At 40.4% G+C, this 117,533-nt stretch overlaps 1 protein-coding gene across 7 annotated transcripts; it reads left to right on the top strand.

Moving 5' to 3' along the window:
* The first annotated feature begins 17,090 nt into the window (after nt 1-17,090).
* Nucleotides 17,091-109,285, top strand: LOC125451944 (zinc fingers and homeoboxes protein 2-like). Of its 7 annotated transcripts, XM_048529720.2 has the most exons (7): nt 17,091-17,548; nt 23,650-23,754; nt 70,112-70,142; nt 79,680-79,791; nt 85,114-85,202; nt 100,178-103,000; nt 108,524-109,285. In XM_048529720.2, the coding sequence occupies exon 6, from the start codon at nt 100,357-100,359 to the stop codon at nt 102,997-102,999; it is 2,643 nt and encodes an 880-aa protein (XP_048385677.1). In that variant the 5' UTR covers nt 17,091-17,548; nt 23,650-23,754; nt 70,112-70,142; nt 79,680-79,791; nt 85,114-85,202; nt 100,178-100,356; the 3' UTR covers nt 103,000; nt 108,524-109,285. The 7 variants fall into 7 exon arrangements, with proteins under 7 accessions (XP_048385677.1, XP_048385676.1, XP_048385678.1 ...); XM_048529719.2 differs by lacking the exon at nt 23,650-23,754; XM_048529721.2 differs by lacking the exons at nt 23,650-23,754; nt 79,680-79,791.
* The last annotated feature ends 8,248 nt before the right edge of the window (nt 109,286-117,533 follow it).

The raw sequence follows: 117,533 nt of genomic DNA on the forward strand, positions 1-117,533 counted from the left end.
TTGAACTCCATCTGCCACCTCTCAGCCCATCTCTGCATCCTGTCAATGTCCCGCTGCAGCCTATAACAGCCCTCTACACTGTCAACGACACCTCCGACCTTTGTGTCGTCTGCAAACTTGCTGACCCATCCTTCAATCCCCTCATCCAAGTCATTAATAAAAATTACAAACAGTAGAGGCCCAAGGACAGAGCCCTGTGGAACACCACTCACCACTGACTTCCAGGCAGAATATTTTCCTTCTACTACCACTCGCTGTCTTCTGTTGGCCAGCCAACTCTGTATCCAGACAGCTAAGTTCCCCTGTATCCCATTCCTCCTGACCTTCTGAATGAGCCTACCATGGGGAACCTTATCAAATGCCTTGCTGAAGTCCATATACACCACATCCACAGCTCGACGCTCATCAACTTTTCTAGTCACATCCTCAAAGAACTCGATAAGGTTTGTGAGGCATGACCTGCCCCTCACAAAGCCGTGCTGACTACATTTAATCAAGCCATGCTCTTCCAGATGGTCATAAATCCTATCCCTCAGAATCCTTTCTAACACCTTGCAGACTGCAGACGTGAGACTTACTGGTCTGTAATTGCCGGGGATTTCCCTATTTCCTTTCTTGAAGAGAGGAATTATATTTGCCTCTCTCCAGTCCTCAGGTACGACTCCAGTGGAGAACGAGGATGCAAAGATCTTCGCAAGTGGCGAAGCAATTGCATTTCTCGTTTCCCAAAGCAGCCGAAGACAAATCTGGTCTGGGCCTGGCGACTTGTCAATCTTAATGTTTGACAAAATTTTCAGCACATCAGCTTCTTCTATCTCTATCCATTCCAGCATGCACACCTGCTCTTCAAAGGTTTCATTTACTACAAAGTTCGTTTCTTTCGTAAAGACAGAAGCAAAAAACTCATTTAGGGCTTCCCCTACCTCCTCAGACTCCACACACAAGTTGCCTATGCTATCCCTGATCGGCCCCACTCTTTCTTTGACCATTCTCTTATTCCTCACATAAGTGTAAAATGCCTTTGTGTTCTCCCTAATCCATTCGGCCAAGTCTTTCTCGTGCCCCCCCAGCTCTCCTCAGACCATTTTTGAGCTCCTTCCTCGCCTGCCTGTAATCCTCTAGAGCTGAGCTTGACCCTAGCTTCCTCCACCTTATGTAAGCTACCTTCTTCCTTTTGACGAGAAGCTTCACCGCTCTCGTCATCCAAGGTTCCTTTATCTTACCCCTTCTTGCCTGTCTCAGAGGGACATATTTATTCATCACTCGCAACAACTGTTCCTTAAACAGTCTCCACATGTCTATAGTGCCTTTACCATGGAACAATTGCTCCCAGTCCATGCTTCCTAACTCATGTCTAGTTAACAGAGAGATCACCACCAGTTGTGGGATTGGAAGAGAATGCAGGGATATGGAGGAGTTAGGCCACGGAAGGATTTGCAAACAAGAATGAACATTTTAAAATCAAGATGCTGCCTCAACGGCAGCAATTTAAGTCAACGAGCACAGGGGATGATAGATGAGCAGCATTTAGTGCGAGTTCTGTTGGTAGTAGTGTGCGCAACACAGAACAAGACTCATTCACCCCAAGGACCTGCAGGTGGTGCCTTTTAACATGGCTAGGCTGTTGCACTGCAGCTACTTCACATGGAGTTCTGACTAAGCAGGAAACTCTCACTTTGGTGTGAGGCTAATTAGGTAAATGTAATTTGTTGTTGTTGACAGGCTCTGATTGAGCTAGGAAGGCAGACACAACAAGGAGCAGTTTAAGCATGTGGAAGCATCGGGTTTGTTAGGCATTCCACTTATGTAGAAAAGGGGGGTGCTGAATCAGATTCTGGTGGAAAACAAAAGCAGGTAAGCTTCTCAGTTAGCAATAGGTTAGAAAAGAAGTACCCTTATTCTAGTCTTTGTTCTAGACTTCAAAGTATGAAATAAATGGACATAAAAGCTTAGGAGAGAGTTTGAATAGGAAGAGATCTTACCAAGTCTGCATTTTTTTTCATTCATTTAATATTATTGGTAAGGCCAGCATTTGTTGCCGATCCCCACCCACCCTTGAAAAGGTTGTGGTGAGCTGCTTTCTCGAATCATTGCAGTCCATCTAGTGTATGGACATAGTGCTGTTGGAAAGCAGCAATGAAGGAAAAGTGCTACTTTTTGGAAGGGAGGATATTGTGTGGCTCAGAGGGGAGCTTGCAGTTGATGATGTTCCCGTGTGCCTGCTATCCTTGTCCTTCTTAGTAATAGGTTGTAGTTTTAGGAGATTCTGTTGAGGGGAATTTAGTGAGTTGCTGCAGTGTGGTCTGTAGCTGGTACAAGTTTTAAAGGAGCAAAAAAGAAAGTTTATATACTTCCACATTGAAATATTATATATATTGAGGTTAATTCCATAAGGTTCCTTCTGATACTGTTAACGGGTGAAGAAAGTTTATTAATGGTAAATTTAGAAATATGAACAGAAAAGAAATCTATCATGGTAATAAATTTCAGAATAGCTTTGTTTGCTTGGAGCAAGGACAGAAATATATTTTGTAAGTTTTGAACCACCAAAAAAAATTGAAGGAATTATCCTGTAAGTAGTATAATAAGACACCAGTCAAATGAAAGCAAAATAGTGCAGACGCTGGAAATCTGAAACAAATACTGAAAATTCTGGATGAACTCAGCAGGTCTGATAGCATCTGTTGAGCAAGAAACAAAGTTAACGATACTAGTCCTATATGACTTTTCAGAACTGTGTTGAAAACATCAACATTGCTTCTCCCTCCATTGATGCTGCTAAACTTGCTAAGTTTCTCCAGCATTCTGTGTGTTTGGTTTATAAGGTAATAGATTTTGTTTTCTGTAGTTAGGGTGCCTTCTCACCTCTCATATAGGTTGGCAGACTATGAGGTGCTGAAATGTGATAAGTTCTAACTATTTGCTCAATGATCTGGAGGTGCTGGTGTTGGACTGGGATAAACATGGTCAGAAGTGCCACCAGGTTATAGTCAAGCAAACCTCTTGGAGTATAACCTAGTGTTGTGTGACTTCTGCCCCAATTTATTCAACAGAACTGAACATCTGGATTTGACGGAAAATGAGTTCAGCAAGCAAGTATCTTAGGCAGTAAATCATGAAGTTTGGAAAAGGAAGAGAGTAGCTCATGAGGAACAAGCACTGCAGAGACTGCACCCGGCATACAATAAAGAAAATTAGGTACTTAAAGAAGCCAGCCTCAGTGGATAATACAAGATAATTCATGAAGACACTGGAATATACATCGAATGTGAGCATGCAACAATATAGAGACTGCAATGTGTTTTGCAGGAGTCATTGACAGTGGGTTGACAGAGCAGTTAATAAAGCATATAGTGTACTAAGCTTTATTAAAAGGGGCGTAGAGCACACTAACAAAGTGTTAAGCTGAACTTATAAAAAAATGAAAGTAGTGGTGTACTGGTAATGTCACTGATCTAGCATTCCTGAAACCCGGGCTAAAGTTATGGTAACTGCAGATGCTGGAGAATCCAAGACAATAAAGTGTGAAGCTGGATGAACACAACGGGCCAAGCAGCATCTCAGGAGCACAAAAACTGACGTTTCGAAATGTCAGCTTTTGTGCTCCTGAGATGCTGCTTGGCCTGCTGTGTTCATCCAGCTTCACACTTTATTATCTAATGTTATGGGGATACGGCTTCAAATACCACTATGAACGCAATTACAAAAGTTATCATTAAAAAGCTGGCTACCTCTAGCAGATGTGCCTGGCTATTACAGTAGTGTTAGGAGTGACTCCTGAACAGTGATTATGAAGATGCAGCCCAGTCTTCACACTGAGGATACCCTCCATTTTGTTTTGTGATACTATCACAGTGCTAAACGCTTTGAACAGATCCAGCAACTCAAATCTGAACATCCAGGAAGTGCTGTGGGCCATCAACGGCAGAAATGCACTCTAATACAAATTATAACCTCATGGTCCAGAGATGCACTTTACCATTATCATCATACCTGGTTCAATGAAGAGTACAGGATGGCATGCTAGGAGCAGCATCCAAAAATGCAGGATCAACCTGGTGATGCAACAATGCAGGGCTACTTGTACAGCTGAACTAGGGGAGCAGATACACGTGAACACCACCATCAGCAGGCTCCCCATCCATGCCATCCTGACCTGAAATATTATTATAATTCTTTCATTGTTGTTGGATCAAAATTCTGGAATTGCCTTCCCATACCCTATGCCCCCAAGGGCTGTAGTGATTCTGGAACGCAACTCACTAATATCTTCTCCAGGGCAACTAAGAATCCTGTGAATGCATGACAAAAAGCTGGAGTACTGTTTCCAGTTCTGAATGTTGCACTACAGGAAAAATGTGAAGTAATTGGACAGAATGCAGAAAAGATTCACAAGAACAGTTCCAAAATTGAGGAAGCTTCAAATTCTTCTTGGAGAAAAGAAAGCTGAGAGGAGATTTGATAGGCGCATTCAAAAGCATACAAATTAGGCCTATTTTCTCTAAAATTTAGAAGTTTAAGGGGCAATCTGATCAAAATCTTTAAGATATTAACAGGAAAGGGCAGGGTAGATAAAGATAAAGTACTTCCACTGGTTGGAAATTCTAACACAAAGGGCCATAGTCTGAAAATTAGGGCCATCTCATTCAGGAGAAATGTTAGGAAGCACTTCTATACACAAAGGGTGGCAGAAGCTTGGAACACTCATCCAGAAATGACAATGGATGCTGGATCAGTTGTTAATTTTAAATCTTGCGGAGGGGAGATAATTATTTCTTTAAGCAAAGGTATTAAGGTAATGGGCAAAGGCAGGAACATGGGTTGAGGCCACCGATCAGCCATGATTTCATTGAATAGCAGAATAGGACTTTGCTAGGAATGGAAGGTTTGAGTTAAAATGACGGGCTGGATTAGTCTGGGACTCTCCACTGGAACGTAAGAGATCGAGGAGTGACTTATAGAGGTTTATAAAATCATGAGGGTCATAGATGAGGTGAATGGCAAGGATCTTTTCCTTAGGGTGGGTGAATTTAAAACCAAGGGTGTATCTTCAACAGACGCAAAAATAGAAATTGCTCGAAAAGCGGGTCTGGCAGGATCTGTGGAGAGAGATCGGAGTTAACGTTTCGGCTCAAGCGACCCTTCCTCAGAACTGGCATACTTTAAAGGTGAGAGAAGGAAAATTTAAAATGGGCACGAGAGGCAACATTTTTACACAGTGTGGTTCGTATGTCGAATGAACTTCCAGAGGAAGTGGTGGATGTTGGCACAGTTACAACATTTAAAAGACATTTGGATAAGCACATGAATAGGAAAGGTTTGGAGGGATATGGACCAAATGCAGGAAAGTGGGACTAGGTTCAGTTGGACTAGTTGGACCAAGGTTTCTGTTTCCATGCTATGTGACTCTATGATTATAATTCTATAACAGGCTTGAGAGGCTGAATGGCCTATTCCTGGTCCTATGTTCATGACATTTCTGGACAGAGTTGATTTGAGAAACTGTGCCCATTTATAAATTATCAAGAGTGAAAGGACACAGATGTAAAGTAATTAGCAAAAGAAGAAAAAGTGATAAGAAATCAAAAGTTTTAATGTAGTGTAGTTACGATGTGGATTGTACTTCCTGGATGTGTGGCTCAAGCAGGTTCAATCAAGACCTTCAAAATTAAATTGTTATTTGAAAAGGAACAAAATGATTGGTTGAGGGACAGGCAGGGAAATACTCATTTGGAGAGCTAGTGCAGTCATGATAGGCCAAATGGGAACTAAAACAATATTGTGATTCCGCGATAAAATTTTTCAAGCCAGATATCTAGTCCCTTGAGCAGCCATACTTTTAAATTAAAAATTCTAATGATAAAGCTTCTTAATTATACTGCAGTGTATACATTGTAAAAGTAGCTTTTAGTCTATCCAGTTTTTTTGCCAATATTAAAATGTTTGAAATTAAATTTCTGCATTCCTAAACTCTCATCAGAACGGCACTGGGATAGATCTGTATCCATCATAGCATGAACAGTCAGAACAAAAGCCTAGAGGTACACTTTAACACATAATGAGCTTATTTACATAGATTTGCTCTGTCCCAGCATCTAGACGATGATGAAAGGAACAAAATATTTGCATTTCACAACCTCAGGAATTCCCAAAGCACCTTAAAGTCAATGAGCTGCTTTTTGAAGTGTATTCACTGTTGTAATTTATGAAATACAGCAGTTAATTTGCACATAGTAGGTTTCCATACATGGCAATTGACCAGATTACCTGTTTATAGTGATAGTGGTCGAGGGAAAACTATTGCAAAATCTTATCCTGAGTATCATGCTCTTCTTTGACCAGTAATTTGGGATTTTTTTTCATATTCACTGGGTTTGTTATGTGTAGCCATACAATTGGACATTAATAGCTGTTGAAGAACTGGAAACCGACCTGGGCCACAATGACACCTTTGATAGACTGCTAACTAGAAGTAATAACATGAATAAATGTATTGAATTGGAGAGACATTATTCAGAGCGGAAAGGTTAAATTTTGTACAGCCATCCATTAAGGCATTTATTCAAGACAGGCAATGAAATAGTAGGGACAGAATTTAATAGGGATCTGAGCGATGGTGAGATGTGTGGCAGAATTGGGCAACAAGAGCAATGAGGCCCATCTTGAGATCATCTCACTGCATCAGTTATGATTTTCACAAGCAGAGTGGTGAAATTTGTGCTAGGCAACAGCAAGATATCAGTTGATACTCATTATTACTCGTTGTATGCCTTGTTAATGCCATAACTCTCCTCATTCATGGTCAGGCTACTATTTTACCAAGTACACCAAACAAGTTAAATGTAGGGAAAACTCAACAAGGAAACCAGGACATGTACATGGCAGATTTATCTCAACTTTGGCTTCAATTGATATCCATGTTGGAAACTAGGTGCCAACATCACAGGGCATGCTCCATGGGCGCCAGCCACATGCACCTTACATCTACAGATATTGGCATTCAACTGGTACCGTTCTCTAAGAACTGTCATGGCACATCTCCAATCCATGCACTGGTCGCTGCTGCATTTCAATGCTACATTGCAGGCTGTGCTGGCAGCTATCATTGTCAAGCTGCAGCACGTACACTTTGAGCTCAGGGACATATGGCCCAGCGAAAGTTCTAGGAAAAGCTGTATCTCTGAGCTCTTTACTTTCTGTCATAATGCCCATCCATTCTGAGCCTAGCTGGATTCTCACATCATCCTTGTATTGCCTGCCTATTTGTGCTTTCCTCCTCAGCCAGACATATCAGGCTCATAATACTGTTGCTTGCCTTGCCATTTATTGGAGACACAAAGATGGTCATGATTGTCAGCAGAGCTTAGTCAAGTCAAGGAAGAAAGCTGTTGCACAGTAAGTTGATCAGTTTCTGATATTAGTCAGAGCTCGCTCAGGGCAATCAGAATTAATATTTTCTTTTAATGAGGAGCCAAACAAATGGCAACCCACCATCCATCTTGATTCTTTCTGCCTTGTCATGTTTTGCTTTCCTCCTGACGAGAGAGGCAGGTGTTACACTGCATGAAAGTGGGTGGCACAACTAATATTTTTGGTGCAGGTGGGGAAGTGTCCTGAACATGGAGCAGGCAGCACAGAGGGCATGATGCATGAGTGGTGTCACAGGTTAGGGGTGGGCGAGGGTGAGTGGGGAAGACGCTGCTGTGAATTGCAGAGCAGAGACCTTGGTGGGATGTAGATATAGTGGCAGGAATATGAGTGAGTATGAGGTATCAGCGAAAAGATAGTGGCAATTACACAGATGAAGCAGAGAAGGACATTGGCTTGTAGTGCTATGCATTGTTCTGTGCAACTGCTTTAACACAGGTGGCAACCCTGGATCAGGCTGGCATGGCCTGGTGTTATGACCTATACTACTGGCCCTGGGGGAGGAAAAAGTCTTACCTGTTCTCCGTCCCAACCAGCAGGACTTTCAGGACTCTGCCTGGAAAGTGGGACACTCATTTCTCCTTGTCTGCTCTGACTGGGCAAAATGTCAGGAATCATGCTGGTCTGCTTATCTGGGTAAATAATGGGCTTTCAAAAATGGCATATGTGCAGGCACACTAATGAATTCTAGGATATCCACTGAATAGCAAGTTGTTGTGGGAATGACATTTGGCAAGATGTGGTAGAAATCAGATGGGAGTGACACCTTTGTGGTTTGTGGTTAATAAGGTGAGTTTGATAAGAAAAAGCCAAATAAGTTGCCAGGCTTCATTGTGGAAGTCCCTTCAAAAAAAACTGGCCAACTCAGACTTACCCAAAAAAAAAGCCCAGAAGATTCCATTCTTAATGGTTTATAGAATCTCCATCTGGACTGTGATAACCTTCATTTGTGTAACTAGAAAATAGGGCCTTAGTTGCACTTTTCCATAATTGGTGCTCATGATTAACAAATTCAATGCAAGATAAAGGAATAATATGTTGTTTGTAGCCAGCATTGTTGTGTGCTGTGTGTTTTGAGCGTCTCTCCCGTTCAAACTCCTCTTGATTCCTGCTGTCTATACAAACGTTAGCTATTGCATTTCCAAACTACGGTTAACAAGCTTTGAACTTTCTCCAACCCAATAAAAGCTTGAAAACCCTAAACGGTGCAATTGGTAAGGACAACTTCAGCCAGTTCTTCAGCGATAGTAAGAACTGCAGATGCTGGAGTCAGAGATAATCAGAGGACCCTTCCTGATCCAAAATGTCAAGTTTCCTGCTCCTCTGATGCTGCCTGGCCTGCTGTATTCCTCCAGCTCCACACTATGTTATTTCAGCCAGTCCTTCATTGGGATTTCAGAAGTACCATTGCAGTATGTGGTATGAGAAAGTGGCTTCCCCCTTTCTATCTACAGTTTGCCCACATTGCATTAGATTCAAATAGATGAGTCCTCCTCAGGCATTATTATGCACAGAGGAAAAGGCATTTAGGGGAAGAGCTCCAGAGCTTAAAGTACAGGTAACAGAAGGTATGGCTGCTAATAGTGGTGCAAACAAACAGCAAGATCATGATCAACTTCATATACTCTTTATATGTGATAATTTCATATTAGAAATGTTATGTTGTAATATAATTTAGATGTTGAAAGCAGAGTGTCCATAATTTTTGCTCCATTTGTAAAAGGGTTCTTCAACCAAAAAATGTCCTGTGAGTCATGGGTGTCGAAATGTCAAAAACAAAACAAGAGTGAGGGGAAAAAAAATTTTCTAAGCAGACTGCAGCAGGTTGCATTGTCAGATTTTGAGATGCCCTAATTGTAACCCAACTACTGTAACAGAAATCCAGACCAAAATCTCCTGATTTAGTTTGCTTTTCAATTCATTGGCAATGCTGGTGTATTGTGGCTGTAATACTTAGGTTTTTTTTTAAAATCAATATCTGTAAAAATTCATCATATCTTGTGGCTTGGTATGTCTACTCCGTGTCATAAGATGCTACGTTACTGTCATCAAAAGATCATAGAATATAGTAGGCTTATCAAAGGAGCCTCTTGTCTTGCAGAAGACTATTATACGGTACGAAAGTAATGAGCACTGCTTTTATCTCTGTACCATGACATGCAGTGAATTTTAATGGATATTTAATTATTTTGAATGTGTTTATATCTAGTCATGAAGCAGTCTATTATTGTGAGCTCTGTGACTCACTGCTGAAGAAGTCTCTAATCAATAATGAGATGACCGAGGAGCTTTGATATTTTAAATTCCCAGGTCATTGCAATAATAAATATGATCAGTGTAGCAGATTTTCAAGGTGATAGCCATTTAATTTCTGAAGAATGATGACAAAGAGACTTAATTTGGAGAATTAAGTTCACTGGAAGCAAAGTCTTTAGGAAGATAGGATCACAGGAAACATGAACAGGGGTAGGCCATTTGACTCTTCAAGCCTCCTCATTTATTACAATTATGGCTGATTTGATTGTGGCCTTAAGTCCACTTTCCTCACTACATCACTTCACCTGTTCACCACCAACTGACCACTTAGCCTTGATTTTCTTGTTGATCAAACAGTTGTGAAACTCAGCCTTGAAGATATAAAATGACACAGCCTTCAACAGCTGTCTGTGATAGAGGCTTCCAAAGATTAATAATCTTCTGAGAGAATTGTTTTTAATCTCCATCTTAGGTGTGAGACCCCTTGTTCTGAAATTGTACCGCCTTATGCTAGATTGCCCAACGAGGGCAACTTCCTCACAGCACCCACCCTGTCAAATGCTCTCAGAATTTAATGTTTCAATTAGACCACTTGTAAACTCCATTGGATTTAGGCACCAACCGGTCATTCTTTTCTTAGGAAACAATCCCATCATCCGACGAATCAATTAATGACTCTCAGAGCCGTGCTGATGAAGAAGATCACTGATTCAATCTGTTGTTTGTGTTGTGCAATGTGGCTTCAACTACAATGCTGACCTTGGCACCCATAATTTAATGGGGAAAGGTTTCAGCTATGGTGTACATTCCTCCCCAGTTAGGAACCTGTATTGGATTAGCATGAGTGAATGTCATACATACTTGGATCAGGCTTGATTGTGATGGCCCCTTTCACTTATCTGCCAACACTCACTGTCAAACCTATATTTGCTCAATGCTCCGTTTTGTTGAGATGCTGGATGATTACCATTACACACGGTGCCATCCCAATAGGAGTCAACACGCATAAGAGAGGAAAGGCTAACAATATTCAAGGAGTGGAAAGACGGGAGAATTAAAACAATTAGCAAGTTAATGATTAGAAAGTGGGAACAATACCATCGCCCATGTTTCCATCCAAGTGATACCTTGTGCCGACTTAGAACAAAATCAATGTTTATTGATTGTCTCTAGGATCAAGATTGTGGAACTCCCTTCATAACAGCCCCTCTGATGTACCTACACCACACAGACTGCAAAGGTTCAGGGAGATAGTGCACCACCATCTTCTCAATGGCAGTTAGGGAAGGGAAATATATGCTGGACCTGCTGGCAGTGTTGACATTTTATGAGTGAATAAAAAAAGTGATTAAAAAATAACTAATACCTCAATTTAAAATGGTGACATTCTGCCTTCATAAACTCCTTTAAAAAATCCTTCAACAGTTCCTTTATGTCCCACTTCTCAAACTCTGTTATTTTCCTTCTCAACCCTCATTTCTTCACATGAAATACTGTTTTGTGTGACTAATGCACTGTAATGTTAATCCCAGACTTTGCTAACTGGGTGAGTGTCTCGTGCAAAAATGTGGCCCAAAATCCCAAATCCCTCCCTAAAACACGTAACTTCCCATTTCTGCTGAGACAGGAATGGAGCTGGTTTCCCCACCTGGTTTTTAAACTCTGGAGTCCACTGAGCTGGATTGCCTCACTTCCGGGTTACCTCTGTAGTGGAATGTATATGGGGTCAGGTTCATTGTGTCTATTAATAGCCTGCTTCGTGGAGTGCCATGCTTCCAGGAATTCTCGTGCCTGTCTCTGCCTAGGCTGTCCCAGGATCTTGGTGCTGTCCCAGTTGACGTAGTGGTTCTCCTTGTCCATGTGGATTGAGATGAGTGAGTACTGATCGTGCCTTTTTGTAGCCAGTTGGTGTTCATGTACTCTTGTGGTTAATTTTCTTCCTGTTTGTCCGATATAGTGTTTCTCACAGTCTCTGCAGGGGATCTTGTAAATGACATTGGTTCTGTCCATGGAAGGGAGTGGGTCCTTGGTTTAGGTCAGCAGTTGTCATAGGGTTGACATGGGCTTGTGTGCCACTCTGATACCCAGCAGTCATTGGAGCCTTGCTGTAAGTTCTAACATGTTCCTGATGTAGGGTAGTGTGATGCGTGTGTCGGGGCGTGTGGTCTCTTTCTGATGCTGTTTGTGTAGGCATCTTCTGACCCAATTCTTTGGATATCTATTATCCTTGAAAACCTAGAAGAGGTATTCTTCTTCTTCTTGGTACAGTTTTGTGTTGCTGCAGTGTGTTGTTGTCTGTTTAAATAGTGTTTACAAGCACCTTCGTTTGTGTGTGTTGGGATGGTTACTGTTGAAGTTCAGTACCTGGTCTGTGTGTGTGGCTTTTCTGTGTACTTTCGTTTGGAGATCCCCATTTGTTTTGCGCTCTACCATAACATCCAGGAATGGGAGCTATTTGTTCTTCTCCTCCTCTCTGGTGAATTTTATTCCGGTGAGGGTGTTGTTTATAAGTTTGTGTGTCTCCTCTAATTTGGTCCGTTTAATGATGACAAAGGTGGCATCTACATAGCATATCCGTTTAGCGATGACAAAGATGTCATCTACATTGCATAAAGGGGTGTAGAGTGGAATAGCAGGTGAGCAGCACCATAGGTAAGTATAGGTGGCATGGATAGGCATTGATGGGAAAAAGCAAACTTGTGGAGGTAAGGGGAATTACAGGAGGTGCTGGGATGATGATTGGAGGAATATTATATATTTTATTATTTCATTTTCATTTCTGAACACTGGTGGGCTTTTGACTTAGTTATCTTAGAAACAAATAACATCTTAGTCTCTTCTGGCATTGCCTGGTCCAACTTGCAATTCCATCCAACCCTCCCAGAGGGGCTTATGAGCAGTCATTTTTAGAGGTTCAGGAGCTGCAATACTGTGCATCTAACCCAGAAATAAAAATTGAGGATTCAATCTTCTTTTGTCTGTGCAATGAAGTGTTTTGAGATGTTTTGCTATTTTAAAGGTGCTGCACAATTGCAAATGATTGATTACAGTAGGCTGTCTTTCCCAACATTTCTCCATGATAAAGAAGTAAATACTGTAAAGAATCGCAACTTGGATAAGATGTTCATGGATGACCAATCGCAATGGAACATATCCAACCAAGAGGTCATTGGAAAAATTACAGGAGGTGTGCAATTTCTGAAAAAGTGCATGTTAATTTTTTTTTACAAAAATCATTCGAAGATGCCTACTTGCCTTGTCACCCATTCAAAAAATTCTGTACTGATACAGTACATAAAAATAAGTTAGCAATGTAATATCTCTGTCAGCTTGATTTCAAATGGGAGTATGGTGATGAGCACTGACCTCTAGAAGCTGGTCCTGATGGGATTTGTAAATTTTATTCTCCCAGCTAGAAGTAATAAAGGCAGGTAAAAATGACCTCTCGCTGTATGTTGTGTCTGTCCTACAAGCCTATCATGAAAGATGGTACAGCCTATGGAAGGCCAAATCCTGACTATTTATTTTGGAGTAACTTAAGATAAACAGGGGCAGGTCTTATACAGTTAATGGTAGGGCCTTGGGCAGTGTTGTAGAACAGAGGGACCTAGGGGTGCTGGTAAATAATTCTTTGCAGTTTGGGTCTCATATAGTGAGAGTGGCTAAAAAGACATTTGGCACACTTGCCTTCTTGCTCACTCCTTTGAGGACAGCAGTTAGATTAGATTCCCTACAGTGTGGAAACAGGCCCTTTGGCCCAACAAGTCCAAACTGCCCCTTAAAGCATCCCATCCAGGCCCAACCCCTATAAGCCACACATCCCTGAGCACTATGGGCAATTTAGCATGGCCAATCCACCTAGCCTGCACATATTTGGACTGTGGAAGGAAACTGGAGCACCCGGAGGAAACCCACGCAGACACAGGGAGAATGTGCAAACTCCGCACAGAGAGTTACCCGGGGCTGGAATTGAACCCGGGTCCCTGGCGCTGTGAGGCTGCATTGCTAACCACTGAGCCACCGTGCCACCCTGGGCGTTATACTGAGGTTGTACAGGACAAGTTAAGGCCTTTTCTGGAGTACTGTGTCCAGTTCTGATCACCCCATTACAGGAAGGATATTATCCAGCTGGAGACAGTTCAGAAGAGATTCACCAAGATGTTGCTGCCAATGGAAGGTTTGGATAGGTTTGGACATTTTTCACTGAAGCATAGGAGGTTGAGAGGTGACCTTATAAAGTTTTATAAAATCAGGAGGGGTATAGAGTAGTTTAATGGTAGGTGTCTTTTCCCTAGGATGGGGGATTTCAAGACTGGGGGGAGCACATTTTTAAGGTGAAAGGAGAGAGATTTTAAAAAGACATGAGGGGCAAATGTGACATGGTTCATGCATGGAATGAAATTCCTGTGGAAGTGGTGGATGTGAGCACAATTTCAACATTTAAAAGACATTTAGATCAGTTCATGAATAGGAAAGGTTTGGAGGAATATGGGCCAGGATCAGACATGTGGGACTAGTTTAGTTTGGGATTATATTTGGCATGGACTGATTGGACTGAAGGGTCTGTTTCAGTGCTGTATGACCATGACTCTATGAAAGAGTATGAAATAAACATTAATCCTTTACAAAATGTTAATCCGATTTGTGATAACCAAGATACTTTCACATCACTCATAATAATGTTTTTCAAACAGTATATACTTTTGTCCTTGCTTTGGAAAATCTATTAAATATAATAAAACATTTCCAATCTGGCTTTGTCTGGTGCCAGTGGGTACAGTTCCAGTTACTGAGTCACACGAGTTCAAGTCCCACTTCAACTTGAAAATAGAGGCTGACAATGCCATTACTGATGCAGTGTTATGTTGTTGGTGATGGCCGTCTACCTGATACAATTTTAAAGTGAGGATTTGTCCGCTCTGCCGTGTGAACACAAAAGATCCCATAAGCACAATTCTGATTACGAGAAATTTATCCCAATGTCCTGACGGTATCTATCTCACAACCAACATTATACATAAAAAAGTGATGGAGTCATCATCACATTACAGTTTAGTGGAGCTTGCAATGTGCAAATTGGCTGTTGTGTTTCCTACATTATAAAAATGACTACCTTTCAAAAGTACTTTATTGACAATGAATGCTTTGGGGTGTCTGAGGGTCAAGAGAGTCACTTAGTAAAAACAAGTCATTCATAGTTTCAATTAACAACGTAAAAACCTACAAAGATAAATACTGCATCATTAACATACTGAAGACTGCTTAAGTCAAAGACATTTCTAATGGCATATTTCTAATACTTAAACAAAGAAAAGGGATCATGTCCCTTTAAATATTTCCATTACGCCACCTTCTTGACCAGATATAGAAGAGCAGGAGAGTGTCACTGTGAGGCTGGTTGGAACTGCACGCCTGCTGTATGGAGTTGCAGATATGTGTCATTTCCTCTCTGTCAGATGAAATCCCCTGTGTATGCATATGTGAGTGTTTCTTTAACTACAGGGCTTTCCCTAGCTGTAGATCTCACTCCAATCCTTCATCAGGAAAAGCCTTGATGTCAGATTCAATGAGCACATTGAGCAAGAGCTGTAGGAATAAAAGGCCACTTGGCTCTTGCAGTTCAGTGAACTGATAAGTTTACCCATCAGACAGAAATTAGTTGCTGCAATGCTGCACAAAATCTTGGGGCATCTTTAAGGTGTTCTTTGTTTCTTTTTCTGTTGTTGGATTAGATGAGATCTCAAATATCCACATTAGTATATCTCCCATCCTGCAGAAAATGTACCTGTTATAAATGTCAAATGCTTTCTTTTCCTCAATCTTAAACTGAAACGAAACACTTTATTTTCACATTACATATGCTAATTCCAAATCTAAGACGGAGGTCGAGAAATGAAAGGGGAATGAACTTCCCTAGTTTATCCAATACTTTGGGGCACTGTTTACTTTAATCATTCCTGTTACAAATTTAGTAGTATTAAAGCCATTATTGTAACAATACGGTGATTATCATAATACCTTAACCCTAATTTTTATTAACATTGTAAACTGATGTATAAATGTGCAATGGGTAAAATGATAGTTGAATTAAATACAAAGTTTATTATTATGTCATATTTCTTTATTCTATCCACTTGAGAATGCTGTAGCTGGAAACAATAAGACAGCTGTGGCTTAGATTGTAATATTCTTGTTTTGGAGACTGAGATGGTGGGTGCAAACCTCATTCAAGGATTTCAGCACAAATATAACTATGTGGATACTCCAATGTACTCAGAGAGGGACCATTTTTCAAAATGCAGGTGGCTTAAAACTGACTGACCTCTCGGTGGATATAAAAGATCCTGGAGTATTATTTTGAAGAGACATGCAGTTTTTTTTAAATCAGCCTGCTCAGACCGTCATCACACACCTCCAGAGCAGATAGGACTTGAACTCAGGGTTCAGACGTAGGGATGCTATCACTGCAACACAAGAGTCCCTAGTTAATGCTGAAATACTAGCCAATATTTATACCTCAATCAACACTGAATACATTAAAAATATTACTTGGTTTTATCACTTTGATAGAAGCTGTTTTGGGTAAATTGGCTTGTGGCAATTCATCCAGGACAAAAATGATCTTTCAAACAAAGAATCAAACAGCTGTGAAATGCTTCTGTAACAACATAGGACCTCGAAGCTGGACCAGGCCATTTAACATCTGACTCTGTTTTGCCATTCACTAATTCATGCCCAATGATTTTGACTCCACTTTCCTGTCTGTCCCATGACTTTTAATTTCTATTTAAAACCACCTAACTCAGCTTTGATTAAAGTTACTTTTTCAGCCTCAGCTGCTTTATAGGGCAATGGTTTTCACAGATGCACCACCCGTTGAGAGAAAACAAGGTCACTTCCATCTTAAAGTAAGACCTTTCATAATGTTGGGAAAGGAAAATATAAATGAATTTTTAATAAACAATATTGCGCAGGGCTTGGTATATCATTTGGGTTCAAAAATGATCATGGTGAATATTTGTTAAAACACTAGTCAAACCTTCGAGGTAACAATGGCGACAGGACCTGGGATGAGCACAAGAACACAAGAAATAGCACAGTGGACCACATGGTCAGTTGAGTCTGTTCTGCCATTCATTATGATCATGGGTGATCTTTGGCATCAACTTCACTTTGCTGTGCGTATCCGTTGACAACCCTCAAATCTGTCTAGCCTGGCCCTTAATGTGTCCCAACAACCATCTGGGGTCGAGAATTCCAAATTTCACAACCCTTTGAAAGAAATAACTTCTCATTTCATTCGTTGCTTGCCCCCTTAAATTCCCTGGGCGGCAGAAGCAATCTCTCAGCATTCAACCCGTCCAGCCACTCAGAACCTGGAGTACTTCATTCCACGAGATCGCCTCTCATTCTTGCAAATTCGACAGAATAAAGCAGAAAAAGAACATAAGGCCAACTTTGTTGGCTGCCTATCGCAGGGCAAAACCTATCGTCCCAGGATGGGAGCAGATCACTTTAGTTTTTCATCATTGGTTGTGCTACAGGAAGGATCCGGCACACGTGGTGGACAAGAGTTCAGTGGAGGAGAGAGCTGAGTGACTTGGACAGAACAAACTTGTGCACATAAAGAGAATAAAAGCGCTTTTGGTATCGTATGCAAATAGTGCTTGCTGACGTTTGCGATCATGTGCTTTGGCGGATCTGCCCCTCTCGAGGTTTCTCTCTGCCTCCAAGCTGGGCTTTGCTACATTTTGCTGCTGGATCCATTGTAGCTAAGAAAGAGTTACAGAGTAGCGGCGGCTCAGCTCTGAATATCCCCTCAACACAGCGGTAGCGGCGGTGGGAGCAGCAGCAGGAGGAGCAGGTAAAGAGATTTTTAACCCCCTCCCTCCCTCCCTTCTTCCACACAAGACTGCACCTCAACCCAGACAGTGAGGAATAAAATGCAACTTAAACATGTCTCCCATGTCGTAAGTAGAGCGAAACATGGCGGCTATGCCTTTTACCCCCCCCCCCCCACTCCTGTCAGCTGTTGTTTCATTAAAAACAAAAACAAATGTTTCTTCTTTTTCTAAGGGGGTGTAGGTTTTATTTTTCTTTCATCTTGTCTTGTATTTTCCGGGGAAATGTCCTTTTATTCTGTCAGCCAGCGTTTTCTCCTCCCACCCACCCCCCCCCATAAAAAAACAAAGTGGAAGATTAACAGTGAGGGTTTTGAGGGAACCTGTGACCGTGGTGTCGCCGATTTGGTTTGGCCGCAGAAGAGAAAATGCGCGATCTGACCAGGGCCAAGGGGGCGAGACTGGTGGAGATCTGGCGGGGGACTTGGTGGGGAAAGGGGAGTTGGCGTAATCGGCCGGCGGCTTGGGACTGGGGGGGGGTTGTGTGTGTGTGTGTGGTGGATTTGCTGTAGGTTTGGGAGGGGTGAGGAATGTGTGTCCCAGAGAGTGGTGAGAATTAGGCGGAGATTCGGCGGTTTGTTGTGGGGTAGGTGGGTGGCGGCGTAGCATTTGGCGGGCAGCTTGGTGGTGAGGTGAGGGTGTTGGGGCTAATAATAATGATGCTAGTTGATGGGGAGCCGTTTATTCCGATGCACTATTTTCATCCTCTCTCTCTCTCTCTCTCTCTTTTCTGTTTCTTGGCTTTTAAAATAAATAATCCTGATTGCAGATCACGGGCCTCGATTAGGCAAGAGATAGATGTTTTGGTGGTGAGTCCTTTAATTTTGGACCATGTACCACCTTGAATTTGAAACTTGTTAGGGAGATCAGGCTTTTGTTTGCTCTAGTGCGTGCCTGATTTAAATTTCCCAAACTTCAGTTTAAAGAGACAGCATCCCTTCATACTCTAACTGTACTGGGTGGCATATAAACAACTCTCTCCTCCCTTCAACAACATGAAAATCACCACTTGCTCACTTCTGTATCTGTGTGGTGAACGTCGTCAACTGCGTTCAATGATGGAAAATAAGTTGCATACTTAAAACTCTAAGTGTAGTCATAGCTATCTTTTCTGGCCCATACATGCAACTGTTAGTCACCTATGTTGTATGTTCCTCTGCAATGGTTTAAAACTGTTTTCTGTGGAATCTTGAAAATATGCTTATGCCTATGTGCATGTGTTAATGAGCATGAGAGCTGATGGCTTTAAAACTTGTTGAGCCTTTTGGCATGCTTGTGATCAGAGAAAAGAGCAGTGTTCATCAGCCAATATCAGTGCTTTGCAAGTCTGGTTTTAAAGATGACTGAAACAGTTTATTTTGCTAAAAGTGTGTGTACAGAAACAGTTTTAAAATTTACTGAGTCCTTCATAAAAACAACATAGTGGAAGTGGGGAGACTTGGTTAGTATAGTAATATGCAGACTGTTTTCTGAGAATTCTAAAAAATCAAACGAATGCCACAGCGATAGAGTACTTTTGTATTTACCTGCTTATATAGTTTAAAGTTTCAGCAGCTCAAGGTTGTTATACAACAAGAGTTGCACACAGCACCACTAACAAACAGTCGACGAGAGCAAAACTATTGTAAAATCATGAACATGCAGAACAAAAACTTGTATCATATCAGGGCAGCACAGTGGCTCAGTGGTTAGCACTGCTGCCTCACAGCGCCAGGGACCCGGGTTCATTTCCACCCTCGAACGACTGTCTGTGTGGAGTTTGCACACACTCCCCGTGTCTGTGTGGATTTCCTCCGCTTACCCCAGTTTCTTCCCACAGTCCAAAGATGTGCAGGTTAGGTGGATTGGCCATGCTAAATTGCCTGTCGTGTTCAGGGGTCTGTAGATTAGGTGGGTTATAGGGGGATGGGTTTGGGTGGGATTTTCCAAGCGCCAGTGTAGACTTGTTGGGTTGAAGGACCTGTTTCCACACTGTAGGGATTCTATGATCCAATGATTCAGTGTCCCATCTGCAGAATTTTTTTTATGGACCATCCCTTCTACCCTGTTATTTGGCAATGAATAATAACTCCCCCAGTGCAGGGAGCATTGTGTAAATATTAATGTTGAATTTACAGTGTTTTCTTGGCCTTTTTGAGGTGCAATCCTGCCAAAATTAATTTCTGCTTTAAGAAAAAGCCCTGCGTGTTTTTGCAGAATAAAATTAATTTAAAAAATATGTTGTGATCCTTGGTTACGTTTTGGAAGAGGCCTGAAAACCTTGGAACTGAACCAGCATGAAGAGCAACAGTCAGAAATTTCCCTGGCTTTATTCCCCCTGTTTTTACACAGAAATGGATGAAATGTACTGACACCCACGTTACATGAATGAGCACAAAGGTTGTCAGGGTGGCTATTTGCAATGTGTTGAATTAAGGTTTTGCTGTACGTTTTTAAATAAAAACATGTATTTGTTTTTGATTTTGAAGATGCAGGGTTTCTAATGAATGTTGAATATGACTATGTATTACATATGATTTAATTGGATGATTCCTCTTCCTAAGGGACTGAATTAAGAATGTTAAATGAAACTAAGAAGGGTTCAATTAAAAGGCAGATGTGGACAGGCCTAACATTGAGACCCATACAGAGAAATTTCAAATGCTGCTTTTTTTCACATTGGTCTTTTTTTTGTCGGGGGTTTAAAGAAAGGAGAAATGAATCAACCAATGAGTGATGAGGCGGTCCAGTGGAGTTCTAACCTCGTGGTCGGGGTCATGGATGCAGAAAATCAAATGAATGCCATTGCAATAAAGACCAATTGTATTTTCCTGCTTTATATAGTTTCAAGTTTTAGCAATTCAAGATTGTGAAACAACAATAGCTTCACACAACAGAACAGAATAGATACAAAATTCTTAAAATTGTTCTATTTCTGACCTTGTTGTGGTGCACAATAGCAAAATCTGACTTTCAGCAGTCAAAATAAAATTTTGTCATTCATTTGGTGAAGCATATTTTGCCGGTGCCTTCAATAATTCGTAGATAAAAATACATCTTGTGATTCAAGGAACTACAGTATTCTGAATACTAAATGCTAGGTGAAGATGTCTGCTGTTTTGCTGCTTTGAAAAAAAAATCAGTTTTTCCACTCAAATTAGTAGTTGTGACCAAATATGTGAATTTTACGTCAGTTGAGGATTTCTGGTATGTTAGATGTCATGACTGTTAATTTGCACATTACAAGTAACCATTCACTTCTGATTAGGGTAATCTGCACTTAAAGTACCCATCTTGTATTTACACTATTTGCAGTCCCTTATCAGTTTGTATGATGGGTAGTGTTAGATTACCAGTTAAACTTGTGCAGTGCTTTCCTTGATCTTTGTTTCGAAAATGGATTAAATTAACGCTCTGTATTGGTTTTATTGGCATTATGCTGTACTGTTTTTATTAATCACTGCCAGTGTTTACAGAGAGAATTTTATTATCGGTTGGCTGTGTGTTCACAGGATGAATGTGCCACTGTGTGATTTGGGTTTGGTTCAGGTTCTGGTCGAAATAAATGTGTAGATTTCTGGGACAGCAGCAAGGCACCTTGTTACTCTGTAATCTGTCACTTACATGTTTACTGTTGTTTGGGTATTATTAGCTTTATTATATTTTGTAGTGACAGTCAAAAATTCTGAACAGTGAAATTGGGGATTATTGTATGCATTCAGATCTGGTTGACTCATTGATGGAATGGCGAGTGGAATGAAACCAAAACAACATTTTAAGATTGTGAGGCTGCCTCTCTTCCTTCTTTACTCTGGTATAATTTTTAAAAAAGCCGTGATTATGTCATTTTGCAAAAGGAAAGTTGTTTCTTAGTGAATGTAGCACCTTTCAACTTCTGAAACATCAATGATTTTAAAAGAAGGCGGTAACATTTGTTCCTTTATTTCTGATGCTTGTGACTGACACTCCTTTTCTGAAGTGGGACAAATGTGCATGAATTTAGTGGAGTTCAAAAAGAGTTGGGGTGCTGATGCCATTGCTTTTGCAAAATCTGGAAATCCAAGCTCTGAAGAACAGATTTTGTGGCCATTCCAGCCACACTGTAAACATGATCACAACTGTTTATCTCTGAATGAAAGCTGAGAGCTAATATTTCACTACTTTTTCAGATAACTCTGCTATTTCTCATCAGTGCACTCGTTATTTCAGAGACCTGTTTTGTGGATTTTCATTTTAGTATTTTGTATCCAGTGAGACTAAAAACAATGCCATTCCCCTTGCCCTACAATCTCCACTTTATACAGATGCTTGTGGGTGGCCATCATCTCCTAAGGCTTTCTAAAATATATATTTGCAAAATATAAACATTCTAATGTTCCTAATAATTGAGAGGATAACTGACTAGTCATGGCAATCTGGATGTAGTTGTCTTTGATAAAAGCACATCCAAGACTGAATGCATCTCTCACTGTATTTAGTTATAGAATTTGAATTTGTTTTACTTTTGTTCTTTCACTGTGTAAGCATGGTGACTTTCTTCATATCTACCTTTTTTAATTTATAAAAGTCAGTATAAGAAACAGCCAGAAAGATCTTTGCAGAGGATTTGTGATCAAATATTTTGTGGTTTTAGTTTAAACACTGGAAAAGCTCTCCGCTTTTTGCTCTCTTTTTTGTTTAAAATGTGTTTACTAGTTTCTCTTTTCCTGTCTGCCCAGTATAAATATTTGTTTCACTGCATCCACTGCGTCTCAGCCATAACAGGCAGGTGTCTTTTTTTTTCTCCCACCTCATTGGCACTACCGTGGATGAATCCTCACCATCACTATCCTGCGAGTCACCATCGGCCAGAACATTGGCTCAAGAAGCTCAACACCATCACTCAGGACAAAGCAGACTGCTTGATTGGCCTCATGTTGCTACTTTAAAGTGTTTTTCCCTGCACCAGTGAAACACAGCAATAGATATGCAATGCACCAAGCCTCCTTCAATACCACTTTCCAAACATGCAAACTCAACCACCTGGATGCACGAGCAGTGGGTGAATGGGAACACCAAGGTACCCCCAATTTATACACTGTCCTTACTTGGAAGCATATTAGCTGTTCCTTCCACGTTGTTTCAAAATCCTGGCTGTTTCTAACTGTGTCCGCTCACTGCAGCAGTTCAAGGCATCACCTGTTTCTTCAGAGTCAGCAGAGCTGTGATGCATCCACCCTGTGAAAGAACGCTTTTTTAAAAAAAAAACACTGCTGACTTCTTCTGTTTCATTCTATCCGTTTATTGGTTTCACAGCTTTACATCTGTGTAAATTTAGAAAAATATTCTGCGCTACTTTTAAGTTTTTCTGCAGTCACCTATTTGATACAGAAAATGGTTGGGCCTTTGGATACTTCATTTGCACCTTAATTTGTATCAGTAAGAACTGTCAACTTCCATTAGTTCTCAAAGATGCACACTGGTGTGGAAACCTTTTTATTGCATAATTTACATAAAGAATATTGGAGATTTAACAGAAGCCAGAGCTACCCCTTCATAAAACATTTAATCAGATACCATCACCATCACCATCATCATATAAGTTCAGAATCTTTCACAGTTTTGCTGGAGAAGAAGTCCAAAAGAACATTCAGTTTTCCTGTGATGAGCATGGAGTTATTTTGAAGGCTGATGAGTGAGAAGTATATAACGTGCGATAGGTTGTGTGAGTTTGGATAGTTTCAAATTACCGTGCATTTATTGTTGCCTTGACAACAGTCACACTAAAGTTTTGCCACTAGTGCTTTTATTTTTCGAGTGACAAGCTGCACAATGTTTTAATATCAGATTGCCTAAATAATGCCTTTTGGACAATTTGCTAAGTGTTATTAGCTCTCAATGTTCTGTGCTCACAATATTGGTCAAGCATGGCCCCAGCTGAACCCGCTTGTTTCAATAATTTAATGCACTGTAAAGGGTTATTATATTTTGTTCTTTTGAAAGCTGGCATTGTGCTCACAAGCTTATCTCCTGGCTTGCCTTTTTATCACTTTTTGTATTTCAAATTTATTTTTGCTACCTCACATTTTAGACCTTTTACTCACAGGATTTGTGTGGAACGTCTGTAACAAAAATTCAAAATCTGATTGCTTTTGTGCTGAGAGAGAGAGACGGATGTAGAATAGATTTCTTCTTTCCCTGCAGAAGTGATGTAAGTACTCAACTATCAAGTCAATTAAACAGCTACTTCTGAGAAACATTTTTTGCAGCATTTAGAAAGCAATTTAATTCTGATCGGCCTGTGAATTGCTGTGTTTTTAAAGAGGCCTGTTCGAGACATGACTATTAACAGTAACGTTCAGAAAGAGGACTATTTACCATTGTTGGCTTTAAGTCACCAACATACTTAGGAATGGACCTCCTTCATGGTGTTGCTCATATAAGGACTAATTCATGAAACAGTACAATGTGTAACTTTTTTTCTCTCACTCCGGCTAAACATGAACGCTGTAACTTGGTCTGCCTTTTTTTTGGTTACAATCTTTCATGGCGTTCGGGTTTCACTGGCATATGCAACATTTGTTGTCCATTCTTTAATTGCCCTTGAGATGATAGTCATGAACTGTTGTAATCCATCTGATTTCAAGTCCACTAAGAAAGGTCTGCCGGGATCTTATTCCCACAATACTGAAGGATTTACAATATAGTTCAAAATCGAGATGTTGCGTGGCTTGGAGCAGAATTTGCAGGTGGTGTTATTCCTGCACATCTTTTCCTGCTTGACGATAGATGTTGAGAGTTTGGAAATGACTTGCTGCAGTCTATCATGTGAATAGCACACATTGTTAGAGTTGTGCATTGGTGAAAGATTTGAATAATGAACTTGGTGAGTGGGTGCTAATCAAGTGAACTGGTTCGTTCTGAATGGTGATGAGCTTCTTGATGGCACTACACCTATTCAGGCAAGTGCAGAGCACTTAATTTGTGCACTTAATTTGTGATGTGCCTTTTGGATAATGGACTGGCTTTCAGGAGTTAGGATGGGAGTTATTTGACAATGAATTCCCAGTCTGTCTGCTGCTGTATGTGACTAGTCCAGTTCAGTTCTTGGTCAGTAATAATCTCTGGATGTTAATGGCGCGGAATTTAGTAATGTCGTGCTATTGACTGTCAAGTGAAGATGGTTAGATTTTCTCTTAAAGAAGATGGTGTTTTTGATGTACAAATTTAACTTCATTCATTATCCAAGCTTGAATGCTATCCAGGTCCTCCTGCATAAAGACAAAGACTAAGCCAATATGTAATGAGTTGCAAATGGTGCTGAATGTTGTGGAATCATCAGCGAATATCCCTCCTTCAGACCTTATTTATGAGGGAAGAATCATTTGAAGGAGCAGAAAATGGTTGAGTTGCAAACGCTACCTTGGGGGTTTTGGATTAATTTGCAAAATGTCTTTGGCATAATTATCTTCAACAAAAATGAAGCTTACACTAACATGTTCGGATTATCAACTGAACCATGAATTAATGAAAAGCATGCCACAGCTTTTAGCAGGATCTGGGTGACAACCCAATTTGGCTGTATCCGATAATGGAACAGGTTCAATGGGCTGAACGGCCTAATTCTTCTCCTGTCTTCTATGGTCTGTGGTCTTGTGCTTCCAAGCAATAAAGTAATGACCATCTTTATAAAGAAAAAGCACAGTCATCTTCCCCAGTATTCAATAGACCAGTCATCATCAACATTAACCACTTTGGGTAAGGAGTGGGAGGAACACACCTCTGCTCAGTTTAATTAGACCAGTTGCATTCAGACAGTGGTTAAGGAACTCTGAGTGCTCACCTCATTGCCTCTCTACCATTTGAGTTCTTTATTCCTGACTTCTCACCAGTTAATTTGTTATTCCTTTTCCTATCAAGGCATTATCCAACACCAAGCAGTTCTGCCACCTGGCCCCAATGCCACTGAATATCAGTTCCTTCTACCACTAGTATGATGTGGCAGTGATATGTATAATCTATAATGTATGATACAACACGTACCAAAGTTACATATGTTTTCCTGTGATCTTTACTACTAAGAAGGAGAAAGAGTAACAATGCTCAGGTTTCCAGCCACATCTCACTCTCTGCCCTGATTTGGGCACTTGTAATTGCCATTCCTTTGGGTCATTAATGCACTTTCATTTTCTTCTGAACACCACTGTGAGTGTACTACCATTTAACTCAGTGCAGCAACTCGCCTTCTTGGGACAGCAGGGATGGGTGATAAACGGTGTTCTTTATAAAACTATGGCTAACTATAACTTGAAACAAATGATGATAAACCAACATTCCACAGCACAAAGTGATGTTAGAGGTCAGAAATTGACCTATTTTCATTGCATTTTGCCACTATCATCTCATTTGTCACTTGAGCATTAGGCATCTTGGTTAAAAGGCATTCATTTCAAAGACGATGAAATTAATGTAGTTTATTTTCGGTCAAATTCTGTAAACCAACATTTTGTTCAGAATTGAGATTTTCTATTTTGGTATTAATGCTTTTTAAGATAATGCAAGTTGCCAGATATTTATAATGTTGAGGAATTATGTTTTTCAGAACAGATATATTAAAGTTAAAAACGTGGTGTTCTGAAGAACAAAGAAATAAATATTCTTGCGTGGTGGTATAAGTTGTGCTATTTCAAAGATATTGCTCTTTCTGTATTTTCTTACCTTGCAATTCAAATTGCCCAACTGCACTGATTTTTATTTTTTCTTTTCATTGTCACTCAAGTTTAAATTTATAAAGTCTGCTTATACATAAGACTTTTTTTCATTTAATAGAATGTACCAGAGAGCCTTGCAGGGACATCGTAAAACACAATTTTATATCCATCCATAAACATGTTATTACAGGTAACCAAAAGCTGGTCAAAGAGGTAGGATAAAGATGCCCCCTAAAAGAGTAGAGAAAGCAAAGCGAGAGGGAATTACAGAGCGTTGCCTGCAGGCACTTGAAGGCATGGCCCCAGTGGTGAAATGATTAAACTCGGTGCTTGACAAAACCAGCGTTGGGTGAATGTGGACAACTTTTGAGTGTCATGAGGCTGGAGGGACAAGGGATAGCTGAGGCTTCAGGGACTTAAGAACTCCGAGGTGAGAATTTTAAAATAGATCAGTTGCTTAACCGGGAGTCAGCGTAGGTCAGTGAGCAGAAGGATGATTGGTGAATAAGAGTTTGGGGAATTTCAAAATGGTCTTTGATGACATGAAGTTTGCAGAGGATGGAGTGTGAGAGTCTAACCTGGAGTGCGTTGGAATGGTTTAAACCTAGAAGTAACCAACACATTGATATGGGTCCCAATGGCAGATACAGTGGGGAAGGGACAGGGGTCTGTGTCAACAGTGTCATGGAGATTGAAACTGGTGACCACTTTAACAGAACATTATCATTCACTGAAAACAGCAATTTATTTTACTCCTTTTTGTGACAGTGTGTTTTGACACATTATGGTGAATCTCAGGTGGAGTGTGCCTATGAGTCTTTATTTCCCTTAATATTGAGCTTCCATTTCAGAGATGTTAAACGTTTTAAGTTGAGCATATCAGGAAAAGAGGTGAATAATGAAGAAACACAGACCAATTCAATACACTTAATGGTAAAGTCCTGGGGAGTGTTGCTGAACAGACATCTTGGAGTGCAGGCTCATAATTCCTTGAAAGTGGAGTCGCAGGTAGATAGGGTAGTGAAGAAGGCATTTGGTGCGCTTTCCTTTATTGGCCAGTGCACTGAACGCAGGAGTTGGAAGGTCATGTGGCACCAACATGACATTAGTTAGGCCACTTTTGGAATACTGCTTGCAGTTCTAGTCTGTCTCCCTCCTATACGAACGATGTTGTTGAACTTGAAAGGGTTTGGAAAAGATTCACAAGGGTGTTGCCAGGGTTGGAAGGTTTGGCCTACAGGGAGAGGCTGGAACGGCTGGGATATTTTGCCTGGAGTGTAGAGATTTATAAAATAATGAGCCAAGGTCTTTTCCCCCGGTTGGGGGAGTGAAAAACTGGAAGGCATAGTTTAAAGTGAGGGGAAAGATTTAAAAGACACCTAAGGGTACAACCTGTTCACACAGAAGTGTTGCGTGTATAGAATAAAATGCCAGAGGAAGTGATGGAGGCAGAAACAGTTACAACATCTAAAAGGCCCCTGGGTGGGTATATGAATAGCAAGAGTTTAGAGGGATTGGGGCCAAATGTGGACAAATGAGAGTAGATTAATTTAGGATATCTGCTCAGTATGGATGAGTTGGACTGAAGGATGTGTTTCTGCGCTGTGCAGCACTATGACTCGATAAATTTACAATTTTAGTATTCCAACAATGGTCAGAGATTAGAAATATGCCTTAAATCTGGAGCATGGAATAATCTGTTCAGATGCTGGATAATCAGTATTTATTGATAGCAAAATCCATAGGAATAGGCTTCTAAAGAAAAGATTATCAATTTTTTAAAAAATTTAGCACGTGGAAATCTCTGAAGCCAAATTCTAGCCTTATTCATTGGGTTTAAGATGTTTTATTACTACTTAGTCTGTAGAAGAGACACTCTGTGGTAACGCAGCATTATACATTTCATCTGCCCACATGCTCACGAGGGGGCTGCACTGTAGCCACAATGGTAGACATTGACTGCACAGGGGACCAGCTTGTCCTGAACCTGTTTAATAAAGTTGCCCCTCACCATGGTAGTTCAGAGCCTGCTGTTTGGTATATTATGTTTGCCCCCAGAAACTTGATTCCTGTGAGATAGTAAGAACTGCCGATGCTGGAGTCAGAAACAACAGTGTGGAGTTAGAGGAACATTGCAGGCCAGACAGTATCAGAGGAGCAGGAAGTTGACATTTCGGCTCAGGATCCTTCTTCAGAAATACTGTGTTTCCCATTCCCATTCAGGAATACTACTCCATTTGAGGCACCGACATAGAAAGTGAATACTAAATGGATTTAGTAGTTCATCGTGGGTGAGCTGCGGATTGGAGATTTCAGGCAGTTTGTATGTTTTTATCTGTTGGCGGAAGTGTGGGGGAGTGGTGATGTTTTCAAACACAGGAAACCATGGGCAGTATGTTGAATGGGGGGGGTTCAAGTTATGATGTGCATTGTTGCATTCATTTTGAGTGTCATCAAAATGTATTTGATAACATGCATCAGAACAGATACTCTGCAATCTGCTGCGGAATGTGAATGAGGAAGCGTTGAGTTCAGGAATGTTGTGTCAGCTACATTCCCTGTAGATTGACTGAGTTTGGTTACTGTCTTGTTTCTGATTTTTGACATTTTTGCTTTCTTCCGATATTCCTGGTGGGGCAATACGGTCAGCCCCAAAAATGTTAGGTTGGGATCGTGCTTTAGTCTCTGACATCCATGTGGATTTGTGATTTTTTTTTTGGGATTGGCATTGCAGAGATGGAATTTGCAGTATATGAATTTAGCGGTATTCAGTGTGAAATATCGTGTGTAACAGTGGACTGGCAACTTTGTAATATCTTCACTAAGGATCAACAAAAGTGAAGGCATGTGGCATTAGGTGTAATCTTGTGACTCAACTTCATGAATAAGAGTGAGACAGTTAAGATAAAAGAAGCATATTCATTGAAGGAATACAAAGTATGATACTCCCTTGGGATCAGTACTGGAACCTCGGCATTTTTTGTGATATTTCTGCAACTCCTTGGGCTTGCAATGCTCCGTGGGCTTGTCTTAACTCCCATGTAGTTTCTGGACGATGCTCAGAATGGGAGATGGCACAAAGTAAGAAGACATAAGATGTGCAAACAGGAAAAAGAAGTCAGAAAGGACAACTACATTAAAGGATTGGGCGAAACAGTGGTAGATGAAGTTCACGGTGAGTTCTTTCACTTGGTCTCTATAAAAGGTTATCAGAATATCCTTGTGAGAAATGAGGAAGTGTGGAAATTGAGGGAGATTTTGTGTGTTCTTGTAAGAAGTCACTGAAAATTAGAGGATATTTTCAAAACGTTAATAGGACTTTTTTGCAAGGGGCTTTGAATAGAAAGGGTAGAAAATGATGTTTCAGCATCAACCTTCAACAGACCCCACAACAGCACTGCTTTCCTTTCTGTGTACTACAGCTCCGGAAGAGTATTTTGGCTTTGAAAGGGATATCGGTCTTGCCAGAAACATACTGGGGCTTGCAAGGTTAAATTGAGGACAGGTTGCTTCAACCTAGCTTGTGATTGATTCAGTTTAAAAGGTTTGAGGGAGGATATTATAAAGTTGGCTAAATGATTTGAGTTTGTGAATGACAATGGCACATCATCAATCATTTAAAATTAGAAACCGGTTGTTTGGCCATTTTTAACAAAAATCTCCCATCGTACTGTTCTTTCTCTTTGCTTTCTGCCCCCACCCAGTTGAAATCTTCATGTTAGGTTTTGGATATCAAATGAAATGCATGAATGGAAGGTAAATATAGTGATGATATGGTTAATTCCCCTTGGCCTGCCTTAAAATGCTCAATGGCCTACTGCCTTTCTTATCCCTGACATGTCCTCCTCATTCTCTTGCCCAAAGACTAAAAGACAGAAGAGGAACCAACCGTTAAAAGTACTAGGGTGGAAAAAAAAACATGCAGCATAAGAGTTCTAATTTATAATCACTCTTCTTTCAACTGTGACAGTTTGAGGGATGGTGCGCCGTGTAAACAAAAAGAATACTTAGCCGTGCGTGACCTTTTGCACAGTAACAGAATGTTCTGTCTTGAGCGGTCCTGTCTTTTTTACAATAATTTACAGATATATGCTTACTTCCAATAAGAAGGACTTCTATTTCTGATGCTGATTGTCAGGAATTAATCAACAATTAAGTGTATAACAGAGATTCAAAACAGATAAATACAAAACAACAGTGAAGATTTTCTGGCCAGAATGGTTATGGCAGAAAATCTAATTTTAGATGTCAAAGCTATAAAATTTTAATATGATCTATTTCTACATTCATAACAGTGCTCATCTTTACTCTCTTGCCCAGTTGCTCAGCTGTTGAAACCCTCATCCATGCCTTTATTTTCTCGACTTGACTATTTTAATGCATTCCTAGTTGTGAACTTGAAATTATCCAACAAGTTGATGCTCTAACATATCAAATGCTGTTCGTCCATCGGTCCTTTCCTCACTTGCCTATCATGGATCGCAGTGTATAATTTGATAATTTGAAAAGTACTCCCAACTATAGGGTTGACGTGCAGGTTATAAACTGTGAATCTGTGGTGTTGGTACGGGGGATCCATTCCAAATCATTGGGCATAAAATGTGAGGCTGGATGAACACAGGCCCAGCAGCATCTCAGGAGTACAAAAGCTGACGTTTCGGGCCTAGACCCTTCATCAGAGAGGGGGATGGGGTGAGGGTTCTGGAATAAATAGGGAGAGAGGGGGAGGCGGACCGAAGATGCAGAGAAAAGAAGATAGGTGGAGAGGAGAGTATAGGTAGGGAGGGGATAGGTCAGTCCAGGGAAGACGGACAGGTCAAGGAGGTGGGATGAGGTTAGTAGGTAGGAGATGGAGAACAGGTTAGGGAGGCAGAGTCCCCCTAACCTGTTCTTCCTCTCACCTATCCCTTCCTCCCACCCCAAGCCGCACCTCCATTTCCTACCTACTAACCTCATCCCACCTCCTTGACCTGTCCGTCTTCCCTGGACTGACCTATCCCCTCCCTACCTCCCCACCTATACTCTCCTCTCCACCTATCTTCTTTTCTCTCCATCTTCGGTCCGCCTCCCCCTCTCTCCCTATTTATTCCAGAACCCTCACCCCATCCCCCTCTCTGAAGGGTCTAGGCCTGAAACGTCAGCTTTTGCGCTCCTGAGATGCTGCTGGGCCTGCTGTGTTCATCCAGCCTCACATTTTATTATCTTGGATTCTTCAGCATCTGCAGTTCCCATTATCACCAATTCATTGGTCACCAGGTGTAGTCTATTCTGTGGGCTTGTCTTAACTCCCATGTAGTTTCTGGACAATGCCACCCATTTTGCCTCCTTGATCCTGTGTGCCAACTTATAACCATATATGTGTATCTCTGAGATGAATATTGGTTGAGGGGTGATCAACTTAGACATTGAGTAAATGTCTAAATATGTGTTATAGAACATAGAACATAGAACGTAGAACAGTACAGCACAGAACAGGCCCTTCAGCCCACAATGTTGTGCCGACTTGACTGAGGAAATCTAATACATAATGATTAATGGTGCATTAGCTCTTAGTTAAATAGTGCATCGATTTAAAATTCTTCATCCTTGCATTCAAGCCCCTCCCCTGGCCTTGGGATCTTGATAGTTGTTTAACCTCCTCCAACTTTGGAACCTATTTGTGCTCTTCTAATTTTGGAATCCTAAACATCCTTGATTTAAATTGATCCATTACTGCTGCCTTGAGTTGTCTGGGCCCAATCTCTGGAATTCCCTGCCTTAACCACCCTGTGTTTTTACTGCTTTCTCCCTTGAGACACTTCTTCAAAGCATATCTCTTTAAAACCTACCAAGCTTTGGGAGGTCATCTGTCCTAATATTGTCTTTTTTGCCTTGATGTCATTATTTATTTTATTATGTCTCTGTGGACTGTTTTGAAATGTCTTATTGTTTTTAAGGTGCTATGTTAATGCAAGTTGTGGTGAACTTGGAACTGCTGTCTGAAATGAAGCTTTTCATATAAGCAGTACCAATGCTCTTTAACATTACTGGAAAGGAAAGGAACCAAAATCAGTTTCGATATTTGAAATGTGAAGTCAGCCTTTGAAAGATACCATTGTGCTTCTTGGTCAGAGATTCATTAATTATAGGCCTGACAGCTTTTTCCTTCCATGTGTATGTCCTTTTATTGTGGGTGGAATCATTTATTTCCTGTTTTAATGTTCCTAACTGCAATGTCATTTCTTTTTAAATAGTGCAAATAAAAATAGCAGCAAAACATCAGGTTGAGGTTGTTAAATGTTGGAGCAGCTGCTGAGCTGATGCTGAAACTGTATAGTAATGAACTCCCTGTTCCCTAGAGGGAATGTGAGCTATTTAATTGGTGGGTTTATTGAAATTGTCATGAATTAAAATGGTTACTAGGTTGAAACCAACTAAACAGTTTGCAATTTAAATTTCAATTGACAAGGCAGTTTTAGTTTTTGTCCGTTCTTTTTGGTTAATGATCAGTTTTGTATTTGCCCTGTGATTGCAGGCAAATGGTAGGATGTAATACTCGAGGGCAAACTGTCAATTTATTCATCTTTACACTTTTAAACCCCAAAGCCAAATATTCGTAACCTTTGGTTCTGAAGAAGGCTCACCAGACCCAAAACGGTAACACTGATTTCTCACCGCAGATACTGCTGGAGAGATGCTAAGATTTTCCAGTAATTTCTGATTTTGTTTTTGTACATAATGTCATAATTGCTATTTCTTGTACAGCCAGTTGCAGCCCAAATTTCACTTGCCTGTTAGTAGTTAACCTGATTTGGTTCAGTACCTGAAGTGTCCTGTCAATCTTTAATTAACTCCTATGCACTCAGCATGTGCACTCATGAAAATTAGATTTTAGCTCATTATTTTTCCGATCATCCTTAAACCCAGCGATGTTGCAAATTCGCTGTTACTAAATGCAAATTTGTTATCTCGAAATATGAGGTTATCATATATTTTTAAATTTAATTTTTAATATAGTTGTAGCATCTCAGCTGGAACATTCTCATTTAATGAGATGACTTTTTTAAAAAATAGTATTGATTTTTCACAGGCTTTGTAGACCAATTGCAGAGTGATTAATTTTTTTTAAACAGCCTACTTACTAGGGATTGGTATCACTTTTATGATCCATCACAATCGGTTTCAAGGAGATTTGAGTTGGAAGTCCAGATATGTCATAATTTTAACTATTCACGATATTTCAACCAAAAAGACAAACTGAACACTGACCTATATACCCAGAGGAATTAGATGACGGGTAGAAGTAATGTTTCAGCTTGACAACAAAAACTAAGATTTCTGTTAGCCAAAGGTATTAAACCATATGGCGAAATGGTTGCATGTGGACCAAAGTTATAGATCTGTCATAATCTTGTATGGTGTAAGATTTTACTGCACACTTAGACCTGTTGGCGATTCAGATTTCTCTGCTATAAACCTACTCAGTTTCTGAAAAGACAAGCTCTCACCAAAGTTCTCGCTTTCTTTTCCCCTTCTAAAAATATTGCCTGCTCCCCTCTTAACTGGGGTTTAGTTCCACAGACTCAGTCCAATAGTTTGTCTGCTGTCCTTATTAATAAATAAGAACAAGAGTAGGCTGTTCGGCCCCTCAAGCCTGTGCAGCCACTGAATTAGATCATGACTAATCTGACACACCTTACATCCACTTTTGGGCTCTTTCCCTGTAACCCTTGATTCTCCTACTGATCAAGAATCTTTCTCTCTCTCAGCCTGAAATACATACAAGGACTCTGCCCCAACAGTTCTCTTTAGCAAGGTTTTCCAAAGACACTCTCCCCTATGAGAGAAGAAATTCTTCCTCGTGTCAGTCTTAAATTGGGGTGCTTTATTCTGAGAGGATGCACTCTGGTCCTCCACTCAAGCTCCTTAAGAATCCTTTGTTTCAATGAGATCACCTTCATTCTCCTAAACTCCTCCAGTGAGTAGAGTTCCAACCTGCTTCGCATTTGCTTGTAAGGCAGTCTCTCCATACCAGAGATTATCCTAGTGAGCTTTCTTTGAACTGCCCACAGTGAAATGGTATTGTTCCTTTTAAATAAGGGAACCAAAACTGCACTCAGTACTCCAGATATCATCTTCACTTCCGTAGTTGCAGTAGGGCTTCCCTACTCTTTTATATCCAACCCCTCAAAATAGGGGCCAACATTCTATTAGCCTTCCAGATTACCTGCTGCACCAGTGTGCTAGCTTTCTGTGTTTCAAGTACAAGTGCCCCAAGTGCCTTTGTGTTGCAGCTTTTTGTTCTTCCTTCAACAATAATGAACAATTTCACAGTTTCCCATTTCATGCTCCAAATTTTTGCCAATTTTACTTAACCTGCCAATATCACTGTAAGCTGTCTGTATCCCTGTAACAATTTGCTTTTCCACCTATTTTAGTGTCATCTACAATATTGGCTGGAGTACATTCATTTCCTTCCTTCGAGTCATTGATAGATCTTGTAAACAGTTGTGGTCGCAGCACTGATCCTCGTGGAACCCCACTGGTCACAGGTCACAGACCTGAAAAAGAACCCCTTCTGCCCACTCTCTGTTCTCTGCCCATGAGTCAATTATCTATCCATGCCAGTATACTACCAATTGTGGGTCCTGATGTAGAGAATTTGGATGTTAATCTGTAAAATCAGTTCCTGCCTTGTCCGTTGCACCTATTCAGAGTGGCTAAATGAGCATAGTAACCGTAACGTATTTCCCTCTTAATGCTCAGGTGGTAATAAGGCAAAAAGCAAACCATAGAGGGATTAGTCAAGAGTAGACTAAACATTTACACGAAACTTCCTGGACATTCAGCTCCAGTACATTCTGGATAATGATTTAACTTTTCAGCTACATCTCTACCACATGTAGCTGAAAAGTTTACATCTGTATTAGCCACTGTAAATATTAGGTGCCAGAGTACTATACTGCATGATTTGGTTTCAGTATAGAGCACTGTGTAAAGAAGGGGATCCCAAAATGTTTTTTATTCTATGTTAAACATTGAAATCCTGCACAATATTACAGGTGGTGCGCACAATCTGCTATTCAAACATGAAGTCTTGAGGCATATTTCCTGTAGCAGTTCTATTAATTCCATCCTGTCTCTTTATTTCCCTTTTATGTACATAAAAACTGTTTGTCATGAATCTGTTGCTGAACTGTACCGGCACGTCGGTAAATGGTTTTTTTTGGGCTTCATTCATCCTCAAAGACCTGCTTCACCCGACTTCAGTGGAGGAGGTCAGTGAGGGGGGAAAAGGAGAACCCATGAATTCACCCACTCTAGATAGAAGCTTCAGTCTCTTCTGATTGTTAGGGTAAGCATGCTTGGCTAGCCTCCACAGGCTGAATACAGCACAGGTCAATAATCCATGCTAGCTGCTTGCCTATTGACAAAAGTTATGTCACAGGGCAGGAAATGGAGGTTACTCCAAAGATCAACTTCCGTTTTAGTCCCAAAGTTAGTGTAACCATTTGGCTTTGTCTGTATGCTCCCAGGTGTTCCTCAAAGTGTCACTTGTTCATTTGCTCTCTCAGCTCACCATTACTTTCTCTCCTCCCTGCCATTGGCAGAAAATGTCTGACTTTGGTGAAATTATTGAGTCGTGACTGTAAATCAGTTTTGTATTACACGTTAAGCAATTTAACCAAGTCAGACAGTTAGTTTGCTGTAGATGGTTAGCCATTCAGAAATGACCAGGCCATTGGTGCCAATAATGTTCAAGGTTGCTTACTGATTTACAATGTCAAGATAGTTCAATTCAGTCCCCAGTTAGAATGTTTTTAAAATTCCATGTCATTTTTTTTGTCTTGAAAAATAGTTTGGTGTGTTCAGTCACCATGTTGATACCTCTAATAATGACCTATACTTAAATACAAAGAAACAAGGAGCAATTAATAATCACAAACTTAGAAAATCTATGGGTTGCCCACGCTCCTGTCTCAAAAATATATCTTTATTATAGGCCTGATTAATGAAAACATCAGATCTCTTGCTATCCTAGTGGCCTCTGAGTTTTATCTGTTTTAATGAAAAAAAAAGAAATTTCAAATTCCAGGCATGAAGAGCTTCATGTGCTGGTTCTGCAATTTAAAAAAAAATCTTTTTGGGCTGAAACTTAACTTTGCTAAGTGTGTAGTTGTTGTGTTAGGCTTTTGCAGCGTTTTGTGCTGCAAGGCACAGTGCTGTATTTTACCAAATTTACTTCGTTCGCTACCTACCCCCACCCCTGCGGCATTCTCCTTGAGTCTGATTCAGGCATCTCTTTCCATATTCCATCACGGAATATCTCACCACTCAGATATCCCAAAATTGACAAGTATCCTGGGCTCTGTGCCATCTTTAAAAGGCCATTGTGCAGGAGCACACCAACAGTCGGTCCACAGCTGCCCTGCATAGTTCCACAGAAATTTGTCTGTCCACTTTTGCAGGCATAGTCAGGAGCCCTTGTGGCACAGGGTGGTGCACAATTGGGACTTCTTTCCCCCAGGATCAGCAGTGAAGGCCATGGCGCCAGGCTACTGTACTCTGTGCTGCTGTATCTACCTCCCACCATGCACTACCATTCTAACTATTACCTGCACCATCTTCCATTGCTGAAGATGCCTGCACTGAAAGTAACAGCTATGCAACGCATTTCATTTCCCTCTATACCTGCCAATACATTCCAAGAGGGAAAACAGCTCAAAATAGGGCAGTAAGAATCAAGACAGAGTGTGTACTGCTTGATCTTCAGCTCCTTGCCCTTTGCTGACTTAACCATCTCAAGTGGCTCACTGGCTGCATTAAGCCCCTAGACGAGTATTGGAGACTGCCCTTAACTCTCTGTATTGGCAGCCCTGAGAAAAGGCTATCTCCTCTGACTGTAGATTGCTGACCATGAGGGCGAACATCCGCACTTTGTAACTCCACTAAACAATATAGCAGTATTAAGAGCCTGGTATCTCTGGCTGAGGGGATGCTGTGGTCATCTATGTAGGCTTAGAGTAACAGGATGCTATGAGAGTAGCGAACAGGCTCGTGGTACAATTTGTTCCAGGCTATGGGCTTATAATGACAGTTGCTGTTGTGCCCCAAGGTGCAATATTGAAATGTCTGAGCATGCTGTAAGTGAATTGGAAATGTGCCACGAGGTTTGGTAGAGGCTGGCACATGTCAGATGCCACTGTCTGTAGATAAAGGGAATGTGCCCTGAGATGTCAGACCCTAGTATCCTACATGGAGCTCCTTGGCAAATAGTGAGTTGAAATTGCCTGGTAACCACTCAATGTCTTTGTCAAGAATTCTCAATGTCTAGCTTGTTCGGTGCACTTGGTAAGCTAGGGAGCTGAGTGAGTTGTGTCATTAATAAAGGTTTTAACAAACTCTAGTCCTCTTAACTGGCAACTTACTGATGCCTAGTGAGAACCTCACTATTGCTTGACAAATGTGCAAAAGCCGTAGCAAGTTGCTCTGGACAGCTAATGAGCAGAGTGAGAAAGTAGAACCAATAAACGTAGTGTATTTAGATTTCTGGAAAGCATTCAATATGATGACACTTTTGTTTGAAAAGTTGTAACTAATGGACGATCCCACGGATCGGATCTAGAACATCAATTATTTACCATCCATATTTAATAATGGCGTTGCAAGGAGAGAATTTGCTGGCTCGGATGGTTTGAGATGCAGAGTAAAGCCAACAGTCAATTCAGTTCTTGTAGGCTGAGGTTACCATGGGGAACACTCTTCCTTAACCTCTCCCCTCACCTAAGGTGTGGTGACCCTCCCAGTTAAACCACCTTCAGTCATATTCTACTAATAGGAGAGTAGTCCTGTTGTCCAGTGGGTCTCTGGTGACTTTACCACCTCTCCCCTCGTTGTTATAATAAAGGTAGGGTGTAATATATCTAAACTTACTGATGATACAAAAAATAGGTGGGAGAGTGTGTTATGATGAAGATATAAAGAATTGGCAGGGGGATTATAGATTGGTTAAGTGCAAAAACTTGGCTGGTGGAGTTTAATATGGAAAATTGTGAGGTCATGCACTGTGATAGTTTTTTTTGATTCTCCTATCATTTCAGTACACAGAGACTTTGTAAAAAGAGTGCAACATGAGGGATCAGTGTGGCTTGTGCATTAAGCACAAGATATTGGTATGCAGATGCAGTAAGTAATTAAGAAGGTAAATGGAATTTTCAGGTATATTTAGTGGGTTGGAGTTTTAAAATAGGCAAGTCTGTTACAACTGCATTGAATGTTGGTCAGGCTGTGTATAGCGTATGGTTTTGGTCCCCATATTTAGGAATGGATGTACAGGCATTGGAGGTAGTTCACAAGAGATTCACTAGGCTAATTCTTGGGATGAAGGGCTTCACTTATCAGAAAAGCACTAAATAGGTTAGGCCTTCTTCACTCAATAGAATTTAGAAGGGTGATCTTATTGAAACATACAAGATTCTGAGAGAGCTTCGCGGGTTAGATGGTGAGAATAGGAGGAATCTTGAAATAGAGTCCAGAGTTACAGAATAAACGGAAACTGATTTAAAACTGAGACATGAAGGAATTTCTTTTTCCCCAAGAAGGCAGTGATGTTTTGAATTCTTTATTCTGAGAGTTATTAAAATAAATTAGATCACTGCATGTATTTAAAGGTAGTTACTTGTAATGTAATATCGAGGAATGTAGGGCTGCGAAGAGTTGGCATGAAAGAGGAATTGAGGTCTGGTGCAGATCAGGCATGTTCATGTAGAAAGGAAGAGCAGGTTTGAGGGACTGAATGGCCTACTCCTTTTTCATATTTGATATGTTCTGTATTTCACTTATTCTTACAATGTTGCAATAGGCTTCACTGGACTTCTTGCCTGATTCTGCCAAAGATTTCACCAGAGCTCAACTAGCTTAGGCGCCAGAAAGATTTTACCCTTAGTCTTTTGCCAGGTGTGGGTTATGCTGGCATAGCTAGAGAATTACAGTCTCTGAAAATGTAGTGCTGCGTCACTCACTTGAATTTCACAATTCTCTGTGGCAGTGATGAGCAGCAGATCAAGAAGTCCAGGATTTTGACCTGCTGTCAATGAAGGAACACAATTAAAATTGTATTTGTGGAAAGTACACATTTTGTTGAAGCTTCTCACCTTGCACACAGTGCAGTTGGAACTCATAGCCATTGTGTAAATCCATGTTCATTCAACTTAATGAGCTGAGCATTTTGCACGGTTTTAATGACAGTGTAGACCCAAATAGAAAGTGCTGCAGTGTAATCCTTGCTAGGCTGCATTCTTGCAAGCATCCTTGTTTGATCCTGTGAAAAGCATGTCATCAATGAAATGGCATGTAACTTCTTACCCCTTGCATATTTCTAATATGTTTGCTGTTTTTGAATCTATATCTGTGTGTGAGAATTTCCTTTTATGTCTTAATGGACTCTATTCTGCACTAAAATATATATGTTTGAAAATGGAACAGTCGAATGAGCTCCTTTTCCTTGCTGCTCTGGTTGTGAAATCAGCTGGAGGTTCTCTACTGCAAACCAACTTTCACTTCTCAATATACACATGAGATTCGTACAGCTTCATATGCGAGAACATAGATTTTTGACAATAGACACTGGAGTAGGCCATTTGGCCCTTGGAGCCAGCACCACCATTCATTGTGATCATGGCTGATCATCCACAATCAGTATCCTGTTCCTGCCTTATCCCCGTAACCCTTGATTCCACTAATGACAATTTTTTTAATGACATAATTGTAAATAGTGCCTGATCCATTTGTTTGCCATTCAAATGCTGAAATAAGGTGCATCAAAACCATCAAAGTGTGGAACTGGATGAACACAGACCAAGCAGCATCTCAGGAGCACAAAAGCTGATGTTTCGGGCCTAGATCCTTCATCAGAAAAGGGGGATGGGGAGACGGTTCTGAAATATATAGGGAGAGAGGGAGAGGCAGATCGAAGATGGATAGAGGAGAAGCTAGGTGGAGAGGATTACAAGAGAGTTGCAGTGGGAGAGAGATCCCCTGAGGTTTGTCCGGAGGGAGGAGGGTAACTTCTTCAGGTTAGGCATCCCTAAGATGATGAGATCATTTCTTTCTGCATATCATGCAAACTCATTTATGGCTCTAAAATGGTCACTTCTATCCTGAAAAGTGCCCAGATTACCTTGAATTACCCTAGAACATCAATGTAAATCAAACTCTTAAGCAACAGGGAAAACTAGCTGTTCCATTCTACTGGCAAAGTTAGCAAATGAAATCACCCTCGTCTTACCAGACCAATAAGGATATGCTGTTCATTAGAGAAATACATCGGTGGTGGTTTAATCTGAGGGGCACCATCCTACAGGCAAGGGGAGAGCTTAATAAGGAGAGTCTTTCATGGTATTGTTACTTGGCGTGGGAATCGAACGCACGCTCACTCAGCTTGTATTGCAAACCAGCCATCCAATCAACTGAGTGAGCCAGATCAGCATCACAAGATGTGTTTGTCATTAAATGTGTACTGACATCATGCTAATTTTTTTTTGAGAAATGTTCTGCTATCTCCTAAATGAGTAAAGCGACAAACAAATTTCAGTGCTGGTGTGACACCAAGCTGTGAATGCTGTATGTCCCAAAGACTGGTAGATTGCATCAGGCAGAATATCCCTTTGTTCACAGCAAGCAAGGTACCAATTGAACCTGACAAGCGCATACTTGCAAAACTCTCAAAATAATATACAACGATAGATGTGATTCTGCAACTGGACAACATTTGATGGATATTCCTGGGTGTACAAAGCAAAACGCTTAGGATTGGCAGGCTCACACTCTGTGTCCTGGAAGCTACATATGTGAATAAACAGGCCCCTGTTCAGATACTGCATCTATATTACTCTGCAAAATAGGCGACAGCTGTTTTCTGGGTGATTTCTCTGAGCAATACCCTGACTATTCAGAGTCAACAAGTAAACTGCCAGTCATTGTTAATTGCTGTTTTGCATCTAATAACATCCCCCCGCAGCACTATAAATATCAGTTTTCCTTGAGCTGTTCTTACAAATTATCCTGATGAGTACAAGATGAAAATCTTCAAGAAAATGTCTTTTTATTCAGCAAAACTTAAGTTCTGTACTAACAAATGACTATAAAAGAAAAATGTGTAATCAGATTGGGGTTTGCTTGTGTGACTTGGAGGAGAAACTGAAAGTGATGGAGCCTCCACTATATAATTGCTGCGTTTGGTCCTTTAGTGGTAATAAGTGGTGAACTTCTTCTCAGCTTGCTGCAGCACATCATTGATTCGTACATGCTACACAAACAGTGTGCTGGTATTGGAAGGATGAATATTATGTTGTGTGAGAGGAACCAATTGAAGAAACTGTTCTGTTCTGCCTGGTGTTGGTCCTGTTGTGTTATTGTAGCTACTCCCATTCAGGGAAGTGGTATGTACTTTCTGATTTGAGCCTTTTTTAGATAGTGCTGAAGCATTGAGTCAGGCTGTCACAGTACTGAAACACTGCCCTGCTTTTGCAACCATGCTGCCTATGTGGTTCTACCAATTTGATGTCATCCTGTGTTGACACCAGGAATGCAGTGTCTTGAACAGAAGTGGCATTGTTCAAGGGAGATGCATAGACTTTGCTTTGTTAGAGACCTTCATTACTTGGTAACAAACATTTCTTATGTATCATTTATCAGGGCAAGGTTAGATGTTGTGCAGATCTGGCCGTGGGCTGCATCATTTCCACAGGGAACTAAACGCCTGAGGAGTCATCAGCAAACAGGCCTACCTCCATCTTCACAGCAGAGGAACAGTCATTGATAAAAGCTCTTGAAAGTCATTATCCAAAGCTATACTTCTGGACTCCAGTGGTGTTGGAATATAATGAGAGGCATTCAGAAAGAACATAAACATCTCTTGTGTCAAGTCTGAGGGCTTTGTCCTTTGATTTTTTTTTTTGGCCTCAGGTTTAACAGCAACTGCTATTCCAAATGTTGCTTTGATCAGTTAATTAAACTAACCAAACAGATTAAATCTAACTAAGGTTACCTTAATGTCACCACAATATTTTTGTCAGCATTGCTTACAATACTATTTATTGTTATTAAATGAACACACCTATCCCTGCTCCCAGCAAAAATGCATGTTAAACATGCATCATTTTGCATTGATGTTTTAAGAATTGTGTAATGAAGTTATTGAGACATATGCTGGGGTTTCTGTTAACTGTCATTCCATTCATTCAGATGCTATGTTAACAAACTAGGGTGACCAAAATGAAATTCTAAACACAAACCACCTACTCAAATTGCAAATTTCAATCCTTGTACTCTGAAATGGTATAGGCATTATTACAGGGATAGTAGGAACTGCAGGTGCTGGAGAATCTGAGATAGCGAGGTGTAGAGCTGAATGAACACAGCAAGCCAAGTAGCACCTTAGGAGCAGGAAAGCTAATAGGCCTGAAACATTGGCCTTTCTGCTCCTCTGATGCAGCTTGGCCCACTGTGTTCATCTAGGTATTACGGGCTTAGTTTATTTATTTAATTAATTAGTTAACTAGGTTATCGTGATGTTAACTTGTGAAGAATGTTTGTTTTTTTTAAAAAGATGAACTTAATCATCTTAAAATTACGAGGACAAGGTTTGTTTTTGTGGAGCTTTAATAGAAACAAAAGATAGTTATTTAGTAAGCATTGGAAATGAAATAGCTAAACATTTGCAGTAGGCCCAGGTCAGTCTGCTCTCAACTGCAGGCCTGAATTTGGACTTTTTTGACAGCTCAATTTGAGTAGAGTATATTGGTTAAAAGAGAAAAATATGGCCAGTGCTGTTCTATTTTTGTTTCAGGAATTAGTGTTCTTATTTGTCCCAAATTTACTTTGAGCAGGAGTTATGTTTTTCAGTTTTATGTTTGTGTATAAAAGTTTTCAGGGCCAAGTCATTGATTGCTGGAAGTCTTCCAAGAACAACAAACTGTTTTTATAGGGGTAAAAAAGCTTGGATATGAAATGTGCACTCAGAGTCAACTTAGAAATGCTGGAATGAAGTCCTGCTTCCAAGCTAACATCACTAAATTAAAGATGTTCTTTACCACTGGAGTGCTGAAGTCACTAATTGCTTTCCAAATGCCACGTTTGTGCATAATCTGTGCAAGAGCTACAACACACCTCCAATCACTTTTTACAAAGAATTTAATAAATGATTTTTCAGAAATTGTGTATTCCCAGCTCAGCTGCAGTGTAATTTGATTTGGAGTAAAAGTCATAGCACTCTGCTAATGATGTGCTTCAACCCTGTCTGATGTAGAAAACCCATGTGTTGTTTCAGTGTTTTGTATTCTATTTTCAGTACCTGTGATTGCAGTCAAATTTTGTCTGGTCTGCAGCAAACTGGATTGCATCTGTCAAAACTAATTTTGTGCAGGTTCTGCCAAAACAGCAACAAAAGAATCTTGTATTATTCCATTAACTTGTCAGCTGTGGCTCACTTAGTAGCACTCTGATTCTCAAGGTGCTGGTTTCAAGTCGTAATCTAGCGCTTGACAACAAAAACCAACATTGACAATCCCAGTATAGTAGCGGGAAGTGTTTCACTGTTGCAGGTGCCATCTTCTGGATGAATCATTGAATTGAGACCCTATTTGCCTGCATGGCTCAGATTAGAAGATGCCTTTCACGTTATTTCAAAGGAGAATGGAACAGCTATCATCTGGCATCCTGACCAAATTTTCTCTGTCCACCAACATGATGAAAATGTGTTTTTTTTTCTCTTGCGGTTACCACACTGCTGTTTATGCAAGTTCCTCTGTCTTGTTGGTTGCTGTGCTTCCTACATTATAAAAAGGCTAAAATCAGGTAATGTCTACTATCTTCACCATCTCCTCGTTTGATCCCAGTAGGAGCTTTTTGTTTGAAAAGGATATCTGCCAATTCAGTGACAACTTAAATGTTTAGACACTGACTGTGAAAGAATAAATAGAACAGGTTTTGAGTTTTATAAGGAGAGAGGTCATCATTATTGGACTAAAATCAATCTAAGTAAAATAGTATGCACCAATTCTGATGTACATGTAATTGAGAAGCTGGCACAAGCACATGCACAAATGCAGGTTACAAAGTGCTGGAAGATAGAAAAACCAAATTGGAGTTAATAGAAAGCAGTAAAAGTATACAGCCCATACTTTGACTTAGTAAACCTCAGGTTGAAGTTGATGGCCATGATGCTTCTAATTTAATCTGGAGGTGACTTGAGTGAGTTTACGTTTTGCAAATGTGTTCTCTTCATTTTACTGGGATTGAAATGTATGGCAATGCAGATTGGATGGCCACTTGTGATAAGGTCGTTTTTGGTCGTTGTTTTAAATCATGTTTTGACATGAGCACACCTTCGTGACAACTGTAACTACACTTTCAGAAGGTATCTCGTCTATAAATCTAGAAAAAGAAAGTAATGGCACTATTGCTAAGGTTGCAGATGACACAAAGCTAGATGGAGGGATTGGTAGTGTTAAGGAAGCAGTAAGGCTATAGAAGAACTTAAGTGTGCTAGAAGAGTGGGCAAAGAAATGCCAGATGGAATACAACTTGAGAAAGTTTGAGGCTTTGTACTTTTGTAGGAAGAATAGAGGCAACGGCTATTTTCTGAATGGGGATAGGCTTTGGAAATCTGAAATACAAAGGCACTTGGGAGTCCTAGCTAAGGATTGTCTTCAGGTTAACATGCAGGTTCAGTTGGTAGTTGTGAAGGCAAATGTAATGTTAGCATTCGCTTCAAGAGGGCTAGAATACAGAGCAAAGATTGACAGCCTGAGCAGTATAAGACTCTGGTCAGACTAGATTTGGTATATATTGAGCAGTTTTGGGCCCTGTATCTAAGGAAAGATGTACTAGCCATGGAAGAAGCCCAGAGGAGGTTTACAAGAATGATCCTGGAATGAAGGATTAAAATTCCAAGTGGTGGTCTTTCACTGAAATATAAACACGTATTTGGTTCGAGCCATCTGGCAATTGCAAGAAGAAAATATTGTTGAAAGCCTTTCTTTTGTTTTTTTTAAAAAACTTGTCTAGCCCATTACACCATCCTATCCCTACTGATCTTTAAGGCTTGATCTGATCAAGTCAGTATGCCACTGATACAGCTTGGGCCCAGTACAACATACATAAATATTGAACTGGATGTTTTAAAATACACGATAATGATGAAATGCGTATCACATCAGAAGGTATTTAAGAGAATGCTTCAACATAAAAACATGCTTAAGAAATCACTGTCGAGGAACCTGAGGTGCTTTTAATATTTGCATTTTAAACAAGTGGTGTATGGATTTTAGCCTATTTTTGTGAGGAGGCTTAATAATTAACCATGTCAATCCTTCCAGAAGCATGATTTTCAGACCATTCGTGTTGGAGGCTGAAGGCCTCCTGGAGTATCAGTGGAGGTTTGTTAATGTTGTGGAAATTTGTGGTAGGAAAGAGAAAATATTTGAAAGATGTCAGCTTGCTTTTGGGTGTAGAATAATCTTGGATTGATTTTTTTTTAACTCAAAAACCCAGAGAGTGGAAAGCTCCTAATGCAGTTTGTAGACCAGACTGGTGTCAGATGGCAGTGTAGTCTCTCCTGGAAAAAAATATCTAAAGCAGTTAAGGAAGTGAGTTACAAGTTTAATTTGTAAACTTCCATATCAGGAACGTTTGTTTAGAAACTTGCATTTCCTATTCAAAACTAGAAAAGTCCAAAACTCATTTGCGTGAGAATTTTAAAAAAAGGCTTTACAGCTCATAGGATAGGAACTGAGAAAAACGCAGTTAAGCTAAACCTGCAGATTTGATAGGGAAGGAAAGTTGTTCTAGATTTTGAGTAACTGTAAAGTGAAAGTGTTGGGGAATAGCAGGGATTTTGTTTTGCTAGGCGTTCTGAAATCTTTCACAAATATCTTATTTGGATGGCATGCTTTGATTTTTTTTTTCTTTTTGTTTTGTTCTTTTGTAATAGTATACTTCTGTTTTAGTGTTAAAACCAAATCTGTAGTCTTGAACGTTTGTTTCAGTGAAAGATCTGTACATTATTTTTTAGCATTAAGCAAAATATGTTCCATCGAGCTAGATTTCAGTTTGGAACCTGATTCGTCTAGTAATGCCATCAGCTGGAGTCATATCAATCTAATTTTGAAAACTTCAATGAAGTGCAATATGTAAAAGAAATGCTGTTTTAATGTCAACACTACCCCACCCCCAAGAAAGATTGGGGGTGAGTTAAATTAACATTATAAAAAGGCTAAAATCAGGTAATGTCTACAATCTTCACCATCTAACTTTTAGGGAATCCTGATAGAATCACAGCATGATTACTGCACTGAAGAGCTACATTTAACCTGTGTATCATTTCTGCCTCTCTAAGAGGAGATTAGCTAGCCCCAACTCCCTGCCCTTTTTTTTTCCACCTTAACCTGTGAAATGATTCCTCTGCCTCCGCCGCATCTGCTCCCACGATGAGGCATTCCACTCCCGCACATCCCAGATGTCCAAGTTCTTCAAGGACCTCAACTTCCCCCCACAGTGGTCAAGAACGCCCTTGACCGCATCTCCCGCATTTCCCGCAACTCATCCCTCACACCCCGCCCCCGCGACAACCACCCAAAGAGGATCCCCCTCGTTCGCACACACCACCCCACCAACCTCCGGATACAACGCATCATCCTCCAACACTTCCGCCATCTACAATCCAACCCCACCACCCAAGACATTTTTCAATCCCCACCCCTGTCTGCTTTCCGGAGAGACCACTCTCTCCGTGACTCCCTTATTCGCTCCACACTGCCCTCCAACCCCACCACACCCGGCACCTTCCCCTGCAACCGCAGGAAATGCTACACTTGCCCCCACACCTCCTCCCTCACCCCTATCCCAGGCCCCAAGATGACTTTCCACATTGGCAGATGTGCAGCTGAACCTCTGCTTAATGTGGTATACTGCTTCCACTGTACCCGGTGTGGCTACCTCTACATTGGGGAAACCAAGCGAAGGCTTGGGGACCGCTTTGCAGAACACCTCCGCTCGGTTCGCAGTAAACAACTGCACCTCCCAGTCGCAAATCATTTCCACTCCCCCCTCCTATTCTTTAGATGACATGTCCATCATGGGCCTCCTGCAGTGCCACAATGATGCCACCCGAAGGTTGCAGGAACAGCAACTCATATTCCGCTTGGGAACCCTGCAGCCCAATGGTATCAATGTGGACTTCACCAACTTCAAAATCTCCCCTTCCCCCACCGCATCCCAAAACCAGCCCAGTTCGTCCCCTCCCCCGACTGCACCACACAACCAGCCCAGCTCTTCCCCTCCACCCACTGCATCCCAAAACCAGCCCAACCTGTCTCTGCCTCCCTAACCTGTTCTTCCTCTCACCCATGCCTTCCTCCCACCCCAAGCCGCACCTCCATCTCCTACCTACTAACCTCATCCCACCTCCTTGACCTGTCCGTCTTCCCTGGACTGACCTGTCCCCTCCCTACCTCCCCACCTATACTCTCCTCTCCACCTATCTTCTTTACTCTCCATCTTCGGTCCGCCTCCCCCTCTCTCCCTATTTATTCCAGAACCCTCACCCCATCCCCCTCTCTGATGGAGGGTCTAGGCCTGAAACGTCAGCTTTTGTGCTCCTGAGATGCTGCTTGGCCTGCTGTGTTCATCCAGCCTCACATTTTATTATCTTGGATTCTCCAGCATCTGCAGTTCCCATTATCAATGATAATTATGAATTATTTTCTGAAAACTGGCTTTGCTGTGCTTTGAGCTGCATTCTGTATCCTAAACATTCACTGTGTAGATTGTGTTTGCATGACAATCATTTCGATTTAGGTTTTATCTTCACGCATACTCAAATAGATGGTACTAGAGTATGGTGAAAACTGAACAATATCACCCCACACAGCACCATTTTATGTACAAAGTACCTAGGTAGAAAATCTTAGCTATAGAAGTAGAAGAATAAAGGAATAAATTTTAAAAGTTTGGCACTACAAGTCTTCTTGGTATGAAATTGGAAAAATAAAGAAATAAAGTTTTAAGAAGTCAAACATGATTAGGAGCAGAAATAGACCGTTTGGCCCTTCAAACGTGCTCGTTATTTGTTAAGATCGTGACTGATTTGTGTTCCAAATTTCACATCCTAGTCTATTCGCAACCATCTCCGATTTTTGGTGGGCACAAAAACCAATCTACTTTTATGTATTCAAAGACTCCACTTCCACTGCCTTCCTCATTCCATGTTGTACAACCCTCTGACAGAAATTATTTCCCATCATCTCTGTTCTAAGAAGGTGACCCCTAATTTTAAAATGCTTCCCCTAATTCTGAAGTAGCGCACACGAGAAACATACTTTCCATGTCTGCGCTGCCTTGACCATGCAGGATTTTGTCACCTTTTAAATAGCTTCTTGCTGTTCAAAACTCTCATTAAAAACAAGTCTGCCCAATCTTTAAGGTAACCTGTTCCTTCCAGGTGTCAATTTATAAAACCTCCTCTGAAGTGCCTCCAACACACTTGCATCTTTCCTTAAGTAAGGAATACTGTGCGCAATATTTGAAGTGTGGTTTCACTAATTTCCTGTACAATTGAAGCACCACTATTGTATGTTCAATTCCAGTCGACATAAAGGTTAGCTTCCCCGTTGTCTTCCTGATTGTGCTGTACCATCTGCTAACCTTTTTTGTGGCTTAGGCATTCTAACATTCAATTCAACGTTTTTAATTCTGCAGCTCTCCATATAAGTGATACTGTGGCAGGAAGAATTAAAGAAGCAAAATGATCAACTTTTACGTTTTCCCATCTGCCAGATTTTTACCCATTCACTTAACATGGATGTAAACAGATGATGAGCTGTGCAATCTTCACAACAGATTTTTCTACCTATTTATGTCATCTGAAAACTTAGCTGCCATACCTTCAATCCCTCATCTAAATTATTGATATAAATTATGGAAAGTTGAGAGCCCAGTATAGACTATTATGGGATCCCATTTATCATATTCCACCGATCTGAGAAAGGCCCACTGGGATGTTTTCTTTTGTTTTCTCTAATGTGAAAACAGAAGCAAAATATTTATGCATTACAATCTGCCCCCTTCTTCTTTATCTATTCTTAGGTCTACGTTTTCAATCTCTAGAGGACTAGTACTCATTTAACTTGGTCTTCCTTTTTTCTGATACCTGTAGAAACTGTTGCTAACAATTTTTGACTTGTTTGTCCTGATTAACCTTTCTGACGTTCCTTGCTGTTCTAGATGTTTGGATCAGTCACCTAACCTGATACTCAACTTTGTGTAATTTGATGCTTTTTCCTTGTGATGAATGCTTTCCAAAACTACTACAGTTAACTACTGATGGTAGGTTGTCTTGTCTGTGTGATTGGATAATATTCTGAAATATCCCCTTAAATGTCTTCACATTGGTGCATCTCCCAGCCTACACTCCTTGTTCACTTCAGCTGGCTCAGCTTCCATGCCCTTGCAGTTGCCCTTATTTAAGTTCAACAGGCTGATCTTGAATTCAGTCATCTCCCTTGTAAAATGGATGTAAGGTGCAATTATATTATGATTGCAGCTACCTAGAAGGTGCCCTTTCAATCTGAAGTCATAAATTCAGTCTTATCACATTATACTAGGCTTGGTTTAGCTTGCTGTCTGGTCAGTTCCAGAATGTGTTGCTTTTGGGAAAAATTATCTCAAAAGCATTATATGAACCTTTTATTTTCAAGACTCTTGATACCAATCAGATTCTTCCAGTTTATATGTAGATTAAAATCACCCGTAATTATTGCTGTTCCTTTATCACAAGCACCCACCATTTCTTGTCGACTTCATCTACCGGTAATTTATTATTAAGGAGTGTTCTAGATCACACTTGCTCGTAACTTCTTTCCCCTACTATTCCTTATCTCCATCCAAACTGATTGGACATTCAAGAGATCACAATGTCACCTCTGTTGCGCCAGTGTCTCTTTGAGCGCTATACTTTTACCTTGCTTTTTTTCCATGTGGTTCATAAATCCCTCAAAATTCAGAAACCAATCTCCTTGGACTGCAGTCACGTCTCTGTAATGCCTATCAAATCATTTTTGTTCACCTCCGTGTGATAGCATTCATTCTTTTTAAAACAAAAATTGATACTGTCTTCCATAGGTCAACTAGTTTTTGTAAATAAGGAATAAAGACCAACACTTGTAGGGAAGGAAGAGAGTTCCTCAATTTGGCCAACTTTCCTAAGCCAGCTGACTCTCCAGTGGTCCTTCCTATTTCCTACATAGTACCTAAACAAAGTTGTCTAATTTCTCTATGACTTTGAGAATTTTGAGTAAAATGTGTTTCTAGGCTTTCATCGTGGTAAGTGCTGAGTGATTATAAGTTCTGCTTTGTAGTTACAGAAATAGCTGTAATGCAGACTGCATTAGGATGAAAAAAAGTAGATATTCAAAGGAAATCAGGAAACAAAGTTGCACCGCAGCCTTGTCCAATGTCAAGTGTGAAATTTTAGTAGCTACCATACTGACTATACTACACAGACTCTATAACTGTTAAAAATAGATACATGTGGAGCATGTTGGACCTGCAGTTATGAGTGGAATAAATTGAATCTATGTAAAATGTTTAGGTGCACTTCAAAATCTTATAAAATGTGCACAGTGAAGCAATAACAGGCTTGAACTAGATAAGTGATATTTGATGTAAAAGCTGACAGTGCCGTTACATTCCCCACTATTCATGGAATCTGATGCTCAAAACTTTGATTTTGTAACATCCTGTGCTATATCTAAAACTTCCAAGTTTCAAGAAATACTCGGGTACACTGTGGCACAAGACAATCCAATGGATTACTTGCTATAAACATTATCCTGTTGTAACTATTACAACAGATTAATTCACCTGACATTAATCCTGCTAATTACGAATGTTTGCTTCACACCAGACAAACATTTTTGAACTTCCTGTCCAATTGTAGATGAAATTAACATATTTGAATCAAAAGGCAAACTGCAATATTTAAGGAAAACAGCCAACAAGTTGCACACTGTCTTTTGGACTTTACTCCAAAAATGAAAATAAAAATCTAATGCATCAGTCCTCCTTGTTGCCTAAATTGGTAATATTCTCTCTGCTCAAGCTGTTCTTCCGTTTTTGACTTGTCAATCAGCCCATAATATCGGTGGCAGAGAAATTCAGACAACAATTGGTGCTTGAAAAAAAAACTGAGCAAGTAAATGAAAACAGCATGAATTTGTTAAAGGAAAATAGTCTTTGTCTAATTTGATAAGAGTTCATTGCTGAAGTAACAGAAGATTGGTAATTTGTACACAGACTTTAAAACTGTATTGGACAAAGTATCACAGTAAATTTACTGGTAAAGTTTATTCTCATTAGATTAAAGAGTCAGCAACAGCATGGATTCACCATTGGCTAAAGACAGCAAAGGTAGAATGCGTAGCGGGGGCTTTTTTCCCAGGTTGGGAGGAAGGTATACAGTAGTAGCCCCCCCAGGGATTGGTATTGGACAGTTACCTTTTTCTGATGTATGGTAATGACCTGGACCTGGGTGTACGGGGTATTTCATCAAAGTCTGCAAATGGCATGAACCTCAGCAATGTAGCAAATAGTGAGGAGGCTAGTAACGGACTTTAGAATGATTTGCACATGTTGTTGACATGGGCAGATGCAAGGCAGATTAAGTTTAACTCTGAAGTTTGAAGTGGTGGATTTTGCTTTGAAGAGACAGCATGAACTAATTGATAGTTTTAAAGAGGATGAACAGAGAGATCTGTGAATATAATACTTAAATCTTTGCAAGTGACAAGACAAATTGAGAATTTTCTTTTGTTTTAAATTCATTTGAGATCCTTGACTTTAAGAAAAAAAGTTAGGCTAAACCTTTAGAAATGCATTTGTTGGGCTTCAACTGGAGTTTTGGGTTCAGATCTGGGTAGGACAGTTTGAAAACCGAGGATGAGAGACTTCAGTTATGAGAGTCTAGATTTGTTCTCCTTCGAGCAGAGAACATTAACAGGAGATTCATTAAAATCTGGAATGATTTTGATTGAGTGAATAAGGAAAAGCTGTTTGATGTAGAAGAATCAGCAATCTGAACACACTCTGGCGGGTTCTTGTGGTGCAGCGGTAATGCCCCGACCTCTTGGTCAGGAGGTCTGGACTCGTGTATCCCACCTACTCCAGAGATGTATAATAACATCTGAATAGGTTGATTCAAAAACATTTTAAAAACTCCAGATGACTCAGATTTAAGGTAATTCAGCAATCAAAGCAGAGATGCCATGATGTAACACTTGGAAACAATTTTAATTTGTACATGTTACCTTTTTAAAGTGTGTTTGAAACAACAGATTCAAGAATGAATGTCAAAAGAGAATTGGGAAGATACTTGAATCTATTTAAAGGACCGTGGTGGGGTGGGGGAAGATTTCAGGGGCACAGCATTAATTGGGGAGCTGGCACAGACATAATGGACTGAAAAATCTCCTGTTTTGTATCTTTCTAAAAATGTCCAAATAAAATCTTTATCAGTATACAAACGATGTAGTAATGAACCAAAGTGTTGTGGTAAATTTTGATCGGTGCCTCCTGGAAATCACTAGTCTTAAAAGGATTTTGGCCTTAAGTATTTTATTTTATTTTATCTTACTTCATTTTAGTATTGAAGTTTTGATGCTCTAGTCATTTCGTTATTCCTGTAGCTCAGCTACTGTTCCTTTTTGGGGTGGAAGGTTTTGTGTGTAATTATGCCTACCTTTTAGTGCACAGAATTGAAAAGGACTTTTAGAAGTACCAATTCTTGTGAGAATGTTGTAATGTGAAGATTTTTTTCTTTCATGGGATCTGGGTGTTGATAGCTAGTTTATTATTTATTACTCATTGCTATTTGCCCTTGAAAGTAGTGGTGAAACGCTGCTTTGAATTTCTGCAGCACATGGTATGCAGACACCCTCACAGTGCCATTAGATAGTGAGTTATTATAAATATTCACAGCAATTTGACATAATTGAGTGGCTTGCTAGAATACTTCAGAGGCAACCACGTTGCCATCTGATGACAGCAGACTTAGAGCAATTTGCCTTTCCTAAAGTGAACCAAATGAGTTTTTACAGCAATGTGGTAGTTTCACGGTTACCATTTCTAGTTCTAGTCTTTTTAATCCAGATGTATTTAACAAACTAAATTTAAATTTCCCCAACTGCTATGTTGGGATTTGAATCCATTTCAACAGTTCGTTAAACCAGATCTCTGGATTACTCATAAATGATTTTGTTGTTGGATGATATTGTACCCTACGTTTAAAGTAAGAAAAAAGAAATGTAATATTTTTGAAAATACCTTTGTTCTTTATAAATATGTCATGTCAATATTCGTCTTCTGTTGATTTTCAGTTTGTGTAATTAAATTCAAGTCTTCAGCGAATCAGTCAGTTCCCACAGGAGGGCCATCAGCATTTGTTGTCTGAGCTTTGCTATGTGGGAAAGGTCAAACAACTATATTTTCAAATAAAAGCTTTGTGTTGGGCTGTCTGGTGAAAATGCTTCTAGACTCTCAACCAAAGCACTGGAGTTCAAATTCCAGCCTTGACTGACACCCCCACAAAGAAAGTAAGTTTTTATGCCAGTTCTCAGCAGGGTAACTTAAATGAAACTTATTGCAGAAAGCTGTTAAATTCCTTTGGTTCGGAGTATGGAGGATGGAGAAGGGATAAAGCTGGCATAGGCATATCTCTGCAGTTTCATTCTACAAGAGTGTGAATATTTTGTGAAAAGTCGACAACTTTATTGTCTGTTTGCACACTTCATGGACTGAAGAAGTTAAAGGCAGCTCCTCACCACTTTCTCGAGGGTGGTTAGGTTGGCCAATCCTGGCCAGCAATGCGTACAACCTGTGAAAGAATGTTTGTTTGTTTTTTATTTTAAAAATGAAATGGTCAATAACACTTTTCTTCTAGTTTGGGCTATTGCGCACTTGTAGTACCAATGAATAAATTATGGATTGAACACTGCCTAACTACCAAAATCAAAAGACTTGGTTATTTCAGGCTAGTGTTGTAGATTGTGTGATTTTCTTCAAATGGTTTTTAACTGCAGACAGTTTCATTCTAATATCTATTCAGTGGAATCTGGATAATCTGATGCAGGCTTGGAATTCTAACAATTCATTGCTGCTTTATAATCATTCTGATCCAAACATAACATTTCTTTGGCAAATTGATAATGTCGTTGCAGTTCTAAGATTCAGCCTTATTTACCATATTATAAAAGTTTTCATACTAAAACTCTTGTTACACAATTTACAACTAGGACAATGACTCTTTAAAAATATCCACAATCAGTGCAAATGAGCCTTTCTTTGCTAAATTGTGCAATTAATGTTAATGGTTTTTAACCATGCAGAACCTCCATTGACTATTATATGGGTTGAGGCTTTAAGGATGAGTGAATAGAGCTGTAATGGAGGATGGGTGCTTTGAAGTTCCATTTGTTCAACTTGGCTTCAGCAATCGTATGTCAACAACAACGCTTTAACTCTGGCCACATTTCCTGTTGTCTTTGGATGCTTGTGCAAGAGTACGCTTGAAGCTTTAAGCTAAGCTAAAATTAAACTGAAGTGCCTGTTGAATCCTTTGCCAGATTTATTGTTAATGTATAACATGCATCAAATATAATCAAATTTATGGAAGTTATTCTTAACAGGAGACATTTAAATTATTGTGTCTCTACTCTTCCATAATTTCACCTGACTTTTTCTACCTCAGTTCATCTGTTGAAATACTCATCGTTACCTTTGTTACCTATGGAGTGACTTTTCCAAGCACCCCAGGCTACTCTCCTGGTTTCTGCAAACTTATTCAACTAAAATTCTGCCTCCTGGAGGCAAATTTACACCAGATTTCATTCCCCTGTCACCTATGTGCTCACTGGCTTACATTGGCTTCCTGTTAAGCACATCATCAGTTTAAATTTCTCCCTCACTTTCAAGCCCTTCCATAGCCTCACCCTTCCTTTTTTTTTGTAGTTGGGTCTAGCCCTACAACACTTCAAGATGTGTTCATTTAATTCGTACTCCTTGAATCTTCAAATGATAGTTGCTCCATCACAGAAGATTTCCTTCATCTACCTGGGGACTGGGCTTTGCAATTCCCAAGCGAAATCTGTCTGTTTCTTCTACTGTCATCTGACTTAATATCGCCTGTTTGTAGCTTGGCGTCAAATTTTGTTTCATAGCCATCTTATGAAGCACTAAGATGTACTGTGTTAAACACAGGAACAAAAGTAGAAGTTACTAGAAAAGCTCGGCAGGTCTGGCAACGTCTGTGAAGAGAAAAAAAAAATGTTAATTTTCAGATCCGGTGACCCTTCCTCCGTACTGATGGTAGCTGGGAAATATTCAGTTTATATACAGAAAATAGGGAGAGGGTGGGGTAGGGAGTAAACGAAAGGTTACAGCCTAAGAGAGAGAAGAGCAGTTGGATCAAATCCCTTGTCTGTAACAATCTGGCTAGGAGGGTGAATACTTGTTAATGGGAGTTGTTGGTGACTAATGGCAGTAATGGCAGGCTGTGATAACAAGGCCTGGTGTGTGGGGTAGGGGGCTAGGACAGTTGAGGCCTTAAAATTATTGAACTTGATATTGAGTCTGGAAGGCTGCAGGGTCCTCAAGCGGAAAATGAGGTGCTGTGCTTCACTGGAACACTACAGAAGCCTGAGAGACACATGTTGGCCAGGGAACAAGGTGGTGTGTTACAGTGGCAGGTAACAGGTAGCTCAGGATATTATTTTGCGAGCAGAACATCGTTTTGCGAAACGGTTACTCAGTCTGTGTCGTTTCCCCAATGCAGAGGAGACTGTGTGAAAAGTGTTACCAAACGTTATGGTATTAGCAGAAATAAATGTAGATATCGGGATGATTCCACCAAGGGCGTATTTCGTTTCTTTTTAATTTGTAATTTTCATTGCTGAGGCTAGATATCTAAACTTTATATATTTAGTTGTAAGTGGAGGAGTCATAAGTACATCTTGATGGTAGATTGGTGCTTCTTGTTGCATTCTGACTCTGACTTAGGGCCATAGGGATAGCTGATGTGTTGGAGGGAGAGTAGCGAAGTTGGATTTGGAGGCCAACAGGATGGAAATTTTGGAATAGGCCGGGTGGCATGGATTAAATTATTGTGTGCAGGAAGGTTTAGATATAATGGGATGCTGTAGAGAGATTGATAGCTAGTCAGAAGCTCTGATATGCCTCTTTTCCTTCCTGGACCTCTTGGTTTTCATCTCTGGTCACCACCTGGAAACTGATATCTACTTCAAGCCCACCGACTCCCACAGCTACCTAGAGTACTACACCTCTCACCCACCTTCCTGCAAGAATGCCAATTCAATTCCCAATTCCTTCACCTCTACCGCATCTGCTCCCAAAATGAGGGGCATTCCACTCCTGGACATCCTAGATGTCCTCATTTTCAAGGACTGCAATTTCCCCTCCACAGTGGTCAAAAATCCTCTCGACCGCATCTCTCACGTTTCCTGCAACTCATCCATCACACCCCCTCCTCACAATAACAACAAAGACAGAATCATCTTCGTCACCACATATATCTCCCCACCAACCTCCCCAGATTCAATGCATCATCCTCCGCTGCCTGCAATCTGATCCCACTACCAAGGACATTTTCCCCCTCCCCACTCTTCCAGAGGGACAGCTGTCTTTGTGACTCCTTCGTACGCTCCACACTCCCCACCACCCCCAGTACCTTTCCCTGCAACTGCAGGCAGTGCTACACCTGCTCCTACACTGCCCCCCCCCCCCCCGCCGACCCTCATCCGAGGCCCTAAGAAAACCTTCCATATTAAACTGATATTCATCTGCACATCTACTAATGTGTTATATTGGATCCGCTGATCCTGATGTAGCTTCCTGTACATCGGGGAAACCAAGTGGAGGCTTGGAGACCTCTTTGTGGAACACCTATGCTCTGTTCATGGCAAACGACTGCATTTCCCAGTCGTGAACCACTTCAACTCCCCCTTTACTGGCTCCGTCCTCACCTCCTTGACCTGTCCGTCTTCTCTCCACCTATCTGCTCCTTTATTCACCTTCCATCATCGCGCCCCCCCCCACCTCTCTTTATTTCAGAGGCCCCTTCCCCTCCCCCATTTCTGAAGAAGGGTCCAGACCCGAAACGCCAGCTTTCCTGCTCCTCTCATGCTGCCTGGCCTGCTGTGTAGATCCAGCTGTATGCCTTGTTACCTCAGAAGATAGCTTGATTTGGGGCGCTGGGAAGGGAGATGGATCGGAGAAGGTCGCCAGGTTGGGGAAGCTTAGTAGGCAGGGAGTGGGAAAAGTTTGAGGTGTGGTGGGCTTGTAGTAAAAATGCAAGCCCCTATCTGTCACTGCTAAACCATCCCCCCACCATGCCCCATTCCCCATACCACTGTTGTTTATTCTTCATTGTAAAAGTGCATGTTTTCTCCTGCAATAACAAGTCACTGGGATGCTTAAGTACAAAATCAAAGGAAAGTTATTAAACTTAAAATGATGTTCCTATTGTTGACTGTACATTCTGACTACGCTGGCACTGAAAATGTGCACTATTTTTGTTTTGAGGTGCTTTGAATTTGCTTTCACACACTTTTTTAAAATCATTTAAGCAATAACCTTTTTATTTTTAAGAAAAACTTGTACAGTTAGTAGTGTCTAGACATGTTTTGCATGAGGAGCATTATTCACAAAGCCTTCTGCATTTTTGCCAATATTCTTGTGGTGAATCTTTATGGTTAAGCTATGAAAGTCATCCCCTGTAGCTAACCACAACATTGCTTTCCTATTTTGTCACAATTCTGCTTTTAAAAATTGTGTCACACAAGTAGTGTTTCAATTTTGATGTGATCACTTTTCCAGCACTATGTAAGACAAAAACATGCCTCAAAGTTAATATTCTCAGAGCATCAGATTGTTAGAAAACTGTGGCCCAGATTTCGTGGTCTGTAGTAAAGATTCAGTGATCTCTGGCAAATGGCCATCCCCTTGTTCAACATCAGTTTAAACCTGGTGTCAAGTCAAGTGGATCTCTTATTGAGAACGGTTTAGCAGTTAGTTTTGTTGAAGCATTCCCTCAGACTGCATACCTGAAGTAAAACGCACTGATTATCCTTCATTTTAATTGAAAAGCACCAGAGTGGAATAAAAATTCCCAATAGTCTCTTGGGATTTATAAATGGAATAATAGAAGTTGAATATAATAGACCTAGAAAGCTTAAGAAGTTCACTTTTCTTAAGTCAGAGATTTGACATTCAGAAATATAAAATTACCTTTTCTAGTGCCATTCGAGGCTGTTCAGCTATAATTATGAAGTTTAAAAAACCCAGTTATACATCATTTAACAAATATAACATTCTCAAATTTTGTTTTAAAGTACGACCAGCAAAATAAAGTTTTCGTCAGTTCAGTAATTTGTTCTTGATTGCCGTTAGGGTGTCATGCCAATATTATCATCAACACATGTTAAGGTTTTACAGGACATTGGTGATGCCTCTTCTGGAATACTATGCCCAGTTCTGATCACCCTGTTATTGGAAGGATATTATTAAGCTGGAGATGATTCAGAAGAGATTTACCAAGGTGTTGCCAAAAATGGAAAGATTAAGTTATAAGGAGGGGTTTGATAGGTTGCAACCTTTTACACGAGGATACGAGATTGAGAGGTGACAGTGAACAGTACAGCACAGGACAGGCCCTTCGGCCCACAATGTTGTGCCAAACTTTTACCCTAAACTTAAGGTCTATCTAACCTCCACCGATACTTTTTATACTATCATACATATGCCTATCTAATAGCCACTTTAAATGCCCCAAATGAGGCCAACTCCACTACCCTCACTGGCAATGCATTCCTTGCCCCGCCACTCTGAGTAAAGAACCTACCTCTGACGTCTCCCCAATATCTGCCTCCTTTCACTTTTAAAACTATGTCCCCTCGTAAAAGCAATCTCCACCCTAGGAAAAAGTCTCTGCCTGTCTATTCTATCTATACCTTTGATCATGTTGTACACCTCCAAGTCCTCTCTCATCCTTCGTCTGTCTAAAGTGAAAAGCTCTTGCTCTCTCGACCTTTCCTCATTTAAGACCTTCCCTCCATTCCAGGCAACATCCTGGTAAATCTCCTCTGTACCTTTTCCAACGCTTCCACATCTTTCCTGTAATGAGGTGACCAGAACTGGACACGTTACTCCAGATGTGGCCGAACCAGGGTTTTGTTTAACTGGAGCATAACTTCCCAGCTCCTGAACTCAATCCCTCTATTATTAAAAGCTAACACACCATATGCCTTCTTAACAACTCTATCCACCTGGGTGGCAGCCCTCCGAGAACTTGGAGCATGAACCCCAAGATCCCTTTGCTCCTCCACACTGCCAAGAATCTTTCCGTTAACGCTATATTCTGCTTTCAAGTTTGTCCTTCCAAAATGAATCGCATCTCACTTCTCGGGGTTAAACTCCATCTGCCGCTTCTCAGCCCAGCTCTGCATTCTACCAATATCCCTTTGTAACCTAGAACAGCCCTCTGCACTGTCCACAACGTGACCCACTTTCTTATCATCCGTGAACTTGTTAATCCACCTTTCCACTCCTTCATCCAAGTCATTTACAAAAATCACAAATAGAAGAGGACACAGAACAGATCCTTGTGGTACACCACTCATAACTGAGCACCATGTTGAATATTTTCCGTCCACTACCACCCTTTGTCTTCTAAGGGTCAGCCAATTCTGATCCAATTTGCCACATTTCCCTCTATCCTATGCCTCCTTACCTTCTGCATGAGCCTGCAATGGGGAACCTTCTCAAATGCCTTACTTAAATCCCTATATACCACATCCACTGCTCCACCTTCATCCACGTGTTTGGTCACCTCTTCAAAGAATTCAGTAAGGTTTGTGAGGCATGATCGACCCCTGACAAATCCATGCTGACTATCATGAATCAAACTGTGCCTTTTCAATTGATCGTAAAACCTGTCTGTCAGAGCCCTTTCCAATAATTTGCCCAACACTGACGTAGGACTAACTGGCCTGTAATTTCTGGGGTTATCCCTGTTTCCTTTTTTGAACATGGGAATGACATTTGCCTCTTTCCAATCTTCTGGCACCATACCCGTGGTCAATGATTGGAACAGTTTGTCTTTGGAAAACTCTCAGAGAAATTGAATGTACAGTTTGTACAGAGTTCAACAATGACTTAATCATGTTTGTTTAAATTTTACTGCCTATACATTCTATATTTCTGGGTTCATTCCACTTTTATTTTGCAGTGAATATTTTGACACAAGTTTGTGTTGCTGATCCTTGTAAAAAGAGGAAAGTTAAATATCTATAAAACTGCATAAGTTGTTTGCCTTAATGATCAAATTTCCAAAATCAAAAATGTATATTTTTAAAATTTTTTTGGATTCTGCATCAAAATCGTGACATGTTGACCCAACCTGCAAGATGTAACAGATGATTATAATGGATGTTATGGTAACTCTTTACAAAACAACGATGTTTGGTTCGATATTGGTTTCAGTTTTCAATAATATCTGCCACTTAAAACTATGATCCAAAGTGTAACTTTCAATTGTCAAGAACACAACAATTTCTGCAGTTTCCAGTGAAATGGCACCTTTCACATAATTCAATGTGCAATGATCCAAATTACACCTTGGGTTACATGAAAAATCTTTGATTGCCAAAAGCTTAGCTATAGGTTTTAAGGAGCACTTTAAGGGAAGAGAGGTAAAGGAAGAGCATTTCAGAGCTTATGCCTTGGGCATTCAAAGACAAAGCTATCAACGATGGAGCAATGAAACCTGGATGCACCGGTTTACCGGGATTAAATGAGCACTAATGACTGGGAGAATTATGCAGCTGTAAGAAATCACTAAGATAGGGAGATGAGGCCGTGCAAAATTTGCAAGTAAAATTTGTAAAATGGATTGATGCTTAACAGAAAGCCAAGGTCAGTGTAGATCAGCAAGAACAGGTGATTGCCAAATGGGCTGTAGTAAGAATTGGGTTACAAGCAGTAGAGTTTTGGATGACATCAAGTCTGCAATAGGATAGAACGTGGGACATTGGTCAGGAGTGCAGAAGTACAGATTGTTGCTGAGATTTCAGTTGAGCATGATAGTGAGCAATGCTGCCACTTGAGCTACTTTGTTCCCTTGTCTGCTTTGTGTCTGCTATAGTTATTTCTTATATAGCCGTTGTCAACCACTGTTTAGTAAATAGCACAGATGCATCCGAGTCAGATGGTTGTGAGTTGACCTCAGACCTGAATATATGGCCAGACCTATAATATCAGGCCTGTCTCCTTCCACATGACACCCCTCTATTCAAGAAAACAGGAAATTTTAAGCCAGTTAACCTCTCTCATGGGGAACGTTCTATAATTGATTGTTCAGGAGATTGTAGCAACACACTTGCAAAAACGCAGAAGTGATTGGGAAGAGTCAACTTGTTTTCTTTCAAAGGGAAATAATGTTTAACCAATTTATTGAAGTTATTCTTTCAAAAGAATTATGTTGATTAAGGGGTGCCTAAAGATAGATTGTGAGAAGGTAAGCCCATAAGGTAAAGGAGCCCTACTTTGATTTCGAGCAGACCTTTGATAAGGTGCCACATCAAAGACTATAGCAAAAAATAAAAGTTCATGGTAGGGGGTAAAATATCAGAATGGTAAGAAGATTGACACAAACCTAAACGGGTGTTTGACAGATCGTGATGAGTGGAATTGCATAGGGTTCTATCCTGGGGTTTCAACGTTTTGCAATTTGCATTGATGACTTGGATAAGGGGAGTAGGGACATGGTGGCTGAATTTGCAAATTATGCTAAAGTAGGTAGGAATGTTTGTTGTTCAGAAAACAGAAGGAAGTTACAGCCAAATATAGATATATTCAGTAAGTTGGCAAAATCTGCCAGGTGACAATGTAATCCTCTTTATTCTCCATGTGGATTAAAATGTGGAAAATTGTGAAGTTATTTGCTTTGGCAGGAAGGCTTAAGAAGCAGAGTGTTACTTAAATGGAGAACAACTGAAGAATTCCAAGGGACAGAAGAATTCCTGTTCTCTGCATGAGCCACAATGTTCTTACGGAAGTCTAGCACATTAAGACAGCTATTTGGATGGTAATCCTTATAATGAGAGAAATTGAACATAAAAGTTAGAATGTTATACTTCACTTGTACAGGTTATTTGATAAAACTATATCTCAAAAATTGTGTACAATTTTAGTGTCCTTACTTAAAGAAGGAAATAAACGTATTGGAGGCATTCAAAGAGGTTTACTACACTGATATCTGGAACGAAACCTTTGCCTTTATGAGGAAAAGTTAGACCTACCAGCCTTTTTTCCACTGGAGTTGAGAAGTAGTAAGAAGTAACTTGATTGGAGCATATAAGGTGACACTGCAAAGGATGTTTCCTCTCATGGGTGAACCCAGAACTTGGGGACACTACCCTTTTTCAGATGGAGATGAGAATCCTTTTCATTAAGGGCTGAGAGATTTTGGAATTCACTGCTGCATGAGGTGGTGGAAGAGGGGTCATTGAATGTTTTTAAGACACCGATAGATAAGTTGTTGTTAGTTGGGGGTAATCTAAGGTTTTCAGAGGCCAGTGAGAATGTGGAATTTGAAACCCAAATATATCAGCCACGATCTTTTTAAATGGCAGAGGAGGGTCAAGGGAGTGGCCGGCCTACTTTTGCTCCTATTTCATATGTTCTTGTGATCAGAATGCTCTAAGTCGTAATTCTCAGAATGGCAGAGACCACTTGAGAAATAATGCTTCTGACATTGATTTGATTAATTCAATATTGGAAAGGTTTGCCTTTATGGCCCATGCTTACCTCCTGGAGCCTTCAAGGCAACTGCAGTATAGATGTTTCTCGTGAGCAATCGTTTCTTTTCTTTTCCTGCAGTCATTGGTAAAGCAATGGAATTCACTATTGGCCTCTTCCCACAAAGTTCTGGTAATCTCTGTGCCAGGCTTTCCTTCTTGGCATTAGTTTGAATCTGGCATTGAGTCAAGGATGTCTTCAAACATGCATCTGCCATGGTGCCATCAAGTGGGATAAGCAGACAATTGCATTGAAGAATTCTTAGAAATAGTAAACCAGGAAATTAAAAGTAGACGTTATCCTTTTGCTTTTAGATTTTCAGAAAGTAATATAAATTATTGAGTTAGGCTGCATTTTCAATTTCCTTATTTTAACAGTGCTATTTTCATATTTAACATTACACAAATATAAGTTGATATTTTCAGACCATCTTTGCTTCAGGTATAAGATTTATGCAATTTAAACAATTCTTGCTTATTAAGTAAGATGTAACTTTGTTCAAGTATTTTTACAGCAGGAGTTCACAGTATAAAATAGAAACCTTCACCCTGTCTACTAATCACTCTCCGGAGTAAGCCCTCCGCAGGAGTGCTAAATTATTGACAGAAACTTCTCTACCTGTACTGAGGAAGGGTCACCAGACCCAAAATGTTAATCAGATTTTTTTTTTCTTCACAGATGCTGCCAGACCTGCTGAGCTTTTCCAGCAACTTCTGTTTTTGTTCCCAATTTACAGCATCCACAGTTCTTCGGTTTTTCTCTACCTCCATGTTTCTCTGCACATATACGGACTTCTGAATGTTACATCAATGTAACTGGAGTAACAGTAGCAAATGCTAACAGTTTTGCTGTCTTTGCCACCACAAAATTTGGGCATTGACTCCTGACTCATTTTATGGGTCACTGTTGGTATCTCTGGCACTTGAATTGGAATTATTCATGTAAACCTTTTAAAATGAGCTGAAGTTGTCTTGTTATTGAATTCATTCTAACACAGATTCCTAAACATCTTGGTGATATATCTGTTGCAAATGGTGACATGTACTGGAGATTTTCTTACCTAATCTCTAAAAAGACTTATGCCTGGGAACAAGAGACTAACTGTGCATAAGGCTGTGTGGAATAAAACTAAATCTAGTTTAGAGTATGATGCTAGCAAGTCAGTTAAGACAGTATGATAGCTGGTCACTGTTTGAGTGTTCAGATTCCCCGTGACCTTACAAAACCCTTAAACATCAATAGCACAAATTCTGACTCATGGAGTGTTAGTGATACTGCAAAATCAATAGTAGAAGATGACATTATTGTATTGTAATGTGATATATCACAGAAACTAGTAAGTTTTATTTTCTACAGCATCTTTACAGGCTGCTGAGCATTCTTTGTTCATATAAGTGAAGAAAATGCTTTCTTGCTCTTTGTAATCACCATTGTCGTTGCTGCTGCTTGTAGCTGTTAGTTTTATGTATCAAAAAAAGTCTTGCATTTCTATGGCCTTTTTCATTAACATTCACTGTTCTAAAGTACTTTTGGAGTAATGAAGAACTTCTTGAACTAAAAACACTGTTATAGGAAACCTGCATTCAATATGCAGACTGTAAAATTCCACAGACAGCTATCTGATATATACTACATAATCTTATTTTTAGTTTAATTTGGTTAATAATTATGTTTTTGAGAAAGTTCCCTTGTTCATTTTCAAGTAATAACATTCAATTTTCTACATCTACTTGAAAGGCCAGACAAGGCCTCCAAAACATTGCATTTTTATAGTGCTGCATTTCCTCAGCTGTGTTGGAATTTTGGTTTAGATTATTATGTTCAAGCCCTGGAATGGGACTTGAACCCATAACCTTCTGAATCATAAGGTGAAAGTATTGTCCATTGAACTGAAGCTGACACAAAACATATTTTCTACCTTCTCCTACCTGGTCAGTGAAGGGCTTGCTGGTGCAATGCTTGTTTCTCCTTCTCTCCAACCACTTCCAACTTCTATCTTTTATCCAACCCACCAAAAATAAAACCCTTTGGGATGTTCTGAGATTGAGGAATGTGCAATGGTGGTGTAAGATTTATTTTTACATTTCTGAACTTTGAATTGTTTGAGCCTGATTGTGATTTTTTGAAATAATTTCCCCACATTTAGAAGGTTCCAGTTTACTGCTTTGCCGTGCTCTGCACATAATACTGATGATGGTTCTGTTATTGTGTTTTACTCAACTTCACTCAGACCCTTTGTGTCCTGAGCTCCAGAATATGATGGGCACACTTTGTGGTTCAGTGGTGTCTAAGTGTTTCCAGACCTCCCTTTTTCCAACTGCTCGTAGACTTATATGTGGGTGGATATTGCAGCATTTCCATTAAAATATGTAGGCTGTTTGGAGGAATTGATCCAACTTGGAGTTTCTGCATCCCCAGAGCTTTCTCCCACCCTTCGTCATTTCACACGGCATATCTTTCTATTCCTTCCTTCATCATGATTGTGGCTTACCTTCAATGTATTTAACCTGTAGGTATCCAACCTCACGTTCTCCTTGTGCTTGCAGTTTCTGCTTTCTGGCCATTCTTGGGGTAGAGAAATTCCTTCTGGTTTTCCTATTTGTCTTGTTAGTGACTGTGTTGTATTTATGTTCCCTAGTTTTGATTTTCAAGGCAACCTCTTCCCAACTATGATTACACCCAACCCAAGATAGCTGTGATATTGCAGAAAGTATCTTGGGCTTTACAAAAGGAAATAGATCGAAGGATAAGGAATGTCACTTAAATTTGCTGGATGCAGGGGAAAGCAGAGAAGGGAGCCAATAGGAATAGTGTAAAAAGAAAGTGATTTAAGTATAGTTAGAAACAAGCCATGAACTCTCAACTCAAATTATCCAACAGCACTGATTGTTCATTGTCACTCAAGTTTATATTTACAAAGTCGGCTTATATGGAAGACACTTTTCATTCAATAAAATGGACCAGAGAGCCTTGCAGGAGCATTGTAGAACACCATTTAACATCTGGCAATATAAGATTTTATCACAGGTGACCAAAAGCTGGTCAAAGAGATAGGATAAAGGAGAGCCCTAAAAGAGGAGAGACAGCAAAGCGAGAGGGAATTAGAGCATTGCATGCAGGCACTTGAAGGCATGGCCCCAGTGGTGAAATGATTAAATTCAATGCTCGGCAAAGCCAGTGTTGGGTGAATGGGGCTGGAGGGACAAGGGATAGCTGAGGCTTCAGGGACTTAAGAACTCAAGGCGGGAATTTTAAAATAGATTAGTTGCTTAACTGGGAGTCAGTGTAGGTCAGTGAGCAGAAGGATGATTGGTGAATAAGAGTTTGTGGAATTTCAAAATGGATCTGATGACATGAAGTTTGCAGAGGATAGAGTGTGGGAGCCTAACCTGGAGTGCGTTGGAATAGTTACACCTAGAAGTAACCAATGCATTGATGTGGATCCCAACGGCAGATACACCGGGGAAGGGACAGTGTCTGCGTCAACAGTGCGATAGAAATTGAAACTGGTGACCAGTTTAACAGAACATTTATCATTCACTGAAAATGGCAATTTATTTTACTCCTTTTTGTGACAGTGTGTTTTGACATTGCTTACCTGCACCACCATAATAATGTAATGATGTTAGTACTTTGTAGAAATAGTTTGAGTTTCAAGTAAGGGTAAATCAGTCAGTAAATTCAACGGAAAATCAAAAAAAGTTAATGTTGGAATGTAGAGTTTCTTTGAAGTTCTCTGTAGGTGGTTAGGGAGAAAAGTCTTGTCTCTACAAGGCCACCTTTTCAGCCTGCAAATCTCCAGGAATGTAGTCCCAGCCGATTCAGTCTCTCCCTGTAGTTAAAACCCTCCAACCCTGGCAACATCGTTGTAAATCTTTTCTGAACCCTTTCAAGTTTCACAGCATCTTTCCTGTAGCAGTGGAGAGCAGAGTTGCAAGCAGTATTCCAATAGTGGCCCAACCAATGTCCTGCACAGCTGCAACATGACCTCCCAACTCCTACACTTAATGCGCTGACCAATAAAGGTAAGTATACCAAACTCCTCCTTCACTACTCCATCTACCTGCAACTCTCCCAAGGTACCCAAGCCGGGGCCTCCGTCAGACCCACTGTCTCACTTTCAGGCACACCAGCGCACAGACTAGCCAAAGAACTGCACCGTAAATTGAAATGCTTAGTTGATAACACTACCCAGTCCTGCCAAGAATTCCTCAACATCAAGGACACCAGAATAAAGGAGGACAATATTATGATATCTTTTGATGTAACAGCACTAATTACATGCTTAAACATCGACCTAGCCAAAGAGACAATTCCCACACTGCTGGACAAATCAGGAAGACAGGCACCCTACGACACCAACAGCGTCAACAGGGGCAGCACTATGAAACTGCTGGATCTGTGCCTCACAACCCACTTCACCTTCAACAACCGTATTTTCAAACAAATCAGCAGAACACTAATGGGGTCCCCATATCAGGACTGATCGCAGAAGCGGTAACACAAAGGTTAGAATGAACAGCACTCGCCACTTTTCAACCCAGATTCTGGGTCCACTATGTAGATGATGCTTTCATGACTATCCAATGCACAAGACTAGAAGGAACCCACTAACATACAATCAACATCCTCACCTGGAATAAAATTCACAAAAGAAGAAGAAAATAATAATCGACTACCCTTCTTAGACATTAACAGTAGAATGTAAGAACAATGCGGAACTCCAGACTGTAGTGTATACATAAAGACCACACTTACGGACCAAATACTTGATTACTGCAGCAACCACCCTAACACCCATAAGCGGACTTGCATTAGGATGTTATTCAAATGAGCCACAACACCCTGTAGCAATCTGGAATTGCACAAAGTTCTTAAAAGGAATGGATACCCTAAAAGTACAATCTGTCATTACCCCTGTGACAGACCGCAACAAGATGATATAGCATGGCCAGCCACATTAGTCACCCTACTGTACACGGATGACTACAAGACCATTCAGACCTCCTAGGTATCAGGATAGCCCACAAACCAACAACCACCCTATGACAGCTACTGATGAACGTCAAGGATCCCATACCCACAACCAATAAAACTAATGTAATATACAAAATACCATGCATTTATGTCAGCCAAACTGGAAGAAAACTGACAATAAGGATAGATGAATACCAATTAGCCACCAAGAGACATGACAAATCTCACTGGTCTCAATACACACTGACAAAGGAGGACATTAATTTGAATGGAACAATATATCCATAGTGGCACAAGCCAAACAGAGACATGCCAGGGAATTCCTGGAGGCCTGGCATTCCAACCAGAACTCTAACAACAAACACATTGAGGTGGGCCCAATATGCAAACCACTGAAAAACAGAACTAGACGTAATGCCAACCATCCCAGCAAACTGAGGCATAAAAGATAACAAGTGGGACAGAACACCAACACTTCACTGGAGGTGCACTGACATTGAAACCTAGCGGGCTGACGAAACATCTGCAATCAAAAACGCTGGCTCGGTGAGCAAGTCTACAACCTCGTAGAGGGCATAAGTTTAAAGTGAAAGGGGAAAGATATAAAAGGGACCTCGAGGGGCAGCCTTTTCATGCGGAAGGTAATGTGTATGTGGAATGAACTGTCAGAGGAAGTATTGGGTCAGGCCCAATGACCACATTTTTGTATTGCAAGTAACATTGTCATTGTTGAACTAAAGCTTATTTACCATACGTACTGTAGTTGGCTAATTGCAACCTTTTACGCTTGTTCAAAACTTCTCCTCGACTACAGATTACACAGTTAACCAAAAACATTGTTCTCCGAGTGAAGTGAACACTGGTTTGCCAATTGTAACTAATTAATTAGAGACGCTTTGAAATCTACTTCTTTACAAGAAAGGCTGTACAAATTCTGCCTTCATTCGTCACTGACCCAATATTATGTGCGTGGCTATTGTACCAGCCAGTAACTCCAGCCCTGCGATATGGTCGCTGGGTGCCAGATAAGAGTAGCTGAAATTTTACTAAATCTGGTTACTGTGGTTCAAATTGAGCAAATTGGGTGTTGTAGCTCACAATAAAGAATATATTGTACGGGTTAAATCAAACATAATATTGTTCAAAGTTTTTCATTTTGCACTCGTTAGGACAAACTCAAGGTTGCCAAATATCAATGTTCAGAATAAATTACACTACACGAGAAAAGCCTGCAGAGTGGCTGGTAGTTTAATTCTGTTTGTCGGAGGTATTACTGTGGGAAAAGCAGCCAGGAGCTGTCTTTTCCAATCTCCCAGGTAATTCTGAGAAAGTGCAAGGCTTCAACGTAATGCCTTTGTTTGCAGAGAGTGGGTCCCATACATGCCATTTTTATTGGGTCTAAATGAGCCGTGTTTGACTACCTTACATTAGCTGTTAGTATTGCTATTGGTGCACTCCAATGTGTTTTGGACTGCATTTTCTAATCGGCTAATTACATTTTTGTTTCAATCTCATGGAATTTTCTGAATTCCTACCTGCATTTTGAGTATTGTATTCTGTGATTCCATCCATTTTTCTGCATAATTTCTCAAATTGCCATAATCCATTTGAATGATTATAATGTTCAGTTAGAACTTACTTTTTGTGTGGAAGACTGTCCAGATTGTTTAAAATTTGTATTACTAAACTTGTTAAAATTATTTAGAAGTGAGTACAATTTGGCGCACACAGATTTGCTTCCATGCACAAATAAACAGCATTCTGGCCGTGCTCCCAATGACATCTATACCGATACAAATTGGTGAGTTGAACATTTGGCGCATAATGCATGGATGCTCAGTGAATTGTTTTGTTTGCTGTCTGACCCGCAAAACAATGCTGTCTATAATTTACCCTTGTATGGCAAAATGAGTTTACACTTTGATATCATAGTCACTCTGCTTGATGCTGTGATGCCAATGACTTTTTTTTTTACAGTACCCAGAAGGTTACAAGAGAATTTCCTTAGGTAAGAGCAGCAAAATTGTTCAGTTTTCCAGTTGTGTTCTGACTATTACCTTGGATAGTTATAGCCAAACCCTCACTAAATTTATACCCTATTCTCTTTGAAATTAAGGCCAATGTTCCATTTGCCTTCCTTATTATTTGCTGAATTTGTGTGCCAGTCTTTTGTGATCCAAGGGCAAGGACATCCAAATTCTTCTATTCCATATTTTTCTGCAGTTTTTCTGTACTTAAATAATACTGCTCCTCTAGTCTTCCTGTCAAAGTACATAACTTCACATTTTCCCACATGAGCTTCCATCTGCCATGCTTTTGCCACCATCTTAACCTATTTGTAGCCCTTTGCATGCTGTGACTCACCTATAAATTTGGCTACAGTAAATTCACTTCCCTCATCCAAGTAGTTAATATAAATTGTAAATAGTTACTCCAGTTACTTGGATCTGTATGGCTGTCTAACAGTTACAAGTTGCCACCCTGAAAATACACCCCCCCGCCAACCCACCCCTTATAGTCATCTTCAGTTAGCTTTGAGTTCTGAAAGAAGGTCAGACTAGACTCAAAAGATAGATAACAAAGTGTGGAGCTGGACGCACACAGCGGACCAAGCAGCATCTTAGGAGCACAAAAGCTGACGTTTCAGGCCTAGACCCTTCATCAGAAAAGGGGGATGGGGAGAGGGTTCTGAAATAAATAGGGAGAGAGGGGTGGCAGACCAAAGATGGATAGAGGAGAGTATAGGTAGGGAGGGGATAGTCAGCCCCGGGAGGACAGACAGGACAAGGGGCGGGATGAGGTTAGTAGGTAGGAAATGGAGGTGTAGCTTGAGGTGGGAGGAGAGGATAGGTGGGAGGAAGAACAGGTTAGGGAGGCAGGGATGAGCTGGGCTGGTTTTGGGATGCAGTAGGGGAAGGGGAGATTTTGAAGCTTGTGAAATCCACATTGATACCATTGGGCTGCAGGGGTTCCCAAGCAGAATATGACTTGCTGTTCCTGTAATCTACGGGTGGCTTCATTATCACACTGCAGGAGGCCCAGGATGGACATGTCGTCTAAGGAATGGGAGGGGGAGTTGAAATGGTTTGCGACTGGGAGGTGCAGTTGTTCATTGCGAACCGAGCATAGGTGTTCTGCAAAGCGGTCCCCAAGCCTCCACTTGGCTTCCCCAATGTAGAGGAAGCCATAATGGGTACAGCGGATACAGTATACCACATTGGCAGAGTTTCCATTATCTCTTTAGACTCAAAATATGTTCTTTTTTAACAAATGCTGCAGGACCTCCTGATTTTTCCCAACACTCTTTCTTTCGTTTTTCAGCAATGCATAGCTTTTTGCTTTTATCTCTGCTAACTAATAGAAGCTAATATTCTATACATGATAAAATACTATCCTCAACACCATAGGCTAATGATGTATTAAGTAGCATGTAGCACCTTAGCAAAAGCCTTCTGGAAATACAAACATATTGTATCCACTGGTTCCTCTTTATCTTGTTTGTTACTTTGTAGAATTCTACTAAATTTGTCAGGTAATGTTTCTACTTCATGAAGGCATGTTGAATCTGAATCTGATTTGTGTTCTATATTTCCAAATGCTGTGCTGTTATGTCCTTTATTATACAGTTGTATATTTTCCCAATAACTGATGTTAAGGTAGCTGGCCTGTGATTACCTGATATCGACTCTTCGTTTTGAATAAAAATATGACATTGATAGTTGTTACATTTTGGAAACATTCCAGAGGATTTAAGAATTCTCATAAAATTGCTGTCATTACATCCATTTGTCTCTGTATCAACTTCCTTAAATATCCTAGGATGCATTATATCAGGTCCAAATAATATATTGGTCTTTAGCCTCATTTAGTTTCTCTAGTATTGTTTCTCCAGTGACAATCATTGTTATTTCCTCTTCCCTTTCTCTGTTTTGTACTTTGGAATTCCATTAGTGTCTTCTGCCATGAAGACTGATGCAAAGTATTTGTTCCATTCCTCTGCCATTTCCAGGTGCCCCAGTATTATTTCGTAACCTCATTCTCTAAGAGATCTGACTATACCATGACACCTCTGTTTTTATGTATTTGAAGAAGTACAGTGTTGAGATGTTCCGATATTGATCTCTCAGAAGAACAAATAGGCGTCACCCAGAACTCAACAAGAGTTCTTTTCAGAAATGGAACAAATCTGCTGGAAAGTCCTTCCTTGTAGGTATCTAGTAGCCTAACTGAAAACCAGGTAATTGCAAGAACCTGTCCAAACCAGTCACTGTTCAAACAGCCCCACCAGGGTCTAGAGCAAAGCAGACAGTTATTGTCAGCCTGTAAGTAGAAAGCACTGTATTTAAACAAAAAACTCTAATGTTTATTTTGACATTTCAGTGACCCCCTTTAAAGAAAAGGTTTCTGCAAAATTTGAACTGAATCAGTTCTTCCACAGTCCTTCAAAACTTAAGCCTTCCGAGCAATATTAACTCTGAAGTGTTTTGTAAACCTTGCAGAGTCTAAACCAGGAAATTAACTAAATTTTATGCAGAAAACAAATTGGAGAAGGAAGAAAGATGGAGTTAAGAGAAACAGAATGAACAAGACTCCACATTGTCCAAGTGTATTTTCAGTCTCCGAGTAATTGAGACTTTCACCCTGCCAACTGTCTTTTTGTTGTGTTTGATGGAAAAGTACTGTCCTGTAGGTTGTGAAATTTTATGTATGTTTTAATATAACTTAATTTTGTGCTTGAATATCGGAATCTTAAATTAGTGGCAATTTCTTCTTGTGTCTGAAGGGTTTGATTTAATTTGTGTGTCTACAGCCATGGTGATTTCTTTCAAAGCAATTTGAGAGAGAAGTAACCTTCAGAACTAACATGGTGTTTTTTGTACATTAGGAGAGTTTGACCAAACAAGGTAAACAGTTGTGCATCAAAGTTTCTGTAGAAATGTATCTACCTGTTTTTTTAAGCTTGGGGAGGGGGCAGCACGTTTTTGTTTCAACTTGGGGCATTCTGCAGAAGTCCTAAATAAAAGCAAAGCCTCTGAGAATGGGAGATGGTAGAATACTTTAGACTAAGCAGTTGAACAATAGTCCCAGACCAGAATTCATATGATTAAAAAACTGAATGTGTTATTTGAAGCTGAGAAAATTTTAAACTTGGGTGTATGAAAGATGCAGATTTCAGAATGGTATCTCACATGCCCAGTGATAACACAAGTTGATGCTCTTCCATGTGTCTCAAGAGAGAGTCTCTTATTGACATATCATGAAGGTCATTTTCTGGAGAAGCAGGACAACTCGGACTGCAGTTTTCAATCTCTACTTCTCAGAGCACTTATGCAGATGCTGGAATGTTAACTGTCCAATTTAGTCCATAATAACTGTGATCCTCACTGTTATTTCCCGAATCCAAAACATTTAAATGTTGTGACTTCGGCGAGGGTAGAACTGGGAATTAAACATTTCTGGACCAAAAGACTGGGGAAGGACATAATAGGAAGAAACCTGAAGGATGAAATTCAGTTGCAGAACGTAAGGCTCAGGATTTAAACTGAAATGCGGGACTTCATTACAACTGAGAATGGAGAAACAAAATATTTATTGGCAGTTTATTGTTACCAAAAATTGGTAGGAGAATAAAACTGAGATAGGGAGATAATTATCTGCATCATTTCAGATACAGCAAATCCAGCCTCTTGGAAGTAGGGTAGCTGCAGATTGAACACTTAAGTCATCAGCAAAAGTGCACTTTCTGCGAGAGGCAGTTTTGTTACAGGTGGCATTTTTCTTAAAACTCATTCATTGTGTGTGTCACTGGCTAAATCAGCATTTATTACCCAGAGGGCAATAAAAAGTCAAACACATTGCTGTGGGTCTGGAGTCACATGGTGGTTTCCTTCCCTAAAGCTCATTAGTGAACCAGATCAATTTTTGCAACATTTTGACAATGGTTTCATGGTCATTAGACTCTCAATTCCAGATATTTTATTTTACTGAATTCTGCCATCGTGGGATTTGAACCAAGGGACCCAAACGTTTATCTGCGTCTCTGGATTAATAATCTAATGATAGCACCTTTAGCCTATTGCCTCCCCAAAATGAAGTGGTTATCTGTTAGTGTTGTGGTTGGTGTTACCTAGCTGCTGGAGTTACTAATTATCATATTAGTGCATGTTGATGCACGAGTGATGTCACACTTCCTTCTGTTAAGGGCCAGTGCCTGTCAGTTACAAGAATTGATGTTTTGGGGCCTTCATACCACACTTGTAAGCAGTCTTGAAGCAAAGTTTTGGGCAACCTGCATGTTCTTCTGGTTCCAGTTACCTCACTGCCATAAAATATGCTGAGCTGGCGAGCTCACCTCTGCTTGATGAGTGCCAACACACTTTTTTTTAAAAAAGTTGCCTTTGAGAGGAATGATGCAGTCATGAAATTGGGGCAGCACAGTGGCTCGGGTTAGCACTGTCGCCTCAGTGCCAAAATCATTCATGATTTTGTCCTTCTACATTGTCTGGAATTCACTGCAACAGCAAAAGCAAAATTTATTGATCTTTCTTTGATTGCTGTATATAGTCCACATATCATAGCTGTACACCAGTGTGCTGACAAAACAGGCCTCATAAAACAGCATTTTGGTCTCAATGCTTGACTTGGTATAAATAAATGGAAGAAGAATGCAGAAATAACTGAAGTGCGATAGCAATTGACTGTAAATAGTCAAAAATTAGACTAGACTGAGAATTGTCAGAGAAGGAATTATTTCGCAATGTGTACAAATTTTTTGATCATTAAGAAATAGCAGCAGAATTAGGCCATCGCATGCTTAATCAGTCAATAAGATCGTGGCTGATCTTGATGTGGCCTTAACTCCATTTTCCTGCCTTTCCTCTCCTAACCTGAGACGGCCTTGTCAATCACAGATCTGTCTAGTGCTGTCTTTGCTGCTCACTGGGTGGAAATAAATTCCAAAAAGTATAGAATACATCTGAGAGTTACTTTCTCCTTTCCTAAAGACCACTATTTTTAAACTGCTCCCTAGTTTTAGACTTCCCACCGGGAGAAACGCTGTCTCAATGTCTACCCTGTCAAGCCCCTTAGCATTGTATATTTCAGTAAGATCATCTCCTCCTTCTAAACTCCCAGGTACAGGTTCGACCCTTTTGAACAGTCCTCAGAAGACAACACTTTATCTTAGGAGTTGAGTTAGTAGATCTTCCCTGAACTACCTCCAATGTAAACACACACATGCCCCTTTAGGTGTGGTCTTACCAATGCTGTTCATGTTGTAGTAAGACTTCTATACATTTACATTTCATGGCCCCCACCACACACCCTGCACCCTTGCATTAAAGCCCGACAATCAGATTGCATCTGTTTGATTTTCTGTACCTCTTTGGTTCGTCGACACAAAGGCATTCAGATCTACGTATACCAGAACATTTTGCAATGTGTCTCCTTTTGAATGATCTGCATTTCTTTTCATCTGCCCAGAGTGGACAACCTGCATTTTCCAACATTGTGCTTTCATCCACCAAACATTTATTCGTTCACTTAACCCATCTATGATAAGTAGTGAAGATTTGTCTATGAAGATCCACTGGTTGCAGATTACCAACTTGGAAACAAACTATTTATTGCAACTATTTCCTGTTAGGTGGATCAATCTGTTGTTCATTCGATAAGGAAATGTAGGCACTGGTAAATCTTGCACAATTTCATTTTCCAGAACAAGGAATCAATTTAAGGGTAGGTGAACACGTAAGATGCAAAGATGATCAGGGCTTGAAATAAAAATAGAAAAAGAAAGGGAACTATTGAGGTTATGGTGTTTGACTAGAAATTAACATATTACAGTGAACCAAATAGAGAACTAGGCCAGATAATTTATGGGAGGATGGAATAGCATGGTGGACAGGGTAAGGAGATACAATGGAAAACATTCAAACAAAAGATATTAAGAACAAACTTTTAAAAATAATTGAGTGATACTAGAAAAGCTACTTTATGGGCCATCTTAGCTACGTGGAGATGATAGGCATTCTCCTTGAACTGCTGCAGGTAATGATTGGAGGTGCTCCAAGACAGTGTTAGCCTGGGGTTTCCAGAATTCTGATGAAGTAACAACAATAAAAGAATGACTGCATTCACCCAATCTAGGATGAGGTGTGACTTCGGGGGAGTGGATGATGATGTTATCTTTATTGCTTTGTTTTGTCTTTCTCAAGCAATTGAGTTAATAGCCCGTCTGTGAGGTGCTGTCAAAGTAAGCTGTGGCTACTGCAGACTGCTACCACGCTATACTGGTGGTCAACGTGGCAGTCAAATGGTTCAGGTGCCTAGTAAAGGTAATGCACGGTTTTTGGACGTTACGTCTGCACACAGCCAGGTGAATGTTGCATATTTAGTTGGGAATGGGGCATGGTGTTTGTTAGTAGTCTAACAAACCAGAAACCTAGGCTAATGCTTGTTTAATGTCATCTCTAACGCTGTCATGTGCTGAAACAATCCATGGGAAATTTGATTATAAATTCTTGACAACATCCCATAGATGGTATGTTGATATATACACAGGACTCTATGTAAGGATGGAGCAGAAGATTTCAGGTGCAGGTTAGCTTTGTTACAAAACTCCTATTGTATTATGAGGATGCAAGTTGCTTTGACTGATTGATTATTTTCTCCTTTTTTTTTGTCCTGGATTTTGATAATTAATGGAAATAAATTTATTGAATTGCAAAACACTGAAACTGAACAGTCACTCCATTGTGCCTGTGTCCCTTCTCCAGTTAGCCCTACTACCCCTCCCCTCCCTTTCCCCATGGCCTTGAAAATGTTTCCTCCTTATTTTTTTTACAATATCTCCTTTTAAGAATTATTATTGTATTAGCTTTTGCCAGCCTTCCAAGCAGCACCTACTAGACAAAAGCTTTTTAAAAATCGCCCCATCTGTCAGGAAATGAGTTATTCGCTGTATTTTGTAAATAATGGATGATGATTCTCTAGTGTTTGATTCTGTTGATGAGCGAGAATTTTAGGCTTTTCTCTAGATTTTATTTTGCTGTATGAATTTAAACTAAATTTAGGACACTGCATCTTATCTCACCCCCTTCCTGGATCTTTTTACGTGATGCATGTTTCCGAGATTGAAACGGTGAGCTTCTCAACACTTTTTAAACCAGCACCAGCAAACAGGTCTGGAAGGGCTTTTGTGGCACAGTAATAATGTCCTGACCTCGGGACCAGAAGTTCTGGGTTTGGGTCCTCCCTGCTGATTGATTTGATTAAAAGTATCTATGGTTCGCAGCATCAGAAAGCAAAAATAACAATCTACGTGTGTGTCTCACCCTCACCTTTGCTCTCTCTAACTATGCGCCCCCTCGCGCACGCGCTCTTCTCTTCTCTTCCCCCCCCCCCCCCCCCCCCCCCCCCCCCCGACCCAGTGCTCAGGCCTCTTAACAATGATAGATTCTTGTGCAAATAAAACCCCATTTGCCATAAAATAGCAGTTTTTGCCCATTGTTGCTCAGACAATTTGGAGCCTTTATTCTCCCCAGCACAAAGGCTAAACATGTCTGAAAATTAATTTTCAGTGGTGGAAAGGTTTAATGTGCTCTTGGCAGTGGTTGATAATGTGTAAAATCTAGTACCATTATCGTCGTAATTTTTCTTTTTTTTTAAAACAGTCAGCCAGTTCTGATCTGGGACAAACTAGTTACTTGTATTAAAATCTTGTTTGCTAGTTGATCCAAATACTCTGCTCAAATCAAAAATATTTTGTTCAAGTTTCTTGCCTCTACTTTCACTCTTAAGAACCTAAAGAGTGAGAGAGGCAAATGGGAACGCATTCATCTTTGTTTCTTTTCAAACTATGTAGTTGGAAAAGTGAGATAAACAAATGAGTATCATTTCAAAAGAATGGAAATTATGATTAGAATTTGGTCACCCAGGACACCATCCACACAAGTATTTAAAATAGTTCACTTGATTAATTTTTAACTTCTGGGAATTGATTACTGACTAAGGTAGAGGTAGAAACCATTTTAAACACAATTAACCTAATTCTCTGCAGATGATACTTCGACTGGATCATATCGTTAATCTGAATTACAGATGCATGTGAAGTGGTACGTTTTTGTAGGATGTATGGAGTCCGTATACTCCCTGGGAGCTATGTACCTTAAAGGGAAGTACAGACACAAAAGGGCCTAAGATTCAGATGGACAACTCATTGAAATCTGTACAGAAATAGAATTGAAAACTAGAGAACTAGCATAAGGTAGTCTGGAACTGCGGTTAGACCACAGATGTTGTGAGCAACTTGGGTCTCCATATAATTTTAAAAGGTTGTAGCACTGATGTGCATTTATGGATAGCATGATATCAAAAATGACATACCTGAGGGAAAAGCTAGACAGGCTGTGCCTCTCTGCCCTTGAAAGGGGGAAGATGTGATTGAAACTTAATTTTTTTTTATATTGCATACGTGCTTATAAAAGAATACATGTGTGGCTGTCTCCGCTTTGATGGAGGCTCCATTTTTTTCTGGTCATGAATATAGGATAGGTACTAAAAAAAAACCCAGTGTGAAATTCAGGATAAACTTCTTTAACCAGAGTGAGGGTGTGACTTGTTACCACAGAAAGTAGCTACAGTAAATAGTGGACCTGTGGTTGAGGAGAATCTGAATAAATGTCTGAGCGAGAGAGGAATACAGGAGATGTGGATAAACTTAAGAGAAAAAGGATGGTCAGAGGCTGGTGTGGAGTATAAAAAATGACAAGGACCTTTTGATCTGAATGGCTTGTTTCTGTGCTGTATGATGATGGTTGAATGTTAATTTGATAATCTATTGGCATAATTTGATAACTGGGAATTCATTTTGGAAAAAACTGCCTGAAATGTAGACAAATTCTGGGAATATGTATATCCCCTCATAGTTGGGAAGTGAACAAAAGCAGCTTTTACAAAAATCGGAGAAGTTTATCAGCTAACAAGGATACAAAATATGCAAATGGAAGTCCATGTTGGCCTGAGTTCTGCATTCAACAGTAAAGTCACTAACTTTTGAAGAAGGCAGCTCATTTGGTCTGTGATGTGGATTTCCTCTCTTCCAATATCGGCTCAAATCTGGCACCAAGTCAAGGGAATTTCCAGGTAGCAGTGAAGATGTGAAACACAGGTTATCAGCCAGTCATGTTATAGTGTTCTCACAGCCATCCAGGATCGTAATAGCACTTAAATGATAATGAAGGATGTCTTCAGATGATGAGATCAATTATTATGATTGGGTAAAGATGAAGAACTTTGGAGAAAAATAATTTTTATCATGAGGAAGAAATTTGATATTATAACTTAGCTTCACTAAAGAAAGTGAGCAGGTTTAACAGTAATTGTGAAGACACAACTCTGTTAGAAACCCAGTTAAGTCTTGTAAGTGTGTAACCTTTTTCAAGGGTTTTACAGTGTCACTTAGAGGATAGATTATTTGTTTGAAATGTTTGTCTAATGAGTGAAAGAGGAAAAGACTGAACCACATACTTCTCTCTCTTTACAGAAATATTCAACTTCTGAATAAATAAGCAACTAGGAAATGAATCATGTTCATTAATCTTGTAGCAGTTCCAGGGAAAGTTGATGGCCCAGTGAGTGGGTGAATTCTGACCCAGGTAATTGAGTAGATCCTTTTTAATCCTTGGGATCTTTTTATCTAGACAAAATGATACGGCCGCTGGTTATTGTCTTGTTTAATCTGCTGTCTGTTTTCAGTAGTTACTGTTTGTATGTGGCATTCGTAATTCTTTTTTAAAATTGCACTCTATTAACTCCTTATGCTGAATACTGAATGTAAAATATTTTTGTTAATTTGAAGGAATATTATTGTTTAGTTCCAGAGATCAGTAGACACTCAATTGAGTACATTCAAGACTAAAATTAGTAGATCAGCTGTGATCTGAATGAAAAGGTGAATGAGCTCCAGGGACCAAATGGTCTACACCATTTATTGTTTGTGCTAGAATTAAAATCAGTATTTCTATGCATTTCTTTAGTAAAATGTTGTACTTAATGTTGATTTAATGATTTAAGAAATGTTTTGTTTTGATTGGGCTGTTAAGAAGGCATACAGTATTTTAGCTTTTATTTATAGAGGGATCGAGTTCCGGAACCAAGAGGTTATGGTGAAGCTGTACAAAAGTCTGGTGAGGCTGCACTTGGAGTATTGTTTACAGTTCTGGTCACCGCATTATAAGAAGGATGTGGAAGCTTTGGAAAGGGTGCAGAGGAGATTTACTAGGATGTTGCCTGGTCTGGAGGGAAGGTCTTACGAGGAAAGGCTGAGGGACTTGAGGCTGTTTTCGTTAGAAGAAGGTTGAGAAGTGACTTAATTGATAGACATATAAAATAATCAGAGGGTTGGATAGGGAGAGCCTTTTTCCTAGGATGGTGACGGCGAGCACGAGGGGGCATAGCTTTAAATTGAGGGGTGAAAGATAGGACAGATGTCAGAGGTAGTTTCTTTACTCAGAGAGTAGTAAGGGAATGGAACGCTTTGCCTGTAACGGTAGTAGATTCGCCAACTTTAGGTACATTTAAGTCGTCATTGGATAAGCATATGGACGTACATGGAATAGTGTAGGTTAGATGGGCTTGAGATCGGTATGACAGGTCGGCACAACATCGAGGGCCGAAGGGCCTGTACTGTGCTGTTATGTTCTATGTATGATTTTTAGGAGCTCGTACTGACAGACTTCATCTTCCATTGTTGCTCTAATAAGTTTCCAAAGGAGCTCAAATGCTTCCCTCTTTAACAAAAGTTCAAATGGTGAGTTCTGTTTCTCTGACAGGAGCTGGATTAGTTCTGGTAGACTTCACTGTAATACATGTAGAGACCACCGCTGCAACAATCACTAATCATATCATCAGAAAAAGAGCTGTACAATTTTACTGCACAGTAGGAGGCCAATGAGCCCACCATGGCAGTGCTGGCTTTTTGCGTAAGTAATCCCAAGTTAAATCTGCTGTCCCATAATAGCCCCGTATTTTCTTCCACTTCAAGTATTTCTCAAAGGCCTCTGATTTAAGCATTACCTGACCATAAATATATGAAAGTCATCAAGGAAATACAGGAGCAGCCCCTTTGTGGTGAAGTGAAGCTAACTACGTTAGCAAGTGTTTGAGGCAAATAGTATGATTGCATTTCATGGAATGCAAATAAGGGGGTGGGGGGGAGGAATAGAAGCTTGTGCTAACAACTGTGTAAAGAAAAGCGGGAGGAGGTTCTTGTAGGGTGGGGTTAAATAGCTTATTTCTGTGCAGTAAGGACTTACAAAGAAAGGTTGAACGGGCTGACCTTATGACCTTTGGGGTCAAACAGAACAAAATCTTTTCGAAACGTTTAAGATCCTGTGGGGTCTTGATAGGCTGAAAATCAGTAGAATGTTTCCTCTCATAAAGCAAACTGCTGCTGGGGGCTAGTTTAAGGCTAAGCAATCATAGTAACTTACATGGTGAATTCTCTTGCTGAATGCAATAGAGGCTGGGTCATTGAATTCATTCAATGTTGAATTAAATAGGTTTTTGATAGACAAGGGAGCTGGGGCGGGGGGGTGGTATGATGTTTAGTTTAGAAAATCTATGTGGATTGAGCTAAGAAATATCCAAAATATACTGTTGTGACTAGTTTTATTATATGTCAACAGTAGTTAAGTGAAAGAGCATAAAATTTTTCCGTAGAATGAGGCCATGTAAAGAAAAAGTACTTTGAATCATGTGTTATTTTAAACTAAGTGTACTTTGGGAAAAGCAGATTGGCAGAGGTAGCCAGGGTGAAGGTTTCATTGAGTGTATTTGAGGCGGTTTCATAGAACATTATGTTGTGGGTCCTATCAGGGATCAGGCTGTTTGGGTCTGGTAATGTTTAATAAGACAGGTTTAATAAAGGATCTGAGTAAAGGATCTCCTAGTGAACAGTGTACATAACATAATGGCATAGTGGCTCAGTGGTTAGCACTGTTGACTCTCAGTGCCAGGAACCTGGGTTCAGTTCTACCCCCAGGCGATTGTGTGGAGTTTGCATGTTCTGCCTATATCTGCGTGGGTTTCCTCCCACAGTCCAAAGATGTGTAGGCTAGGTAGAGTGGCCATGCTAAAATGCCCATAGTCTTTTAGGGATGTGTAGATTGGGTAAGTTGTCGGGTGATGGGTCTGAGTGGGATGCTCTGCGGATCATTGTGGACTTGTTGTGCTGAAGGGCCTGTTTCCACAGTCTGGGGATTATATGATCTGTGAACATAATAGAGTTTAGCATTCATTTTGAGAGCGAGAAATATAGGTCAGAACTGTGCTGAACTGAAATAAGGGTCATTGCACAGAGTTGGCTAAATTGATTGGGAAAGGAGTTTAACAAAACACGTGGTTTGTGAACATGGATCATACTTAAGAAAATATTTCATGACTCTCGACAAAGATAAATGCCAGTGAGGAAGATGGATTTCAGGGAAAGGATAGACAAAGCATAGCAAGCAAATTAAGAATAGAATTTAATTGTATGTTTTTTTTCTCAATTTGATTTTACCAGTAATTTTACCAAAGAATCAGGAAAGTTTCAGAAGCCAACAAAAGATGATCGGAAAAGAATAGAGAATAAACTAATAAGTAATATCAAAATGGACAGGCGGAGGTTCTTAAATGTTTAAAAAAAGGCCTGAAGTCACAGTGAACATAGGCCCATTTAAAGAATAAGGCCGGTGAATAGGGAAACCTGGAAATGGTAGAGAAGTCGAACAAATATCATCAGTCTTCATTGTTGGGGAGTTGAATGGCATCAAATAGCAACAACTGAATAAACACTATTTAGTCAGTAACATATACTCTTAAAATGCAGAGGTGAGGTACTCCATTTAAGTTTTTTAGCACAGCTGCAAATCACCTGTAGTTGTGTAGCACTCACCCGTAACAATTTATTTTCCAGAAACCAATCTAAAATTATTCTTCATTCCCAAAGGCTTGCTCCTTTTTACCTTTTCCAGGCGACTCATGTCTAATCCCAGAGTTGACTCTACTCACGGGGTACTGTGACAATTCTCTCCCTTTAGCCCAAGCTAAGTAAGTTCTTTCAGCCTCCTTTAAATCTCAACAAGACTGTGCCTCTTAAGTATGAGTGCAAGTTCCCACCTGCATGCTGCATAGTAAGTAATAGAGTTGACGCTTTCTCTGCTTCATATCCACAACTGCCTATCGTATGTTCTGTCACTCTGACTACAAACTGACTTGGGTATTGGGAGAGTTTCATGGGTGTGTTAGAAACTCTGCAATCCAATATTGATTGGGGACTATCTTCCTTTCCCAGAGCCCATCTCCGTTTCCAGTGAATGACATAGGTGTTGGAACCTGCAAGAAACACTAAATAGCTATCATTCAAATTTTCAACTCCGTTCTGTCTCCTAGAATTATATAGATAGTTCAGAGTATAATGGTTTTGAAAACCTGACTTTCCTAATGCCTCTCTGAGACTTTTGAGACTAACAGTACACCCAAACAGAATATAGCGCAACTGCTTTTGCCATTTCATACAGGTGCTACTTTTGGCTCTTGTGGCACAGTGTTAGTGTCCCTGCCCCTAGACCCAAGATACTTGGGTTCAAGTCAAACCTTCTCGAGAGGTGTGTAATAACATTTCTGGGCAGCACGGTGGCTCAGTAGTTAGCATTGCTGCCTCACAGCGCCAGGGACCAGGTTCAATTCCACCCTCTGGTGACTGTGTCTGTCTGTGTGGAGTTTAGTCGTTCACTCCATGTCTGTGTGGGTTTCCTCCTACACTCCAAATATGCAGGTTACGTGGATTAGCCATGGAAAATGCAGACTTATAAGAACCGGGTAGGGGTTGGGTCTGGGTGAGATGCTGTTTGGAGGTTTGGTGTGAACTCAATGGGCCGAATGGCCTGCTTCCACACTGTAGGAATTCTATAATATAATTCTAAGATGTCCCCATAACCTTTAATGAAGCCACCTTCGTTTCTTGGGGAGAATTCAGAATAGGTCACATGATACTTCACTCCTCTCGACTTTCCAAGACAGCTTTTCAAAAACTAAGCGTATCATAAATTTTGTAAATGAACCAGAAGTGTTTTTACAACTGATGCTAACTTTTTATTCCAGACTGGATTCACCTTCCCCAGTTGCCAAGAAGAGATTTAAAATCCCATGTTTACTAGAACTTTAGTCTAGGCTCTAGACTTTGGGTTCAGTAGCATTGCCTCTGCCCTGGTGGTTCCCATTGTGAACAGGTGACTGAAGAAATATTGGTCAGTAAGTAAAGTAATGGGTGTAAGCCGACAACCTAAATATCCTGTTTTAACTAACCAAGTACCATAACCCTGCTTTCCAAAAGCAGATTCAATAACTTTCAAAGGAGAATTGAATAGACGCTAAAATAAAAAATATATGGTGCCGAGAAATAGGGCATATTGGATATTTTGCAGAACTGTGTCCAGAAGTGTTGGTCTGAGTGGTCTCCTGTGCTGTGAGGTTCTGATATGTCGAGAGGTCATTTCTCATTGGATGCACTGTTGCAGGAGTTTCCATTGATGAGTTCCTCTCAAAGGGTAAGAGGGTTCTGAGTAGAACTTTCCCTTGTACAAAGTTCTGCTTCAGTGACAGCATCAATGTGAAGTAATGCAACAATCCCATTGTTCTCATTCATGACATCACAGGTAGTGCATTTTACAACAAGCAATGTTCTCTACAAAATGTCTGCATCTAACCAGCACCTATAAAGAAACGGGAGGGGAAAAGAATATCTTGGAATACACTTGTATGTGAAATCTGTATTTCTTCATAACTTGTTCATGTGTAGCATAATCCTCAATAAGATAATGTTGTACAATGATAAGAGTGGAAATGCATTGTCAAAATTAAATTCGACTCATGCATGCGAAGTTGCAGCTTCTCTTTAAGTTCCCCATTAAATTAATTGGGATCCTTTTTCTTAGCAATTATGAGTCCAGTCATCTGTTGCTGCTAACAATGAAGTGGTCCAGTCACAGACTTGGAGAGATGAGTAAATGAAGACTATGAATAGGTAAGAAGATTTTCCTATTTTCTTTCTCTTCACCCCCCCCCCCCCCCCCCCCCCCCCAACAAACATTTGTAAATGGCAGCAAGTGAGGTGTACAGACATTTGAATCTATTGCGGGCACTTTTTTTCTAAAGATTTGTCTTATAGCGACTACACTACAGAAAACCAATTTTAAAATGAGCTCATCCTAGTGGTGACCCCTTTTTTGGTTCAACACATCAATGGGATGGATAGAACTTGATGGTAGTATTGAAGATTTGTGGGAGAGGACAGGAACGTGGATTTAATGCCCGAGTTCCGACATCTTCATATTGAAAAGCTGAGTGAATTATAGATCAGAGATAGTAGGAACTGCCAATGCTGGAGAATCTGAGATAACAGCAGGCCAAGCAGCATCAGAGGAGCAGGAAAACTGACGTTTTGGGTCAAGACCCTTTTCTGAAGAAGGGTCTCAACCTGAAACGTCAGTTTTCCTCCTCCTCTGCTGCTTGGCCAGCTGTGTTCATCCAGCTGTACACCTTGTTATCTTGGACTACAGATCAAGTGTTTACTTCTGTTCCTGTCTTGAGTTCTTGTCAGTCTGCAGTTGTAACAAACAGATGCATTCACTAAAACCTCAACCCCACTTGCAAACACACAATTATGAAAAACTTTTCAGTTATCACTGGCCTAATTTGTTTGAAGCACTGTCAACTAGAAGGCTGGTCCTCGAATGCTGGATTGATATCTGGCAAGGCAAGCAATCCACCCAACTGAAGGGGAAAAGCCACTATTTTCCTGCACCCCTTCCGTTCCCTCTGTCATACACCACCCCTTCTCCAGGTTGGGAATAGTGGAAGTGGGTGTTGAGGCTGGTGACTCAGCCAACATCTCTTCCCACTGGAAAGGCAATGGATTCGTTGTATTATCGCTGGTCTGTTAGTCCAGAGGCCCAGGTAATGTTCTGGGGACCCAGATTCAAATCCCACCATAGCAGACAGTCGAATTTGAAATTAATAAATAGCTGGAACTAAGAGTCTAATGGTCACTAATACATTGTTGAATTTTGGAAAAATCCATCTGGTTCACTAAGGTCTAAAGGACTGATGCCTTTAGGGAAGGAATTGCCATCCTTATCTAGTCTGGCCTACGTTGTGACTCCAGACTCACAGCAATGTGGTTGACTCTTAATTGCCCAGAGGGAAGTGAGGGATAAGCAATAAATGCTGGCTTAGCCAGTAATGCCCTCATCTCACTGAGTGATTATTTTTAAAAATGGACTTTATTATCAAGCTAATCCAGAGCACGGTTCTCTAGATTTGAAAAAAGTAGACAAAATGAATGAAGACTTGTGAAGAGGAATTCTTAAAGGATGAACCCAGCCCCATAAACCAAGCATAAACAGACTACATAAAAACCAAAAGAACTGCAGATGCTGTAAATTGGGAACAAAAACAGAAGTTGCTGGAAAAGCTGACCAGGTCTGGTAGCATTTGTGAAGAAAAAAAACATCAGAGTTAATGTTCCAGTGACCCTTCCTCAGTACTGATGGTAGCTGGGAAAGCGTCAGTTTATATGCAGCAAATAGGGAGGGGAATGGGGTAGGGAGTTAACGACAAAGGATAGAGCCTGAAGAGAGAAGAGCAGTTGGATAGACAAAGGAGTTGATAATGATCTGGCTAAGAAGATGAATTGCTGTTAATGATGACTGTTAGTCTACCATTACACACTACCTATTATTAGTCACTATGTGATAACAAGGCCTGGTATGTGGGATAGGGGACTAGGACATGGGAGAGTTTAGGTTCTAAAATTATTGAACTCAGTATTGAGTCTAGAGAGCTGCATAGTCCCCAGGTGGAAAATGAGATGTTGGTCTTCCAGCTTGCGCTGAGCTTTGCTGAACACTGCAGCAAGCCAGAGACAGATGATGACCAGGGAACGTGTTGGTGTGTTGAAGTGGTGGACAACAGGTAGCTCGGTATTTTTTATGAGCAGAACATAGATATTCTATGAAGCAGTCACCCAGTCTACGCTTGGTTTCCCCAATGTCGAGGAGACCACATTGTAAGTAGCAAATGCAGCAGACTAGATTCTGGGAAGTGCAGATGAAGTGTTGCTTCACCTGGAAGTTATTTGGGCCCTTGGATACTGGGGTGGGAGAAGGAAAATGGGCAAGTGTTATATCTTCACCGGTTGCAGGAGAAGGTGCAGTGGGGCTGTGGGATGTTGGGAGCAAAGGAAAAGTAGCAAAGGGGTGCGTCCCCAAGAAAACGGTCCCTGCGGAAGGTGGACAAGGGAGGGGAGGGGACTATGTGTCTGATGGTGGCATCTCGCTAGATGTGACAGAATTGACGTCTGATGAACTTGGGGATGTGGATGCTGGTGGGATGGTCGGTAAGGACAAGGGGAATCCTCTCGCTGCTGTGGCTAGGAAGCGAAGGGCTGAGGGCGGAAGTGCAGGTGATGGGTCAGACCTGATTGAGGACCTTGGTGACAATGGTGCTGGGGAATCCTTGGTTTAGGAAGAAGTATACCCAGAAATGGAAACAAATGTTGAGGGAGGAGTCAAGAGATGGACCAGGTGAAAGTGAAGGCTAGGTGGAAATTGAAAGCGAAGTCTATAAACTGTTTGAATTCGAGAGGGAAGCAGTACCAATGACGACATCAGTGTACCAGAGAAAGAGATGTGGTTGGGGGCTGGAATAGGACTGGAACAAGGAATGTTCTATGTCACCCATGAAGAGACAGGCATAACTGGTGTCCATGCAGGGACTTATGGCTACCCCTCTTACCTGAAGAAAATGAGAGGAGTTAAAAGAGAAGTTGTTGAGAGTGAGGACAAGCTCAGCCAAATGGAGGAGGGTGGTGGTGAGTGGGGTCAGTTCAGGTCTTTGCTCCAGGAGGAAGTGGAAAACCCTAAGAACATCAGGTGGGGAATGGACGTGTGAAGGGATTGTCCATGGTAAAGAGGAATCGGCTGGAGCCTGCAAACTGAAAACTTTGAAACCGGTGTAAAGCGTCAAAGGAATCACGGATGTACGTGGGCAGGGATTGGACCACGGGAGAGAATACTGAGTCAAGGAAGGAAGAGATGAGTTCTGTAGGACAGGAGCAGGCAGAGACAATGGGTCTGCCTGGACAGTCCTGTTCATGGATTTTGGAAGGAGGTAGAAGCGAGCTGTGTGGGCCTGGGGGCCCATCAGCTTGGAACCACTGCGGGGGAGATCACCCAGATGAAGTGAGATCAGTTACCATAGTTGACACAGTGGCCTGATGTGTCATAGTTCAGGGGAAGATAGGAGCAGGTAACTGATAGCTGGTGCTCAGTCTCTGCAATGTAGAGGTCAATACGCCAGGCTTCAACAGCATCCTCCTCATCAGCAGACTTAATAACAAAGTCATGGTTAGTTCTAAGTGCACTGAGTGCAGTCTGTTTGGAGGGGGTGAGGGATACAGAGAAATTGAGGTGACCAATATCACGTTGACCATTTTCAATGAACACAGTGTACAGGTAAAAGGCCAGAGGGTGGGGTCCAGGTGAGGGAGAGTGTTGGAACTGTGCAAAGGGGTCTGTGGGACAGGGAGAGGCATCTTGTCCAAAGAAGTAGACTCTGAGGTGAAGACAGCAGAAAAAGAGTTCAACGTCATGTCGTGCCTGAAGTTCGTTAAGGTGGAGAAGCAGAGGAATAAAGCTGAGGCCTTTGCTGAGTTCAGAACATTCTGTATTGAGGAGTGGAAGGTTACAAGGGATGGTGAGTACCCAACAGCAGGTGGGGTTGTGGGAAGGGATGGAGTCAGAGGGAAGGGGAAGCGAAGAAGTTTCCAGAGGTCCATGGGTATCTTTGAGTTGTTGCATGTTGTAGGCCTTGATGCCTGAAAGGAAAAGAAAAAGCTTCTTGTTAGCACAATGAATGAGCCAGGGGATGAAATGGAACTGCAGAGAGCTGCAGCCCTGAGCCAGTGTGCTGTACTGTTGGAGAGAGAGAGATCGAGAATGTGTATGTCACACCACACAACACGAAATTTGGGTCTCGGGATGGGTCGGGAGCAGCTGTCTATGGAATGTTAAATATCCCAGGGATGTCTATGATCCTGGGAGGATTCAAAACATATGGGATGAATGGTTCAGATGTTCATCTCATTGGCAACTGGTTTTGAATGTAGGAGACAACAACTCTAATTCCCAAAAATTCTCCATAACTGTTTTGGGAATGCCTCATATCTTTGAGTTAGGAAACAATCTTCAAGTCTGAACTGCAGTCTCTGAAGCAATCGTCTCATTAAAAATTAGTTCACCAGGTGTTTCAAATTGGTGACTCCATTAAAATTGTAACTATGTTTGAACATGTATAAAAACAGCTAGTGTCAAAGACATCTTAATCCAGTGAGCCATTATTTTTCTTAGATGAGTTTAATGTATTTAATGTAGAAATGTTATACCAATGACATTTAGTTGCTTGCTTACTGTTCTAATAAATTTGCTTTGGAATTTTAAAGTAGGGTCACTTTTTTTTTCTCTGTTCAATTGTGGGATTTGGGCATCACTGGCTGGCTAGCATTTCTTGCCCATCCCTAGTTGCCCATGAGAACGTGGTGGTGAGCTGCCTCTTGAACTGCTGCAGTCCTCTTGCTGTGGGTTGACCCACAATGCTATTAGGGAGGATATTCCAGGATTTTGACCCAGTGACAGTGAAGGAACGGCCATTATATTTATAAGTCAGGATGGTGAATGGCTCAGAGGTGAACATGGAGGTGGTGGTATTTCCATATGTCTGATGCCCTTGTCCTTCTAGATGGAAGTGGTTGTGGGTTTGAAAGGTGCTGTCTGAGGATCTGTGGTGAATTTCTGCAGTGCATCTTGCAGATAGTGCACACTGATGCTGCTGAGCATCGGTAGTGGAGGGAGTGGATGCTTGTGTGTGTGTATCTGTACCATTTTTAATAATTTGAAGGATTTTGTGAAGACCTGTGATAAGATTGAAGCTATGCTGATCCTCATTTCAAAAAGTCAGTGTGCATTCTCATTCGTATAATCATTGTTCAAAATATGGAATTGTAAAATCTTGAGTTGGGAAGCAAAGACCCATCTTCCATAAGCTGTAGAGCTGCTAGGTTAAAACGTAAGATGTGGTCCTAGGTTGAACTGAGCCAGATACAATGATACTAATCTTAATTAAATTGAGGTACTTCAGATCCTGGAGATCTGAAACAAACACGGGTGCTTGAAAAAAATCAGTAAGTCAGCAGTGGCTGTGGAGGGCAAAGCCAAGTGACCAGTTTGAGTCCATTATGACTCCTTTGGAAGTGAAGGAGAAGGAGCAAAAGGAATTCAAAATGTAGAAGAGGAAGGATATAGTTCAAGACAGTGTGCCTTCATCTATATCTCTCCTCTACTACCACATGCACTCCTTATGCCTTTGGTCAGGGTGTCCTTACCATCTGTTCCACTTGCTGCTCCTCTAAGTTTCTATGCTGTTCAAAAAGTTATCACTTTTAAAGCTCCCACCCCCTCAGTTTCATATAAGGGTCATTGCATCCTCCTTCACAAATACTCAGCAGGACTGGTAATTTCTCCAATTCTATATATTTTGTTTCTGCATTAATCACACTGGATTAAGTCAAAACTTGGTTTTAAGTCGCCATGTTTTTTTTGTGTAAAAAGGAATACAGTTTCAGCTTGTGAAGAAATCGAAAGCCGATGGTGATTTTTAGACCAGAGCCCAGCTATTGGCTTGCATTGTAGTCTTTGGCACAGAGATTCCTATTGTTCACATCTGGTTTCAGTTCTAGCTGGCAGAGTCTATTTCAGTTGAACTGACGGGGGGAGAAAGAAATTGCAGGTTGACACTGGGTTTGTTTCTCCCAAGAAAGTAGTGTTTGGTTGTTTACAACAACAGCATGTATTTATATAGCATCACCTAACATCATAAAACTTTTCGAAGCAATGTTGAACAAATTTTAACACTGAGCCACCTTAGGGGAGGTGATCAAAAACTCAGTGAAAGAAATACGTTTGAAGTGGATAAAATCTGGAGAAGTTCAGCAGGTCAGACAACATCGGAGGAGTAGGAAAGACTATGTTTTGGGCTGGACCTTTCATCTGGAATATATTTTGAGGAGCCTTTTAATGGAGGATCGTGGCATTGAACAGTTTTGGAATTCATGAGTTTAGGGCCTGTGCAGTTGATTGCACAACTGCTATATGTGGAACAGTCAAAATCGGGGGGTGCAAAAGGCCAGAATTGGAAAACCATTGAGATAAAGATGGAGGAGATTAGAGATAAGGGGCAAGGAGAATATGGAGGAAGCTGAAAACCAAGATGACAATTTTAAAAGTGAGGCATTTCTGAATTTGATGCCAATGAGCTCAGGATTCATAGCTTTACTCTTAATTCCTACTGTATTGAGGTATAACTTTGTGTCTAGTTCTTGACGCAGCAGTTAAGTGAAGATGTGAAGGCACTAGGAAATGTTTCCAGGGATGAGGAATTTCAGTTATGTAGATGGATTGAAGAAGTTGGACTATTTTTCTTCGAGGAGAAAGTTGAGAAGAAATTTGACGGCGATATTGAAAATAATGATAGAGATATGTATAGTACAAGTGGGGATCAGCCACCCACTGGTAGCAATAGAACACAGCTGACAAAGGAGAAAATGGAGACACGATAAAATTGATCACCCAGCGAGTGGTTAGGATCTGCAGCATCTGCCTGAGTGATGGAAGCAGATTCAATTGAGGCACTTAGTGGGGAGTTGCCTCATTATTTGGGAAAAAAGTATGTAATTTATAGGCAGAAAGTGGAGAAACTGCACTAGGCACATTGCTGACTCGGAGAGCTGACTGGCTGTGCACTGTAACAGTGCACGTTACAGTGTAACATTTTTCAAGGAAAAATGATTGAAAAATGACTTGAAAAATGACTGAGTTTCAGTTTTGGATCATTTATTAGAAGTACTTAGAGTGGTGTCAAATATAGACTAGTTGATACATATTTGAGGAGGTGAGTAACCTTTTGCACAACAGCTACAGTCTGTCTTCTCAATGAGGCCAAATCCCTGTATCAATTTCCACAGGATCAAAATTACTGGATAGTAGTAAATAAGCTATTTAGTCCATCTAAGATTATTGATCTAGAAAAGACTTGTTGTTTACCCCCCATTCCGTTATTTCAGGCTTCTGCATGATTTTTCCACCTCCAATACCAAGCCCAAAATTGTCTTTTCACCTCTTTGAGCTTGTCTGTCAACTATCAGCCTGAGTCCGTAGTCCCTTGGTTTGAGTCCCACTGCAAAGTCACAATGCAGACTTGAGGTCCCCTCAGGTACTGAAGAAGTGTGACCCTGCCAGTGCTGTTACCTTTGGGTGAGACATTTAAACCACTGCTCCCATAAGTCGTCCGAAGTAGATGCAAGAGTTTCTCATACACTTCCCAAAAATTTGGCTGATGTTTATCTCTCAAGTGACATTATTAATGGTTTATATGGTCACTTTCACATTGCTGCTTGTGTGAGTTTGCACTGTGCAAACTGGTATCTCTAATTCCTGCATATGAGCAACAACTTGTGTTTCTGTAGGTACTTTAGTGTTTGAAAATGTTATGGCACTTGTTGTTTTGTAATGTCCTGTGGTCACTCAAAGCATTTTGTAAAAGGAAGATCCCCATGACCTGTGATACTATTCTGGATTTACCTTGTGTCTAACATTGATGCTTTCACATCATTCTCAAACTGATTGTTTTGTCTTCTGACAGGCTCAAGTGACAATCTTAGTCACTTTTCAATGCAAGCATAAAGAAAGGCATTCATTGAGACTGGCAGGTTATGAAAAGTAACTCTCATAGTCTGTCAGTTGTAACTTACAAACCAGCAACCAGTGATTTGTAAAAAGAAAAAAGTACTGTGAATTGGCCATATTTATGACTTATGTTGTCATTTCTGGTCCCTCAAGTATGCAATTCACTCTTCATAACTTGTAAACTCTTCTCCACTTGGTGAGAGCTTATTTCTTTATCACTGATACATTTTCTGCTGAACATTATTTTGCTGTATGGTTCTGATGTATTCAAGCAGTTTGAAAAACCTTTGTCTTATTTTGCTAAAGCTGCATTTTGCTAGGTTGCGATTATTTTCTGTGACGTGCTCAGTGAAAATGAAAATGTAAAGTGGCAGTCCCCTCCAATGTGTGAGTGGTGATTTTTTGCAATTTGGCAGAAGCTATCTGAATCTGATATAGGACTTGACTGCCGGCTTCAGGGCAGTGCTGTTCTCCAGCTGGTTCACTGCAATCACAAGACCATGTAAATATATTTGTTCCCCTTAAAATGACAACCTGCTTTTCCAGAAAAATAGTAATGGAAAACAAATATGCTTAAAATATTTGTATTAATACAATAATCATTTGATTCGGTTTCTAAATAGGCACATGATCAAGGAAAACAATTATTTCTCAATACTTGCACTCAGCAGTTCTGTGCTTTTTATTTTCTACACATTCAAAGATAAAAGGTCCAATATGTCAACGTCTTCCCTTCCAAAATATTTGACCATGAAACAGGGCACTTAAATGAGCCAACATGCTGAAACAGCTTGCCCTACTGGATCTTTGTTTCATCTTAATCTTTTACAATTCAGGTGGCTAATTCATGTCTGTTAAACAGGACAAATTCAGTTGTATTTTCACAGTTTGATTAATGGAATTTTTTTGATGTTTTGAGATTTCTATCTTCGAGTTCAAGATTTGCTTTAAAAATAAAACCATCATGATATGCCTTGTGGATAAATTTAACTGTCTTTAATAGGTTTTGAATGATTCCAAAGATGCATTGATAAATGAACCATACTTTTAATTGGAATAAGTTTGTTACTAGTAGAAAGTCATTTTCACATAGTTTTTATACAGATGTCTTCAGAATCTGTACAAAGATATTGACTGACTGGATTTTGTGCAAATAAAAATGGAGAAGCTATCAACATTCATCATTCTCAAAAAATCTGTCATCTATCAATTTCTGATATTCATATATGCGTGATTAAGCCTGGGCATTAGATATTACTATTTTGAATTGAAGCTTATCCAGAGGCTTCTGTGTTTCATTATCTGAGAGACTTAGTATTAAGAGAAGTCGCACATATCCAATAAACCACGGGTTCCCAAACCGTAGGTAATCTGAAGTGGGATCACGGGCCTAGTCGTAAGCCGGAAACAGCAATGGTAGCTGTGAAGCAGAGACTCGGATTTTACAGTCGGTGAGGCCCCTTTAAATGTCCACAGTTGTTTTTGCCTGTAGTTGTTGCCTAATTCAATGAGCGCTGAAGCCTGATCACAAGCTGCGACATTAGTCTGTAATATACATGGTCTTTTAGTTGGTTGCTCGTGCCTGTATCCCTGTCTTTTGAGCCCCTGCTCAACCACTCTCTTTGCTTCCCTTCTGTCTTCCCACCGCCCCCCCCCCCCCCCCCCCCACATTTTTGGAAACAGCAGTAAAAACACCAGAATAAGTTGGGGATAATGGGAACTGCAGGTGCTGGAGAATTCCAAGATAATAAAATGCGAGGCTGGATGAACACAGCAGGCCAAGCAGCATCTCAGGAGCACAAAAGCTGACGGAAGGGTCTAGGCCCGAAACGTCAGCTTTTGTGCTCCTGAGATGCTGCTTGGCCAGAATAAGTTAGGGCTTGTCAATTCAATGCAATTTGAATTCTAAATAGAATGATGAGTCTGAATACACCTGAAAGATGACCATTAGCATTCAGAAAAAAATCTTTAAAAGAGCAAGTCTCGTTCCTTCAGGTTTTAATCGTTGTCGTTTTTTTTACTTTTGCTTCTCGTACTTCTCCTCACCTCTGAATTCCATTCTTCTTTCATTCCTTTATTTTAACATGAATTTCAAATTATTATCAGAAGGCAATATGTAAGGTGTTTTTTCCTGTTTCAGTAATTGGATTAAGGAAATACAAACCTGACTGTCCTGTCTCACCCATCACCTCTGCCTGCTCCTGTCCCGCAGAATCATCTCTGCTTTGCTTAACTCTGTTTTCTACCCCCGGCCTTGGAACCCCCCCACCTATATCTGGGACACCATCCACGTCCTCCACCACCTCCAAAACGTCCTTGGTCCCCAACATCTCAACTTCACTATGGACATCCAATCCCCGTACACTTATATCTCACGTAGATGGCCTAAAAGCCCTCCGCTTTTTCCTTTCCCACAGACCCAACCAGTCACCCTCCACTGATATCTTCATCTGCTTAACAGCACTTGTCCTTACCCTGAACAACTTCTCATTTAACTCTTCTCATTTCCTACAGACTAAGGGGGTGGCCATGGGCACCCGCATGGGCCCAAGCTGCACCTGCCTGTTCGTAGGATACATGAAATAGGCCCTTTCTGCTGTTAACCTGGCACTATCCCCCATCTATTCCTCCACTACATTAATGACCGTATCTGCATTGCCTCGTGCTCCCACAATGTGCTTGAACAGTTCATCAACTTTAGTAGCACCTTTCACCCCAACCTCTCATTCACCTGGACCATCTCCAACACCTCCCTCTCCTTCCTGGACCTCCATCTCCATCTCTGGTAACTGCCTCGAAACTGACATCTATTTCAAGCCTAGCGACTCCCACGGCTACCTGTACTACACCACCTCTCACCCATTTTCCTGCGAGAATGTGATCCCCCCCCACTCCCAATTCCTCCACCTCCACCACGTCTGCTCCCAGGTAGAGCATTCCACTCCCACATTTCCCAGATGCCCTCCTATTTCAAGGACCGTAACTACCACCCCCCACCGTGATCAAAAGTGCCCTCAAATACATCCTTGCATTTCCTGCACTTATGCCCTCAAACCCCCTCACCCCAACAAAAATAAAACAAAAACAGAATTCCCCTTGTCCTCACATATCACCCCACCAAACTTCACATTAAATCTATAATTTTCTGCCATTTCCATCACCTACGATCCAACCCCACAACCAAAGAGATATTTCCCTCCCCACCCCCTATCCGTCTTTCGTAGGGACCGCTGTCTCCACAATTCCTAAGTTTGCTCTACCTCCCCACTAAACCCACTCTTTCCACCCCCCTCTGGCCTGCAACTGCAAGAAGTGCCATTCTAGCCCCTACACCTCCCCCCTCACCTCCATTCAAGGCCCAAAACAAGCCTTTCATATCAGACGGGCTCACCTGTACATCCGTCAACTTGGTACATCAGTGAAACTAATTGGAGACTCGGACTGTTTGTTTGTTTCATAGAGCATCTGAGCTCTGTACGTGACAAAGTACGCCTTCTGGTCACCAACCGTCTTAACTCCACCACCACCCCCCCCCCCCCAAACTTCCTGGGTGACATGTCCATCCTGGCCTCCTCCAGTGTCACAATGCCACCAGCAAAATGGAAGAGGAACACTTCATATTTCGCCTTGGGAGCCTGCTGCCCGATGCCCTTAATATAGAATTCACCCACCCTCTCATCCCCTCCTCCTTGACCTCGCTTAACCTATCCATCTTCTCTCCCACGTATCCACCCCAGCACTCCCTACCTGGACTCTCCCATCACCATCCCACCAAATTCCCCACCGTCACCCCTCCTGTGTCTATTTATTTCTGAGCTTCTTTTCCCTTTCCCCATTTCTGAAGAAGGGTCCTGATCTGAGACATCAACGTTCCTGCTCCTCTGCTGCCTGGGCTGCTATATTCCTCCAGCTCCACAGTGTTTTCTCTGACTCCAGCATCTGCAGTTCTTGCTATCTCTGGGGGAAATACGTTATTACTTCGGATGTTCAGACATGTCCTAGATCCCCTGTAGAGGGCACCACATTTATATGGTCCTTGAGTTAAAGCAAGTTGCAGTGCAAAAGACCATATAAAGTCATTGAGCAACTGCAAATGTAAAAAACAATGAGCATTTTTTTGGTTTGTGGTCATTTGTGACTATAAATACCAGACCTGACATGAACTTGTAATACCTTTGTATTAGTAAGGAAGCTGTAGATTATAGAAATCACCAATAATCTGCAGTAGTGATCTGTTTTTCTTGCATGAAGCTAATTGCTAGGGTATTCTTAGCTATTCACTTCAGGGCAGACCTAAAATCTAGTTGGAAGAATTAGTATAGTCATGCAGGAAACAAAGCACAGAGGGATTATTTAGCCCCCTTTTTGCCCCCCATATCCCCAGTTATTGCAGCCCCAAATTAGTCCTCAAAACCTTGCTGTTTCACCACAGTTCCAAAGTCACCTTTTGTCTCAAATATTTACGCAGTTTCTTCTGAAAAGGTAGAGGGATCTGTGCATCGGCCGCATTCTGACAGTGTTCCTCCTCCTTCCAGTTGTATCCATATAAAAAGTTTTCCTTGCGTTTTTTCTCTGTCTCATTAATAGATTTATTGTAGTGACTCTTGATCACTGTCTCCCCAACTGGAGGATTTGTCTTTCAAAGTGTTTGAGAAAACTAAAACAATATATTAAAAGAAGGAATGAATTTGTATTCATGCAAGATCTTTGGGACATTTCAAAGTACTTACAGCCCATGAAATACCTACAAAATGTAGTCACTGGTTTAATACAGCCACTGCCTGCATTTCAAGGTCTCAAACAGCAGGAAAATAATTTTTTTTTTAAGGGCTGTTCATCAAGTGTTCACCTATTAAATCACATCTTCGTCCTTTGTAATTAAGTGAAAATATTCCCTCAGCTCAAATCTCTGTTCATAATCCAAATTTTCCTTCTTGCAGCATGCTGGTACATCTACTATATGCTCTGTGTAGCTTTAATGCTGTTTCTGTAATAGATGTGCCAGTCCATGTAGTTGCAATATATGTTGCAGTATGCAGTTCTGCTCCTGATGGCCTCCTAGTGTTGAATGTTGTGTTTATCCCTAGTCCATCTCACTTAACATGGTGTGCCCCGTAACACAGTGGAGAGTATGAAAATAGGATTTGTTTTTTGCAAAAGATGTTTCTTGGTCCTCTCCTAGGCAGATTGTTGAGGAACAGCTTGGTTAGGTTGGCCAAGTAGATGCATGTTTGATGCTGTTTCAGCTTTTGCAAGTATGACCTGGCAGTTTGTCCTCTTTGAGGGCCTGGCTGATGGTGCAACCAAGCTGTTCTTGGAGATGGATGTTGAAGAATTCTGCCCTTTGCTATTTTCAGTGCTCCTACTGAGTGGTCTACCTGGAGAAGTACAGATTATTCAGCTGCAGGTGGTAATCAGGAAATTTCCTTATTCATGTGTGACCTGAAGATAAGAGACCTCGTTATATCCAGGATGACGGTTGAGGATTCCCGGTTTCCAGTTGCCCTTCTCCAGGGCTATTTCTTCTGAGAGCGGGAGACTAAGCCTACGTAGTCACCAGTCTTGGATATCTCCTGTCCTATCAGCAACACAGACCCATCACTTTTATGTCCAACTCTCGCATCAGTTTTTCAGAAGTAAATCAGAGGAGGAAGCTTCTAACCCCATTGGACTAGAAACAGCCTGAATGTAAAAGGGGTTCCCCACATTTATTGCATGAATTGTTGCTGTTTGGGTCTGTCTTGAAATAGATAAAATTACCAAATGATATTTCTTTTTTGCTTTTACATTTCTCTCTGAATCTGTTGTCCACTTCCAATTCATCTCCACTAACTTGTAATGCACACCGTGTTCTACCAATATATGAACATGTGAATTAGGAGCAGAGGTCAGCCACTCAGCTCATCAAATCTTCCCTCTTGTTCAATAAGATCATGGCTGATCTGAATACACCAAATGTCTGCCAATGCCCCCATAATCTTTTACGCCCTTGCTTATCAAGCTTACACATAAGGAATATTAAAGCAGGTAACTTACTTTGGTCATTGAGATGGATTTTAAGAGGTCTCTTTAAGGAAGAAGAGAAGTATGGCAAGATTTAAATAGGGAATTGTAAATTTACCATTTAGGCCTCTGAAAGCATGGCACCAAAGATGTGGATGTTGGTCAGACATGATACAAACATCCAGAACTCTGAAAGGTAGGCCTAATGTTTTAAAACATAGCAAAACACCTGGTACAAATGTATTTAAAATTTTCTTAGGATTCAAGTTCAACGCCATCTCAAATTGCATCTCTGGCTTTTATTTACCTCTGTACTATGCCCTATTATTCTTTTTTTATCATCCATCGTGCTTACCTAACTTCTTGGTAATTACATCTATACTGTTAAACTCAAACCACTCCCTAAGGTAGCCAGTTGCACATTCACACCACTCTGGGTAGAGAAGTTTCTCCTCAATTCCTGATTTAATTATTCTGATTTTTGAGGCTTAGTTTTAGATTCTACTCTCAAATGGAAATGTTTTCTCCATGTCCAGCCTATTGAGTATAAATGTAAAGACCTTTCTTTTCGTAAAATAGATTTAAGCTGTTTGTCAATATATTGACTATGAAACCAAAGCATGCACAGTATCCATAATTTGCCTTGGAATAGCAGACTTTCCTCATGTATAAAATATCACAACTGATACATTCAAATATCATGCCATTAGAGTTGGATTGTACTTTTGAAGTTAAAGTTGGGGCAATTAAAGCTCATAACTCTGTACCTTACTCAACTTCATCATAAGCTAGTATAACCTCTGACTGCTTAATGGCAGTGCATGTTCCATTTCTCAGTGCTGACCTTTTGGTTTAAAGAAAACAAATGTGCCAGAAGTAGAAAGATGCCAATGAAAGTTGGACAAAGTCAGACTTGCACAATTCCAGGTTACGGTCCAACGCGTTTATTTAAAACCACAAACTTTTGGAGTGCTGCTCCTTTGTCAGATGATTTTACCTGACGAAGGATCCATGCTCCAAAAGCTTGTGATTTTAAATAAACGTGTTGGACTGTAACCTGGTGTCATGAGACTTGTGACTTTGTCCATCCCAGTCCAACACCATCATCAAACAGGACCATTCTAATCTATTGTTCATGGTTGTACAGGTTTTGTTTTAATTTTAAAAAAAACACTCAATCAAGTGTTCTGTATTGCAGGTTAAATTCTCCTGTGATGTGGGCCAGCAAAGCTGCCAGCTGGAGCTGATGGTAATAAGCAAGATCTTGTGTTCAGCAAACTGGAGCAGTTTTGAGCATACTCTCCCAAAGAGGCCACTGGTCTGTTGATGTTTTAAGTATCATCTTAGCCAGCTGCTGCTCCCAGTATCAGACTACTCATGGCTAGTAAACGGAAGTCCACAACTCCTTGTATGGTTCGCGCCACAGATGTCTTGGAGCAGGAACCAGATTTGGAAATGGATAGAAATGCAGGTGACGGGTCTCCTCACCGACACTCAAATGAAAGCTGGCCAGTGGATAATGGGATAAATGACAGGGATCATCCAGTTTTAGAGAAAACTGCCTTAGACAATCAACAGACCAAGAAACTAGGAGGCTATGAATGTAAATATTGCACCTTTGAATCACAGGACTTGAATGAGTTTACAGAACATGTTGATACCATACACCCAAATGTTATCCTCAATCCATTTTATGTCTGTGCGGTTTGTAACTTTACAACAAAAAGATACGACACCTTCACTGATCATAATGGTAGACATCACCAAGGTGAAAACAACTTCAAGTTGAAGTTGATAAAGCGCAATAATCAGACTATTCTTGAGCAGACTATTGAAGATCCCACTAACAGTATGAACACAGATAGAGAGGAAATTCCTCCAGCTGGAATCTCAATAAGTAAAACTCCAATCATGAAAATGATCAAAAGCAAAGCAGATAGTAAAAGAATCAACGTATTGTCACGCGTGAAAGATGAATACGATGTTACACAAGAAAGCAAGACAGAAGTGAATAGCACTGATTTAACTCACAACGCTAATAGTGGATTGCTAATTCCAGAAACTGTGATTAAGGATGGAGTGCCTCATGTAATGCCATCTATACAACCACCACCAAACATCAACTTAATACCCAAAGTCATGATTCCCATGCATGGCACAAAATATAACGCTGCTATGGATGTTAACAAAAGTCTCATCGGTTCCTTTAATAAATTCCCGTACCCTACACAGGCAGAACTGTCTTGGTTGACAGCTGTGTCAAAGCATCCGGAAGAACAAATTAAAATATGGTTTTCAACCCAGCGTCTTAAACATGGCATCAGTTGGGCTCCCGAGGAGGTAGAAGAGGCCAGAAAAATGATGTTTAATGGCACCATTCAGACGCCAACAATCACTGTTGTGCCAGCGCAGATACCATCGTCCACAAAAGGTTCCCAGCAGCATGTCATTCAGACAGGAGTGCCCTGCCAGTTAGTTGGTCAGACGGGTATCGTATGGACACAAGTTGCAAATGGGTCAACAATGTCCTGTTCTCCCATCACGTTGGCAGTAGCCACCAGTGCAAACCAGACCCAGTCTCAGAAGAGGAGTTTGCCTCCCTCACAAGTAACCGGAGAGCCAAAGCGTGCAAACGTGGTCCAGGTTTGTCAGCTCTCATCACAGGGGAATTCGGTCGTGTTTTCTCCTGGGGCGGCGGACTTAAACACGAGCCGCAAGAAGACCAAGGAGCAAATGGCGGAACTGAAGGCCAGCTTCGCCGTCAGCCAGTTCCCCGATGATGAGGAGGTTTTTCGGCTCATGCAGGTGACTAAACTCTCCAGGGCAGAGATCAAGAAGTGGTTCAGTGATAACCGCTACCGGACACAAAAGGGCCATTGCAGTCATGCTGCCTCGGAAATTGTGGTCACCATCCCCCAGGATCCTCCTTCTGGGAGCCACCCAAATCGTAAATCTGGATGGAGTAGTTACTCCGACTTTGCGCCACAGAAATTCAAAGAGAAAAGTATTGATCAACTGAAGATGCTTGAGGAAAGCTTTCAGTACAGTTCATTCCCAACTGATGAGGAAAAAGAAAGATTAAGGTCAGAGTCCAAACTAACCAGGAGGGAGATTGACGCTTGGTTCTCAGAGAGGAGAAAACTGAGAGACTCGCTAGAAGGAGGGATTCTAGAAATGAGCAAAGCACCCATCAATCCAGATGTGAAACCAGACTCTCTCAAATCAGAAGGGCAAGAAGTAGTTGACAGTAGTCACTCAAAAACCTCCCATTTGGGTCCACATTATCCAGGTAAGCCCGGAACCCCCCCTCCAAACACAGGAATGCAGCATAATAAAACAACTAGTCCAATTGACAAGACTCATAAGAAAAGTCAGGAACAGCTGCACATCCTAAAGAGTGCATTTGTACGTACACAGTGGCCAACAGTAGAACAATATGACAGTTTAGCAGTGCAGAGTGGGCTGCCAAGAAATGACATTGTACGTTGGTTTGGTGACAACAGATATGCAATTAAAAATGGCAACTTAAAATGGCTTGACCAGTACCAAAGAGCAAATACAGAAAGTCACAATGGCCAGAGTAACCTCAATGGCAATGAACGAAAGGGAAATAGCAGAGGACATAAAGCAGCTGGTGTTTGGGGCGGAGCAGGTCGTTCCATACACAGCCGGGCTGGTAAAACCATCCTGTTACAGTATTACTTACGGCACCGACAGCTAAGGGAGGAAGACCTTGATGAGTTGGTTTCAAAGTCCAACATGAGCTACGAACAGGTCAGGGACTGGTTTGCAGAAAAGCAAACAGAAGATGCCATGGACACATCAGAGAGCAATAGCAGAGATGGCCAGTTTAGTGATGAGGATGAGGAGTGGGGTGAGGTAGAGGACGTCAGTGAGAGGGATGAAAATGTTGCCTCTGAATTCACAGGCAGCTGGGCACACGCAACACAGTGTGGCTCAACGGAGTTTAATGAACTGGATTCTGAAAGCATGTCTGCTGAAAATTCACAATATAGCTAAGGTAAATGACTTGCTTGTTTAATTTGATGTCCACTGCCACTCATGTAATTGGTTTCTTTAAAGAACTGTGTGCTGCCACAATATTATACCATAACTTGTGAAAATAAGAACATTAGAGAGAGAAAGAGGAATAGACCATTTAGCCCTTCAAATCAGCTCCACCATTCGCCAATATATTTGTTGATGGCCTGCCTCAACCCACTTTCCTACATTTACGCAATTTTTTGATTCCCTTAATATTTAGAAATCTGTTAATCTCTGCCCTGAGGATACTTGATGAGTAAGCATCCACAGTTCTCTGGCATAGAAAATTCTATAGGCTGGCAACCCTTTTGAAGAAATTTCACTTTACGTTTGGCCTAAATTGTCAACCTATCCTGGCAAGACTGACAAAATGTTCCTTTATAATCTGCACAATTGCAAGCAATCTGAACCTTCATTTCATGTCAGCCCTGTGTGTTAACGGTGTGCACAACCGTGAAAAAATCATCTCTCTAGGGCCTGCAGGCGTCTCTGTCTATCTGTTTCCCTCCCCACCCCCTGCCCCCAATCTGTCTCTCCATCTCGCTCTCGCTCTCGCTCTCTCTGTGGTCTGTGTCGCTCTCTGTCTTCTCCCCTGAGTGTTCGTTTGTGCGTTCTTTCTCCCTCACACTCCTCCACCTCCCCCCACTCGGTCTTTTCATATCTGTCCTTCGGCAGAGTCCAGAGCACACTCATGCTATTCACAATTCTAGGTGTGGCATCACCAAAGACTCATATTTGTTTGGAATTAATTTAAATAATTGTATTAACACTCAATCTGTTCGTAATAAAGGCAAGCGTAACATTTAATTTTACAAGATAATATATTTTGGTGATGTTAAAGAGAAACCTGGCTCAGTGTTCTTGTCATTACATCTTGATTTGGCAGAATGAAACCAATATTATAGTTAAAACTGAACATGGAATACTTTGGTAGTGTAGTCACCCAGCATTGTGGACAGTAAACCTCTGTAAAAAAACTATTTGAATACAGATCTTGTGTATTTTGATTGACCTTTTAAATTCTTTAGATCTGCACTGATGTTATCAACAATTTCACAAAACTGTACACCTCCAAGGGTTCAGCCCATAGTCAACTCCCTGATTCGGCTATCCAACTTATCTCACTGACCAGCTCTTTCCTGCATAGCTGTTTATTTTTTTTTCTTTGAAGGGATTACTCCTCCGTTCCCTTTTGAAAGCTACAATTAAATCTCCTTCCACCATCCTTTTTATGTGATGCATTCCAGGTCATTGTAAACATGTTGCACTGTCTTTTGTTTTTTTTAAATTGCCATGCAATTGCAACTTCCATAATGGAGATTTATAACAATGTTAAAATCAGAACATTGCTTAATATGAATTGCTGAAGAAAAAGGCAGGCATTTTGATTAGCTAATGATTTTAAAAGATAGTGGAGTAGGTTAGCTTTGAATCTATGGAAGACGGAGAAGCTGGGGACTGAACTACGCCTCTAGTTGTACATTTGGCAGTCTTATTACTGAGTACAGTCATTCCCTGTTGAACATGAAAATAAAAAATACATTTTTTGTTATAATGAGGTTAAACCATACAGTCATGAATCATGCTGAGGTTTCTGGCGTTCCTCAGCTCAACAGCAAATTGCGTTTGTGTCGTATCTTTGCCGTGTGTTCCAAAGCACTTCTCTCACACATCAAATTTAATTGCTTATGTCCTGTCGGGTTTCCCCCTCTTAAGGGCAAAAACAAAATTATTTTACTGTTGTCAATCATGGTGATTGGCACCACTGAGTATTTGTTTGAGCAAAGAGTTTGTTTCTGTCATAAATGTGGAATTGCTGTCAAGCAGTGTGCACCACCGTTCTGATTGCACCCTGTGCAGAGATCACTCTGAAGGTGAATTTCTGCTGTCATTTTGTTTGTTTTATTGCACGCAATGTGGGTGTCCCTGGCAAATCAGCATTTTATTGTCCATCCTAACTCCCCTTGAGGAAGTGGTGTTGTGTTGTCTTCCAGAATGCTTCGGTCCATGCAGTGTAGCTATACCCATAGTGCTATTAGGAAGGGAGTTTCAGATTTTTGCCTAGCGTTAGTGAAGCAACAACAGTACAATTCCCAGTTAGAATGGCGTGTAGCTTGCAGGTCATGGTGTTCCCATGGATCTACTGCCCTTGTTTTCCTAGGTGCTAGAAGTCAGTGGGTTTGCATGGTGCTGTTAGAGGAGACTTGGTCGGTGGTGGACTGTATCTTTTCTATGTTGCTTGCAACAGCCATTGTGCATTAGTGGTGGAGGGAGTAATCATTGAGATTTTGATCCAATTAAGTCAGTAGAATTTCTTTGTGCATTATTTTGTACCAGTTATCTAGTGTTCTGGCTGACATCTTCCCAAGACTCCACAATCATCTTTTGCCTGGGAAAATCAATTTAATATCTTGCCTTACCCTATGGAAACACATATTGCACTTTCCAGCTTTCAGTGTAATGCTTTATTTTTGCAAGTGTAAATTCTGCAGAAGTTGTTGGCATTCGGTTTGAATAACTTAGACATGATAACTCATCGTATGGTAGGAACCAGATGCAAGTGATGGCTCAATGGCTGCATTCTCACTTCTGTCAGAAGGTTGAGTGTTCAAAATTTGCACCAAAGGCTTGAACATACAAGTTTAGGTTGGCATTCTGATATTGAGGTGGTGCTAGATTGTTGGTTGTGCCATCTTTTTGACATGTTGAACCCAAGGACTCTTCTGACAGTGACACTAATTCTGAGAAGAGATGGAGTGTGGACTTTATGCCCATTGTCTATGCCAATATTTATCCATTTTACCAGCATCACCAGTGGCATTGCTATTGACCAGAAGCTGATTTAGCCACGAAAAGATCATGAAATCACCACAGTGTGCAAAGAGGCCATTCTGTTCATCAAGTCCGCTGATCATCCCACCCAGATCCAGCCCCCTATCCTATTCACCAGGCCTACACATCTCTACATGACAGACAATTTAGCATGGCCAATCCATCAAATCTGCTTGTCTTTGTACTGTGGGAGGAAACCAGAACATGCAGCATAAAACTGCACAGTCACAGGGAAAAAGTACACATTCCACGCAGACAGGCCCCGAATGCTAGAATCGAACCTGGGTCCCTGGAACTGAGAGGTAGCAGTGCAAACCACTGTCATCATGCTGTCATTATGGCAACAAGAGCAGGGCTAGGAACGCTGCAGCAAGTAACTCCCCTCCTGATTTCCCAAAGCCCGTACACCATTTTACAAAGATTAGATTAGATTAGATTTCCTACAGTGTGGAAACAGACTCTTCTGCCCAACAAGTTCAAGCCAAGCAACTTAATATCATCCAGAACAAAGCAACCCACTTGAATGGCATGCATGTTCACTCCCTCCTCCACTGAAACACAATAGCAGTTGTGTGTACCAAATACATGATGCCCTGCAGAAATTTACCAAGGCTGCTGAGGCAGCACCTTCCAATCTACCACCAAGAAAAACAAGGGCATTAGATCCTCGGGAACACTATCACTTGCAAGTTCCCCTCCAAGCCACTTGTCATCCTGTCTTGGAAATGTATCATTGTTCCTTCATTTTCACTGGGTCAAAATTCTGGAACTCTTCCAACCAGCCACACCACACCGTGTGGACTGCAGCAGTTCAGGAAGGCAGCTCATCACCTCAATGGCAACTATGATCAGCAATAAATGCTGTCCCAGCCAGCGACTTCCACGTTCCATGAATAAATTTTCTGGTCATATCACATCACATTGCTTTTAGAACTGTCTGTGTGTAAACTGATTGTTGTGTTTCCTGCATCTTAGTGGGCTGTACATCTCAGAAGTATTTAGTCGATTGTAATGCATTTTGGGATATCCTGTGACCATAAACAACACTTTTAGAAATGAAGTCTTTAATTATTATCAGGCTCTTTCTCTCCTGTCTCCATCTCCCTTCCCTGAGCAAGCACTCCTTCGTTGTTTTCCTCCTTGAGTAAGATCTCACCATTAATACAGTGTGTTTTCTCAAGAAATGATGCAAAAAGAAAATGCCAGCCCCTGTAACTTCACAGGCTTTCCTCCTATGTAGGGTTGGGCAGAACCAGGAAGGATCTTTAATTATCAAAGTTTCAGTTCCTGTGGAGTGATGCATTGCAGCCCAGTGATGATTTTTGGGTCTTTTCATTCCACCTTTCAAGTCTGAATGGCAGTTTGAAAAGTTTAATTTTGTAATAGTGTACTTTTAATGTTGCAAAAAACATGTAATAAAAGCAAATTAACCTTTTATTTAAAACCTTTAGATCAATATTATTCATAGCAAGTTGGAACCCTGTTAAACAAAGAATGTTCTCCTTTGATTTTGTGGCCAACAGTTATGTAGAATTTCAAGTATGTATTTCAGACCAACTAATCTATTTTAGGGTTTATGCTCCACTCAAGATTTCTCCCACTCCATCTCATTCTATCGACAGGTCATTCTTTTCCTTTTGCCCTCACATTCTTAGACCTGACTTTCCCTTACAACCATCTCTGTCCCTTATTTCGGGGTTTGGTGGGATTCAGTTCCAGGTATCTTTACGTGTCAAGTACATCCATGAATGCCAGATGTGGATTGGACTGTGCATTGTGATGCCCACATCCTATTTAGTCCCAAAAGTCTCCAGTTTCTCAGTTCAGAAATGCAATTTGTTGGAGGTGACTGAAGGCTGCAGTCGCCTACGAATTGTACACTTCCCTCCACAAAATTACATATCTTCAAAAGGAGGCTGAACAAACTACTCAAAAGGCAAACAGAAGAGAATAGATTATACAAGTTCACTACGCTTACTAATAAGTTCCTTTTACTTTTGGTAATGTAAGTATTACCTAAGGTAATAGAATTTCTATGATAGAACATTTATATCTAGGATAGCAGTTCCAGATATGTCTTGCAAACTTCGGCAGTCCTTCTGGTAATGGCACTATCCCTAACATCTCTCTGCCATCGCTTTATTCTATCACCATTAAACTTTCCGTCAGTGTTAAAAATAAAACAGTTTAAAGACCGAAGATTTTTTAAACTTGCATATCTTTGAAACACATTGAGACATTTCCTAAGTGTAAAAAAAACTCTTATAAGCATAAATTGTCATTGCTGAGAATTTTTTATTCTTATTGACAAAATTTTTTTTAAAAAATTGTTCTTTACCCCAAAGAGTTTGTGTACCTTTTTCTTTGGTGAAAACATTTCCACATGCTTCTTTCCACATTGTGACTTTGTTCATTTTCTCACAAACCTATCGGTAGTGTCTTCAAGCCAAAAGCTGAAAAAAATAATAAATTTTGGTTTCTGATTTGATTGTTCATCTTTTCCCCATTTGGCTCAGGGGACAGTGTAGAAAATGTTTTAGGGTTGGGGACAAGGGTTGGTGAAACCTCATTGCGGCTATATGTGGCACATGATTTGCAAATAGACTGGCAATACTTGTTACATTTTGTCTTTTTGAAGCATGTAACATTTTTTGTTTCGCCTTCATAGGGAACCAAATGAGAAAAGTACTGACATACGTAGCAACATCTGTCTAGAGAAAAATTACCATTTCTATTCTCTGCGACACCAAGAAAGTAATCGAGAACTTCGGCTCTGACTCTATATTGTGTAAGACAGCAAACATGGAAACAGAATGAAGAACTGACTTCCATTGAAGCATCTTTCAGAGAGCAGGAGATTTGGTTATATCCATAGTGCCAAAGTTTTACTACTGTAATCAAAAGGGTCTTTGTAAATATTTTTTTTCTGTTTTTGAACAGATTTGTACAATTTAGGAATTTTATTACATTTATAATTGGTGAGAGTTAAACTTCGCAGATCAGGATGTGCCCATAGAGTCCCCGTTGGTTTTAGATTATGTAACCACTACCAGACTCTCCTCATTTGACATCTTTTTCATTCACTACTCTTACAAAATAAAAATCTGAACTCCTAGCCAAAGAGGCCTGTGATAATTAACGATGAAAATCATGTTCAAGTCCAGTCCCATCGTTAGGTCTTTGATGTATAAAATGGCAGGAAAAGATATTTTAAGAAGCACATTAGTAGAGGCTTGATATTGTAAGAGGCAACGTTTGTATTGTAATGCAAACTGCTCTAGCCAGCCTTCAGTCAGCTAGAGGTGTGCAATATTGACTTATTTATGTCAGCTTACTAACATAATTGAAGTTGCAGTAACTTGTTTCCTCCTATCTTTTCATAAGATTACATATTCAAAAGAATAAAAAAAATTGTTGTCCCCAGTTTGAATTTTTGTAATTTATTTAACAAAACTTAGCAAGTATTGGAACAGAGTTCATGTCATAGCTCAGTTTCTGAATCAAATATCTGCAAAAGGGCTGAGATGGTCTGATAGCTGTAATGATGGATCATTGGAATTACAAAGGCTAAATTCATACCCTTGACCCTGATTTCAGGTTCCGCTTCCCTTACACAAGCCATGGTGAGAGTTTAACTCTTTTTGAAAACCCACCCACTTGCATATAATTAGAGATAATGGGAACTGCAGATGCTGGAGATTCCAAGATAATAAAATGTGAGGCTGGATGAACACAGCAGGCCAAGCAGCATCTCAGGAGCACAAAAGCTGACGTTTCGGGCCTAGCTGTTCAAGGGGGGAGTAATCATCGAAGTTGATTTCTGTTTTCACATTTCAGAAAACATGTCTTTGCAATGGGTGCAGTCCGAAAATTAAAGCCAGACCTTTTGGGAGTGAAATTACATTCCACTTCTACATACATGGAGTAGGTGAAATTGGAACTGCTTCCACAAACTGCAATTAATGCTGGATTAATAAATAAATCTGTACCTGAGGTTTAGATTTTTATTAGCCAAAGATCTGAAGGAATAGAGGGAAAAGGTGCATATATGAAGTTAGGTAATAAATTAAACATGATCTCAATGGCTGAACAGGCTGAATGACCTCATCCAATTTTTATTCCTGCCTGAGAGGTTAGATTCTGTTTTTATTTTGTTAGGGGAGCAGTGTTTAAGTTGTGACTGCAAAAGAAACTCATTTTAGCTTGTTGCCAAATAAAGTAGGCCGACAACAGGTAAATGATGATAATTAGGTGTGGCTTTATGTTGCAGTGAAAGGTTACGAGAAGTGTTGGGTGAAATCAAGCCACCGTGATTGAAAGTGCTGGGTATATGTTTCGACATTAATTGCAACTTAATAACAAAACTAGTCGTATCAAATTAAATATGATATTTCCTTGCATTATTACATCAACATTTATTACACAAGTGCACATGTTATGGAAAGAACTCGACTAATTGAAAGCATTATCCAAATAATTTCTATTGGTTGCATCTTGTAGGAGTACCATATAGACTTGCATAATAGTGCTCATTGGCTATTGTTATTTTTTCAGTTGAACCCGCCAACTTATTCCCTCAAGTGGGTTGTATTTGGTAGTATAAAATATAAATTTTATTACATTGAATGTGTCACACCATCTCAATAGCAAAATATTGCAAAACCAAATTAACACTGTCAACTTTAACAATCACTTGTTAACCCTCTTTAGGAATCTTAAATTCTGGATGTAATTTTAAATCACAGTAAGTGAACTTCACGTCAGTTTGCTACTCTAAAATGTTTCAAAACATTTACTAGAAAAAGGAATTTATGCAGAAGATTATTGCTGTGCTGACTTGTTGCTTTACACTTCTAAAAGACAACTTATAAAATGAATACAATTTGAGATACCATTTTGTAATCAGCCAAGTTTTAATTCTAAACAAATATAGATTTGTGAAATTGTTACGTGTAACCTGGCAATTTGCAACTAGAAGATTGAGTGGAAAATTAGTTATTGGGCAACGTGAGTGGAGAGGGAGGAGACTGGAGATCTCGTGCTGTCACAGAAATTATGTAATTTTGTAAATTGCAAAGATGGAAGATAAGAACAGCATATGCTATCTTGGTAAGTTTCTGTGCAGCCCAGTGACCAACAAGGAGTGGTGTTTTATTTCCAAGTCATGATAATGTGTGCTTTGGGGTAAATAGTGTTTTCATTTACCCAATGCCCTCTATTGCCCAAAGTGTTAGAGCTTGCTGGTTTAGGCGGTGCTTTTGGAGGAGCCTGTACAAGTTGTTACCTGGAGCTATTGGTGTACCTCCTTTCTTTAGTGCTGCATAAAAATGGCAAACTTTCAAAATATGTATACTTCTTTCAAGATCATACATTGGTTGCACTCATCACTACAAGACTTGCGTTAATTCACATCAAACTTTGGAGGAAATGTTTTCAGGCAATGGTCTATTCAAATGACTTACATTTTTTTAGTTCAGTCTTCCTGCAGTTGCAAAGCAGTAGATGGACTAGCTTTGTGAAATTGATTACTTGAATCCGGGTGCACTTTCTGCTGTGAATGAAAAATGGTGGGTGAGTTTTTGAGCCTTGAACGGTGAGAGAGAGCGCGGGGATTGTGGTTTCTAAAACAGCATGAGAGCACTAGGACAGCAGGGCCTTGCCTTCACAAAGAAAGGCAGAGAAGCAGAGCCTCAGGAATGTGATTCAGCAGCAGGGGAACATGGCAACTGTGACATCATGCTGTGAGTTGATAGGTTGCTGAGCCTCTGATGTTCAGGATCCCTTTAACTCCAGTAATTTTGAACATCAGAAATTTCTAAACTAATACAATGAAAATAAGCATTATGGGAGCAATAGAGCTGATTTTTGAGGAAGGTGAAAAGTTTGTACATTCTAGCAATCTCCAGTTTACATGTTAGTGCTAGTAAGTATTGAAAGTAAGCAACAATAACTAAAGTTAAGATTAGTGAAGTATAAGCTTAAAAGCCTGTACAGTGTGATATGTGGGGAATTGTGTGCATTTCAAACCCATAAGTAGGAAGTTTCACCAGCTGCACAAGCTTGAACTCTAGCTTTTGGAGTTGGAGCAGCAGCTGGATTTCCTGCAGAGCATCTGTGAGTCAGAGAATGTTTTGGATAGCAGATTCAGAGATGTGGTCTCAGTGCAAGTTAGGGACAAGCAGGCTGGTCAGAAAAGGTGACGATCCGGCAGTCCAAGAGGAAACGGGCAGGTAGTGAAGCAGCACAAATGTCTCACTCACAAGCTGGCTTTCTATTCTGGATATTGGGGAAGGTAGTAGATCCTTGGAGTATTGTAGCAACAGCCACTTGAATGAAGTCACTGATGAACTATCTTTGGGCAGAATAAAAGGAAGAGTGGAAGGGCAGTACTGATACAGGTTCTTTAGAAGAACAAACTGGTGTTTCTGCAGCTGTCAACATGACTCCAGGTATATCACCTGTTCAGTGCTTTGGTGAAGGATGTCAGCAGGGAAGGGCAGCAACCAGAGATTGTGATCCATGTTGCTGCTAATGACATAGGGTTGGGAATGTGGTCTTGTAATCAGAATTTGTGAAGACAGGTAGAAATTTAACAAGCATGATCTTTAAAGGCAACAAATAACACTCACTATCACATGCAACCGAGTACAGAAGTAAGAGGATGAGCCAAATGAATGCTTGGCTGGTGCAGGCGGGGTGGGGCTTGAGATTTCTGAGACTGGCTTTAGGGAAGATGGTGCCTTTCTTGTTTTTTCAAGCGGTAAAAATGTTGGTGACAGTAAAGCAGTTACATGATGTACGTGGACTTCTGAGTGGTGTTCAATTCAGATTCTCACAGACTTTTGAGGAAAATTGTAAGTCAAGGAATAAAAGGAACAGTAGCAACATGAATGCAAAATTGGCTGGAGGATTAGAAAAAGTTAATAGTTAACAGGTATTTTTCTGTCGCAGGAAGGTATGCAGTTACCCAAAATTCAGTATTGGGACCTTTCCTTTACCTGACATATACGACTGATCTAGATGTTGATGTGAAGGGGCAATTTTGAAGTTTGCAGATGACAAAAAAACTTGGGAGAATTGAGAACTTAAAAGGATAGTGTGGAATTTCCAAAGGATAATCACAGCTTGATGGACTGGACGAACAGATGGCAGATGCGCTTCAATATGGATGCGATGATGCACTTTGATACAAAGAACCTGGAGATATATATGTAATATGGGAAAAGCAAAATACCACCGATGCTAGAAGTCTGAAACAGTCATAGGGATTCAGAACTGCAGAAAATACATGCCAGACTTAAAACATAACCCGTTTCTCTCTCCATGGATGTTGCCAGACCTGCTAAGTTCTCCTATATTTTCTGTGTTTGTACAATGTAAAGACTGCCAGTCTAATGGGTGTGCAGGAGCAGCGACACTTGTGTGCATTAGTCACTAAAGGTGACAGGAAGAGTAGAGAGCAGTTAGTATAGTATGCAGCATACTAGGTTTCATTAGTAACATCAAAGAGTATTAGAGTAAGGAGGTTATGATGAAATTACATAGGTCACTGGTTAGATTTCAGCTGTGTATTATGTACAATTCTGAGGGCTACACTTTAGGAAAGACGTGAATGCATTGGAAAGAATGCCGAAGAGGTTTGTGAAAATGGTTCCAGGGCTGATAAATTTGAGTTACGAGGAAATCTCGGAAAAGTTTGGACTGTATTCCTTCAAGAAGTGTGGGTTGAGATTTGATTGCTGTCAAAAAAGTGAGGGGTCTAAAGCAGATGAATCAGATGCTGTTCCTAATAAAAAGGATAAAGGACACAATGTTGAAGTATTCTGCAAAAGAAGCAAAAATAAGATGACTTTTTCACATGACGAGTGGTTTGGATTTAGAGGACACTGACAATGTGGTGAAGGGAGGTTAAAATGAGATATACAACGGGACTGGATGATTTTTAAAAGATTAGTATGTTGTGAAGGGTTGCAGAGTAAAAGCAGAAGATTAACATCAAATCCAAATGCTCAGAGATCCAGTGCAGACATGAGGGGCCAAATTATTGACTTCTGCACTGTAACAATTCTGTGTTTCTCTATTTCTGTTCTAATTCCCATGTCTGAATTTAACATAAGTCAACTAAAAATAATAGGATGACTGGTCCTTCATGCCACAATGAAGAGCAGTCGAGAGGGTCCGTGTTGAGATTTTCATTCTTTGTCCAATGGCGAGAAAGCAATTTGTTCGTAAATTCTTCTTTACTAATTTTCAAAAGAACATGAACATTGCAGAGGATCTATGGAACAAAACATCTTTTACTCGAGTAAGAGCTTGGTAGAAAATAAGTGATTCTGCCATTGTGAAGTAGACAATAAATTTGACTTTTTCATTGTGCATGCTTTCAAATTCTTAAATTCCTTTATGTTACCTTTCTGATATATCCAACTAATACCGCGGTGACTTATGAACAATTGCACGTTGTTCACATGTACAGATTCTTCATGCAGTTGGGGCACACCAATTTCTAACCTAAGTTGTCTTACTCAAGTTGGTATCTCATTTCCTTTGAGATCACATAGGTTCTAAAATTAAATTTTCCTATGGTTGTCTAGCTTTTTGAAACATCACTGTTGGGAATGAACAGTTTTACATTGACCTATTCGAAGTGCTGGACTGTGAGGAGGAAATAAATTGGCCATTATCTTTTAAGTTAATATTTTCTTCTTTATTTCCAAACAAGTTGTCTGTGCATGTGAATAATAAATTAAACCTTGTGCACTTTTTAAAAGCATATTCATCAAAAAGCTTATAAACTAAGAATACTTAACTGTTTTTGTTTTGTTGTGTTTAAAGATGTTGTAAGTATGTTTTATTAATATTTAGCACTTGGTTAAGCATAATGTGTTTTTGCATATATTTGGTGCAGGTACCTGAATCCTTTATAGAAACCAAATCGCAGATGTAATTTTCCAAACTGTTCTGCTTTTCCTGCTCCCAACACCCCCCCCGCTTTTGAGTAGTGGTCTACATGGCACTGAATCAATTGCATAATGATGGACCTTTTATTCATACTTACTGCTATAACCATTCTGGTAGATGTCATACTTTATTGCAGGTGTACTGAAGGCAAAGAGTTCATTGAAACTAAGTGCACATCTCCATACTTTTTTTCAGGATATTCTTGTAGTTGCCACTTCAAATATGATTGCATTAGTATAGCACTCCAATTTGTGTCAAAACATTTGGGGTTATTTTGCCGTCTGTACTGTATACAATGACTGGTTCAAAATTTAATTTTGAGCAATTTATCAACCGTCTAATTTGGTAACATTTTGAGAGGGCCTGTGTTGAGATTTTCATTCTTTGTACTGCATTTTTCATCTTAAAACATAGCTATGAATGTTTTATGTGATGAATATGTGATATGTATGTTTATCATTTGCCTTGCTTCACCACAAGTTTTTAAGTAACTTGAATTGGTTCTTCAGCCTATCATATCATGAATGATCCCTCCACTATAATGAACAGGTCAGTGTTTATACCATATAAAAATCAAAGGAACAGCGGATGCTATAAATTAGGAACAAAACAAAGTTGCTGGAAAAGCCCAGCAGGTCTGGCAGCGTCTGTGAAGGAGAAAACAGGTGTTAAATGTTTTGGGTTCAGTGATCCGTCCCCAGTTCTGAGGAAGGGTCACCAGACCGAAAACGTTAACTCTATTTTCTCCTCCACAGATGCTGCCAGACCTGCTGAGCTGTTCCAGCATCTTTGTTTTTGTCCCAGCATCAATACCATACCTACGTACTATGAAATGGGAGACAAGTTAGGGTACTTTTTTTGACTTGCCCTGTACTTGTCTTAAATTGTGGGCTGTCATAATGCCACCAGAGAATCGGACTGAAATCAGTTGGATCAAAATGGATGAGCACAATGGTCTTATGACAGTTATAGAGTCCCTAACTCTTAAGCCAGTGGCCTAGATTCAACATTACTCCCAGCTCCAGAGACAACATCTTATAACGGATTAATCAGAAAATAACTAAGCGTTAAATGATATTGGTCTGTTTACAGATTAAATATGTTTTTAAGTAGCTTCAAGTTTGAATTGGTACCATCCGTGAACATGTGGACTAATAATCTTAACTTTGTAAAATATCAAAAGTAAGATTTGTTCATAATTTCACAACTGAAAAGGTAAGAGGATGGCAGTCTGGCTGTGATAGTAAACTTCCGAGAGTTGAGAGTAAAGTTCTAGTTTTCATGTATTTGGCTATTGGTGAGGAGATGATAAACCTTTGAGGCCATTTGGTCTGGTGTGCCTGTATTGAGCAATGGGGTAATTTTTAAAAATCCATTCAGAGGATGGCGTCATCACGTGACAACCAACATTTATCGGCCTTACCGAATCACTTGGAGTATGATTAAAAGTCGACTACATTTCTTTGATTCCAGAATCACGTTTAGGATGGCAGATTTCGTTCCCTGAAGGATGCTGTGAATCAGATGAGTTTTTGCACCAATTGTTTCCCATTAGATTGTCTTTTTATTGTCAATTTTACTGAATACAAATTTCATGGCCTCCATGATAGGATTTAACTCCTTTACCCCATAAAATTGACCTGGAATTCCGGATTGCTAGTCCAATAACATTACCATAGCACCACCAAGAGTGAGGAAGTTGCACTGACTTTGCAACTCATAATTATTTGCTTCATGGCTGTGTTTTTTTTTTGTCCTGTTGTTCTCACCTTCCCCCGACCAAAGAGTTGATTTAGGAAATTGGTAGCCCACGTGAGTCCTCCATTCAGACGCTGGTTCTAAATGCAAATTAAGAGATGTACATCCACGTTCTAAGGAGATAATACTTCTAATTGTACTTCTAAGTTTAAAAATTGAAATCACAATACAATAAATTGCACTGGCCTGTCTTCATAATCCTGTTATTATGATACTTGTCATTTACATTTTATAAACTGATTTTATTCAGTAGTACCCACGTATGGTTAAACACTCAAATTTATATATAAACTTTTTAATGAAGAGATTAGTCGAGGAATTGCAGAAATCATTTTATAATATTAAGTTATCATAGCTCCTTTTTGTCACCCCTTCCACTTACGCGCGGATTTCAGGATGCCCAGACAACCAACGCAGGTTATCTGATATTTACGAATCAACTTCTGAATTGTATGTTCCAGCTTAACAAATTCATAGTTTAAATGGGGAAATAATTGCTGCCGAGTTAATGAAAATATTTTCACTCTTCATGAAACCTTATTTCTCTGGGAGGGAGGAAAAGTACTGTTTAGGAAATTGTTGCAAGTATTGTTTGCAATAAGAAATTCTCTTTTTTTTATTATTTCCACAAGTTATTTTAGTCATTCTTTTCCGGAATTTTGTTCACCGGTTGCTCTGATTTTGCAAATTACAAAGCAATATTCCACGAGGCGCCCAAGAGACCTTTTGAGGTAGAGACTCCAAAAAAACACTGCAGATGCTGGAAACCAAACAAACGGGAAGCTGGAAGAACACAGCAAGCATCTGAAGGAAAGAAGCAGTCAACGTTTCTGGTATAACCCTTTTTCAGGATCTTTAAAGGTAGTTTGCTGAACGTGTTTGAACTGAATTCCATCCGTGTTTAGCACCTGTTACATTGTATCTTAGTTTAAAATGATGCTTTTATTAGTCCATTGTAG

This window comes from Stegostoma tigrinum, chromosome 5 (assembly GCF_030684315.1).
Source record: "Stegostoma tigrinum isolate sSteTig4 chromosome 5, sSteTig4.hap1, whole genome shotgun sequence".
In the NCBI taxonomy this organism is placed as follows: Eukaryota; Metazoa; Chordata; class Chondrichthyes; order Orectolobiformes; family Stegostomatidae; genus Stegostoma; species Stegostoma tigrinum.

Bases quoted from the DNA above. Each gene is read 5' to 3' on its own strand.
- LOC125451944 (XM_048529720.2), top strand. From the start codon at position 100,357: ATGGCTAGTAAACGGAAGTCCACAACTCCTTGTATGGTTCGCGCCACA.